Source organism: Pelodiscus sinensis, chromosome 2 (genome assembly GCF_049634645.1).
Source record: "Pelodiscus sinensis isolate JC-2024 chromosome 2, ASM4963464v1, whole genome shotgun sequence".
Taxonomy (NCBI): Eukaryota; Metazoa; Chordata; order Testudines; family Trionychidae; genus Pelodiscus; species Pelodiscus sinensis.
The window spans coordinates 253,277,288-253,420,120 of NC_134712.1; the positions used below are offsets into that span (position 1 = coordinate 253,277,288).

Consider the following 142,833-nt stretch of genomic DNA (forward strand, 5'->3'; position numbering starts at 1 on the left):
ATGCGGGGGAGGAGGGAAGGAGTGCATGGTCCTCGGACACCCTCCCACCTGCATTTGTGACACCTGCAAAGCTGGGCTGAAGTTAGGAAAAGCTCCCAACTTGGAAGGGGTGTCTGTGTGTAGACTGCCAGTGGAAGTGACTGATGGGTGTGGAATCAATGGGAAGGGAACTGGCATGGGATGGACCTAGCCGGTCTCCCGAATGACCAGGGCCATGGAAGTCACCCAGACACAGCCCAACCCAGCACTCATGTGTTAGATGCAAGCCTTGTGGTTTTGGATGTCTTGTCACACGTGAGCAGAACTTACTGGTCAGAGTGTTCATGTCCTCCCCTGTGCTCAGTCCTGGGATGGACCCTCCCCCCCCCCCCGTTTTATGAAATTGACTTATACCCCCCAATATACCTAACTCACAGATGCTTTGGGCAAGATAGCCCATGGAACTGATCCACTGTAATGGCTCAGCCTGCTGGATCTCTACAGCTTTTTTGGTGCAAGTATAGGGTGACCATATTTTCCGCACCACAAATCAGGACACATGATCTGACAAAGGGGTCGGCGGGGTAGTGGGTGAGCGGGCTGGGGGTGCGGGGTCTCAGCAGGGCAGTGAGTGAGCGAGCTGGGGGTGCGGGGTCTCAGCAGGGCAGTGGGTGAGCGAGCCGGGGGTGCGGGGTCTCAGCAGGGCAGTGGGTGAGCGAGCTGGGGGTGCGGGGTCTCAGCAGGGTAGTGGGTGAGCGGGCTGGGGGTGCGGGGTTTCAGCAGGGCAGTGAGTGAGCGAGCCGGGGGTGCGGGGTCTCAGCAGGGCAGTGGGTGAGTGAGCTGGGGGTGCGGGGTTTCAGCAGGGCAGTGGGTGAGCGAGCTGGGGGTGCGGGGTCTCAGCAGGGCAGTGAGTGAGCGAGCTGGGAGTGCGGGGTCTCAGCAGGGCAGTGAGTGAGCGAGCTGGGGGTGCGGGGTTTCAGCAGAGCAGTGAGTGAGCGAGCTGGGGGTGCGGGGTTTCAGCAGGGCAGTGGGTGAGCGAGCTGGGAGTGCGGGGTTTCAGCAGGGCAGTGGGTGAGCGAGCTGGGGGTGCGGGGTTTCAGCAGAGCAGTGAGTGAGCGAGCTGGGGGTGCGGGGTTTCAGCAGGGCAGTGGGTGAGCGAGCTGGGAGTGCGGGGTTTCAGCAGGGCAGTGGGTGAGCGAGCCGGGGGTGCGGGGTCTCAGCAGGGCAGTGGGTGAGCGAGCCGGGGGTGCGGGGTCTCAGCAGGGCAGTGGGTGAGCGAGCCGGGGGTGCGGGGTCTCAGCAGGGCAGTGGGTGAGCGAGCTGGGGGTGCGGGGTTTCAGCAGGGTAGTGGGTGAGCGAGCTGGGGGTGCGGGGTCTCAGCAAGGCAGTGGGTGAGCGAGCTGGGGGTGCGGGGTCTCAGCAGGGCAGTGATTGAGGAAGCTGGGGGTGCGGGGTCTCAGCAGGGCAGTGGGTGAGCGAGCCGGGGGTGCGGGGTTTCAGCAGGGCAGTGGGTGAGCGGGCTGGGGGTGCGGGGTTTCAGCAGGGCAGTGAGTGAGCGAGCTGGGGGTGCGGGGTTTCAGCAGGGCAGTGGGTGAGCGAGCTGGGGGTGCGGGGTCTCAGCAGGGCAGTGGGTGAGCGAGCCGGGGGTGCGGGGTCTCAGCAGGGCAGTGGGTGAGCGAGCCGGGGGTGCGGGGTCTCAGCAGGGCAGTGGGTGAGCGAGCTGGGGGTGCGGGGTTTCAGCAGGGCAGTGGGTGAGCGAGCCGGGGGTGCGGGGTCTCAGCAGGGCAGTGGGTGAGCGAGCTGGGGGTGCGGGGTTTCAGCAGGGTAGTGATTGAGGAAGCTGGGGGTACAGAGTCTGGGCCACTTACTTGCTTTCTTACGGCTCCCAACACTCTGCCCCTGGCACTGCCTCCTGCTGCACCTACTGGCCAGATTCCAGAGCAGTGGGGAAAGCCCCTCCCTGCGCTCCTGTTCCCCCAGCTGGGGCAGCGGAAGGGGAAGCGGCAGAGCAAGCAGGCACTTCTAATCGTACTTCTTCCCCACAAGCCAGAGCCAGGTGGGAGCCTTGGGACTTCCTCTCCCTGGCTGAAATATTGGAATTTCCAGGACATTTTCAGTGCTTTATGGGGGCAACGGGAGAGAGTCTTTTAAATCAGGACTGTCCTGGAAAATCCGGGATGAATGGTCAGCATATGTAAGTCTCACTCTCATATGGAAAGTTAGAAATATAGGGTAGGGAATGGTTTGTGGTTTTCAATGTGCAAATGAAAACCATCAAGGGTGTTTCCAGTGCTCGGCCCCTCAATGTCTGGGTGATGACCTATAAACAGCCTGGTTTTGTCTCTTGTGTTTGAGCACTGATTGTTCCTGGCAAGACATATGACCAAACCAACGTATACTGGAATCCTAGCTTAACCAGGTAATTTTAAACGGGGGAAGGAGGGAATGTAGAAATAAAGAATTCCTGCCCAAAAGGTAGGTCTATTTAAACCGGAAAGGCATGAATGCCTTTGTCTTTGGCCAGCATGACACACCGAAAAAGAGCTGGCAACCCCAGGGAAAAAAAAGATCTTCCCTGGCTTGGAGGCTGAGCTGAAACAAGCAGTTTTAGGGTGAGTTTGCAATAAGCTTTAGGGGTATGTCTACACTACCCCGCTAGTTCGAACTAGCGGGGTAATGTATGCATACCGCACTTGCTCATGAAGCCCGGGATTTGAATTTCCCGGGCTTCATTAGCATAAAGCCGGCTCCGCCATTTTTAAAAGCTGGCTTGTTCGAACCCCGTGCCGTGCAGCTACATGCGGCACGGGCTAGATAGTTCGAACTACGTAGCCATTCCGATCTATCTGTACACGTGGAACGAGGTGTACAGATAGATCGGAATGGCTACGTAGTTCGAACTATCTAGCCCGTGCCGCATGTAGCCGCACGGCACGGGGTTCGAACAAGCCGGCTTTTAAAAGTGGCGGAGCCGGCTTTATGCTAATGAAGCCCGGGAAATTCAAATCCTGGGCTTCATTAGCAAGTGCGGTATGCATACATTACCCCGCTAGTTCGAACTAGCGGGGTAGTGTAGACATACCCTAGGGTATTAGAACTAGCGGTGCTTTTTCTGTTATTTTATCTGTTATTTTAAATGTGTAATTCACTTTGTTTGCCTGTTTGCGCTTGCAACCACTTACATCCTACTGCTTATGCTTAATACAATCGCTTGCATGTACTATTAAGCCCAAGCCCAGTGTAAATAACAGTTACCTGGGGGAGCAATCGGGGTATACATCCTCCTTTCATTTCATTGTTAAAGGGAGCTTGCCTGAACAAGTTATTTGAGGTGGGTTGACCCCAGTTGGAGGTTGGTTTCCTGAATGCTGGTACTGAAACTGCATTCTCCTCAGACCTCTGTCACATTGCTCGGGGGGGGGGGGGGGAATCTTAGCTCTGTGCCTGGGCTGGGGGGAGATTGGGGGGGGGTGCGGAGATGAGATCAGGAGATCTGGCCCAGCAGGACAGGGTGATGAGAAACCCCAGGGAGCACGGAGGCAAGTGGTAGTGGCTTTATCAGCACCCTGGAAAGCAGCCCCCAAGCAGTCATCTGTTACCGCCACCCACCACAAATCCCCAGGAAAGTTAGGTCTACTTCAGCTCTCTGCTTGACAACTTCGGTGTTCTGTTGATGCTGTGTCAACAGTCATGCCACCAGCTCCAGAGATCCGTATGGGTCAGTTCCTGGTGGATCAGGTGGCATTTGTCACATGGAGATTTGTCTGGGGGTTAAACAGCTGTAAGCTTCCTTGCTCAGAGGTGGTCTATAATCTTGGCTAGCATATCACTTGTCCTCATCTGGGTCTGATCCACGGACTTTGAGATCTGTCTCAAGATCTGTCATACCTATGGAGATATACCTCTCTCAGAACTGGAAGGAACCTTGAGAGGTCATGGAGTCTAATTCTCTGGCCTCACAGCAGGACCAAGTACCATCCCAGACAGATGTACCCCAGATTCCCCTCAAGGATTGAACTCACAACCCTCGGTTTAGCAGACCAATGCTCAAACCACTGAGCTATCCCTCCCCTGCAATACAGGCACTTCCCCCTCCCCCCTTTATTATTTATCGTTATTATTCCTTTTTTATTGAATATTGACTGAGTTGGGGTTGGTTCTGCTCTGGGCAGGGGGTGGGACTTGTTGACCTCCTGAGGTCAACTTGAGGGATCCGCCCCTTCTGCCTGAAGCTCCTCCCCTTCTGCCTGAGGCCCCGCCTTTTTGGGGGCGGAGCCGCATCTCATTAGCATTAACCATAGCAACCAGGCCTTCTCAGGCTTTGTTTTGGCTCTGCCAGCAGAGGCAGACCAATGCTCTGCTCCTGTTTACAAAGCCTTTGCAGCAGCCCGATACGTTTTCATGCCATTAAAGGTCAAATCCTGGAGAATCCCAGGGCTGGAAGAGACCTCAGGAGGTCAACAAGTCCCACCCCCTGCCCAGAGCAGAACCAACCCCTTTAACACAGGGCCCACTGGCCCGAGTCTCTATATATAGTGGTCAACTCTTTAAGGCAGGCCTGAAGGGTCTCTGGTGACAAGTCACTGGTGGTGTAAGGGCTGCACCCCAGTAGGGGGCCCTGGGCCCACCCTAATCCACCCGGTCCCAGCCCAGGTCCCTGTGAGTGGCAGGATGACCAACCACTCCCTCAGCAGGGAATCCATCCAAAATGCGCTGAGAATCCCAGGGCAGGAGAGGCTGCTCCTGCACCCTCCCTGGACCACTTCCTACCTGGTCCAGTGGGGTATCTGCCCACATGCTCGCTGGGTCCTCTAATTCCCCAGGGGCAGCTTCTCCCTCATAGACAGCAGTGGGGACATCCCGACTGGCAGTAGAGTCTCTGCTGTCTGTCCTCTGGACAGTTGGCTAGTATGGACCAGGAGCTCCCTTCTGAGGTCCTTCCTCTCTGGCAGTTAGCCAAGACTGAGCGTCAAATCCAGGCTTTTATACCTGGGCTACAAATTGAGCATGCCCAGCACGGTTGTGGGGGCAGGGCTCCTTTAGCCAGGGTAACCCGGCTAAACCCTGAGGCTATGTCTACACTGCAGAGTTTTTGTGCAAAACCAGCCATTTTTGCGCAGAAACGTGTGCAGCGTCCACACTACAAGCCCATTCTTATGCAAGAAAAAGTACAATAAAGCGTAAGAACACGGGGCTTTTTGCGCAAGAGTTATTCCTCTCCCCATGAGGAATAAGCCCTCTTGCGCAAGAGTTCTTGAGCAAAACGGTATGTGTGGACAGGCAACAGGGGACTTTTGCGCAAGAAACCCTTGTGGCTAAAATGGCCATCAGAGCTTTCTTGCACAAGAGATCATCCACATTGCCATGGACACTTTTGCGCAAAAGCACATGGAAGTGTGGACACGCTCTTGCACAAGACCTTTTTCCCCAATTTGCGCAAGAACCCTGCAGTGTAGACATAGCCTGAGAGTTCAGTGCGGAGTTGGCTCGCCCCGTCACAATAGGGTCCAGATTTTAGTCTTGTTAAAAAGGCCTAGTAGCTCCCCAAAGTTGGGAACCCCAGAACACTTCGTTTTCTATTTGGAGCTCAAGGAATTTCTTTTTAATTGGTTGGCATACTGCCAATTTCACAACTGTGTTATTTGGATTGTTCTTATATCCTATGGCTGTGTCTAGACTGGCAAGTTTTCCCGCAAAATCAGCTGCTTTTGCGGAAAAACTTGCCAGCTGTCTACACTGGCCGCTTGAATTTCCGCAAGACCACTGACTTCCTACTGTAAGAAATCAGTGCTTCTTGCAGAAATATTATGCTGCTCCCGTTCGGGCAAAAGCCCTCCTGCGCAAATCATTTGCGCAAGAGGGCCAGTGTAGACAGCTCAGATTTGTTTTGCGCAAAAAAGCCCCGATGGCTAAAATGGCGATCAGGGCTTTTTTGTGCAAAAGCGCGTCTAGATTGGCACGGACGCTTTTCCGCAAAAAGGGCTTTTGTGGAAAAGCGTCCATGCCAATCTAGATGTTCTTTTCCGCAAATGCTTTTAACGGAAAACTTTTCCGTTAAAAGCATTTGCGGAAAATCATGCCAGTCTAGACGTAGCCTACGTATCTGGCAGTTCTAACAGGTGCATGTTACACATGCAAAAAATAATCCATCGGTATATAACCCCCATGTTCCTGAACCTTCTTACAACACCAAAACATTCACGCACATACGTGTGTTCAGTTTTTGTGTGTCAGTCACACGCATGCACCATATGCTCCTGGTCATTCATGCTTATTCACTTGTGCAGGCTTCCTGTGACTCTCACTTTTTCACATCCATCATACTCATGCTCATGCTAACATTACACACTTGTGTCCACAAGCTCACATGCTCCATTCGTTTAGGCATGACAGACCCCTTGTGCAGTGACGTTCCACATGCACAATCTTGCAGACAGCCACACTTTTACATGTCTCTCTCATGCCTGCAGTTCCACACAAGCATACCGCACGCCACACACAGGTGCACAATCATGCTAACACACCTGAATGTCATGCTCATTCATGTGATTCTCATGCTCATGAGCACAGTCAAGCTCATGCACCTGATTCTCCCGCGCATGTGCATAATCAAGCTCACAATCATATTCTCAGCTGATGCCCACTCTCCTGTGCACAATCATGCTCCTGTTCATGTGCAAAATCACCTCATACAGATGATGCTCATGCTCAGACAGCTGATGCTCACGCTCATGTGCACAATCACCTCCTACAGATGATGCTCATGCTTGTGCGCACAATCACACTCAGACAGCTGATGCTCCCGCTCGTGTGCACAAGCATACTCACACAGCTGATACTCACGCTCGTGTGCACAAGCATACTCACACAGCTGATACTCATGCTCGTATGCACAATCACCTCATACAGATGATGCTCATGCTCGTGTGCACAATCACACTCAGACAGCTGATGCTCCCGCTCGTGTGCACAAGCATACTCACACAGCTGATACTCACGCTCGTGGGCACAAGCATACTCACACAGCTGATGCTCCCGCTCGTGTGCACAATCACACTCAGACAGCTGATGCTCCCGCTCGTGTGCACAAGCACACTCAGACAGCTGATGCTCACGCTCGTGTGCACAAGCACACTCACACAGCTGATACTCACGCTCGTGTGCACAAGCACACTCAGACAGCTGATGCTCGCGCTCATTCCCATCATGCTCGTGCTCATGTGCACAACTGCACTCACGCCCCGGCTCTGTCACACCCTCGCTCTGCCTCCCCCGCTCGCTCCCCGCCCCGCTCGCTAGTTCTCTGCCTGCCCCGTTACAGCTGCGCCCGTCCCGCCTCCCCCTCCCGCGTGCCTGCCCCTCCAGGGGGCGGAGCCGGAGCGCCTAACCCCGCCCCCTCCCGCGGAGCCCGCACGGCGGTGGGCGTGGCCTGCGGGCGTGGCCCCGCCTCCCAGCTGGGCCGGCCCCGCGGCCCCGCCCCGCTCCCGGCTGGGCGCTCGCTGCCTCCCCGGCTATAAGAAGGCGGCTCGGGCGGCCGGAGCCTCAGCGGGCTCTGCGGGGAAACGAGATGATCAGCCCTGGCGCCGCAGCAAGATGCTGGATGGACACCGCCTGCTGGGATGGCTCTCCGCCTGCGCGCTCCTAGTGCTGCTGGGCGGCGCCCCGCGGCCCTCCGCCGCCTACTTCGGGTAGGTCCGCGGGGCCCCCACTGTCCCACAAGGCGGCTTCCCTCCGCGCCCCCCGAGGGAGCTTCCTCCGGCCCCTCCCGTGCACCCCATCCCCGTGCCCCCCACTTCCCAGCCACGGCTTCTTCCCCTGCACCCCACCTTTCTCCAGGTAGCCTCTCCTGCGCCCCCCAAGGCAGCTTCCTCCGGCCCCTCCCGTGCACCCCACCTCCGCGCCCCCCACTTTCCAGCCACGGCTTCTTCCCCTGCACCCCACCTTCCTCCAGGTAGCCTCTCCTGCGCCCCCCAAGGCAGCTTCCTCCGGCCCCTCCCGTGCACCCCATCTCCGTGCTCCCCACTTCCCAGCCACGGCTTCTTCCCCTGCACCCCACCTTTCTCCAGGTAGCCTCTCCTGCGCCCCCCAAGGCAGCTTCCTCCGGCCCCTCCCGTGCACCCCATCTCCGTGCTCCCCACTTCCCAGCCACGGCTTCTTCCCCTGCACCCCACCTTTCTCCAGGTAGCCTCTCCTGCGCCCCCCAAGGCAGCTTCCTCCGGCACCTCCCGTGCACCCACCTCCGCGCCCCCCACTTCCCAGCCATGGCTTCTTCCCCTGCACCCCACCTTCCTCCAGGTAGCTTCCTCCGGCACCTCCCGTGCACCCCACCTCTGCGCCCCCCACCTCCTTCCAAGGCTGCTTCCTCCTGTTCCCCCCAAGGTAGCTCTTCTCCCTGCATCCCCCGCAAGGCTGCCTTCTCCTGAGGGCCCCCAAGGCTGCTTCCCCTTGCGCCCCCGGGCACCTCACCTCGCCACTGGCCCTTGCGCGCTCTGAGCTGCCCCGCGCGCTGCACCTTGCACCCCCCCTTGGAAGCTGCTTCTCTGTTGCGCGCCTGGCGCAACTCGCCGAGTCCCGGGACCCTTCGGTTGGGAGCAGGTCGCAGGGGCCCCTCCCTCCTCCCGGGGCTGCTTGCGAAGCGCCTGGCAGAAGGTGCCGGTCTCCTCGCCTGGAGGGGGAGGATGCTTCCTGTCTTGGTGGTGCAAGGTCTGCAAATGCCCCCTTCTCTCGCTGCGCCCCGGCCAGTATGAGAGATTTGCGCCCCCCCCCCCGCATTCCCCAAGGGCGCTTTGGGTCGATTTTGTTCTCCCCCTGGTTCCTGAGTCACTCTCTGGGCGTTCTTGTAACTGCGATCAGCTGGCTGCAGGGGCCAGGCGAGGGGCGCCGGCCGAATCAGACGGGAGAAACAGGAGTGTGGGTCCAACCCGGGACAGCCCCGCCGCTCCCCCCCCCCCCCACAGCGGTAGCGAAGGCTGCTCCCGGTTCTGCTCCGATCCAGTCCCCCAGCTCCGGGAACTTCATATAAACGCGGCGTTAAATCTCTCGAAACCGGGCAGGTCGCGGCTTCTCCTCCTGCATTTTCCAGGTTGTCATTAATCATCGCGAGTCCAGAAGCTGCAGGTTGTTGCTTGGGAGCTGTTTGTTTGTGTTGAGGGGAGAGTCCCTCCCCCCACTTTTATAGTTATTGCTCTTGTATTTGGCGTCTGCTTTGAATCTCTCCTTGCAGACTGGCTGGGATCGCGTTTGAAATGGGTTTATTTTGTTAAAAGAATTGTGCTGATTCTGGAGTCTTGTTTTGTCGTTCCCGTGTGATGTTTAGTGGCGGTAACAGCGCAGGCTGCAAGCTGACACTTTTTCCTCCTGTTTGTGGTTTCCCCTTCCCTCACGTTTCTGCATACAATGCAACTTCAGGGCACCTATTAGACAGTGGTAAGTCACACTTGTATGCCCATCCGGAGGATCCAGTTATTCCTGGCTCTAACTCTTCCCTGTATGGGTTTTGGATTTTTTAATGGAGCTGCTCTTTAAAGTCACACATCTGCTTGTGAAAATAAAGTCCATTTCAATTAAAGCTGCCTGCATGAGAGGGGAAGGCGGCAGGGATTTGCACACTTGGCTAGATACGGCTTTTGTTTTTACAGTTGTCCAGATCTGCAGTACATCATGGGAAGCCCTCCTATGGGATAAACTCATTTGTTTTACTCCCCTGAGTTATAGTTCTTCCCACCAAGTTAATGACTATTAAAAGCACTTGCAAAATCCAGATGTTGACAAACTGTCTTCATGGGAAAATAACTCCTAATCCTTGTGCACCAGACCCCAGAACTGCCCTGTTCTCTATCCAATGTCAGATCATTGCTACTGAGCATAGAGGTGCACTTTTTGGGCTGGAAATCAAAGAGCAGCAAAAACAAGCTTTTCTTGACACTGTAGGTCTTGCAATTCAATGTGTAGGTTTAATAGTCCTTGAACTGGGATTTTCCCCTCTAGTTAGCACACAATTTAGCTGGTTCAACTATTCTGGTACTGATGTATTAACTTCTCTTAAAGGGCAGGATTGACCAATGTATGCTGGTATTGATCAGAGCAATAAGGGGTTTTAACAGCAGCTGCCGCCTTGTCTTCAGCTAAAGAACAGCATGGCATGGGGTTTTTGGCTTTACAGCTTTCCTTGTCCTTACATGCCACTTCTAGCTTGTTGAAGGCTCCAGTCTGCAGAGCCCCCTGTAACTGCAAGCTTGTGGCAGGTCCTTTCTTTATTGCTGTCTTTCAAGACACATTTTCCTTGGGTACATGGTGTCTCGATCTCCTATCTTGCTGTGTGGCTTTGGTGTGCTTCTAGCATGGGTCTGACTTCCCTGCACTTGTCACCTGTTACCGCCCCCATCCCTACCAAGTTGACAACTTGCAGTTCACAATTGCACCAGCAGAGGGTTCCGTCAACCCATTAATGAAGCCTTAGGAGTTGGAGGGGACTGGACTAGGGCAGATTTGCAGGTGTATCCTGTTCTCAAAGAAAATAAAATAGTTTCATGGGAAAGCATTGGGTTTTTCCCTCTTCTCTGGGAGGATCCATTCTCTCCATATTCTGAATTGGCGTCTACCGATGACAGGAGGGAAAAGGACACCTTCTCCAATCAGGTTTCTTCTGTTGCTTTACCTCTGCATGCAAAGACCTGATGTTTCCCTTGATCGATGCACTATCAGTCTCTCCAGGCTTTGCTTCCCATAGCGTTATTCACTGGACTAAAACTAGAGACAAGTTGATCTTGCTGCTGAGGAGACTTTCCTCTAGTTTCTGAAGTTATTTGGGAGTCTTCCATATGCTGTTAACTTTGCTAGCTCTGCTCCAAGTGTCTGGGGAGTTTCTTATCTTTCCAAATCCATTTGAAATGGGCTCAGCTTGTAGTAGAGAGAAGGAGCAGGGTGGAGTGGGATGGGAGGAACCCCTTCAGTAAACAAACATGATCGTCTAGTGAATGTAGACTGTCTGGGGTATTTGGACTCTAGCACCACACAATGCCTAGTAAGGGGCTTCTGGAGCTTTCTTCTTTCAGTAGTAATTGCTCTTGGCACTTAGACTTGTCTAGTATCTTGTGCTGCAGTTTTGAGAAGTTTGCCAGGTGTTGCTTGCATGGCTCTTCCCAAACCTGTGCTATTGAACACCTGCAAGGCTCCTGGGCTAGCTTCATGCAGTAAGACCTCTCATTTTGTGAGGCTTTCCTGGTTGGGATCTTGCAATCCTGCATGTGCACCAAAATGTCTCTGCATTCTACAAACCACCTTTTGCATCCTCTAGACTAGCAGACTGCACTTGCCTTCTGGCTTTACTTCACCTACTGTCTGGGGATTGTTCCAAAACCAAGGATCAGTTGAAATCCTGCCTTGTTGCTGTTGTGGTGGATTGGGCAGCCTATTGCAGCTGTTAGGCGTGGCTGTTCCTAAATCCAGCCACCAACAGTCAGTTGAGATCATAGGCACTTAAATTAATAGCTGGGGGGTCAAGAGACAGGGCACAGTTCACATTGGAATTGTCAGGGGCTGATTCCCCTCTTGATCTCGTGAGTTTCTTGCACTGCTGAGCGCAAGGACTCTTGTGTTCCTGCCTGAATTCTCCAGCTGTGGGGTTGGTTCTTGCCCCTCTTGAGGGAGGTTGCTAGCTGTTCCTTCCTGCTAGATGAGCAGCCCGGATCCTTTGGATTTTGTGGTGTGAAATGAAGCTGGCTTATGTTAATGAGGCATCTTCTGTTTGGTTTGAGCGCTACAAGTGACTCGCCTCTGCTGCTAATCCCCTCTTTGTGCTTTAAGAGGGCTGAAGGGGAGATCAGGCTCCCTGAGCCTACTTGCACCCAGAAGAATATTCAATCCTGGGGTTCACGGGCCTGGCTAATCTACCACCATGCACACTTTAGCATGTAGAGATGGTTAAACTTTGGGTGCGCTTAGTACAGGTGTCCCCACTGTGTGGCTGGCTGAAAACGGAAGCTCTGCCTTGGTGGAACCCCAGCAGGGCTCTTGGTCACACTCGGACAGTAATACAGTAGCAGGCACTAAGCTCTACTACTGGGACCTGTTGTAAGACAGCCTGGCAGCAGCTGCTACATGAGGTTTTCTAGTCTTCAGCTACCCATGGATCATGTGCCCGTGTATCCCCTTGCCAGGCAGCACAGCTTAGCCTATGGCAGTGGGACAGCATGGGCTAATGTGAGATCCTTCAGTGGCATGGGTCTTGCTGGACTAGGGCTGTACTGCAGAGTTCACTCGTCTCCAGCAGGAATCTTCTGTCCCATTCTTCGATCGGCACCAGATGACCCAACATGCCCTCCACTGGTGTCTTAGATCTACACCAATGAACCGCCAGGCCAGCTGCTTTAGCAGCACCAGTGTGAATCACACTGGGCCTTCAAAGACCACCCCAATCATCAAGACCCCACTCTTGGCCATTCACATTCCTCTCGGGGGAGCCTTTAGTGGTGCAGCAACTCTTTAAAGTCTCCACATGGAGAGAGGCAAAGTGCAGGCAGCTGTGGGAACAGATGTCCCTGGGACCTCCAAACTGGGCTGCTCCGTTCCACTGTCTGAGAAGGAATTGACAGCTGTGGAGGCTGCTGTCTCCCCCCGTCCCCCCCCTCCACCGCATTCTACCAAAATTTGCTGGTCAGGGAGAGCTTTCAGCGTTTCCCAAAGGGTGGGTAACTAGCCCCACTGGGGAGAAATGCAGAATGGCTACATGCTCGTGAGATTCTCTCCTTTGCAGAGGCAGATGCTATGGAAGTGGCAGGCTGGCTTTGCCATAAGGATAGTGTCCTGCTAGAAGGCCCCTCCTGAGGTGGGACCTTGAGAGACTTTCCAGAGTACCTGCAAAGCAGAGAAGGAGGCAGACCCCGGCCACAGGGTTTGTGGGACCCAAGGCTGGGCATTGGGAGCAGGGCCCCGGGCCTGGCCAGTGGATGGTGAATACTCGGCAGCACAGGGCCCAAGGCATCGCTTTGCCCTAGGGCCGGGCCCGGAGGGAGGGAGAAAATGAAGTCCTAGTTTTCCTGATGCATGTGCAGCAGCTCCTTGCATTGTGCACATGCAAAGAATCTGCCTTGAACTGAGCAAGACAGAGGAGTTGTCCTCTGGCAGAGCTCTGGTGGTCCCCCTTGGAAAGCGCTGTCTTGTTTCCATTACACAGCAATGGCTACAACACACTACTTGGGCAGTGTGACTGGAGGCAAATCTATAGCAGATTATCTTGTCTCGATCGTCCCTCTAAATTCCAAGTCTTTCACTTGGGGAAGGAGAGGCAGGTGTCAGTCACCTGATGTGATTAGATGGGGAGAGTGACCAAGCCTGTTTCGGGAGATGTGGTGCCCCAGAGTCCGACTCTAGCCCTTAGCGAGGGAAAACAGACATGGCCCAAGGGAGCCCAGCTAGTACTCTGGGGGTATATGTGAGTCTTTAAATGGAAGAATCTACTCTGTGCTGATAGGGCTGCAGTTTGAGTTTTGTGCCGCACTTCAGGCAGTCTGAGACAGTCGGCAGAAACACCCATGCCTGTCAAATACATTGTGCAGCTTCATATGGGGTGGATGATTCTGTCCTTCTCAGGATCTCTAAATCCCTGGCAACTGAAGCTTCCACTTCATGTATCTGAAGGAAGCTGCATCCCATGAGAACGTATGCCCGAATGGGTTAGGCTGTGAGGTCCTGTGGGACTCATTTTGTCTCTGAACTGGACTTACCACTGTCTCTGAAAGGTGCTGGTGGTGGTCCACTTAACAGAGCCCATGTTCTTTGTAAACCTTGTGGGCCAATGCGCTTTGCATGGCAAGCTATAGCTTCCAAAGATCTCCCCAAATTACAGTTCATTTGCCATTTCGTTGCCCCGTTACGTCACATTTATCAACATTATTGCACATTTGGGGTGGAGGGAGAAACAATCCCAACTCTACAATATGATGGGGGGGGGGGGCGGGCAGTAACTTAGCTATAACTTCTCAAGGCAGAGATCTTGGTGTCAGCGTGGATAGCTGTCAGAAAACATCCCTCTGGTGTGCAGTGGCAGTCGCAAAGCAAACCAAGTTGAGAATCATTAGGAAGGGATAGATATTCTTATTCTCTTATTGCCTCTATATAAAACCATGGGATGCCCACAGCTTGGATACTGCATACAGATGTGGTTGCCTCCTCTCAAAGATCTCTTGGCATTGGAAAAGGTTCAGAAAAGGGCAACAAATGAGGGGTTTGGAATGGGTCTGATATGAAGTGAGATTAAAAGACTGGGACTCTTCAGCGTAGAAAAGGAGGCTTAAGGGGATATGACAAAGTCTAAACTTAGCCTTATTCACTTTTTACACACCATCATATTTACTTGTTCCCACAATATAAGAACTAGGGGTCACTAAACAAATAGCCAGCAGGTTTAAAACAAAAGGAAGTTTTCTTTCACTTGGCGCACAGTCAACCTGTGGAACTCCTTGGCAGAGGATGTTGTGAAGACTAGGACTTGAAGAGGGCTCAAAAAAAGAGCTGGATAGCCACTGATGGACCTAACCTCCGTGACTCTTAGCCAGGATGGGTAGGAATGGTGTTCTTAGCCTCTGTTGGTCTGGAAATGGGTGAGAGGAGAGGATCACATGGTGACTACCTGTGTTCTCTCCTGCTGGGGCATCTGGCATGGGTCACTGTTGGCAGACAGGGAGGGTACTGGGCTAGATAGATCTTTTCTGGCACAGCATGGCTGTTCTAATATTCTTGTGTCCCTCTAGAGTTGAGGACAGGTGGGTGAGGTCACAGGCCAGCACAAGAAGACCCTTGCTGCTTGGAATGTCTTCTCTGATCCCAGATGCAGGCTGACTCCTTCAGTGTGCCTGAGGATGTTCTATACCAGGGCTGGGCAAGAGCTAGCCTGAGGGCTGGATTCACCTACCATGTCTCTTGATCAGGCCTGTGCCCACCCCTGCAGGGAGCAGCGTGGCTCCACGTGGCTAGCTGCTCTGGGCTGTGAGGGAGGGGCTTCAGCACACTGCCCCGCCCCCAACAAAATTGCAGTTCTTATTGGCCAGAAACTGGCTAATGGGAGCTGAGCTTGTCAGGGGGCAGGGTCACCATGTGGCATCTCTCCCCTTCCCCCTCAGTGCAATCACATGCACAGCCAGCTAGTGATCTGGCCAGTGATAGCACCTCCTGGCCAGAGCCTGCTTCCCAGACCCTGCACCCCTCCTGTGCCCCTGCCTCAGGTCAGAATCCCCTCCTGGACCCTGCCCCAGGTCACAACTCCCTCTCTTTTGCCCAAACTCCCCCTTAAGCTCCACACTCTTTTCTGCTCCCAACTTCTGTCCCAGACCCTGCACTCCCTCCATAGTGGCCCTTGACCCCTTTCCAAAATCTTGGAGTGGTCTCCAATCTTGGAGTGGTCCCCTATCAAATCATTGTTAACCCCTGTTCTAAGCCCCCCCTAGCTTCTACTGCACACAGCTGGGAGGTGCTGTTGCAACATGAGTGGAGCAGGAAAACAAAAGCCAGTTCGGTGTTGAGAACCACTTGCTGGTGTCTCAGCACTTCCGTCCTGGCAGGTCATGATGTGTTGTCCTGTAAAGCTTGAATTGCCTGATTCTGCTACTGTGACTCATGGGGGGGAGGGGGAACACACCACTTTAGACTATTGTCTAGATACCTGCTACAGTGGAGGGGGATTATGCATCTTGGGTAACGAACAACACTGAGGAGTCTGACGCTGGCAACTGGCACCACAATGGAAAAATATGCTAAAAATTATGCTGATATTGCCTTTGCATTCAGGGCATTTCTCTAGCTGATGTGAGATGGGGGGGGGGGTGGGACCTAGGGGAAGTGGTACATGGAACCAAGGGGTTGCCCTGTAGGGCTTCTAACTCTGGATGACCCGTGACTACAGGCCTGGCTGAGTGATAAGTGTGAAATGCAGCAGCTGTTTAGAAAAACGAGCTCTGAGGGCAAGGGATGAATGCTGTAGCCAGTTGAAGCTACAGCTGGCTGGGACTGACCTAGGCAGAATACAATTCTCCAGATTGGAATCCGGCCAGGAGCATGGTTCTAACAAGTCTCAGCACTGTCTCAGGCTCCCGTGGCACAGTTTGAAAGACCCCCAGTGGTCCAGGAAGAGTTAGCAGCAGTCCTCCAGACCCAAATGTGTGGTCTTGGAATCCAAACAAGGAGCACAGTCAAAAATCCCAGAGGGGCTAAAGAATCTCACCCTTTCCCTAGTTCCTTTTTCTATGGGACATCAGTTCAAGACACTGTTTCTTCTGCTCCTACTCCATGGAAATAAATGCAAGGAAAGCATTAAGTTTGGTCAGAGCTGGAATAAGTGTGTGTGTGTGTGGGGGGGGGGGGTTTGGTGCAGAAAGGGATCTAGTGGTCATAGTGGACTGACCATAAGCTAAATGAGACACTGTTGCAAAAAGCCAACATGATTCTAGGATGCATCGGTAACCACACCAGGTGTGTGGGTTAACTGTTGCTGTGGTCTAGGTACCACTGCATTGTAAGACCAAGAGATCTCTACAGCATGGGCTGGGTGGGAGCCAGCTCACTTTTAGCTCAGAGGGGAGAGACTCCTATATTCAGCTCCAGAGGTCCCCTGTGGTTACACATTAACAGGAGTGTTGTGAGCAAGACATGAGAAGCCATTCTTCTCCACTACTCTGCACTGATTAGGCCTCAGTTGAAATGTGTCCAGTTCTGGCACCACATTTCAAGAAAGATGTGGAGAAATTGGAGAAGCTCCAGGGAAGAGCAAACAAAGCTCTAGAAAACGAGTTGAGGGAAGGCTGAAAATGGGGATTCTTTAGTTTAGAAGAGACTAAAGAGACATAGCTGGTTTCAAGTACATAAAATTGTTACAAGGAGGAAACTGTTCTCCTTGGCCTCTGAGGATAGGACAAGAAACAATGGGCTTAAACAGGAGCAAGGGGATCTTAGGAATCTTTTCCTAGTAGGGTGGTTAAAGGCTGGAATAAACTGCCTGGGGAGCTTGTGGCATCTCCATCACTGGAGGTGTTTAAGAGCAGGTTGGACAGACACCTGTCAGGGATGGTCTAATGACTCTAGTCCAAGGCCCAGGGGTGGGATGCAGCCCTCAGCTTGCCTGGGTCTGTCCCTTGAGGCTTGGCAGGCAGGGCTCCCCCAGTATTGGAGTTCATGCTGGCTCACCAGACTCACCCCTGCAGGGCTGGAGCATGCATCTACTAGCCTGGGCGCCCCTAGGTTCTGCTGTAGGAGGGAAATTTGGGGGAGTTTCCTCTGGTGGGGGGAGGCTCATCAGTGAAGGCTTGTCTTGGATTTTTTCTGAGTGGCCCCTGACTTTTTTTCCTGTGGGTCAGCAGGCCCAACCCGAAGTTCCCTGCCTCTGATTTAGACAGCGCTTGGTCCTGCCATGAGGGCAGGGGACTGGACTTAATGACCTCTTGATCTCTGGGCTGGTAATCTACAATCTCCTTGCCACTTGACAAACTGTAGGTCTTCATCTGGGTGACCTCAAGAAGTAGCTTTTTGACTCTGCAGGGGAACCCCACTCCTTCCTCTCCTGAGGGTTCGCTGGCTTTGCAAGTGCAGCCAGTACTCGGTGGGTCTCCACCTTCAGGGCACTTGGTAGGTAACTCTGGCTCGTACACCTGTCATGGTCAGCAGTTGCTCCTGCAAGGCTTTTACTGCAGCAGAAAGCAAAGGCCAGGGGTTTTAGGCCTGCATGCACAAACACATGTGGGTGCCTCCTCCTGCTAGCCACCTGCAAGGAGACAGGGAGACTTCCATGATGCCCCTCGAGGAGGAAGCATGGCCTTGCAGTTGTAGTTCCTGGCTGTGCCGCCACTTTTCATTGCCTCAGTTTCCATCCTATAAAGGGATCAGTGCTTTTTTGTCATAACATGATGATCACCATCTTGGCAGGAAACCTTGCTTGCTATGAATGTATGGCACCCAAAATGACCCAGCCCCAACCTTGACACGGGTGCACCTGTCAGTGACTCCTTGGCAATCATCCACTCTAATCTATTTTTTAAGTATCCACTTTGGTAGGTTTTCTTGCCTCTTCTGCCTTTCATGGGACTGGTTCTTCAGAACTTGGCACTGAATCTGTAGGACTCTGGTCTCCTGGTGAAAGGGCAGCTCAATGATTAACTTGCTTTAATTGTGGTTAACGGCTTGCTTTTTTGGAAGCTCCGTTCTCAGCCCTGTCACCCCAATGCAGAAAGCTCATGAGGGCTTAATTATTAAAGGGCTTGTGTTTATCACCAGGTAACCCAGCTGCCTGACTCTGAAGTCTGTGGCTGGTGATTGAATTCAGCTGGAGGGTTGCAGGGCTTTGTTCGCAATTCAAACCCCTTGTGATCAGAGACCAACCTCATGGTATCTCTAGACTGTAGGTCATTGGTTCCCTTGTCCCCCTCCCTGTCCTGTCTACTCACTGCTAGCTCCAGGAAAATCTGTCTCATGGGATGCTCTCTCGGCTAATCAATAGGAATGAGATCCTTCAGGGGCAGAAAGGAGGGAAAATAGGGTACCCGGAGGGTAGATTTGTCAGTTTCCTTTATCCCTTATTTGAGCAGAAGGCCTTGCTGAAAGGCAACAGGGGTAGAAGAACAGTGGCCAATGCCAGGTGCCCCAAAGGGAATGAACAGAACAGGGGGATCCTAAAGTGATCCATCTCCTGTGACACATTCCCAGTTTCTGACAGCAGCTAAGGAAACCATTCCTGTCCATCCTAGCTAATAGTCTTTGGACCTATCTTCCATGAATTTATCTAGTTTCTTTATGAATCCTGTTGAAGTCCTGGCCTTCTCAGCACCCTGTGGCAAGGAGTTCCACAGGATTCAGGAAGGAACTAGATAAATTCCACAGGTTGACTGTACAGGGAAGAATTGTAACTGCATAAATAGGGTACTCTGCACAAAGGGGTAAGATTCCATCATGTATGGAGTTGGTGAGCACACTACTAGAATGGGTCTAGTTCTGATCTCTGAACCTTTCCCTATCAAACCTCCTTTACTGAAGAGCTGCAAGCCTGATTGAGTCTGGAAAATACCTCTTACACAACAGAGCTCAGGTTGGAGTGAATTTAAGTATTTCAGAAACTATCAGCTCAGAAGGTCTCTCCCTGTGAGACATGAGAGTAGATGGATAGCTGACTTCACTTGTCTGCCAAATTGCCAATACGGTTCAGACTCGTCTGTGGGTAACGAACACGGTATAAAGGATGGGCTCAAATAGTTACTGACCTTGAGGCAGGAATAGCTGGCTGAAGTTCTGGGCTTGGCCAAGCCCTAAACAGCCAGACTGGGTCAGACCAAAGGTCCATCTAGCCCAGTGTCCTGTCTGCCAGCAGTGGCCGGTGCCTTAGAGGAAGTGAACAGCACAGGGAATCCTCAATGATTGTCTGGATGACAGGAGGAAACAGGCTAGGGACACCTTTCCTACCCATCCTGGCTAATACCCATTGATGGCCCTATCATCCATGAATCTCTCTAGTTCATTCTTTGAACCCTGTTAATGTCCAAACTAGGGATGTAAGCAACTAATAGACTAGTCAACTATCCAATAGGCTTTTGCTGATGGATGGTTGACAGACTAGTCAACTAGCTGCATTCTCCCCCAAAGCTTGCTGCCTCTATTGGAGGCAGTGAGGAGGAGGTACTGGAGGATGTCTGCTTAAAAGAAGGTTCCCTTTCAGCTCTGTGGGAGGGGGCGGGGGCACAGCAGTGGCATTCCACATCTGAAATGTACAAGGGTCCCTACTGGTCCCAGGCTCCGTGTTGCATTTCAGTCTTTGAAATGTACAAGAGCCCCTGCTGGGAACACTGCCTGGCATTTCTGCCTTCGAAATGTAGCAACAGCCCAGCAGTCTGGCGCCGTTCAAAGCGGAAGCGCCCTTATTGACTGGTTGATGGAGATTCCACCGACTAGTTGCTAACATCCCTTGTCCAAACCATAATGGTCCCTCCTAGCCTTTAAATTGACAGGCCTTGGGTAACGCAGGCATCTCTAGCTGTTGTAGTGCATTGGGGGGGGGGGGGAGGGTGTCTCCTCCTGAATGGAGATGACTGCAACTTGGACTCCTTGGGCCTGGTACAAATACCACAGAGGTCACTAGAGGCTCCCATTCATGTCCCTATGATTTGAGTGAGGCTCCTAGTTCATTTGAGTCTTACTAGACTCAATAGATTTCCCCCTTGTGTTCGCCTCCCATTAACCTGGCTCAAACCAGCAGAGTTGAGCATCACTCCTGCAGGGGGTGGAAGGGAAGAATCCCACCTCTTAAACTCCAAACAGTCAGAGGAAACTAGTTTCAATGCTTGTCTGCCTGCACTAAATCTTATTCTCAACTGAGCCCAGGAAGTTTTCCAAGATCAAGTTTTTATCTGAATTTGATATAAAGGCTTGGATCTGGCTTTGAAGAAACCACCCTTCTCGTCACCCAGGGCTGGCTTATTGCTAGTAACCTAATAAACACTAGGGCTGTTAAATTTAGATTAATCAAATAGTTGAGATTTCCATTGATTAGTCAATAAGGGCACCTCCACCTTTGAAAGCCGGGAGGAGTCCTGTGGTACCTTATAGATGAACAGAAGCGTTTGGAGCATAGGCTTTCGTGGGCAAAGACCCACTTCGTCAGATGCATGTCTTTGCACAAAGTGGGTCTTTGCCCACGAAAGCCTATGCTCCAAACACTTCTGCTCGTCTACAAGGTGCCACAGGACTCCTCGCCGCTTTTGCAGATTCAGACTTAACACGGATGCCCCTCTGATACTTTTGACCTTTGGAGTGTACAAGAGCCCTGCCAGGCTCTTGCTGAATTTCAAAGGCAGAAGCCCCACAGGGAGCATGGGGCCAGGAGGGACTTCCAATCTGGCCCTGCAGTGCCTCAGCCTTCGAAATGTACAAGAGACCTGCTGGGGCTCTTGTACATGTCAAAAGAAGAGTTTCAGCCAAAGCAGTGTGAGCAGAGACTGCTTCCGTCCCTGCTCAATGCTGTTTCCCACTGTGCCCCTGCCCCCGCAGAGATGGTGCTGGGGGAACTGGCTTCTAAGCTAGCTCCTGCTCTCCCTCTCCCCCATCCCCCCCACTTGCTTGCCAGCTCCTCTCCTCCTCTTCCCTCCCCCCACCTTGCTGCTTTTCTCAATGGAGTGTAGGGGAAAAGCTAAAGGTCTTAAATGTAACGCTTGGTTTTAAACCTGCCATCATTTGGGAGGCTGGAATGTGGGTGGATAAAACCTTAAAGGCTGAATTTTGATCTTTTTTCCAGTGGAAGCGGTGGCTTATTTCTTTCAGACTAGGATTGTCAAAGGAAGTTACAGGAGTTGGGTTCATTAGGACTTAAGACTTTTTTCACACCAGTCTGTGTAGGTGGTCTCTACCTTTCTTTGGCTCCATAGTAAACAAAGTCAATGCTACTGAACCATTTCAGTGTCTAAAGTAGATCAAGGTGACCTCTTAAAGTAGAAGATGGGACTAGAACGATAATGTCTGGTTACAGAGCATTTTGCAGCATCTGATAACTCCCTTTTCACTTCTAACAGACTGGAAAATAAACTCTTTGCCCTTGAACTACAGGAGTATCAAGTCAATCTAGATCCAAAATCAAACTTCTGACTGGCAAAAGCTGATCTTGGTTAATCTACCACACTGCACGGCTACCATAAGGAGTAGAGCTCAAAGTAGTAACTAGAACAGGGAGTATTTCATGACTTTACGTAGATAAACATATTGGGCTAAACTCAAGGGACTTGCTCTGGCAGCTGGAAGAGTCAGTAACTTTTTTTATACAGCTGTTGCAAACAACTTCATAACTGAAATGGTCAAAATAGCTTTGACATGTGTAGCTCTTAATATTGGAAGCAAAAAATTATCCTTGACCCTTCTGGGAGAAAGGGGAGTTATTGTCATGCAGACTCAAGGGGTGAGGGGAATAATTGTGGGGAACTGAGGCTTTTTACAGGTTGGAATTTTATGCAGTAGTTGCCAAATAGTTTAGACCTGCTCATGGAATATCTTCTAATTAAACACTGGATAGAAGTGCTTAGTTTGTACTGATTCAGGATGCACAAACTGCATCTTCCACAATGACACTAATCCAGATTGGTAAACTATACCATAGTTCCACCTGGATCCCAAGGCTATCTTTATATTCAGAGTAGCATGTCTTCATGAGGAAACTAGCTTGCTCTTTTCCAACATCTTACAGGAAGAAGTCCTGTTTGTCTGCTTGCACTGACTTTACCCATCCAGCACAGCTACAAAACCATAGACTTATTCTAGTCTTCCCTAGGTATTAGACCTTCTTGACAATGAGTAGCTGCTGTAAAAAGCTTCAGTCCTGTAGTAACCTTCCCACAGTGGTGGGGCAATCAAACTGTGATCCTTGAGGCATTACATCCAAGAATGGATGTAAGGAGCTTGGCCAGACTCTATTTTTGTCTGTTCTACAGATAACTCTAGTATGTGTAAGGAGAAAAGAGCAACTTAAGGTGGTACTGGAGGTAACGAACTCGAGAAATTGGTCAGATAACCAGAAAGCTGTCATGAGACAGGTCTGCTTCCCTCAGGACACCATGCCAAAGCCATGGCATTCTAGATTGGAGAGTAACTGAAAGGCAGAACTTGCATTGGCAGACTGGTGGCAAAGTCTTTCTTCTTGATGGAGTTGACTCATGTAATCCTTGCTCCTTCTCTGAAGGACCAATGAGTTTAGCCCTTGGGTTTCTTAGTCCAATTGAAGGAATGCCACTAATTCTGATCTCCAAGACTTTACTGCTTGCCTTGGAGAAGCCCTTGTTTAATATTAAAGGGAAGGCTTTCTAAAACACCTCAGTGACTTAGTCACATGTTGTCTTGTGAACATGGGATTTGTGCTCTTCAGACATTCCTGAAACCGCTTTCCACTCACCTCACTATCCCCCACATCAATCTGGTCATTCTACCCTAATTTAAAGCAAAAGCCCCTACTGATGTCAACTTGACTTGTGCCTGGGCTGAATTGACTCAACTTGCGGGTTCTTAAAACTGGATCTTGCCTTAGTAAGTCAGACAAACACACTCAATTCCACCTTCGTGCGGCAGGGGTGTGTGTCTTACAATTCTTGTATAGAAAGAGCTGTAAGTTAATATTTCCCAGCTCTGTGGGACCACATGAAGAGATTATGCAACTGGGACTTCCCATTGGAAAGGAGATGACTGTGTGGGATATGATGGGGGGCCTTTAGGCACAGAAGGAGCAAGCCCTTCACTTCCTATCTCTCAAACTGTCACCAACTGACCTTAATAGGTAGCAGATATAACAAAGTCTTGCTTCAGACAACCTGTGGAACTCCTTGCCAGAGGATATTGTGAAGGCCAAGAGTATAACAGGGTTCTAAACTAGATACATTCCTGGAGGTTAGGTCCATGGATGGCTAAGTAGGGGACAAGCACCAAATGGAGTAGGAAAAGACCCCTCTCCATGGGAATACTAGGCTCTCCTAGACTAGGGTATACTTGGTCCAGCAAACTGTGCTGAGCTCTTCTCAGTATCTCACAAACAAGGCTGGGACTTAATGCACTGTCTGTGTGGAATCTGTCCTGGACACAAGCTTGTGTCCCAACTGGTGGAGCTGCCTGGAGAGTCCTCTCACAGTATATGGGCCCCTTGCATAATGGCAGGCAGGTCCCAATCAGCCCACAGGTGACACCCTCCTAATGCACCACCGAACTTGGCCCAATGACACCCCTTCTAGAAAAGGCAGCTGTTGCTTTCCCAGCTCCAGTAGTGTGCAGGCCAGCTGGCATGTTCTTCCCTGGCTCCTTTAGCATAGGCACAGCCAGCTTCTAGTCAGGCCTGTATGCTGGCTCTAGGGATCAAAATGGCATTAGATAGGGTATGCACCTCAGTCCTGGCCCACAGACTTTCTTGGAGAGGGGAGCATATGATGCCTCAAGGGTTTTGAGCAGGCTGGCCCATCAGTGGGGGCAGAACTGCAGCCTCCTAACTTCTCCCCTGCCAGGGTTCTCCAGGTCAGTGGCCTAGAAACAACCCAGGATGCAGAGCCTATAACAAGGATGAGCATATGCCCTTGAGGAAACCAAATCTGCTGGCTGGCTGTGTGCTAGTCCCTGGGCTTGGTGGAGGGAGGGTTCTTCAGGCTAGTGAGGAAGAGTGACTTCAGTCTGCAAGAAGTCTTGTCTCAAAATCCACACCCTCAACTAGGGATGTAAGCAACTATCCGCTAAGCAAACATTTCTGATAATCAATGAGCCGTTCCTTCTTCTTTTCTTCCTCTTCTTCCCCCTCCTCCCCCCACTTGCTGCCTCTATCAGACAGCAAGTGCTGGAGCTGGTTTTAAAGCCTTTTCTCCCCACGGGTGCAGTGCTGGGGCAAGGGTGCAGTGGGGGACTGGCAGCACTTGTACACTTCAAAAGGCAGGGAGCCTGGGGCCAAGGAGGGACTCAGTCCCTTGCTGGCCCCTTGCTTCCAGCAGCGCTTCCACCTTTGAAATGTAGCAAGAGTCCTGCTGGCTCTTGCCACATTTCAAAGGTGGTGGTGCCCTTATTGACTAATCACATAGTGGCTGCAAATGACATTGATTTGATTAGTCGATGAATCTAAACTTGACCTGCTTATCCTTGATACCTGCCTGATCTTATAAAGAATCTGGTCCTGATCTTGTCATTCGCTTACAGTAAATTGCAATCACCAAGCATTATCTTGTCCAGGACCCTCTTGCAGCTTGGATGCTCAACAAATCGCATCCTCATGAGGAGCAGGCCACTGGCCAACCCAGACTACCTCTAGGGTTGGAGTGGGAATAGCTGGCTCTGAAGCCATCCCACCTCCCAAGACTGGACAGATCAGTCTCATCATGCCCAAGAACTGCTCCACATGGCATTGAATGCACAGCAGGCTTGAGCAATAACTTTGTGCTGCCGTCACCTCATTCTTTAGTCTAATCTCTAGCAGTTACCCTCTGGAGTCTGTCACCTGTTCCGACAATAGGGTGCTCAAGCAGTGTATGGGAATGTTCCTTGAAGGGACCATTGAGGTTATTCAGCTGATCTAAATATGCCTTCCCTGAAACAGAGTAGACTTCTTGAGCACAAGACCTGCCCTTCACACAAGAGGCTGCATTTTTGACTCTTGGCCTCTGTTTTAATTCTTGGCTCTGCCACACATCTGTGACCCCTGGCAAGTACCTTCTCTTCTTTGGTACACACGAGTCCTCTCGTTTTACAAGAAGGCATGAGTTGTTCGACTTCCAATGGGTGTCGAACTACTTGATCTTAGTGGGACCTCTGGTTGCTACTGAGCTAGAAATGTCTGGCTGCTAGTACCCTCTCTGCCCTGCAAAAACACACGTTCTGCTTGCAGGCAAGGAGCTACTGTTCGTATTGCAGCATCTAAAGGAATGCCAAGTAAAATGCCAAAGGAATGATTGATCCTGTGGCCTAAGCTAACAAAGCTGGAATCTTCTCTCCACCACCCCTTCCCCCTCCCAGCTTTGTCCTAAAGTACATGGCTTTGCATCAAGTCTGTTTGGCACTTCATCTACTGGTGTGTTGCCCAGTAAGCAGGTACATGGTTACATATATGGCAGAAGTGAATGTCCAAGCAGCGCTCTTGTTTAGCTGCTCAAGAGCCTTTGTTTAATATCTGAAAATTTGAAGGAGGGAGAGGGAAGAAATTTGACCAGTGCAATGGAAACCTCCAATTCTGTTCTCCCACGAGGAGAATAATAGTGCTAGACTGTAGCTAGGAATGAACTTGAGTTCTACACAGCCTGGCCCAGCCAGGAAGAGGAGCCAGGAAAAATATCAACAGTTCCATTAAAAAGTCTGCTGGTTTGCTAGTAGTGAAATAAACATACCTGTAGGCATAAAGAGCTGAACCACACAGGAAACTAACTAGCATGAACACACAGATGTGCTCCGTCTCTCTTCTCCCCTCCCCCCTCCAATATCTACCAGATCCAAACAGTGGGTTTGCATGGGAATATGTAGAGCCAACAGCTGCTGTACAGATTTTTGGGAGAACCAGCTCAGTCACGTGACGAGACCAAATGCATGCAGTGGTGGGCAGCTTGGGGTCAGGGGTGCATAGGGCCCCTCAGATTCCTGGGGTAGCACTTGGATTGCCATGGCTCCCATTCAGGGTTTCCAGAATCGGCTGGCTTTAGCCGCATAGTCTTTCCCTGCCAGTTGTTAGTAAAGTCACATGCATGTGAAATCAGACACATGAAGCAAGGTGGGCACTGCTGGCACACAGCACTGAGGACCACGTGCTCCCTCTGTATGCAGCCAGAGTGCTGCTACAGTTCCGCCGGTGCCCAGCAAATTCTAGTCCCACAAGCACAACTAGCAAAACTACCCTGGCCCGACAGACTGTCCTAACCAAGACTCTTGCAGCCCACTCACTAACATGGGTTGTGCCTCACTGCTCTAGAAGCAAAACCAAAATGGAGTCCTGTAGTGCTGGGGGGGTGAGGGAGCGAACCAAAGCATATGGCCTCATGAGCTTTTGTGGGCAAAGCCCACTTCACATGGAGTAGAAATAACAAACTGAGATCTGACCTGTTAGTGAGGGTAAGTGGGCTGGATGTGGCTAGTCTAAACATGAGTAATCCTGTGGGAACTTAGACTAAACAATCTAGTCTAGATTTAATTTCTTACTTTCCAGCTTTGTGCTACTCTCCTTGGCTGTTTCAATCTGAAGTAACATGTCCAGTATATCTCCATATATTAATCTCCTAGAGCTGGAAGGGACCTTGAGAGGTCATTGAGTCAGTGCCCTGCCCTGAGAGCAGGACCAAGCACCATCCCTGACAGATTTGCCCTAGATAACAAAGTGACTCCCTCAAGGATTGAACTCACAACCCTGGGTTTAGCAAGCCAATGCTCAAACCACTGAGCTATCCCTTCCTGGTGCCTTCTTGAGCTATGCCTCAAGGCTTAATACAACTGGAAACCTTTGTGCCAGAAAACCAAACATGATGGTGGTCTGGATGGGAGTTGGCAGTGAGGCCCATGTGGGCTGTATTTCCAGGCCTGGCAATGGGTCTCCAAGCCCTTTTGGTGGCCCTAAAATGGGACACATCCTCTATCTTGTCCCCTGCTACTTATTCTACTCTCCTCCTCTGCCAGGCAGGACTGCCATGGACGCCTGTACAGGGCTGACTTGTACTGGAATCAGCAAAACCTAGTCTGCAGCAGGCTTGTTGGACTCAAGCCTTGCTTCAGTTTAAAGGCAGTAGGTAGATCACACACGTGGCTGGCTGACAGCTGTTCCAACAAGGCAAATGCCACTCGGGGGTGGAAGCTTTTTGTCCAAGCGTTTAGGCTGCCTGACTTGGGACAGCATGACTAGTGAGAAGCTGCCTCATGTAGGCATACCCTGATGTGGTGGTGCAGCCCATGGAATCTCGCTGAGAAATCCAGCCCCTACCTACCTCCCCTGTGCCCTAGAGACAGCTGCATGGGCAGGGCTGCCTCCCTGTTAATGCTCACAGCCCCTCAATGGCAGGCTGTTGCCAGAGCAGACAGCCAGGTCTTTTGGGAGCGTTGTTCGAACCCATGATGGAGGCCTGCAAGCCTCATTGGCCACTGCTCCTTCAGCCTGCCAGGCCTGAGTCGTGTTGCCAGTAGCTTGCTCACTTCCCAGTTTCCCATCTCAACTTCTTTAAAAATAGTGCTGAACCGAGTAGAGACATGGAGACCGGCTTCTCTCTGGGGGTCCCACAGTGAGCCCCATCTCAGCAGGACCCTTTGTGTTGGGACTGCTGAGCATCTCCCTGCCACAGGAAATTGTCCCCTTTCTCACTGGCAGTGATCCAGAAGGCTTGTGTGGGGCCCATCTCCCCCCCAGCTGACCCTAGCCAGGAGTGGCAAACGTGGCACCCCTAGAACCCAGCACCCCATGACTCATGCCTGACTGGAAATCCAGCCCTGTTGCTCTGTATTTGCTGCCACATCTGTGAGGCCTCAGCCAGTCACATCCCCAGTCAAACAAGTAGGCCTCACCCTTAATGGCCCCTGCCTCTTCTTTACGTAACTGGTTAACCAGCTAACCAGGATGCAAAATCCGGTTCATCTCAAATGGGTAGGTACTACCTGTACGATCTGTTCACCCATCACCTGCCCCAGTCTGATCTAGGTGCAGCTGTGATGCAAAACTCCGGGCAAGGACTAAACTGGCTTGAGGCAGCCCTCCTCTGACCTGGGTGTCTGGACATAAAAGGAAACGGCTGGAGGGTTGTACTGCTCCTATTGTGGGTGGGGGGAAATACTCCTCCCCAGGGCTGTCAAGAGTCTAACTTGTATTGCCCTGGTGGGAGATCAGGGCCTGCTGTGCTTGGAGGTCTACAAACGTAGATCAAAAATGACCCCTTCAAGCATCACAGACCTGGTGAGTGACAGTAGCAAAAGGCAGTTTTACAGGCTGCTGGCAAGATGGCTTTGGCCTTTAGTGCGAGGGTTATCTTGTGTGTAAATGGCTTTGTTCGTATCCAATCACAGGTTCCCGGCATTGTCTCCTGAGACCCATGAGGGTCAGCCAGTGCTAGTGATGGGCTGCATGAGAGGCCCTTTATCTCAGTGAGTAGCAGGATTGTAACTAGGATGTTCTCCTGGGATAGGGTAGTTCTGCTAACTCTGTGCCTAGAACTTGTGGGGTATGCGGCTTGAACCGACCAGCAGTTTGGATGCAGAGGGAGCACATGAGTCGACAGGCACAATCAGTGCACACCTTTCATCCCATAAGAATGGCTGTACTGGGTCAGACCAAAGTCCATCTAGCCCAGTAGCCTGTCTGCCCACAGTGGCCAGCACCAGGTGCCCCAGAGAGGGTTGACCGAAGACAATGATCAAGCGATTTGTCTCCTGCCATCCCTCTCCAGCCTCTGACAGGCCAAGGACACCATTTTATCCCCTGGCTAATAACCTTTTATGGACCTAACCTCCATGAAATCATCTAGCTTCTCTTTAAACTCTATAGTCCTAGCCTTCACAGCCTCCTCAGGCAAGGAGTTCCACAGGTTGACTACACATTAATTTCATTTGGTGTCCTCTAGTTCTTCTATTATGGGAACTAATAACTCTTTTCTTTATTCCCATTCCCTTGCTCTATGTGCATGCCACTTTCTGCTGGTTTGTCCTTTCCTGTTGGCATTAGGAATCTGCTGTCCCTGTGCATGAACAGTGAATGACATCTTGAGGGCCAGCCATAGAGCCTCAATGGGCCTGGTTTTCCTGTCACTGCCTTAGTGCAAGGGAAGTCAATACATGGGCTGAATCTGCACTGCCAGACTCTGAACCAATCCTGATTTGGGGGGGGGGGGAGGGGCTGAGTTCTGGACCTTGACCAAGAAATTTGGATTGGACTGCCCCTGCCCTGGCCATGGAGTAGAAGTTTGCTTTGTGCACAAGTCTAATGCAGACATGTTACCAGAAATACTGGGCACAGCACATTGACAACCCACATGGCTGGAGCATATGTAAAGTTTCTTCTAGTTTCAGTGTCTGACAGGTGTGCACACCCTAGGTAGAACTCAAGCGGTACACCAAAGATTATCACTTGAAATACTCTAGCAATGTTGACTTGATGGTTTTTTATGTAGCTGAAAGCTCTTCACCTTGAAGGGAAACACCAACCAGCAAAACTTGTGATCTGCTGAAGATGCTATAGTAGATGCCCCATACCTCCAAATGAGGCTGACTGATTCACCACTAAATCAGTGTAGGCGAGAAGGAGTCTATTCCTGAGGTTGGCAACTCCACTCTGATCCTTCCCCAGAAACTGTAGAAGGAAGGAGATCTGCATTCTAAGGGATGGCTTGGTTTAGTGCTTGACGGATGGCAGACTGAATCCTGGAGACTTGTGACTGAATCAGGAGATGTATGACTACTGATCTAATAGCAGTCAGCTTTGTCTTGGGACAGAACGCTGTAGTTTGGGACCCAGAGGGGTCAGTTTGTAGCGTACAAATTCAATGCAGCACCATGGGAGAACCACAGTGCTGGCTATTAACTATAGAACCGTTGCTTGACCCAGAAATTGAACTGAAATGGGTTAAATTGACTCCTCTTAATTCATCCAGTTGCATTTCAATTCTGCTTGTTATGCTGTTCAGAATTTTCCCCCCTACCTTCAAAACAGCAGGTGAAAGAAACAAAAGGGACCCCTTTTTCCACCTGAAAACCATCCCTGGCAGATAGCACTTCCATTTGCTGCTGTGGTGTTCCTGTTGCTTGGCCTGTGACTGACACTAAGGAACACACCTTGGCAAGTTTCACCACCTCAAAGCAACTGCAGTTTTAACTTTCTCTTGCTTGGAGCCAGGGTCCAGAATGGGGAGGGATTTCTTAGCTGCCAGTGAGAGGCACCCAGGAAGTTGAAGCTTGGCAGACCAGAGCACTTCCTTTGGGGAGGAGAGACCAAGGTGGAGCTGACTCGCTGAATACCAGTAGGTCTGGAAAGTCTCTAGTGAAGACAGGATGATTGCACTCAACACTGACACTGTGCTCCCTCTGCATCAAAGTGCTGCTATAGTTGTCAGCACAATACTACAAATTCTAGGTGCACTAGCACAGTTGGTAAAACTCCCCTATCCCAGGGGATCCTGGGAATCCCAGGGAAATGCCCTATTCCTTGGTCCACTCTAGAACCCACCCCATCTCACTACCTTCAGAGGGTCCCTTATCCTGTGTTGCTGTCTGGTCAGTGCCAGGGTGGGCTTAAGCTGCCTAGGGGAGACAGGACTCCAACCCACCACCCTGTGCTCTAGAGACAGATGCCCTGTCCCCAAGTTCAAGGGATATCCCACTCCACTTGCCTATGTTCAGCAGGTTCCTGATCCTGCTCTCCTAATGCAGGAGCCTGGGGCAGCCCGTGTTGGCTGTGTAGCTGCTCCCAGCGTGACTTGAACCCACCACCCTGTGCTCCCCAGTGGGCCACAAGATTGTCATAACCAAGAGGGAGGGCCACTCATGTAGCCTACTCACTAGCCTAGGTTGCCCGTTGCTGATGTAAGGAGCAGAAGGCCTCAGTGCTAAGAGCATTGCAATGAGACTTAAGTCAAGAAATATCCTCCAGACTTAACAGGAACATTATTTCCCAGCAGCTCATGTTTAAAGCAATGAGTCTCCCACCACGCTTGGTCTGGTCTCTCTACCCCCTTCTCCCCCCCCCCCCCCGATAGTATTTTCCACCTGGGCTTTGTATCTTCAGCTAAAAGTTGCTCCATTTCTAAATTTCCCCCACAGCCTCTTTACACCCTTGTTCTCAAATACCACTCTCTCCCATATGCTAGCAACACCCTCCCAAGTATCAGCCAGCTGCATAGATAGTGCAACCAACCCTGTACATATCCACCTCCTCAATTTCTCTTCTGAACACTAGAGCTTTTTTCTGGTGTTGACCCAAACACTATGTTCCCACTTGTGTCCTAATCCAAGCAGGAGGATGGGTTTTTGTGGATCTGTTTTCAGCAGGGGGATTGTATTTCCTGCCTCGCATCTTTATGGCTCCTAACAGATTCTCTTTTAAAAGCATTATTGCTTTCTCTGTTTTACCCTCTCCTAAATGTGTCTCCCTAGTCGCATGGTAAAACTTCACCTGCATTCTGTTGCTATCTGCAGCCTACCTAGAATCCTCATCAGTTCTCCCTTCCTAGCTTGGGAGAGGAGATGGCGACCTCCCACAGGACTGGAAATAGGGGGAAATGTTGGTAGCTGTCCAACCACATGCAGCAATGAAGTTGACCTGTGAAATGTCATATCCGATTACAGTAGCTGCTTGGTGGACTCACGCTGTACAGAGTGTTAGTTTTAGAGTTGGTATAATGGAGAAACAACATAGATCTAAGTTGGTTCCTTGTCTAGCTCAGTTGTTGGAGGGAGACTCTACGTTGGCCACCGTCTCTTGAGCTGTAGAATCACTTCACTTTGCAGGAGCAGTAATGCAGGAGCAGTAAAAGCTGGTGCTTTTATAGCAAAGGTCCCCCTGCGAGTCACTAGATGTCTAATGGGCAGGGATGCCTGGTCTGGTTCAGGAAGGCAGGGAATTGCCACTTAACAGAAGATGGGATTAACTAGCTTGGGGTGGCCTCTTGGCTTGTTGACAATGGCCCCAGTGCTCCCCTAGGATGAGAATATGAGTGACATCACTGGGCATTGCTCACCTGCATTGAGGTTCAGAATTGGATACTAGGTGTAGATGCCTTTCCGTGGCATAACCATTTCTTGAAGTTACCCTAGTAGATTTTTGGTCCATTCCCTACATGAGTCACGTAGAGGGAAGTGTTGTAAGGGGGTATACGTTGAAAACTTTTCTTGGCATATAACTAGGACAAGCCCTTCATGGGATCAGGATGCTAATGGAGGAAGAGATTGGATTGGCCATTAGATCTCTCACTTCTGACATGTAACTCTGTAAAAGCAGCCTTGTTTGGGTCTCAGACTTCCTCTTCATCAAATCTGCATATAAATGTTGTCCCTTTCAGTGGCTGGTGTGACCTACAGACTTAAAACAAATGGGTCTACAGCACCTGGAAGAGCCAAATGTAGACGGGATCATGAGCTTTTATAGGCACAATCCACTTAATTTAAGTCCAATCCAGGATCTGCATCAAACCCAAACACCCTTGTCCGAATTCCTTCCTGCCTCTTCTGCAAGGCCCCTCCCCTGCTCTCACTGCCTGCTTGGAAGGGAGGGTAGGTAGAGGGTTGCAGGCTCTGGTCTCGAGTTAAGGGATCTGGAGTTGCTCTGAGCTTGGAACAGGCTGTTCAGCTGCAGGAGGGGGTATAGGTTCGGTAAGGAAGGTGGGGGAGGGGCTCAGTTAGGGCAGAGGCTTGGGGTGCAGGAGGGGTTTGACTGGGGCAGTGGTTCGGGATGCAGGCTCTAGCTGGACACAGCTTACTACAAGTGGGGCTGATACAGGCTCACCCCTGCCCTGGCCCTGCACCACTCTAAAAAGCAGCCAGAAAACTCCCTCCGTCCCAAGCCCTGTTGTACCCCCTCTCTGCTCTCTGGATAGGCTACAGAGTGGGAGAGGGCACACCCTGACATAGTGCCCCCTCTTTTTCTGATCTGCCCAGCAAGCTGGGGGGGGGGGGGGGAGCAGGAGATGCGGAGCATTCAAAGTGCCGGCATTTGATAGTTTCTTGGCCAAACTAGTTGGGATCGCTTGTCAGAGGCCCTAAGATTTAACAGATTCTGATGTACTGGCTGGCAACCACACCCCAAGGGGTTCAGATAGCTATAGGAACAATCCTGTGTTGGAGTATGGGTAACATTTTGTGTGTGTGTCCCCTGAATCAACAGCTTTGGGCTATTTTAGGTGGTGAAAATCTACCACTGGCACTGGTCAAGGAATTTACAAGTAGCAGGCTAATTATGTAAACGTACACTGTCCACTTGCTAAGATCTTCTTAACATTCCCTAATCTGATTGGAACTAGCTAGGTCCAACACTCAGTTGATTCTGGTGGTGGGGGAGGGGTAATGCACTGAAAGCATAATCAATACGGGAAGGAAATGCTTGTTTAATGCATTGGTCTGCCTGGTTCCAGATTTGGATTTTTTTTTCCATCTGTCAACTGTCAGCACAAATTTGTCTAAGTGGTGTGTGCAGCTGCTAAGCATTGACACCAGCAGTTGATTCAAATGGGGCCTGCAAGTAGAATGAAACTAGGGCTCTTGATACAAACTCTCTGTAAGAAAGCCCCTGCCCTAAAGAAACTTTGTCTCACGGCTCTGAACAGACAAGGGGGTGTGTGTGTGTGTGTGTGTGGTGGTGGTGGTGGGGGGGGTACTATCCAATAGTACAGATGGGGTGAGAAGAGGGAAATGATGCAGAGACCAACAGGATTGCAGAGAGGGATGCTATAGAAGAGGAACGCCATCCGGAGCACAGCAGCTCCCATTGAAGTCCATGACCAACCCCACTGCAAATGCTCACCCTCCCTTAAAAATTCTCCTGTACATGATCTCATGTACACAGGAAGCATCTAAATACTTCAACCAGACCTGTTGCTTCTACTGCCCTCGGGTAAGAAGGGAAAGGGTGCCTTGTGGTGACACTGGGGCCTAGGGATCAGGACAACACCCTTCTTCAGTACTGAGCTGTACGATGGCCTTGGTGGAGTCTCTGCAAACCATTTCACCTCCCTCTGCCTTCTAGGCATGGAACTCTGTCAAGTTACTCAAGCTGCTGGCATGTGCTCGGGCAGTTTGGCTGACTCAGGGTTCGGGTGTCGCCTTGCATCCAGCTGTTGGCTGCATCGGAGTCTACATCAATGGAGGTCTGGATTTGATTTGGTCTCACTCTGGCTGTCGGGATTCCATGTGTACACGCAACCCCATGGTGATCTCGTTGGTACAAACATCCCTGCCTTTCTCCATGGGTCCCCGCTCTTGTGAAGACCGCAGGTGTGGTTCTTGTGAGCGCTTCAGCACCATCACTTTGCTGCCCTTCCCACGCAGGGATGTCCTCCCCATTTTGCTGCCAATCAATGCTCCCAAGCCAAACTAGGAATCCCTCCAAGTAGCTGCTGAACACCATGTCCATGCTGTGGAAGGAAGACCCAGTGCAAATGACTAGTTTTCCTCCTTCAACCCAAGAGGAATCCAGGCTAAAAGTAACCCACAAAGCAGTTCCAGATCCCCTTCTCTCCCAGAAGGCTGGAAAAGAATTTGGGTGTAGGTTATGCCACTCATAAGCAAGCAACTTCCAGTAGGGAATGAAGATGGGGTGACCCTCTGTCGCATTGCTTGCCGTGTTGGTCTCTTGATGCTAGATAGACAAGGTGGGTGAGTATTTTTATTGGATCAACTTCTGTTGGTGGGGGGAAAAATAGAAGCTTTTGAGTTGCATGTATGAGAAGGGCCCCATGTCAGACAAGCTTTTTGAACCGACAGAAGTTGGTCCAATAAGATTACCCCCTTGGTTTCCCCTGCAAATCTGCCATAGTTCTCTGTGTCCCCTATGGGGAGGATGCTGTCTATCCTGAGGCGTAATGCTGCTTTCCTGGGGCATGTCTACATTAGGAGTTTTTGAAATAACTTCCTAAAATAACATTCAAAGTAGCATGTGTCTCCCCCCCTCCCCCCCCAATGAGGGAGCCTTGCAATTGGTCCAAGGCAGGCTTTGTGATTATGGCTGCACTCCCTCAATGTGGGCCTCAGGAAGCATTGGCGCTTCATTACTTGGAATGATTTTGGGGAGCGTTATTCCCCTGGGAAAGCAGGCGTGCAGACTGTAAAGTCAGCTTGTTATCAATACATAGTAGCCCAATGTCTGTGACTCGAACGCTGAAATGCTGGCTGTTGCCTCAGTCGTGTCCTTCGCCTCCCGCCATGGTGCTCGGCTGTTTTCTACACAGCTCAGCTGGGCCACTGGGGGGGAGCCCCACGGCCACTTCTGCCGCTTGCTCCCCCACAGTGGCCTGGCTGAGGGGCACAGAAGTCAGCTGAGCACCATGGCAGGAAGAGAAGGGCGGGGTGGTGACCTGCAGGGTGACAGCGGCTCCAGGGCCTGCTCCCCGGCCATGAATGTCACCACCTCCCCCCCCCTTCGCCTCCTGCCGTGGTGCTTGGCTGACTTCTGCGCTGTTTGACTGGGCTGCCACACAGGAGCGAGAGGCGCAAGCGGCTGTTTGGGCTCTGCGCGCCCCATGCGGCATGGGGAGCACAGTACCCAAACAGCTGTTTGGGCTCTGGGGTCCCCCAAAAGAGGCAGGAGGAGGAGGAGACAGATGGAGAGGGAGGCAAAGGAGAGCAGAGATAGGGGGAGGCAGGAGGAGAGAGACGGACGTGGAGGAGAGACCCAAAAATCCTGTCTTATGACAGGCTATTGGCAAATTTCAAAATAATGGGCTTAATATGGCTGCTCTGATTATTTTGAAATGGCTGGGGGAAGGAGAGGGTATTTTTTTTTTGAAAACTTCTTGGTGTTGACCAGGGCCTAGAAAAGGTAGGCTGAAGTGCATCCAATGCTTTGAGTTGAAGCAAGGGAGGTCAGTGTTCCACAATCCAGTCCTGCGCTCCCCCCAGCCTTGTTCCTATATTGATATTTATCCTCACTGGGTATCTCTTGGAGCAGTAGGCAAGGTCTTAGGGATAAGCCAGTAGCTCCATTGATTAAACTAAAGCTTTAATCAGGGCTTGCCCCCAAAACAGAGGTGTAGTACCTGGTCACACCAAGTTTTAGCCCTGGTTGGTGTGTTGCCCATAGCCTCTGGCTCTAGACCCTCTTGTCCTGAGGAGGCCACTGCATTCAGGGAACAGTGCCCGCTACTCTGGTCTCTTCCCCTTTCGAGGGGTGTGGGCAGCTTTTTCACCTACCGCAGAGACCAACTGCAGCTCCAAAGGGTGTGGGAGGAAGCTGCCATTTGGCTAGGCCACGCTTCAGTGTCCTGGCCCAATGCAAGGAAGAAGCGGGGAGGGAGGCAGACCGACCTTCTACTCTGGACCCCAACCCAGGGCCTCTTTGCCAGCAGCCATGTCCTACCCTTGTTCCCATTCCCAGGACCACTTCCCTGTCCCCTTACAACTTCACTCCAGCTCCCCATAGCTTGCCCAGCACTGCTCCCCCTAAGGTGCTGATAGCTTCCTCCCCAACTGGGACAGAGTTCCTTCTCCCTTGCTGGGCAAGGTGAGAGTGAACTCCCCTCCACACTGCAGCCTTTTAGAGGGCTCAGCTCAGCCCTGACTGGTTGGAAGGGTGGAGGTAAACTCCCTCTGGCCTGCTTTTAATCCTCAGGGCTTCTGCAGTGAGCTGCAACACCCATGCACAGAGTGGGTGTGTCTGTTATATGCACTTGGGTAGCTTTTCTTTTTTAAGCCCCCAACAAAAATGACTAACTGCTTGTAAAGTCCCCTTCAAGGCAGCCAAGTGTATTCCAGCCTCTTAATTTCCTCCCCTGCTAATTAAGAGCACCAGCCACTGCACTGGTAACTGTTCCATTGAACCTGAAGGAGTTACGGGAACGTCCGTGCATCCCGGTGGCCTAGTCCCGGTTCAAACAGCCTGTTCTCCCCAGTACCCTGTTGGCTTGTTTTTTCACCTGTTTGGGTTTAAACCTGCCTGCAGGGTAAGATGACACTCAAGCCCGGGGCTGAGTGGAATAGCCGTCGCCCCTGGGCAGCACAGGCATTGCTGAGCTGTAAAACCACTCCCAAAATAGAGCAGACGATGTGTCAAACGGCCCAACCATCCCACTTCTCCGCAGTCTGATCTCGGTGGATTGTAAAACGGCCGGGAGAGGGGTGACGAACCTGCCTCTGCTCTGCCAGCCACCACTCTTAAGGCTCAAACCTTTCCAGCTGGTTCGGGGCACTAGGGAACCAGCTACCTTCCAGGGCTCTGCAGAATTCCACAGCCCTGGCTGCAGAGCTGTCCGAGCCATGTGACAGGACTGATATGACGTGCGGGGCTGGGGGAACGTGGCCAGAGGAAAGGCCAGATCCTTCCTTGCGTGACTTCCACCTCCCAAGCTGTTAAATTTGGGAGGCGAGGCTTAACAAAAGGCTGGCTGAGGTGTTGGGGAGACAAATGAGTGATTAATTACCAAGTCAGATGTGCTCTCTGGCAGGGGAGCAGACCGAGGAGACGGACATTAACACATGGCCTGCTGTGGCACGGTTCCAGCCATCCTTGCCAATGCCCACATCCTGGAGAATTGAGGGCTCGCTTGACTCCTAGAGAAACCCTTTAAAACACTAGACTTGCCACCATTACTGTGCTGACATCCAGTGTCCTCCATAAACTGAGAAGTGACTCCCCTAGAAGCTAGCTTCTCCATAGCAGTGGGTGCCTAATAATTAAAAGCCCTTAGTCTGTGCCCTTAATCTCTTGTGATTATTCAAAGGCTTTGCCTGCACTACACGGGCTTTAGTAACACAGCTGCATCTTGACAACCATGTCACTTACCAGTTGGGTAGCAGAGGTGCTGGCTGTTAGTTCTGGTGTGGACAAAAAACTGCCTGATAACGGGGGGCTGGGTTAGCGCTTTCAGCAAAAAGGCGCTCCTGCCAACCACGTGCTGTTAACGTGGGCACTTGTGGTCCAACTTGTCTTTCAGAGGCATCAAACCTCCCCTTCCTCCCCCCCACCAAAGAAAAGTCTTTCAACTACTAGGATATGTCTAGACTACATCCCTCTGACAGAGGGATGTAAAGTTAAACATACTGAAATTGCTGACGAAGCGGCGATTTAAATATCCCATGCTTAATTAAAATAAAAATGGCTGCCACTTTTTGCCAATGTGGCAATTTGCCGGCAAACAGCCCCAGTCTAGATGGGGATTGGTTGATAAAGCCTTTTCCGACCGATCCCTTATGCCTTGTGCAATGAGGTTTACAGGATCAGTTGGAAAAGGCTTTTTTGTCAACTGAACCCCCACTAGACTGCAGCTTTTTGCTGGCAAACTGCTGTGGTTGCCATTTTTATCCTAATGAAGCAGGGATTTAAATATCCCATGCTTCATCAGCAATTTCAGTATGTTTAACTTGCATCCCTCTGTCACCAGAGGGATGTAGTCTAGACATACCCCTATAGTAGATGGAACTTCACAGGAGGGCTGTCTGGAAAATAACCAGATGCTTTTGTCACCTTGACAAATGACTAAGGTGGCCATAACCAGTTTAGGCTAGGTCTACACTTAAACTGGATCAAGATTTTTGTTAGCAGGTGCCCAACCCCACGCGCCCCCCCCCATGGACATTTTGCTACAGCAGTGAAAGTGTGAACTCTGTCTGCAGGAGTGCACTAACAGTGACCCCCCCCATTGTGGACCATATCCACCCCCCCATTTGTAGTGTGATACCGCTGTGCAGAAGATGTATCAACACTGCAAGGCTGTGCGTTAACAGATTAGCTGGCTTATCCAAGGTGCATACAATGAATTGGTAGCAACAGTTAGAAATTGCATCTGCAAGTCAGACCTAATCTTGTGTCCCCATCCCCTCACCAGGCAGAGCAAGAAGCAAGTGTAAAGCATCTGTGGGAAGGCCAATCTCTCACTTGGCTGTTATCTCTACCTTGGCTAGCTCTGCCAAAGCCACAGGGCTGTGGGCAAGCTTGTGCAATTCCACTGCCTTGTATCAAACACTTGTGTGACATTGGTGGGCCAGGGGTTGTGTGCAGCCCTGAAAAGTGTGTGTGTGGGGGGGGAGGGTTAAGGGTCAGATTCTTGCACCCCTGCTTAGTGTCCTTCTGTCGCCACTTTGAGAGGGCATTTCCATTTGTCCTATTTCACACCTGAAACAACTCCATGTGGAAGGCAATTGGCTCAGACTCCATCTGTCTATTCCACGCAAGTCAATAGCGCCGCACTGGGTTGTGCGGCAGGTAGCATAATCCATGACTGTCGAAGCTGTCGCTACGACCAATGACTGGTCAATCTTGTGCTTCAGTGCTCTAGCTACAAACCTTACCTTTGCCTCCTCTTCTCTGGTGCCTCAAAAGAGGAGGAACTTGGCTCTTTGACAGCCCCAACAGTTGAAGTCAACCAGCTGCAGCAGAAACTAGGTCTCACGCCTCATGTGTGTGGCTAGAAACAGGAGCTAATTCCAGAGCCTCTGTCCCCAAAAATGAGGCACTGAAGGGGTTGAAGCTTTTTCTTTTAAGCCTATTGCCTCTCCTTCCAGTGCTTCCTTGTACCAATCCTCCACATCTATGCTCAGGTGGGATCCATGCAAGAAGGAACAACACTATGTATGTTTTTGCTTGTGTAGAATAATGAATAGTATTGCATTCCTAAATTTTTTTTTCCAGAGGGGGGGTGGTCAGGTTGCTCATGAAATCTTGAGGAGGAGGGCTGAGGCAAGAATAACGCCTGGCACAATCTGTGAAGGTGGAAGCTAATGCTGTCTTGCACTTTGGGAGAGGAAAGTGCCCTGGCCCACACATTCCACAGCCACCAGCAGGTCCAAAGCGGAATAAAAAAAATTCTCCCTGAATCGAGCTGCTGGCTGTCATTCCTGAGCGGATGAAGGGGGGAGCAAAACCCTGCTTGCTTAAACCAAATGGGGCTGTCCCGGGGGAATTAGGTCACTGGGTGCTAAGCTACCCGGGAGCTCCCACAGAAGGGAGTTGAGTTGAATGTGGCCATTGCCAACCCAAAAAACCTCCAAACACGGCAGCGCTTCCAAAGCTCACACTGGCCAACTCTCCGGTATGAGCCACGTTCCAGGCAAGAGACTGTGGCAAAGGTCAGTTGGGCCAGAGGCCTCCATCTCTCTGTTCCTCCACCAACGTTTAGAGAGTGAGGTAAAATGAGGGCTCTTGCAAAGATCTGGCCAGACAGCTCCTTGTGAGTAGAAAGCTTTAGGCCTTGGTGGATGCTTGCTTAAAATCCCACACAATTCGGTACTGCATTGGCCAACCTCCTAACCCCTGGTGTAGGCACCACTAGGAAAATGTCAGCAAGTTTCACCTACAGCAGTGGGCAAACCCTTGGCCACTGTAGGTTGCCCATGAGATGGCCTGGAGATGGAAGGCACAGCACGGCAAATAGCAGATGGGGGGGGGGGGGGGGCAGTTGGTTCCTTGCTCCCAGGGTGGGGGGCCCTTGGATAATGAGGATGGGAGGGCCCCTCTGAACAAAGGCATGTCTAGGAGGATCATTAAGGGAGAGGTGTGTGGGGGGGGAAGGGGCAAACCAACACTAATGGGATTTTGAGAAGCAGGGGTATTCTGTGGTGGCCAAAGCCCCTGAGAAGCTAGAGTAGAGGCCCAGAGACTTGCCCATCCTGAATTGGTGCTCTGAACTTGCTCTTAGTGATGTGTGTGCCTAGCAATCTACATGAATGCGCGCGTACTCTTTATGCATGGTGCTGCCTGTCAATCCATGGGGTTTTGGTTGTGACTTGTAAAACCTCACCAGGCCCCTTCTGTGATGTAAAAAGGACTTTCTACCTTTTCCCTCACTTTATAACAGGGGTAACTGGTAACAGGCTGTTCTTTGGACATGGGGGATTTGACATGCTCTGGGACATCCCAGAAGGCCAACAACGCTGGGCTGAGGTTTGGAAGGAAGGTGGTGTGTGGTTTTTTATATAGATATATGGGGTGGGGAGTGAGCTTTGTTTTGCTGGGTTGGCTTTTTGTGGGAGGGTTGTCTGTAGCCAAAATGGAAACACTTCATTCTCTGAAGTGTAGCACGAGACTTGTGGTGGCTTGCTTCTTATGCAGTGATGGATTTCTTGCCGTGTTTTGGTCCACATTGGACTGTAGCGGTCATGAGCATCTGGATGCTGGCAGAGCATCTCCTGTACATTAGATTCGAATTCATAGAATTAGCTTGAATGGCTACTTCTGGAAACCTGGAAGTAGATGGGAGGCTTCCCATGACTTGGTAAAGCCTAAAACCTCTTAATCTATTTGTCTACACAGCACATAGTTAACCTGTGGAACTCCTTGACAGAGGAGGCTGTGAAGGCTAGAACTATAACAGAGTTTAAAGAGAAGCTAGATAATTTCATGGAGGTTAGGTCCATAAAAGGCTATTAGCCGGGATAGAAATGGTGTCCCTGGCCTCTGTTAGAGGCTGGAGAAGGATGGCAGGAGACAAATCGCTTGATCATTGTCTTCGGTCCACCCCCTCTGGGGCACCTGGTGCTGGCCACTGTCGGCAGACAGGCTACCGGACTGGATGAAGCTTTGGTCTGACCCAGTATGACTGTTCTTATGCTCTTATGTTCAATTTGACCTCGAGGCCAACAGCTGCTTGTTGGATGGGTGGGCAGTGGTTCCAAACAGGATCCGTAAGAGCTCTATGCTGTGGGAATAATTCACTGGTTAGTCTGTAAACTGTGGACCTTGAAACCCTTGTTTTCACTCACAAACACAAACCAGTGTGGTGAATGCTTCATTAGTTACTGGCCTTCAAAGCCTAGACGTGGCCATCTGCAGGTGTCCAAATGAATCTCTATTTGAAGCTAGTGGAGTGGCCCAATTCTTCTCTGGGACCCAGTATGCTTCAAATAACACTTCTGCTTCATAGAAGGGGGGTGTGATGGGAAAGTTATGGGGCGGGGGGGGGGAATCCCAGTCGTCTCCTTCCAACTTTCAGGAAGTTCTAATCTCAGATGTTAGTTCACACTGCACTGTGCAGAACAAGGCCACATCAAGCGATGGTCGCTTCATACAGGATTCAGCAGAGATATCTATCAATTAAAATCCTTTTGGAAGAAAGGGAATAGAGATGAGGATCCATAAGGAAGAGGGGCTGATGCAGGCAAAGTAGCCATGTAAAAAGGAGACTGTCAATGGGGGTAGGTGGGGTGGTAGTACATCTCTCCTGTAGAGCAATCTTTCAAAAGGGCAGGGGGCTGTTTCAACAGGCCTGGCACTGCTGGTGGGTGTACTAGATCTTTTTAAAAATACATGTTGACCAAAATGGGCTATATCTTTATTAATGACCTGGATGAGGGTATGGGTTGCACCCTCCACAAGTTTGTGGATAACCCTGAGCTAGTAGGAGAGGCAGCTACATTGGCGGGTAGGGATAGGGTTCAGAGTGTCCTAGAGGAGGATTGAGCCAAAAGAAATTTGAGGTTCTACAAAGACAAGTGCAGAGTCCTGCCCTTGGGACAGAAGATTCCCAAACATTGTTACAGGCTGGGGATAGACTGGCTAAGCAGCAGTTCTGCAGAAAAGGACCTGGGGATTACAGGGGATGAGAAGCTGGCTGAGTTAATAGTATGCCCTTGTAGCCAAGAAGGCTAATGGCTTATTAGGCTGCATTAGGAGGAGTATTGGCTGCATTAGGAGGAGTATTGGCAGCAGATCTAGAGAAGTGATTATTCCTTTATTCAGCACTGGTGAGGCCATATCTGGAGTATTGCATCCAGTTCTGGGTCCCCCACTATAGAGGATGTGGATGCATTGGAGAGGGTCTGGTGGAAGGCAACCAAAATGATCAGGGGGCTGGAGCACCTGACCTATTAGAGGCTGAGGGATTTGGGCTTCTTTTATCTGCAGAAGAGAAGAGTGAGGGGGGATTTGAGAGCAGCCTTCAATTCCATGAAGGGGGGGGGGGGGTTCCAAAGAGGCTGGAGAGAGGCTGTTCTCAGTGGGGGCAGATGGCAAAACAAGGAGCAACGGTCTCAAGTTGCAGTGGGGGAGGTCTAGGTTGGATATTGGGAACAACTATTTCCCTAGGAGGGTGGTGAAGCACTGGGATGGGTTCCCTAGGGAGGGGGTGGAATCTCCATCCCTAGAGGTTTTGAAGTCCTGGCTTGACAAAGCCCTGGCTGGGAGGATTGAGTTGGGATTGGTCCTGCTTTGGGTAGGTGGCTGGATCTGATGGGCTCCTGAGGTCTCTTCCAGCCCTGGGATTCTATATGTGGCTCTGCTTGACTCAAGACTTGACAAACTCCTGACTTATGTCCACCCAGGAGTAGCTCACTGGCAACACAGGGATGCTATTTCTCTGGTCTGAGGGATGCATCACAAAAATCTTCAGTAGATAGGGAGTTTAAAAGCTTTGGCTTGGAGCTTGCCTAAAAACAGAGCTCCTCCAGGAGTAGCCTCTCTAAACTCGGTCAAATCCATATTGCCACAAATTCAGATCTGCCTAGGGGTCTTGTCTGCCACCATGGGGCGCACTAGGGCAAAATGGAATCCTAGAACTGGAAGGAACCCCAAGAAGTTGTCCAGTCCCCTGTACTCACGGCAGGACCAAACACCGTCTTGACCGGGGCCTCTCCATGCCTGGCCTGCAACCCACAATGCAGTTTGGGTTGATATGTGCTTTAGTGGCTACATTCATGGAGTGTTGTGAAGCCAAAACAGAGTAATGGTCTTCTGTTAAGGAGTTTTGGTAACTTAAATTCCCGGACTGTCATAGCTCGTTAAAAGTGCTGTTTCGTGGTTGGAAATCAGGTAACCATTGCATTTTATTAAGATCCACAGAACTGACTTCAATGGGACCTGCGTGTTGTGTTGTCTTAATCTTTGTATTCAAGTCTGTCAGTGTGAAAAGCTATTTGCATATATTTGCATGTCCATGCAACCACACTTAAGTTGCGGCCCTCGGCATGTGCTGTGAGTATCATTGTGGCCCCTGGGGCTTTCAAAGCTGAGTAGCCCTGATCTAGATCATCCCCTGATGTCCGTCTAACCCACTCGTCAGCGAGACAGAAGGGTTGAATTTTAAATACTCCAACTGTATCATGACCCATCCCTAAGATCGAGAAACCCTTTGGCCCTTCTGATGTTGCCAGACTGGGTCAGCCCAAAGGTCCATCTATCCCACTGTCCTGTCTTCCAACAGTGGCCAATGCCAAGTGCCCCAGAGGGAGGGAACAGAACAGGGAACCAAGTGATCCCTCTCCTGTCACCCGTTCCCAGCCTCTGACAAACAGGCTAGAGATACCATTCCTGGCTATCATGGGGCTGGCCACAATTGATCATCTAGGATAGCTCCCTGTCAACAATTTATCCTTGACTTAAATATTGCGATAATATCCCTTCCCAGAAAGGGGAAGATAGTAGCTTTGATGGTTCCAAACCAAGTGCTGCAGTTGGGTGCAGGCTGAATGGTGAAACCAGACCAACACAAATCCACCTTCAGCATTAAACTGCTCCCACCAACTGTGCTCGGCTCCTGGGAGGGAGCTGGGATTGGTCAAGGGAACATGTCCACGATCAGATGATCTCCAGAGGCCCCAACCAAGGTTGGGCTGCACTGTGCCGAGAGGGGGACAAAGTCACTCTCTAAAAGATGGGTGAAGGGTGGGGATGGGGCACAAAGGTGAAGTAACTTGCCCTTCCCCCTCTCTCTCTCTTCTCCCTCCTCCCCTCTTCTCCCCCCCCCCCCCCCCCCCAAGCAGTGTGGAGGCAGCACTGGATTCTACCCTACTCTGCCTCGGAAAGACCAAACGTAGCTTTCTTGCCCATCCAGCAAGGCCTGTAGTAGGGGGCTGGGAGGGAAATTAGCCACCTACTCAAGCCAAAATATCATCCCATGCAGCATCCTAGGTGGGTGCTTCATTGCCAGAGCCCAGGAATTTTTTTTTTGGGGGGGTACAAGTTGATTCCCTCAGCCCTACTGAGCCCTGGACGCCGTGGCAGGAGCAGCCTCCGCCGAACAGTGTCAGCATCTGACTCATGGCCTCGCAGGACCCCGCTTAGCAGAGGTTGCGTAAAAGGGCTTGATGGATTAAAAGGGTTCCATGCAGTGGCAGCTCTAAGCCAGCATTCTCGGGCAGGACTCTCCCTGGCGCAGGGTGTGTCTGTGGGACTTGGGGGGGGGGGGGGGGTAAGAGGAGGGCCCCCTCAGCCCTCTGAAGCGGCACAGTGAAGTCCAGAGTGCTAAACTGGGGTTCCCTGCTGGAATAGGCATGGATCGTGTGCTCCAGGTGCATTTTACTCCACAGAAATCCTGCCTCAGGTGGAGCATGAGTTCTGGGAGAGTCTCACTACTTTCCTCTCCCCCACTCTACTCCCTTTTTGTGGTGGCTTTTTTCTGAATGGGACCGGCCCTTGTTGGCCAGATAGCATCTGCTTCTGACCTTGTAAATGTGCCTGGTTTCTGAGGTACAACTGAGAACTCGTTCTCTTGTCCGGCTTTTTTTTTTTTTTTTTGTTCCTGTTTGCCTGCGGCCAATGAAACTGTGGCGACCGATAGAGATCGGGCCGTTACTTGATGGTTGTGCTTGCTGAAGTCTGTGCTCACTGAATTGTTGGACTTGCTGGTCTGGTCTGTAATTGCCAGGATCACCTCTAGAGCCCCTTTTAAATATTGGCATCATGATAGTATCTTCCAGCCATTAGGTATGGAAGCAGATTTAAAGCTTAGGTTACAAGCCACAGTTAATAGGTCCACAATTTCCCATTTGAGTTTTCAGAACTCCTGTGTGCATGCCATCTGGTCCTGGTGACTTGTTACTACTATGTTTATCAATTTGTTCCAAAACCTCCTTGAATGATACCTCAATCTGGGACAATTCTCAGATTTGTCACCTAAAAAGAATGACTCAGGTTTGGGACTCTTCCTCGCCATATGAAGACTGAAGCAAATAATTCATTTAGCTTCTCTGTAAATTGTGTGGCAAAGAAAGCTTCTTCCTGAAACCAAGGCCTGGTCTAGACTTCAAACGTGTCACTCATGGATGATTTTCCTCCCCCTGCCTATTTCAGGCTGCACCATCCCTGGGGCTGTACCCAACTAATGCCAGGTGTAGACCTAGCTTCTGTTGACTTAGCTACCATTGCTTCAGGAAGTGATGTTCTTTGGGCTGGAAAAAGGACTTGTGCTGCAGGGTTATAGCAATGGTGTCGCTATCGCCTTGCTAGTGTAGACAAACCCTTAAGGTCAGTAACTTCAAAGGGTTTGGAGGAACTGGCTCATTTAAGCCCGGTTTTGAGCCTCAGAGGCCAAAAATCAGACTGGTCCTATCCAGAGAGTTGAAGGGACATGAATGACCTCCCTAGAGCTGGACTTTCCAGTCAGTCTGTGATGTCTTCTCAGATACTCAGAGGGTGGGCAGTTGTCCATCTCGGAAGAGGGAATCTGGCCACTTTCTCTGGTGTTCTACGAAGAGTGAGCTAAAACCACGGTAATACTGAAAACCTATGAATTAGGGTTGTCCATCGCCTTAGTGATCAGCCGTAAGCCCCGCAGCCAATTTTGGCCCCGTCCATCAGACTCTGTGCAGAGCAATTAAAAGGGATCAGTTATGACCCATTTTAATGCTTCATTATTTTGCTACTTCTCTGGCTTTCCAGACACTCTTGCCAAATAACTGTCAGAGGCCTGAACTGACCTTTGCACACCACTCCAAACCCTACCTTCAGTCCTTCCTTTAAAGGCTGAGAATCAAGAGCCACCTGTCCTCTGAACATTTGCAGTGCCAAATAGGGCACGGGGAAACTGAGGCACCAAAACCCAGTTGTCACGTCACAAACCTTATCCATGGGATCCAAGTATACACATTCCCCCTGCACCATTGTAGCATTCAACTGTTATGCAACACTTGTCGGGTATTGCAATGAGTGGTACCAGATCCATGAAGGCTGCTTTGATTTAGAAACTTCAGAGGGGTAGCTGAGTTAGTCTAAATGGAAAAATTTAAAAGTCTTGCAGTCTTGATTTAGAAAATCTTTCCCACTCCCGTATCTCTCTCTCCTCTTTCTACTAGCTTAGATTTGTGCATCTCGCCTGATTGTGGATGTGTCAAGGAACCCACCATCAGAGCAGATGTGGTGAATGGTGCATAGAATTTGCTGCAGCACTTAAACCCTGTTCAAGTAATTTTTTTTTTTTTTTTTTTTTTTTTAAAGCTTGCTTAGAGTGCCACACAGCTAGCTGTCTGCTAGGTCCAATGCCCCTTAAGTTGAGGGCTTAGAGCATTTTATTTATTGTATTCTCATCCATCACCTTTCATTAATTTGGTAGAGCTGGTCTTAGCTTTCCAGACATAGTTGGTTTTATCCCTTTGTTCCCCCTTCAGTTTACTTTTTAGACAGTCCTGAAACCAAGAAGCTTAGCAGTTAACAGCGCACTCAACTGCCCACTGACGCTCTCTTGGAGTGAGCAAGATCCATAAACAATCAGGAGAATTTCAGATCTCTCCTTCTAGGGGTACTGACTTACATGAAATGGCTTGTGTCCCCTCGCCCCCCCAAAAAACCCCCTCCTCCTTAGGGGGTGAACTGCTTGCTTGGTAGGGAGAATCCCTGTGCATGCCTCCTAAAAACTAACCTGGGTAACTAAGTTTTTTTTTTTTCAATTTTTTCTTTATTTTTTTAACTCAGGAAACGACTCCTTCTCCCCCTCCCCACTGCCTACTCTTCGCTGCCTTCCTCCCCATTTTGGGCCTGGTTAGGGGTCTGTGTCGGATACAGAAAGCACAGCATGTGTCAGTGAGGGCAAACGTCCAGCCCTGCCTTCGCTCTGTGTGCGTCTGTGCAGGCCTGAAACATTCCAGCAGGCGTTCAAATTCTGGCTTGCGCAATTCTTCCTTTTTGGCTGGGGGAGAAATGCATCTTCAGGTCCCTGGAAACCCGGTATAGTGATTCCCATTGACTGCCCTCTTCCGGCCAGGTGCCAGTGCTGTCGGAGCCAGCCACGGGTAGACAAGCCAACAAACAGCTCATGCCTGGAGCAGATGTTCCGGCAGCTTCTTTACTCCCTGGGGCCGGTGCCAGCCTGGCCCGTGTCCAGCAGCCAGTCACTCGACACCGGGAACAGTATGCGGGCTTCTTTTGTTGCACATTGTATGAGGCAAGGGCCGGGTGCTTGGAGAAGGGGATGGGACACCTATTACCTCCTCCCTCCCCCTCCCATTTTAAAGTTCCTAAACTTTAAAGGAATGAACCTGAAAACTAAAACCACTTGGCAGCATTGCCTTTTCTGTAGGTCTGAAGCTGGGGGCGTCAGAGGGGCTGGCTTATTGGCTTCCATGCAGCAATGGCAGAGCTATAAGGCAACCCATTCTGGGTCTTCCCTCTGCTCCCCAACTCCTGAGGCAGGGCCCCTCCAGCCAGTGCCTGGCACTTGCCACTAGAATGCCGGAAAACAGTTGCCAGGCTCAAATGACAAGGGCTCCTATTTTTTCCCACCCCTGGTCTCTTCACAGGCTGACTGGGAATGAACCCCTGACCATCCTCCCTCTGACCTCAGAAATGGAGGAGGCTGCCGTCAAGGCCCACTACAAAGTGTGCGACCGCCTGAAGCTGGAGAAGAAACAGCGCAGGATGTGCCGGCGGGATCCCGGCGTGGCAGAGACCCTTGTGGAGGCCATCAGCATGAGCGCCTTGGAGTGCCAGTACCAGTTCCGCTTCGAGCGGTGGAACTGCACCCTCGAGGGGCGCTACAGAGCCAGCCTGCTGAAGAGAGGTAAGGGAGGGCCTGTGGGGTGGGATTTCCTCTCTTCTAGAGAGCACAGTGGCCCCCAAAGTGGGGCCTTGTAAAAAAGGAGTGACATGGGCCTACGCCTGGATCCAGTCTATTGGTGGCAGAAGTAGGATTTTTCACAGATGGATTCACTGGGCTAATTGGGGGGAGGGATAGCTGAGTGGTTTGAGCATTGGCCTGCTAAACCCAGGGTTGTGAGCTCAGTTCTTGCCGAGGCCATTTAGGGATTTGGGGCAAAAATTCATCAGGGATGGTACTTGGTCCTGCTGAGAAGGCAGGGGACTGGACTCAATGACCTTTCAAGGTCCCTTCCAGTTCTAGGAGATAGGCAATCCCCCTTATTTTAAAAAAAATATCTCCTTTTGTCTTAAAACCCAGGTGTTACAACAGGGTAGAATTTGCCCCAATCTGCTCCCAGACTTTAAGGTAGTCAAGGCTCCTCCTAACCCATGAACCTTTGTGAAGGGCCTACAAAGTACACGACTTGGCAGCCAGCGTTTTGGCCTACTAATCCCCTTCTGAAACGAAGGCATAAGAGCAAGATGGGCCGAGCGGCTTTGTTTTGTGAAAGGGAAGCAAAGGCCAAAGGTGGGTGTAGAAGAAATGCCGACTCAACATTTCCTTCAAATCCTAGTGGAGAGTGAAATGAAGTTTTGGCAACTTTTTACTTTTGGTCCTTGTGGCTCCAGTCCGGAATAGGGATGTAATAGTATGGTCAATTAACCAATAAGCAAAAGCTTATAGGTTAATGCTATAGACTACTTGCATTTCCATCTTCTTCCTTCCTCCCTCCCTCCCCTCCCCCCGCTTGCCAGTAAATATTTTAGCAGGCTGGCCAGCAGCCCAGCTCAGTTCTGGCTGATGCCAGGCTCAGAACCTCCTTCTGCTGCAGCTCTGCATTTAAAGTGTATTAGGAGCCAGACAGGCAGCCTGGCTCAGATCTAGCTTGTGCTGGGAACCAGAGCTCAGATCCACCTTAGACGGGCTGCTGCCACCCTGTTCTGCTGCCTCTTTATCCGAGGCAGCAGCACTGGGCAACAAGGGGACCTGTTTAAATTGGCTCCACTCGTGGACCAACTCCTGCCTGACACCTGCACTGCTGCCTCTGTTACAGCGGCTGCTGGCCCCGCCTCCAGAGACTACAGAATAGTCGATTAATTCTTATCAGTTAACCGATCTTTTCCATCCCTAGTCCAGAAGCGTTCAGGGAAGCTATGGATAGCTCTGCATCCCTTGGAGAGAACTGAGTAATGCTAACCCTGTCTTCTAGCTTGAAGACTTCCCATGCTCCCCTACCCACTAACCCTGTTTGGCTTGGGAGTGGGAGTGTGTGAAGTCTTTCCCCTCACCTCCAGGTGCCCTATAGTGCTGTTTGCCCCTACTAGGGGCAGGAGACTTCAGGCACTCCCCTTTCCCCCTCCCGGTTTCAATTGGCCTGAGGGTGGGGTGGCAGCAGGAGGCTCTTACCCACCTTTGCCTTAGAGTAACTACTATAGGATCCTGAACTTTTGTGGGTAAAAACAAAGTGGGTTTTACCCACACTGGCCCTTGAGCCTGTTTTAGTCGAAGGTGCCACTCGCTACTTTCGTAAAACGCTCTCGCTTGCTGGAAGTACCCCGCTATCACCGCTAACAGTTGAAGCCGCCTTATACTGACCCCTGGAGGCCAAAACAGCCTGCTCCTGCCAGCTGAAGGCTGGCAGGGTAATGGCTGCCCAGCCAATACAAACGGCTTGGGTTTCAGCTGCCCAAAAGTGTGGTGCATCCTACTAAACAGCCCTGAAGATTCCAGTCACCTGTCCCCTGCCTCCATTGCACAGGGTTTCTCTGCAGTTTGTGGCTCTTCATGGAGGCTGTAAATCCTGTGGATATTGTACCTGTAAAATCCTGTGGATATTGTACCTGTAACAACACACATTGGCCTTTGAAACTTCCCATAAGCAGGGTCTGGCAGGAGTTCTAAGTTCCTTTTTTGGGCATTGCAAGAACCAATACTCTGGGGCAAGAGGGAACATGCATTATCTAGTGGTCTGCACTTACTCCAATGTGCCAGCATGTGTTTTTTTTTTTTTTTTTTTGGGGGGGGGGGCCTCTTTGAGCTACACTGTAACCCACACAGCTAGTGTGGCTCACTGTTCCATGCAGTGGCACTTAGACCACTTACAGCAAGAGCTAAGAACAAAGGAGCTCTACAGCCTAAGCTGGGAGCCAGCTGGCTTTATTGCTCAAGCTGTAGATGCTCCTACACTGAGGTCCAAGGTTCAAATCCACCTGGTGGCAGTTAGAACTGCCCTTCTGGAGGAGGAGGGACACTTGGTTGGCCTGATAACCAAACGCAAGCTCTCAAGGACAGCTGTGCCTGATCACTGGGTTGTAACTTCTAGCTAAGTGGTCCTCCTTTTAACCATAAAAAATCCCTTTACCTGTGTATTTGTTACCCTTTTTGGAGACTTGCAAGTGATCTGGAAACCGCTGAAACTGGAGCACAGTGGATGGCTGGCTGTCCAGACACTGGAGGCTAGGATGCCTGCATTGATTTAGCAACTACTACCTTGTTACAAAATACCTTGGTGCAATCCAATATTGGGCCACAGAGATGGCTCTAACTCTGGCCTGAGCCAAATGTCACCTGAGCTGCCGGACAGATGACACCCAGGCTGGGGGGCATTGGGAATCCTTCCTCCATCCTTTGAGATGGGGACTAAGGTTTTATGCCGAATGGGCAGGCTGTGAAATCGGAAGAAGGGGAACAAGCTGACATGGAAGTCTTGCCACGGAGCGCAGTGGTGGCAACATGCCAGCCAAACAATCCTGTCTTACCGCATTCATATCAGGCAGCTTTCTGATACCTGCTTGCATTGCCTGGAGCCTAGGCAATTTTATCTGGGGGCCCTGTTGCACTCTACGCCCAGGGTAGTGTTGTATTGAGCAGTCAATGCAAAAATGCCTGCTTTTCTAGCAAGTTATTGCTGGCCATGCCATGTAGGTGGCACTTTCTCGAGCTGCAGAATGCATCTTTAATTTCCTGTTCCAGTGAGGGTAAATGATCGGAGTGATAGCTGAGATAAATAGGATGAAGTTTAAGGACCACTGTGAAGTATTCCATTTAGGAAGGAACAGTCTTTCACACATACAGAATGGGAAGGGACTGTCTAGGAAGGAGTCCCGCAGAAAGATTTAGGGGTCAGAGTAGACCATAAGCAAAATGAGTCAACAGTCTGACACTGTTGCAAAAAAAGGCAAACCTGATTCTGGGATGCATGAACAATATTGAACGGAAGAATGACTTCCTGTATCTTGCTCACTACTATGCGCTCGTTAAGCCTCAATTAGAGTGTGTCCAGTTCTGGGCACCCCATTTCAAAAAAGATGTGGAGAAATTGGAGATGGTCTAGAGAAGAGCAGCAAGAATGATGCAAGGTCTAGAAAACATGAGGGAAGACTGAAAGAATTGGGCTTCTTTAGTTTGGAAAAGGAAGACTGAAAGAATTGGGCTTCTTTAGTTTGGAAAAGAGAAGACGGGGGGCGGGGGGGAGAAATGACAGCAGTTTTCAAGTATGTAAGAGGTCATGAGGAGGTGGAGTGAGGAAATTGTTCTTTTGTCCTGTCCTCAGAGGCCAGAAGCAATGGGCTTAAACTGCAGCAAGGGTAGTTTAGTTTGGACGTAGGAAAAATTTCCTACCTGTCAGGTTAAAAACTGAAATAAGTTGCCTTGGGGGGGGTTGTGGAATCTTCATCCCTGGAGATATTTAAGAGCAGGTTAGACAGACACCTGTCAGGGATGATCTAGATAGTATTTGGTCCTGCCATGCATGCAGGGGACTGGACTTGATGCCCTCGTGCAGTTCTTGTATTCTGTGGCTCACTGAGGGCTCCATGCGATATACTGTTGCACATTCTCACGTCTCTACTTCCCACTGTGGTGTCTGCTGTTGCTGCCAATAATCTGCCATTCCAAAAGCACAAGCCGCAATCGCTAAAACATACCCCTTGTAGCTGGGGAGAGCCTATGACCCACGGCCGGGCAGTTTGGAATCCCTCCAGTAGGGGGCAGCGGTACTTATACAATTGTATTTACACATGATGTAATGCATACAACATCACTCCCTAGGCCTGAGTTTCTTAAGGCCCTTACAAGACTGCCTCATTGGGTAGTCCAGGTGTGCATGCACAGAGCTTTGTGTTAACAAGTACCTCAGCTGCCAAAAAGCTTCCTCACCCTCTTCCAGTAATCTCTGCCAAATCCAGAGTAGCCCCCTGGCCTTTTTGACAGGTGCCAGTTGCACCCAAACGATTGTTGTGCTGATGTGCCCTCTATGAGCAGCCCTGACACTGTTAAGACTTGTAGACTTTAAGGTCAGAAGGGACCATTATGATCTAGTCTGACCCCCTGCACAGTGCAGGCCACAATCTCACCCACCCCTCCTAGAATAATCCTCTCACCTAGATCTCGGATATTGAAGCCTTCAAATACTTTGAAGACCCCAAGATGCAGAGAATCCTCCAGCTGTGATCTGTGCCCCATGCTACAGAGGAAGGCAAAAAGCCTCCAGGGCCTCTGCCAATCTACCCTGGAGGAAAACTCCTTCCCGACCCCAAATATGTTCTGTAAAGCCCAATCTTTCAGGGGTGTCTCAGGCAACTCCAGTTGGAATTTTGAGTGTGGATGCAGCTCTTAGAGGATCGCCTGTGTCAGATGGGACAAATTGTGAGGTGGTAAAATTGTCTGGGCAGCTGTCCCCTTCGGCTACCGGCCCTTGAGTGTGATCCGGCCAGCCGGGTACTGGGATCAGGAACAGCCAGAGAATGCTGCAGTATATCGGGATGAGGGATTTCAGTAGATGCCAGCCTCTCTGCAGCTGCATATAAGGGGAGACCGGCTTTCTGTAGAGATGTTTAGCTCTGGCCTGCAAAAAATGGAGGAATGCAATCCGCCCACTGCCAAAGCACATCCTGCTGGCTAGGTATGGCTGCTTTCTTGCCATGTGGTGCCGACGATCACTCTGCAGTGGAGATGGTCTCTTCCCATGAGTCAGTGCTCTTTAGAGTTCTGCTCTCTGGCTCGGTCACTGTGGTGCCTACTTCCAGGGTCTGTAAGTCTCACAGGGCCAGCTGTCTGACAGGCACCTCCAGCAGCCCTGTGCTACTTCCCTGGGGCTGGTAGGGGAATCCCAGGCCCACTCTCTACACTGGGTTCCACCCCAGAGACCCAATAGCCAACTCCTCCAGTCTCCTTCCTTACTCCAGTTTCCCTGGGCTTCTTCCTGCCCTGCTGTCTCAGGTATCCTTTACCCACAATTCCTCTGGAGTTGGGGCCTTCCAGGACCTGTTTGCAGATGATACCAAACTGGGTGGGGTTGCAACTTCTTTGGAGGATAGGGACATAATTCAAAATGACCTTAGAAAGTTAGAGAAATGGTCAGAGGTAAACAGGATGAGGTTTAATAAAGAGAAATGCAAAGTGCTCCACTTAGGAAGGAACAATCAGTTCCATACATACAAGATGGGAAGCGACTGTCTAGGAAGGAGCATGGCGGAAAGGGATCTAGGGGTCATAGTGGACCACAAGTTGAATATGAGTCAACAGTGTGATGCTGTTGCAAAAAAAACAACCTAGAATCATATTTGCATCAACAGGTGTGTTGTAAGCAAAACTCGTGAAGTCATTCTGCCGCTCTACTCTGCACTAGTTAGGCCTCAGCTGGAGTACTGTGTCCAGTTCTGGGTGCCACATTTCAAGAAAGATGTGGAGAAATTGGAAAGGGTACAGAGAAGAGCGACAAGAATGATTAAAGGTTTAGAGAACATGACCTATGAAGCCAGGCTTCATGAACTGGGCTTGTTTAGTTTGGAAAAAAGAAGATTAAGGGGGGACATGATAGCGGTTTTCAAATATCTAAAAGGGTGTCACAAGGAGGAAGGAGAAAATTTGTTCCTCTTGGTTACTGAGGACAGGACAAGGAGTAATGGGCTTAAAGTGCAGCAGGGGAGGTTTAGATTGGACATTAGGAAAAAATTCCTAACTGTCAGGGTGGTCAAATATTGGAATAAATTGCCAAGGGAGGTGGTGGAATCTCCCTCTCTGGAGATATTTAAGAACAGGTTAGATAGACATCTGTCAGGGATGGTGTAGACGGAGCTTGATCCTGCCTTGAGGGCGGGGGGGCTGGACTCGATGACCTCTTGAGGTCCCTTCCAGTCCTATTATTCTATGATTCTCAGCCTAGGGTTCCCTCCTTCCCAGTCCCTTCTCTGACTGCAGCTAGACCCCCTGCACCTTTTTCTGCTACTACAGCTTCTCCCCACCCCCATCCCCAGCTGGGTCTCATCTGCAGTTAGTATCAGTCCCTGGGCCTCTCGTCAGAACCTTCTGGACAGCTTAATCTTTCTGGGCTAGTGTGGGATGAATACTGCATTGCATAGGGCTAGGATAGGGTAACACCCTGGTCTCCAAGTGCTTCACAATCTCTATTGTGTTTATGCTCCCACCACCCCACTGAGGTAGGGCAGTGCTGTCCTACCCATTGCCCAGATAAGAAACAGAGGTGCAGTGACATGCCCAAGGTGACAGAGGAAGTCTGTAGCAGAGCAGGGAATGGAACATCACCAGTTCAAGGCTAGTACCACTGGGCCGTCCAGTGGTCTACCTTGCATAGAGCTATATCCCTGGATCTGGGAACGCGCTGGCTGTGCTAAAACTACTGCATGGAGTCTCACACTGCTAAAGTAAGCTGGCAGTGGCTGTGCATCTCTGGGTGACCGAGCGGACAAAAGAAAAGCAAGAGTTGATGTTTGAGTTTTCCAAGCGGGGTTCTTGAGGTAGCATCAGAACAGAATTCCGGGCTCATCTCCAATGCGGTAGCTCTGTTCTGATTAGCCTTGATTCCTAGGTCCCCTGCTGTCTCCAGCACCTTAGGTTAAGTGATTTGGCCCACAAGTGTGTGTCTGCCTCAGTTTACTTAATTCTAAAATGGGCACAGTTGCTATATGGCAGGGGATGCACAATAGACTTAACAGGTGACTGACTGAAATGTAGCAGTGCCTCTGTCAGTCACCCTCTTGCCTGCTCAACAGTGAGTCTTGGGTGTTATAATATTTAGCTAACTTGTTTCCTTAAACTCATGCCTTTCTGGAGCAGAAAGTCTTGTTCCTATTCTTCCAGCTAAGAGACTGCAGGGGGGAGGGAAGTGATTCTGTTGTCACACAATGGTTGTGATGCCTTTGCTGGCCTCGACTTGTGGTATGGTGTATTATTGTGGGATGATGGTGGCTTTAGGACTTGATCCCCCTACCAATTTCTAGCCTCTTCTGGAGGCTGGGGATTTTAGCAGATTGGGCTTCCCCCCCCCCCCCCCCACACACATTGTGCTACTTCCCTTCTTTCAGGTGCAGGACTGGTCTATGCTTAAACATCTTCCCTATGCTGGTGTGAGTCTTTTTTTTGGTGATGGTGTTGAACTGACTGACCTAGCTATCCCAGTAGGAGTCCTAGTGTAGATGCAGCTTATACCAGCTCTGACGAGGTCCGAGCAGAGGGCTAAAAAAAGCAGTGGAGGGGAGCTGTATAAGCCTCAAACCTGAGGAGATCTCTGTTCCAAGAGTCCTAGGAAAGGGCTGCTCTTGAGCAGTGGAACACCTGGAGCAAACTGACCAGACCTGCAGAGTCAGACCAGCCTAGGCCAATTAGGACACTGGGGGTAATTAAGAAAACCATGTCATACTGATCCCCTAAAAGAAGCCTGCCTGCAGTTGTAGGGTGCATGCAGCTGGGAGGAAGATCACAACTAGAAGGGCAAATTGAAGAGCAGGAAGGTGCTGGGAGGGTGTGGGGAAGTAGCCCAGGGTCTTGGAGCTTTCTTAGCAGGTGCTGGGAATTCACACAGGCAGCGACTATTACAGGGCCCTGGGCTGGAATCGGGGTGTGGGGGGGGGGGGGGGGGAGGGAGCCCACGCCCATGCCCATGCCCACTCTCTACTCCAATCTCTCCCCTTCCACTTGAGGAAAAGGACCTTGGAGTTCATGGTCCATTTTACCATATGCTGGCCTACAATGAAAAGAGCTCACCAAACTAAAGCCCTAGGCATGGTGCCTAAAACTCTGGGCTGCTGTGAGTCTCTGAGGCAAGCAAAATCTGCCAGGAAGCACCAGACCCCACTGAGTTCTCCTAGGAGCTCTGTCAGCATACAAGTGCCTTTGCCATGACCTCTTAGTGTCCTGAACAATTGCCCTCCATGATGCCAGCAGAGGCCTTTTCAGACAGCCAAAGTTCCCTCGTAGCCAAGGCTGTCGACGCGTGTCAGCTGGGAGCTGCAAGGAGTTCTGGTCTGCCCTTTTTTTCTTCGCTTCTCTGCCATGGAAAATGGGTTCCTATCTCAGATTCTCCAGTATGTCACCCTGTGGTGTAGACGTGACCCAGCGTGGGGTACTGCTTTTGGCATAACTCAGTCCCTCCGATCTCGGACCTATAAACCTGTCCTGCCATAAGGTAATGTGGGCCCCCTTTTTTTCTCTTTCCCTCCTAGGTTTTAAGGAAACAGCCTTTCTTTATGCCATTTCCTCAGCCGGGCTTACGCACGCCATGGCGAAGGCCTGCAGCGCCGGGCGCATGGAACGCTGCACCTGCGACGAGGCCCCCGACCTGGAAAACCGAGAGGCCTGGCAGTGGGGCGGCTGTGGGGATAATCTCAAGTACAGCAACAAGTTTGTCAAGGAGTTCCTAGGGAAGAAATCCAACAAGGACCTGCGAGCCAGGGTGGATTTCCACAACAATCTCGTAGGCATGAAGGTGAGGGGCTGTTCCCTCTAGTGGCCTGGTTTGGCTTGCCTGGAAACCGGGTCTGTGGGAGGGGCGGGCAGTGAAGGCATTGTCTGGGTTCATTCACTCCACCTTGTACCTCTTTAGGGTTGGGTCTGGGTCTGAATGGGAGGTGTGGCTCTTCACTCAGTGCACAGTCAACCTGTGGAACTCCTTGCCAGAGGATGTGATGAAGGTTAGGACTTTAACAGGTTCACAAAAGAACTAGATTCATGGCGGTTAGGTCCATTGATGGCTGTTAGCCAGGATGGGTATAGATGGTGTCCCTAGCCTCTGTTTGTCTGGAAATGGGTGACAGGGAAGGGATCGCATGAGGATTACCTGTTATGTTCTTGCCTTCTGAGGCATCTGGTATTGGCCACTGTCTGTTGACAGGATACTGGGCTAGATTGGACCTTTAGTCTGGCCGTTCTTACGCTCTATGCTGGGGAGAGGAGCATCTCTGGATCTTTTGGGCTTTGAATACCTCTTGCTATCGCCGGGTGTTCATACCACCGCCATGGTGCATGCGGAGCAGAACTGCAGTGCATTGCTCTGTGGACTGGGGTTCCCCCTGCAGAGCTTTGGGACATGCTGCCTGCCTTCAGCAAGGGAGCATTCAACTGGCTATTAGGATCCACTTTCTGTGCACTCGAACGGCTTTCCAAGAGGGCAAGGCAGCGCTGTGAACAGCAGTTTTCAACAGCTTGGACATGGGTGGACCAAGGGAAGGTCTGGGTGGACTTGGTCCTTTCTGGATGGCCTCTGGAGGTCCACTCTTACATGTCTGTAATTAAGAACAGGGCTGGGACAGGCCCCCCCACCCTCTGCAGAACTATTGGGATGCAGGCCAGAGATGCTTGCTTTCTTCACTCCGGCCGGGGAAACAATGCTACCCCTGTTGGATTGCAAGCATTACAAGGTGGCCTGACATACTGGTGTTGTGTGGCTGTAGCAGCCCTGCTTTGACAACCCCACCTGCCCGGTGAAGGTAGCAGGATAAAGGATTAACCAGTCGCATGAGGGGTTGCACTTCTTGGCAATCTCTCCTTCTCCCCATAAAACAGGGTGGGAGTGTCCAGTGCTCCAGACTCTCTCCAGCAGTTGAGTAGCACAGGAAGCTAAATCGATAGCTGAGAGGAAAGGGCTGTTTGAAAGCCAGCGTGAGCCCTGCATGTGTCAAAATAGGGAACCCATAATCTGAATTGGCACACACCTGACCCTGCTCTTAGATATCTAAGATGCCTGTAGGACCCCTGTGGGTGTTAGCATCTTTTGTGAATGGAGCTCTTCCTCTGAGGTGTTTCCCAATCTGTGAAATGGGATAAGTCAGTGGCTTTCCAAGGTCACAAGTCTATGGCTGACCAGGAAATTAACCATAGGTCTCCAAGTCCTAGGCTAGGGTCCTAAACAGAGTCTACACCTGGGGCTGTTCTGGCTTCAGGGTATCAGTAGTTAAACCAGTATAGGCCAGATGCATCCTTGGGATGGGCAAGAAACCTCTTTCCTCCAAGATGTTGCCTTAGAGGATAAGAAGCTCTACTCCACATGGACGGACCCTGGAGCAGTCTCCAAGGTGTGGCACAACTTGTGTGAGGGAGAAGACCACCAAAACTCCTCCCCAGCATGAATTTCCCCCCTCCCCTGCCACACTCCACTCCTGACAATGTTCCACAGGTCCCCTGAGAGGGCAGAAAGGAACTGTGCCTAGTTCGCTGAGCTGGCAACCAATTCCAGGCCACAGAGCAGCTTCTCCAAGGACAGAAGCTACCACGCTCTCCGTGTCTCTCTAGGCATTGAGATTTTTCCATCCCTCCCTTCTAAAAGTCCAAGTTCGTCTCTTGGTAGAAGTTGCGACTTCCCGTCTTGATGCTCTCGCTGGGTTGCCTGTGACTTGCCCCAATGCTGAAATAATCCCCGCGCCGGTCGCGCCCGTTCTGCCTTGCAAAGTGCTTCCCGTATGAGCTCAATTTGCTAATGAAAGGGAAAGCTTGTCTGGGGTGAGGATGAGGTAATTAGACGTGGGACCTCTCCCGCTGCCGCTCTTTATTGTGAAGCGTGAGCGCTGAATAGCCCACTTATTAAAAAAGCAATTTCCCTTCCATTGCCAAATCGTCTTCTGCTAGCTCAGCTATCCTTCCCCCTCCCGTCCCTCCACTGAAAAATCCACTCACGAACGTGCTGTTGCTGGTCGTGAAGTAGAAGAGGTTTAGTTATTGCAGAGCAAAGTTGCTCTCTTCTCCTCTTCCCCCCCCCCCCCTTAATAACCCCTTATTGAAAGCCGGAATATTGGAGCACTCAATTACTTCCACTGGGCTGGAGTGAGTGATGTTTTAATTAAACTCGTCCGTGTTTCTCAGCAAAGGAGCTTTAAACATGACTTTGCAATCGCCTCCCTGGAGCATTGCTAAATGCCTGTAACCCTACAAAGGCCTGACTTTTTTTTCCCCTCAGGCATGTTTGGTCAAGCATGTCTTGCCAGGCCGAGGGGCACTACTCGAGGGAGCACAGTTATCCAGGCAGAACAGTCATCCTTACCCTCTCTCCCTGCCTCCCAATGAGCTGGAGGGAATAGGTGCCTGAGTGTGGGTTTGTTTCCCACAAAGGGAGGTGGCACATTTGAGGGACGACTCCCCTGGGGAGGATGAGGGTGTAGCACCAACGAGGCAGAAAACCTGCAACGCACTGAGTTCCTGCTGAAAAGTCTCTAGGCAATAAAATCCTTAGATTACTGCTGAGTTAGTCTGGATCTGCCAAAACCAGGAGTCCGGGAGCACCTTGGAGACTGACTGACTGACTAGGGGTGACGCTTGTGTGGGTAGAACCCTCTTCATCAGATGGAATGGGAGTTGGAGGCAGGGGTGTCTCTAAAGGAAAACGGGGTTTTAACTGACAGTCCAGTTAAGGGGTTTTGTGGCCTTGGAAGGTAAGACCGTTTCTAAAGGCCTGCTCCCAAGCCAGGTGAAGGTTACAAACTTGATCCAGGTGTCTGCACTTTATTTCTTGCTCAAGTTTGCAGAGACCAGATGGGAGGAAAAATCCTGCTAGACTGTGGGGCATGTCTCCAGGGGGGCACAAACATTCAGGAGTTGGGGGGGGGGGGGGCTGATCTGAGCCCAGCCTCAGCCCCTGTTCTGTTTGTGTTCCCCTCCCCCACAGCAGCTGGCAGCCTGGCTCCCTGTGTTGTCATCTGGGGGGTGCCCAGATGATCCGGGGTAGGGGCTGACCATGGAAAGTTCAGGGGTGGCTGTACTCAAGAAATGGCTTTTTTTAGAGCAGGTCAGCCTCTTCCCCTCAAGGCCTACGGTCTCCATCCAAACCCCTTGGTAACTACGAGCAACGGTCAGGCTGTCTAGCCACTGTCTGGCTTTCAGCAGGGAGTGGGGAGGGGGTGTTTGGCTTTCCTTGTAACTGCCCCACAGGAGGAATTGGACCCCTGTCTGGGGGGAGCTCTCGTGCTGAAGTGATCTGGCTCACTCGCTCCCGGAGGCGATCCACCTAATGCGTCAGGCTGGATATGGAGGGCAGTCTACCCTGTCCCTCTCTGTGGTACTGTGCCCCAGCCTCCATCACTACAGTGTCTTGCTGGAAGGTGGTTTGAGGGAGACCAGTGCTAATATCCCCATCTCACAGATGGGTAAGGCACTTCTTGGGAAACTGAGGCACAGACGGTCACATAAGACAGAGTAAGTCTTGAAGCCAGGGCCACCACAGCCCAGACCACCCCACAAACCTTCCTTTTCCTCCCTGTCTGCCAACCATGAGCTTTCGTCTCTTAAGCTGCCTGGCCTTAGACACCCTCCCTGATGCGCGCGCGCACACACTCCTTTCAACAAGTCAAACCCGTTCTCCATCCCTGCCTAACCAAGCTGATTGGCTCTGGCCACACAACATGCGGGGACTTCTATGCCGTTCTCTAGGGGCATAAATCGTACCTGCATTTTTTTCCATCCACCACTAATGGCCTGGCAAAACCATCCCAAAAGCAAAGGCCTGAAAACGACCTTGCCACTGGAGCACTTTCCAAAGTTAACCCATCAGGAAAAGTACTTAGCTGGTATGTTGTGCTTTTCCTCCTCAGAAGTTTTTACGAAAGTTAACCAAATCAGGAAGAAGCTTGAAGCTAAACTTTCCCCGCAAAACAGAGCCTTAAAGCTAAGTTAGTGAGACTCTCACTAAATTGAATCCAGTTGGATTTTTTTAAGGGGGGGGGAGGGCAGGGGGAATCCCCGCTTCAGCTGTTTCTAGAATGCCCCTCTAAAGAACTCTTTTGATCATTTGGGTTTCTTTCCTCCGCTGTGAACGTGTCTGAATCTCCATCTGACGAAAGCGTGTGAGGAGGCAGTTACCGATGGGAGTTAAGGGAACTGCAGGCTGGGCTTGAAAAATAGAAGCTGAAGAATTTTTCCATGACTTTGTGGCTAGCTCCTGGTTTTAGACCATTCCAGGAACTGGCTTAAAACCATTGCATTCAACCTGGGGGGGTTGAATGGGATTCTGTGATTGGTGTTCCAGCTCACATGGATTGTTTACCTTCCACGTGTCAAACTGATTTTTTTTTAAAAAAAAAACAACCCACAGGTTTAGTCTGTGCTTCAGAGACCTACAACTGTTAGTGCATAAGCTTTTGTGAGATGCATATCACTTCCTCAGATTCTCAAAGGGAAGAGAGGCGGGGATACCAACACCACACTCTCATCTCTGTATCCCTGCCTCTCTTCAAGCATCTAAGGAAGTGAGTTGTATCTCAATCTTTTGTGTCCCAAGAAATTTGTTGGTTTTTAAGTTGCCACTAGACACCTTGCAGGAGTTTCTTAGATCTTCCAGCTTCTAGAAGTCTTGGGCTGTCTAGACTGGCCAGTTTTTCTAGAAAATCAGCTGCTTTTCCGGGGAAAAACTTGCCAGCTGTCCACACTGGCCACTTGAATTTCCACAAGAATACTGACTTCCTACTGTCTGAAGTCAGTGCTTCTTGCGGAAATACTGTTCTGCTCCCGTTCAGACAAAAGTCCCTCTTGCACAAAGCTTTTGCGCGAAAGGGCCAGTGTAGACAGCTCAGATTTGTTTTGCGCAAAAAAGCCCCGATCGCAAAAATGGCGACTGGGGCTTTTTTGTGGAAAATCGCATCTAGATTGGCATGGATGCTCTTCCGCAAAGAGTGCTTTTGCAGAAAAGCGTCCATGCCAATCTAGACACTCTTTTCTGCAAATGCTTTAACGGAAGACTTTTTTTGTGGAAAATCATGCCAATCTAGACACAGCCTTGCTGTATTCTAATCCACTTCCCATGCACCCTTAAAGGTGCTTGAGTGAGAGACACCCAGATAATGACCCATGCCCACACGTAGCAGAGGAAGACAGTCTTGGGACAGAGCAGGGTCTTTCCTGACTTCACACACAGCGATCACTTAGGATAGCGGTTCTCAGCCTTTTCCAGATGGGGTCCGATTTTGCCAATTCAGGAAGACTTGATGACCCAGGGCAATTCAAAAATGTGTAAATGGCTCCTTAAGAGCCACCTGGCGACCCTTTTGAAATGTAATGGTGACCCATATTTGGGTCCCGACCATAGGCTGGGAAACCCTGATTTAGACCCTGAGCATGTAAGAACTGGGCACCAACCACTTGGTACCATCCCAGAGCCCTGGCAAACCCTGGCTGGGGTCCCACTTCCAGCCATGATCATCCCTGATGCTTCAGAGGGAAGAGCTCTATGGTGGAAAGGGGGAGGGAGGGAAGGCCTGCCCCAAGTAGATCCAAAGGTGGCGTTTGAAGCTGTGGGGACAAGCGGCCTGGGGCCTAGAGGTTGGACTTCTGGCTCTGCTCTGACCCCCGTGCCAACTTGCATCACTCTCGCATCCCACAGAAATCTATCTGCTGTAAAAGGCCTGCGAAGGAGGTGCCAAGCCATAAGGCCATGTCTACACTAGGAACCGACTTTGAAACTAGAACATTCGACTTAACTCCCAATCGAACTCAATTGAACTAGCTCCATTCACGTGGACACTCGACCTCCACTTGGAGCCCCAGGAAGCCGTGGGGAGTCATTTGTCCGAATGACCCTGGGGAGTGGTTATTTCGAAATGGAGGCACCGGCACCTCCACGCTGCCACCATTTTGAAATTATGATTTTTGGAATGAGTGCTGCTTCTGACAGGAAAAGCAGGAGGACAGGTTTTGAGTGCTGTGGCCTGTTGGTTCAAAATAATGGGTTTGGTCTCATGGACGCATCGCTTGTAAATTTTACCTTGGCGGGATGGGTTCGAAATAAAGCCTTAGAGTAGATGAGGGCTTGTTCTGTGTGGGATGGGGGCAAAGCAGGTGACCTGGGTGTCCCCATGTGTGTCCACTGGACTAGCTAGTACATGCTTATTGACACAAGGAAACATTGATTGTAACACGTGTTGGCTAACGTGCTGCTGAAACCCTGTCCGTATTGCACTGTTCTCTCATTCTCTCCCTCCCTCCCACTCCAAATTACAGCAACCGGCTTGGGTCGGCCAGTTCTGCTCACTGCCACCTTAGCGACGTGTCTGTCCTAGCGGCCTTTGCACCCAAAGCGTTCTTTAGCACGCTTGGCCTAGGCCCCTAGCCTCTTGGCTGTCCCACCATAGACTGGGGCCTTCCCTGGGACACTTCCACAAGCAGCCAACTGGTAAGAGGGCAGCCGGGGGAGGAATCTTCCTTGGATTTTCACTTGTAAGATTGACACCCCAGAGGGAGGGTTCCATGGGGCGCTCGGTATATGTCCATTACACTGGCACTGTAAAGCCCCCATTCTGGAACAGGGGAAGTCATTACATAGTGGAAACATGATGCTCAGGGCATCCCGGTGCCAGGGCTGAGCCATCCTGGCTGTAGGCAAGGTGGGGCTGGCAGGAGATCGGGCCAATGTTGCTGGGTTTGTCTGGTTTTAATATGCATGGTTCAAAGAGCCCTGTTCATTCTCCAGCAGCCACTGCACCTGTCCAACAGAACCCCACCAAGACTGTAGGAATCCTTCCTTACCTTGGGCACTAGGGGGTCACCAACGAAATGAAGAGGTAGCAGGTTTAAAACTAAAGGAATTTTTTTCATCCAGCGCGCAGTCAACCTGTGGAACTCCTTGCCAGAGGATGTTGTGAAGGCCAAGACTTGAACAAAGTTCAAACAAAGAACTAGCTAAATTCATGGAGGTTGGGTCCATCAATGGCTATTAGTCAGGAATGGTGTCCCTAGTCCCTGTCTCAGAGGCTGGGAATGGATGATGGGAGAGGAATCACTTGATTTCCTGTTGTTCCCTCCCTCTGGGGCATCTGGCCTTGCTTGTTGTCGTCAGACAGGATGCTGGGCTAGATGGGCCTTTGGTCTGACCCAGTATGCCCGTTCTTGGGCACTGTAGTGGAGGCTTGCAGCCTGCCTGCTTTGCACTTGCCTGTCCTCCAGGAGGCACTCTAGCGTGGTGCATTTCCTCCAGTGCTGATGACCCATGGGCTGAGAGGGTTCCAAAGATCTAGCGTATTGGATATTGCGAGAGTTGGACATGCTGGTTTTGGAACCCTCTAAAGAGCATGGTGGCTTGTGCTGACACGTACAGGATCCTGCGTGACAGTCGAGTCAGCCAGGTAGCACTGCTGACTGTAGCTCACAACCCAGTGGGAGACACTGGAGGACTAGGGAGCAGGTTGTAGGGAGGAGGGGCAGAACTAGCAGTCTCTGGAGCGTACTCTGGGAACGTCAAGGGGCTGCACCGCAGATGCTAGCCCGGCCTCTCGGCAGCTTTGCCCAGCACGCTGGTGTTCTGGGCATGGTGCTGGGTAGGAGAACTTTGTTTCAGTTGTCACAGTTTGACTCAGCGTGTGTAACCGCTTCTAACCGAGGTGGCCCAGCGGAGCGCTGTAAGCAGGAGCCCGTCCCTCGCTGTAACATGTCCCTTGGCTGAATGCTATTGTGTATTATTGGCTTGTGCTGGAAAAGGTCTTGGCTGTCCCGGGAATGAAGTGACTGTTGACTGGGGTTAGCTTAAGGCCTCCTTATTCAAAGGATTGTCCGTCTGGATTGGCCCAGGCCCCAGCTCCCAAGCCCGCGACCTGTTGCATGTGGTGCCTGGGATGCATGCAGTCATAGAGCCCTGCTGGTGGTGGGCAGGGGGAGGAATGGATTTGAACCAGCCCTCTGCTTGTTCCGGGAGACACCCTACTGAGCTGGGGCAGGGGTGAAGGGTCACTTCAAGAGAGCAAGTGAAGCCAGATGCTCCAAAAGGAGGGTTCAGAAGTGGTACCTCTCCAGGAGGGAACGTCTAAACTGTTCTGCTTTGCTGTTTTAAGGGATGGCTGTAGCTTGTCCATTTAAAGTAAAAACAAAGCCCCTCTCTAGTAGAAAATGAGGTGCTTGCATTATATTGCCCTCTGGGGGGGGGGGAGGCTAAAATTATAAATTACAGTCCATGGAAGTACAACCTCCCTATGATTGTCCAACTTTGATGCTTCTGTAGTTTTTTCAGCAGCCATGAAAGGGCTGCAGAGAGCAACCCCACCAGTGGAGAAGGCCAGGTGGAGGAGGACGTTAAGTCTTTTCTGAGTTGGATGGGCTCCAATCGTATGAAGTCTCTTGCATCCTCTGAGCCAGTTGGAAGGCATTAATTTACCAGCTCCTCCACTGGTGTCAATCAGACAGTAGAGCAACGGCACTCTGTTCCAGCTAAGAATGCAACCCTTATTTTTTCACTCCTTGCAGCTGGGAGCACCAACCTCCTCAGCTTCCTCCATTAAATCAAGCCACGTAGGTAGCAGCTGCCTCTTCTGCAGCACCTGCATTTGGGAGCAATCTCCCTGTACCTTGCCATCTTCCCTCTTCTGCTGATCTTCTCAAAGCATGTTTCTTCCGTGGCTTCACCCTGTTCCCACTTGGCTCTGAACTAGTGTAGGAAGTAAGAGCAGTCCATGTAGGTGTGTAAGCAGTAGCGGGAAGAACTCCCGAGAGCACTGGTGTGCATGCACCTTGGTAATGTCATCTTTCCCCTCTTATTCTTGGAAGTCACATTTGGCTTCGGATTTCTCCATCCTCTCTGACATGGGCACTGCTGAGGCCATATCTCGAGTGTCATGTCCAGTTCTGTGCCCCCTTCTCTTCTCCCCCCCCCCCCCCCCCCCAAGCTACAGAAAGGTTGTGGATGCATTGGGGAGAGTCCAGCAGAGGGCAGTGAAAATGCGGGGACAGGAGCATGTGACTTACAAGGAGAGGCTGAGAGATTTGGGCTTTAGTCTACTGAAGAGAAGAGTGGAGAGGGATTCAGTAGTAGCCTTAACTCCCTGAAGCTGGGTTCCAAAGAGGATGGAGAGAGGCTGTTCTCAGTGGGGACAGATGCAGAACGAGGAACAACGGTCTCAAGTTGTAGTGGGGAGGTCTAGGCTGGATCTTATGGGGGGGGGGAACCTCTCCCCCCTAGGAGGGTGGGTGGGGAAACACTGGGATGGGCTCCTTAGGGAGGGGGTGGAATCTCTGGATCCCTCAGATCCAATCAACCTTTCTGCAGCAAGCAAGTGGCATGGTGGAAGCCTAGTGCACGAAAGTAAAAACATCAAAAACCTAGACTCCCTGCCAAACTCTGGCCTTGTGCCACTACGGAAGCCCCTGGATATAAACAAGGGCAGAATCTGACCTGAGGCCCTACATGAAGGTGTCAAATCTTGTTTCAATTTTGCAGGGCTTCTAAGCCCCCTTCTGCCTCAAATTCTGAATTTAACGAAGTTGTGGGAACTTCCCCTCCCTTTTTTGGAGGGAGACGGGTTGACACATGCAATTGTGGCCTCATCAGAAAACTTTTTCCCCCTCTGGGGAGGTGGCCACTGTGTAAGGTAATGGACAGCAGAGACCTGTGTGTGTTTGTTTTTAACCCTGTCTTTGCTAATGGCCTGCTGTGAGACTTGGACAAGTCATCTGGCCTCTTTGCCTCAGTTTCCCCATCTCTACAGCAGGGATAGTCCTGAGCATTTTTGTCACACGAATGTGTAGGCTACAGCGAGGCAGTCTAAGGCGCTGAAAGAGGCTCCAAGGTTTTGCCAAAGGAGCCTGCCTTGGAGGAAGGCAGGACAAAACCAGCAGCCGATCCCCTGTGGCTTGTGCTGAAGTCTTGGCTGCTTGCACACTGCACTGATAGGGAGAGCTGTGCGTGCCCGCCGCTTCTGGTCAAAGCGCTGCTACGGTTCAGTCGCCACCCCAGGCAAATTCTAGGTGCACAAGCACATTTCGCAAAACTAGCCTGTCCCGAGGAACCCTCTTGGTTACAACAATTGTGAGGCTCACTCATGATCCCCTCGCTGGCTTAAACTGTAGTTACGCTCTGTTCCATCTCCACTCAAGAGTCGATAGGTCCTTGAAGGCTGCATCATGCTGAGAGCTGTAGGGCACCTTTATGCCCACCGTGATGGGCCTTTCCACCTGATCACATAGACTAATGGAGCCTGCTACTCTGCCTCTAAATCCACAAGCCGGAGGCTTTGTGGAAAAGACCAGGCCTTGGCTCTGGTCTTTACCAACTTTCTCATCCTTGCCCATTCTGTCCAGTAGGGTGTTCAATTAGCTGATTCAACTAAATGTATAAGTGGGGGAGCCACAGCAAGGTTAGGGAGCCCTGCCTTTTTAGATGTATTTAAAGGTGGCAGGCGGCCTAGCCCAGATCCTCTTGGCCAATACCAGATGCCCCAGCGGGAGGAAGTACAATGAAATCCTCACAAGATCGCTCCCCCATCACCCATTTCCAGACAAATAGGGGCTAGGGACACCATTCCTACCCATGCTGGCTAATAGCCATTGATGGACTTAACCTCCATGAATCTATCTAGCTCTTTTTGAACCCTGTTCAAGTCCTAGCCTTCACCGAATCCTCTGACAAGGAGTTCCACAGATCGACTGCACTGAGTCAAGAAGTGATCCAGTCACTTAAGGCCTGTTGCATGGAGGGGAAGCTCCAGCCAGCCAGAGTAGCCCCTGTCTGTGGTTGCCCTGGCCCCTACAGCCCTTGTCTACAGCGGGGGAGGGGGGCCCACAGGAGCCTCACCTGCTCCTTGAATTGTTTAAAAATAACGTTTAATGGGTAACCAATTACTATAAATTAGCGAATATAACCCACGTCTATGTATAACATGCACTCTTATATTACCCGCAGTTTTTCTATCGTGTGGTTTAAAAAAAAAATTAGATTACCTGAGGATGTGTATAACCCTTAGAGACTTCTGCCGCCTTCAAAAAGGTGGTTGCGGCGGGAGATGCGGTGGCAGCAGAAGCGCTGCCGCTTGTGCCAGTGCAGCAGCCCTGGGCACTTGAGTAGCGGTGCCGAGGTGAGGAGGTAGCCACCCAGCGTAGAGAGCAGACGCAAGGTGACGGCCATCCTGCTGCCAGCAAGCCGGCCAGCCTGTAGGAGGGGAACTATGCTCCTGCCCAGGCCTGCCCCGCACAGCTGCAGCTAGGTGCCACCCACCGTCCTCGGGGTGGACGGAGAGGCAAAGAGCACCGTGCGGGTGCACTGGAAGCTTGTCAGACCCCTCCCCTGCAACAGAGCTGACCCAGTTCTAATGGGGAGGGCAGGGGTAGGCGGAGCCGCTTGTATAAGATTTGGACACGTATACCCCGCGGGGGGTGTTGTAAAAACATGTATAACCCACAGGTTATATTCGCTAACTTACGGTAAATGGGATTTTATATCTCTACAGTACACCAGCCAGGAGAGAACCTTTGAATTGCCCTATTTCCATGGCTCGACCAGGGTAGCTTTGGAGACGGTCGGTTGGCTCTGTGGTTAAACTTTCTCCCACTTCCCTCAGTGACTTTCTCTTTGGCTGCCTTTTATCGGCAGGTCATCAAAGCTGGCGTGGAGACGACGTGTAAGTGCCACGGCGTGTCCGGCTCCTGCACCGTCCGCACGTGTTGGAGGCAGCTCTCTCCGTTCCACGAGATCGGCAAACAGCTGAAGCAGAAGTACGAGACCTCCCTCAAAGTGGGCAGCACCACCAACGAGGCCACCGGGGAGGGGGACATCTCGCCACCCAAGAAGTCCACCCCGGGCCACAGCGATCAGATTCCCCGGACTACAGATCTCGTCTACATCGACGATTCGCCCAGCTTCTGTCTGATGAGCAGGTATTCCCCTGGGACGTCGGGGAGGAAATGTTACAAGGACAAGAACTGCGAGAGCATTTGCTGCGGCCGTGGGCACAACACGCAGAGCAGGGTGGTCACCCGGCCTTGCCAGTGCCAGGTTCGCTGGTGCTGCTATGTGGAATGCAAGCAGTGTACTCAAAGAGAAGAAGTTTATACCTGCAAAGATTAACACACGCTCTGCTGCACGGAGATCCTCTGGGATGGGAGATGGCGAGCAGAGAGCTACGCATGGAGACAAACAGGGTTTGACGGACGTTCTGGGATCGGGAAGCTATGTTGAGACATAAGCACTTTGTAGGGTACAGGTGACCCAGCTGTGTTGCTGTTTTTTTTGGGTTCTTTTTTGTAGACTGAGTTTTAACCATGAGGTCCAACCGTGTGGAAATAAGTGCCTGTCGCATTGGGGTTAGGTACCAGTAGATCCTCACCAAAGCCATCCACCACCCTACCCGCTTGATAGATCAGTCGCTTACCTTGAAATCTTTTTGGTTTGTTTCACCAGTCCTCCACAAAACTGAAAATCTAGAGAGCCAAACAAACGAATGACATAAATGGACTTCGGATCTCTTTGTGCTTTGAAACGTTGTGGTCACGGTAATATTGGTTTTCCCTAAGATAGGGTAAGAGCTAGGTATGGGTTAAGCTGAGAGCATATCAGTTGTTCCTCAAGTGGCATTTTGTCAGCTTTATAGGCTAGATCTACAGATGGGACTAGACCTACTTTTGAGGGCATCTTAACTCTGGCGCCACGTCTGTGTGCTCTGAGTGAGCATAGCTTAAATACTAGTGCCCACCTAGCTCTCCATGTTGTAGATGACAAAATGGTTGGGAAGAGCATTCAAAGATGCACCCACCTCCTTCCTCCTGACCAGACCCTGATCTTGACATGTTCTTTAGAGGCGGGTTCTTCAGCACTATCACTGTCTTAACTTAAAACCACTAGAAGACCTTTCACTGGTTGGGTTTCATTTTGGAGAGGGTTATATTTCATATTTTCACCTCCTTGTTCAGACTCGCCCTGTCGTGGCTGCTTCAAACAAACCCAAATGAGGACTTCAGTCTTATCTTGGCAGAACTTGGACACTACTTTTTGTTTCATTTTTCCCTGATAGTGGCTCATGACCGTGACAATTGTATTGCATTTCAGAAGACCAGGCTGACTTGATGCCTGTGTTGTACAGCAGCCATGTGGGACTAGAAGGGGCCCTCGGAGATTTTTATCTTAGTCATCATTCCATTTAGTCTAGAACATGGCACAAACTAGATGCAGACCCTCCGACCTTAAGCTTTTTTTTAACCACTAGATTGTGAGTCCTATTTTTAAAAGTAAGTAATCTTGGGATTCCAAATGCCTAGTCCACATGGTTCCACCCAAGGGTGGTCGAAGAAACCAAGCCAAATGCAATGGCAGAGCACGCCAATGCTGTGAACTAGTTGACAACCTCCATTGATTTTTTTTTAAAAGGATATTTACAACATATTACTTGACGTGGCAACGTTCTTCGGTCATATATATCACTGCTGGGATCAGAAGTCGCTGGTAAATGCCGTAACGAAACTTTCTAAGGAAACACTGGAGAGTGGAGGGCGTTTTTTGTAGCAGTCTTCGATTATCTAGTAGTAGCGATTGTCCTTAGTTGATAACCCGTATCTGGCTTTCAAGGGAAGAAGGCTGGCTAATTCCTTTTTCCAAGGAAAATCAGATGGTTGCCTTGGAAGAGCACACTCTCTTTCAAGAAAGAAGATCTTCAGAGCTTCTTCTCATAGTAGCCACTAATATTTTAAGCTGTTCATGTGCATCTACTGGGAGGGGATATTTCTTACCTAATCAACAGAACTGCAGTCCAGCCTGAGCATGGGCATACTTCTGGGTTGGGGGAGGGAAGTATCTGTTCCCTTGTTTTATGATCCTGCAACATGAAACATTCTCTCTCCTTTTTTGTACACTTCTGGAGATGGGCGCACACGTGGGGTGGAGTGGGGAATAGTTTTGGGGCACCACCTGTCATTTCTGGTGACCTTGCCTGGCGTGGCAAACAAGACGCATTCCATGCAAGGTGGAAGGAAGATTGAGTGGCTTCTGCCAGATGCACCCATTTCAAAGTCTCTCACAAGCAGTTTACCTGGTGGGGGTTTATTTTACCGAGATGGATCAGAAGCATATTAGTCAGTGTGGCGACCTAGATGCATATAATTATATATATATAAATATTGAATGAACACTTATTTATTGCAAAGCGTTTCAGATGGACCTTGTGGTTTCAATGTGGTATTATGTCCATTCTCAATCTCCCTCTGATGCAAACTCATTGCAGGACTATTGGTCCTATTAGAACACTCCCCTCGCTCCACCCCAAAAAAGAGACGTAAGCCCAGATCTAAAATGCCCCTAAAATGTGGAGAATTGGAGATTGGCTGCATCCAGGCCATCTCTGCTATTTAAAAAGCAGGATGGCAGCTGGATTTTGTGCACGTCTTTGTAACTATGGGACCCAATCTGTTTCCCCTCTTTTTGGTCATCTATGTAACCATCTGCATTGACCTCTGGAGCAACACCACACTTATATCCATGCCAGAGGACTGCGAAGTCCCATGTGTAGAGAGGGGTGGTCCTGACTCCGCATTTAGGAGGCTGTGGCTCATTCATCGAATAAGCTTACGCATGATGTATACACTCATGCAATGTGTTTGACACTGGGGGGGGAGAGAGTGGGTGGAGAAATAAGGCGAACTAAAATCACCTAGAGGCAAAGAGTGAATGAACTACTGAGTGAGAGAGCTCTTCTGTGTATTATAATTCACGCACTGAGGCCTGGATGCTTTCTGTAAGTATTTAAAAACAAATTGTATTTATGTTAATTTGGATATATTACTTTCCTGTTGTATATTGTAAATAGTAAGGTTTATTCTCCTGTGGTTAAGCAAAACTATAAACTACAATAGTAGCGAGGCACATGCATTAAATGTATAGGCAGTGTATGAAATATACTAACACGCTGAAATTGGGCGAATTTGTCGTCTTGACCTAAGGAGGTATAACATGCCTTTTTGGTTGTGTGGTGTTTGTTTGTTTTTTTTGTTGTTTTTTTAATGCCAGGGTTTTCCAATATTTGCCTTAATTTTGGAAAAGGTATGGGGGAAAACATGACATCTCTCCCTTATGGGAAGGTCTTGTAGAGCTTAATATGGGTGCAAACAGTAGTGTCTCCACAGGATTTAGTAGCTCCTAACCCTTGTCTATAGGGTTTTTTAATGTTCTTATGGAATGTAACAGACTTGTATCCCTGCTCTATAGGGTAGCTTAAAGAAAAACCCTATAGGACATGTCTGAGGCTCTAGGCAATAGGTTCTCTAGAGGTTACTCTTAACCTTGACTTCATCCCTATTAAGTTCTACTTTTCCATACTGGCTGGTTCTGCCATTGGCATAAGCAATGTAACTCCATTGCAATGTTCATTCTACAAGCCTGGTAGGAGGGTGGAATTGGACACTCTGTCATGGTGCCATTTTACAAGGAAAGAAAAGCTCAAAGTAGTTGCCCTAAAACATTCTTGCAGAGAACTGAGGGGGACGGCTGGCAAGGTGGGACCTTTCTGCTTTTCCCCTCTCTGTGTTTTTAAGGGCTGGCTCACCTTATCCAGCGAGACTTGGAAGGTAATGGAGAGGGTGCAACCATTATTTATAACTTTATTTTAATTTTTTTATAATAAGTTAGCAGATGGAAAAATATTTTTTGAGCGATGCATTTTGCTATGTCAGAAATATACATATTTTTGTAAACCAGGCAAACGGGAAAAGTTTGCTTATTTTATTTTTTTCTATGGAAAATAAATCCTACAAATAATTGTTGCACCCATCTATTTTAACCAGCTTCTAAGCTCTGCAAAGCAACTTCATCGCTAGATGGGGAGCCGTGCAAAACAAATCCTACATATTACAGTACTGTGCGGCTTTCTTCTGACTTCAGAGGCCTTCAGGTGGCGAAGGCAGTCATATTTACCTCCAGGCAAAGACAGTGTTAATCTGTTCCGTCTCTCAAACTACAACTAGAAATCCTGAGCAGAGGTGGAAGGAAGAGGCTGTTAACAGTAATGATGCCCGCCTCTAAAATTGATCGATCGAGCTCAGATCTGTGTCCTAGTGGACTATAATAAATTGTGGGCTCATACCACTTTCCCTGAAACAGGAGGCTTTTGCCAGGGATTTTTTTTCAATCGGAGCAGGAAAAGTAGCGATTCTGAAAGCAATGGAGGTGGGAGAGAACTGGCTGATTTCCATTCAGTAGTTGCTTTGTGAAAATAGGCTGGTATTCAGCCCACCTGAGGACCCTTTGCAACACTCCTTTGAAGGCAAAGGTTAGAGTTGGGGACCCGTAAAGTTATGAATTACCATAATTGGATCTGTGGAAAGGCAAATGACTGGGATGAGAAGGGCTTAACATCTGTCCTGTCCTCACAGCCTGCCATCTCTGCTCGTTCCACAAAGGAAGTGCTGGGAAGGACGGAAGCCTGCCAACTTCTTCCTTCGCTTGCCCCGTGTTTGCCATGGGTATTAGCCCTTTGCCAAGTGTATGTTTGAGGGGAAACTTCTCAAGGGCATTGCTTGGAAGGGGACACCTAGAGGGCATTCGGCCATTTGCAAACACTCCTGGGAACATTTCGCTAGCATTAGCAGTAGACCTCCCAGGAGAGCCAAGGCCTTTCAGTAGCCTACCATGCAGTGCCATTGCTAGCTTCTCTCCCAACCTGTTCCTCTCCAACAGCTACGTAGCTAAGGCAAAAATCCCGTTTGGCATTAGGTGTCACTTGGGAGGTGCTGAGGACCTTCCTCTCCTATTGACATCAAAGTGAGGTGGATACTCAACCCTGTGCAGGATGGAGCCTGCAGACCTCTGTCCATGAGGACTTCCCATGTAGGTTACCAGATGGGTCATGCTCTCTGGGCAGATGGTCACTGAACTGGTCGCTGGATGTTGAGTGCAAAGGGGGGAGGGTTAGAACTGGAGCAGCCCCCCGTCCTCCATGAGGGAAGAGGTCAAATACAGAACACCGGGACTTTGAGTCACTTCTCACCTTAGCCCTAAAGGTCAAAGCAGGCAGGAGGCATCTGTGTGTGGAAGCTGTACTGCTCCAAAGCGTCTAAGGAAGAATAGGCTAGAAATGCAAACAGCACCTTAACTTGGGTGCCACTTTAGGTGAGCTCTTACTTAAAAGGGATCATTCTTTCTTTCTCTAGGTTTCTATGCGGAAAACCCGAAGTCAATGCAATACATGGAAATATAGTTCCCTAGGATCCCCTCCCCCGTTTGTGTTCAGCTGCACCCAGGTCAAGGCTTCCTGAGACCCAAGCTTTGCAAAGTCACTTTCTTCCCATGAGATGCTTTTCCCATTGCACATGCTGCGTTGTAGGGTGAGGCTGGGCTGGCCTTCCTCCATAACCAGAGCATAGAAGCACTTGGTCTCTGAAGAGCTTGCGAAATGCACTTCAGACCGCTGAATTGTGGTCCTTAACAGTTGGGTTGCATGCTGAATCTACCCTAGCTTTGCCCACTCACTTGGTAAATCAACCCAAGCTAGACTTCTCTACACATGACCTCCCTCTCTCCCCGCCACGTTCTTCCCGTTTCGCTTCAGAACCCTGTGAGGTCTGACTGAAGTCTAGGATTTGTTTTGTGCACTTGAGAATGGCATTTCCTTCTGCATGGGAGGCGGGGGATTGAACACGAACGTATGAAGGATTAGTATTTTCTTTGGTTTTTTAATGTCTTATGGGAGCTTAAGTTATTTTTTTTCTCTACCTCATATGTACAGCTTGTAGGTATAAATCTGATTCTGAGTGACTGAGAATGTATTTAAGTTATTTAACATCTTTGTATAACAAAAGCCAGAACAAATGAAACAATAAATGTATTTTAAATTATACACGCCGCCTGTTTGACTTTCTTTGCCTGGGGTGGCCCCGCATGGTTACAAATTGTATCCATAAAAATGTGGATGCAGAGAGCCACAGATTTGCAGGGCTCTGCTGATATCAAAAAGGCACGTGGCGTCAGCCAATTCTTTGAGGCCGACTCTGTCCCGTTTCCCCATCCGTTTCAGGCTGGTCTAGCCCTGCAACAGGAAGCCCTTTGAGGGGAGCCATTGAAGTAGTCTCAGGAAACGTAGCAAGGTGATGTTTGACATAAGTTGGAAACTTCTCCTGGGGGTGGAGTTGGAGAGACCTAACTCTTGCTGATGGTGGCACAGAGTGAAACCTTTTGGTTTAAAAAACACAGGGTGTAACATGCGTGTGTTAGTGTGTGTTTTTTTTTTTTTGTTAAACCATGATGGCTCCCCCATGCAGCAATCCATACCTTCTGGTGTACAGCCAGAGGTCCTCGAAGTTATCAGACCATTAAGGCTTAATCCTGCTCCTTTGTTCATTTTGAACTAGCCCCATGCGGGTAAAATTTGTACAGGCCTGGACCCTTGGAAGATGTTAGCTTCGTGAAATCTGCATGGACTTGCGGCAGATCTCCAGTGTGCTGGTCTTGTAGCCAAGACCCGTATGGGCAGAAACTCCATGTAGTCCCCAGCAAGCCCTTAAAGAGGGAACCCTCAAGTTTGTTTGCCTTTGTGTTGCTCTCTACATTCCTCAGAGCCAAGTGAACAGAGCACAACCATCCGTCTCCCAACTGGCAGGGAGGGAAGGGGCCTACTTGAAAGATGGCATGAAACCTAGCAAATACACTGGAAGGGACTGAATTTTCAAGAGTTGATCTTCAAATCTCTCTTCCCCCCCCCCCCCCCCCCACGTAACCATGTTTTGGGAGGTGGTACCTCAAGGCTGAGAGCTGGCAAGGGCTGGCTTGCGGTTTGTTGGTGGGGGAGGGAAAAATGGAGACAGAGAAACAATTTCAACTTTTTTTGGGATGAAGGCTGGGCCCAGGCGAGAGGAGGAAGAGTTTTGGAACAGTGCTACATGACCACACCTGTTGGTGCAGAGCTAGGAAAGAAAGAGCAATGAATTTGCTTTCTGGAACTGTAGTAAGCCGGGAGACCACCGAGAGGAGAGAACCTGATGGAGCAACATGAGGTGGGGAACTCTGCCAGAGCTGAGATCGCTGCCCTGAGGGAACATGGGGATATATCACGGGGCTGGCCAATGGTCACCAGGCCTGACTGGGTTTTTCTCATTTCCCAAGGCGGTTGAAGGCAATGCAGGGTGGAGAGAGAAATGGGTTGCCCGTGCTTTGGATCCTCTCAGATTCGAGGGTTAGAACCATAGGAGGTCAAGCTAGAGGTGGAAGCCAAGTAATCTTGAATGGAGCCTTGGAGGAAGCCAGACACAGTAACCAGGAACTGGAAGGCAGGATAAGGAGGCCAGATTCAAGGAACAAGACAAGGGCTGGCTGCAATTTGCCTGCATGTGGCTTCAAGCAGGGCAAACAGCTGAGCTGGGGTCAATATTCCCTCTAGTCCTTTTTCCACCCAGGGGCAGAATTTTTCCATCCATGTGTAGAATAAATGTTTTGATGTGCACCGAGGCATCTGAGAGTGTGCACCACAGAGACAAATCTCTCAGCTCTGCTAATCAGCTGGACAGCATTTGGGCTCTATCCCCAGCAGCCGCATAGTGCACGGCTTTCAAGAAAAGTGGGCTGGGGCCCCCAAAAAACATCTAAAATGTGTGCAAATGAAATGAGGTCTCAGGGACCATGATGCACAATGCCTCGCACCCCATCATCTTTCACTGGCCTGGCTTCCTGGTATTCTTCCCAGGGATGCATAGTAGTTTGAGCCAATCAGAGGTCATGGGGGAGGGGCAAAAGTCTACACTGCCATTTCCAGCAATAACAAGCCATCCAGGATGTACAAAGCCTTGACTAGGTACCCCCAGGCTGCCTGGGCCAGTGAGGAAGTACCATATGCTTCGAGACTGGGGTTGAAGTCCCTCAAAGCTTCACAGTCTATGTGGAACTGGGTTGTGTAATGTCAACACTCCCTAGTGCTAGGGATGAGTAATCGAAGAGTCGATGGAATGTCCATTGAGTCGATAGGGGCGCTTCCCCTTTGAAATGTACAAGAGCCCCAGCAGGAACTCGTACATTTCAAAAGTGGAACGCCACTGCTACACCCCTACCCTCTCCAGAGCTGGGGCAAATTGGCTTTTAAGCCAGCTCCCCCTGGTACCTCTCCCTCTTATACCGTCCACCCCCTCTTGCTGCCTGCGGGGGAAGCAACTAGTGTATCAACTATCCAATAAGCTTTTGCTTATCAGATGGGGCAGTAGAGTGTGGATTCCATCCCTATCTACTTGTAAGTTACCAGCAAAAGTCTGTGTAGGATAGACAGTGACCAAGCAGCTTAGTTTTTGGCCAATTACTGCAAGGTGGCAGCACGAGCCGTCTCCGAAACCAGTTCAGGTCCCTGGAGAGAGCATGTGGCTGAAGCTTCCGTCTTCCAACACGGCTCATTCTGTTCTGTCTGGCTTCTCATCCTGTTCCTGTCCCAGTCCAATGGAACGCTGAAAGTCACGGGAGTCGCTTCTTGCATGTTCCTTTTGGCCGCTCTGCCGAGGAAGAGCTTTGGAGGCAGTGGATTGGCTAGTTTCACTAGGCCGTTTCTCTTTCATTTTTATATTTATATTTTTAAAGTACCCACTGCTTTGTGCGCAGAGATGGCAGGCTGCTGAACCAGGCCTTGCCTTTGGAATGGGAGGCGCCCCTCCTTTCCTCCGTCCTGCACAGACGCGCTTCAACGTGAGTGCTCACGGTTCCAGTTGACCTGACGAATAACGTTGCTGATCGTGTTTTTCATCCTGGAGCTTTTGGCTCGCCGGCGTCCCGGCTGTTGCATGCCTTCAAGATAATGGAGCCCTTTCCTCTGTTCTGGCTCATCATGGCTGGTGGCTCAGCAGGCAGACCCTTCCCTGAGATCTGAACACAGGGAGCTGCCTGGCTGCTGAGGGAGAAGTACCCCTCCCCCAACCGCAGCAACTCCCTTCTGAGAGAAATGAGCCTTTCCCAGCTGGTAGGATGGGGACGTGTCTCCATCCTCTTTAGAATCCCCCTTAAGGGAGTTGACAGCTGCTCTCAAATCCCCCTTCCCCACTTTTCTCTTCTGCAGACTAAAGTCCAACTCCCTCAGCCTCACCTCGTAGCTCGTGTGCTCTAGCTCCCTCGTCATTTTGGTTGCCCTCCGCTGGACCCTCTCCAACGCGTCCTGGTTTGGTTTGTAGGATGAGGGCACATTAAATCGGGAGGCTTATTGGGCTGTTGACCTAGGAAGATTGTTAATGTGGCCGTTTGGGCCAAATGAGAGTGCTGGGTGTAGAGAAAATGAGGAAAAGAGTGAGCGATTATGAACAATTGTGTGTGGCACTCATCTTAGAGGCACAACGTCTTTTATTGGGCCAATTTCTGTTGGAGCGAGACCAGCTTTCGATCTTACAAAGAGCTCTTCAGCAGATATTGGCCCAATAAAAGTTTATCTTACTCACCCCCATCTCTCTGATAGCCCAGGATGGATATAGCTTCAACAACAGCGGTTGGTCCTGATGGTGTGTGTTCCAAGGGGGCTTTTAGTTTGCAATTTAAACCCACAATAAAAAAAAATGCCACCTTCTAATATGGGTGAATGCTTAGGCCTGGTTTACACTAGGAACTTAATCCAAAATAACCTCCCTTCGAGGTTGAATTAGTAAGTGATAGCTACACTACCAAACCTGTTGTTCCGGAATAAGGGGTTGTGGAATTTGAACTCTGCACTCCTGCTTTTCATGAGGAAGAATGCTAATTCTGAACTTGTAAGTCCGAAATAACGTTAGTGTGGATGCTCCAGTGCCACTAACTGGAACTAATGCCTCCTGGAGGCCACCCGCGGTTCCCCAAGGTAGCACGTCCACATTAACAGAGCCTGCCTCGGACTAATTTCAAGGCTTCCCCCTACTGAGGACACGCAAGTTTGAATTTGTTAAATCAGGAGTTCATAAGTTGAATTTAGCAACTTTGACATAATTTCCTAGTATAGACGTGGCTTTAGTGTGACGGGGAGCTGAGTTTTAATCTTGTGCTGGAGGAAACCATATCATTCCCCTTCCAGTTCTGGTTCTGCTGCCGCTAGAATGGGAACTAAATAATACTGTATTTCGGAAGTTTCTGAATTTCCAAGAGCTTTGTCAATGTTTAGTAGGAAGGCGCGCACAGGGGTGGGTGATCTTGTCACAATGGGTATGCTAGCTCCTAGAGTGATTGGATGTTATTTTTTTTCCTGTGGCTAGCTTAGATTTTTGGATAGAAAATTGAAAGCCCATTTGGATATGAGCTGTGGGGCCTGATGGAAACAGACATTTGTATGCCTACTCTTTACAGACTGGCCTCTGGGCATCTCGCAAGACTACATGTCCCATGATGCACTACTCTGTCCATCTTGGTGCATTATCATAGAATACTAAGACTGGAAGGGACTTCGAGAGGTCATCGAGTCCAGTCCCCTGCCCTCATGGCAGGATCCAGTACTGTCTAGACCATCCCTGATAGACATTTATCTAACCTACTCTTAAATATCTCCAGAGATGGAGATTCCACAACCTCCCTATGCAATTTATTCCAGCGTTTAACCACCCTGACAGGTAGGAGGTTTTTCCTCATGTACAACCTAAACCTTCCTTGCTGCAGTTTAAGACCCTTGCTTCTTGTCCTATCCTCAGAGGCCAAGGAGAACAATTTTTCTCCCTCCTCCTTGTGAGACCCTTTTAGATATATCAAAACTGCTATCATGTCCCCTCTCAGTCTTCTCCTTTCTAAACTAAACAAGCCCAATTCTTTCAGCCTTCCTTCATAGGTCATGTTCTCTAGACCTTTAATCAGTCATGTGGCTCTTCTCTGGACCCTCTCCAATTTCTCCACATCTTTCTTGAAATGAGGTGCCCAGAACTGGACACAATACTACAAATGAGACCTAATCAGAGCAGAGCGGAAGAAAGACTTCTCGGGTGCGTCTAGACTGGCAAGATTTTGTGCAAAAGCAGTTGCTTTTCCGCAAAATCTTGCCGCCTGTCTACACTGGCCGCAAGTATTTGTGCAAGAACACTTACTTCATACTGTACAAAATCAGTGGTTCTTGCGCAAATACTTTGACGTTCCCGATCAGGGATAAGCCCTCTTGCGCGAGTATTCTTGCGTAAGAGGGCCAGTATAGACAGGCAAGTTAATTTCTTGCACAAGAAAGCTCCGATAACCATTTTAGACATCGGGCTATCAGAGCTTTCTTGCGCAAAAGAGCATCTATGTTGGCACGGATGCTTTTTTGCACAAAAGCATCCGTGCCAGCGTAGACGCTGTCTTGCGCAAATACTTTTAATGGAAAAACTTTTCCGTTAAAAGTATTTGCGTGAAATCATGCCAGTCTAGATGCAGCCCTCATGTCTTGCTCACAACACATCTGTTAATGCATCCCAGAATCATGTTTGCTTTTCTTGCAACAGTGTCACACTGTTGACTCATATTTAGCTTGTGGTCCACTATAACCCCTAATCCTTTTCTGCTGTACTCCTTCCTAGACAGTTGCTTCCCATTCTGTATGTGTGAGACTGATTGTTCCTTCCTAAGTGGAGCAATCCTGTTTACCTGAGATTTTGGGAATCCCTTTGACCTTGGGGAAAGTTGGCTAGGTAGTCTAGCCCATTGAGGAGAACAGAGACACGAGATACTCAAACTACAGCTTCTATGAGGCACCATCGTTTCATCTCCAAATGAAAATATTGTGGTTTTTGGGTGTTGTGAAAAAGTCAATGTTCTTCAAAAGCAGATCCTTTTCTTGGAAAAATGCCATTTTGTTGAACACCAAACCATGCACTGAAAACCATTTGGGATGGAAAACTGTTGACAAACTCATAGTGGCTCCATTCTGGTAAGTATGATGTCCTGGAAAGATTCCCTGAGATAGCAGGGTGTGTCTTGTTTCGGTGCCTTGCCTCATGCTGCCTGAGACTGCTCCCGCCCCACCCCTTCAAATCCCTGCCTTAGTTTTCCATCTCCTCCTGAAAAGATAGCACCATGCTGGGGCACTGGCTCCGAGCACAGTCTATCTCCCGTTGAATCTCCAACATTTCCCTGACGGGCCGTGTGTTTTAATAGTAGTAGTTTTGTGGTGACACGAAGAGGCCCCCAGTGAGAGATTGATGCCTCATTGTCCTAGGGGTTGTTCATACCTATAACAAAGACCATACCTACCCCAAAAAGGGAAAAGTAACAAGATGACTGAGGTTCTATTGCTTAGTGATAGCTCCATATTGCTTCTTTCCAAGTACAGGTTGAACCTCTCTATTCCAGAACCTCTCTAGTCCAGCAACATCCGTGGTCTGGCAAGATGTTAGTTAGCTGGATGTTCACTTATCGTGGGTGTGGCCAAGTTTCCTGCGGTCCCATAAAGTTTTGTTTACAGCTACCAGTCCTGGCTCTGTGTTCTGTGCTGTTACATAGCCCTAATTTACACCTAAATGTCTTCTCAGAGCCCAGTCAGTAGTGGAAGTGCTGGTAATGCTGCCAGACAATATTTACCTCCCGTGGACTGGCAAATTCTCAAGTTCAGCACCAGTCAGGTCCCCAGGGTGCCGGACTAGGGAGGTTCAACCTGTACTTCAACTGGTTCTAGAATTGGTGAAGAAATTGCATCCTTTTGCTTGGAAATGCCTTTTGCGCTCTCTCTCTCTCTCTCTCTCTCTCTCTGTGTGTGTGTGTGTGTGTGTGTGTGTGTGTGTGTGTGTGTGTGTGTGTGTGTGTGTGTGTGTGTGTGTGTCCGTCCACCACAAGACAGGATAAAATGTAGTGCTAAGTTTGTGTTCATGTTGTCATCCCCACGGGTGTGTCTACACTGCACCCATAGCTCGAAATAAGCTACGCAATTTGAGCTATGCAATTTGTTTCTTAAGAATCGCTCTTCTGAAACGTCCCTTTACTCCTCATGGAATGAGGTTTACAGGGATGATGGTATAGCAAGCCCGTTATATTTCAAATTAACAGGCACGCTCAAACACAACAAACTGGCCCTATGTCTCTAGTGGACAGAGGTTAGATTAGGACACCATCTGCCTTTTTGACCTGGTTTGCCAACAGATTCCAAGCACACAGTATCTGACTCTGTTTTTGGGACGTTTATGGAATTAGTGGAATTCCGATGGGTTGGAGCCTCCTGCATGAGTTGGCATGAGTTTTGCTTTTTCTTCTCTCTCCCTCCTCTCCCCTCTGCCTTCTAGAGCTGCATCAGAATGTTGTTGAGCCAGGCTTCCACCAAAGATTTCCCTCCTCTGGACTCGAAGCTTCTCCTACAGATACCCTCTGCTCCACAATGAATCAGTTCTGAATGCTTGAATCAGATCTATGCTGGTGTTTGGTGTGAGGGAACAAATGCCCTTACTAGCCCCAGTATTTGTAAGTCACTCTACATAAACATCCCTGGCGTTGGGAATTTGTTTGCACACTTAATTATTTCATGAGCTAGCAACTGTGACTCTTCTGATTTTTTTTGTTTATATTTTGAAAAAATTTCACTTTTTTCCCCATTTTTTTGCAGCTGTGAAATTTTCCCCATGGGAAAAAATGTTTTAAAATTATGACTTCCCCTAATAGGAGGTTGACACTTCTTTGGACTATCCAGTCTATTTGGACTGTGAGGCCCTCCACTGGCGTATTGTCCCCAGTTCTAGGTATCACAGAATTTAGGCAGGACATGGACAAAGTGGGAAGAATCCGGAGGAAAGTCAGAAAAATAGCAAGCTTGGAATATCTGACCTATGAGAAAAGGTTGACAAAACCGAGCATGTTCAGTCTTGAGGAAAGAAGACTGGGGAGTAGTCTGGTAACCGATTTCCAATACAGGAAGGGCTGTTAGAGGGTGGTGATCAATTGTGCTTGATATCCACTGAAGGTAGGACAAGGGCTTTCTCTGCAGCAAGGGAGATGCAGGCTAGCTATTAGGGAAAGCTTTCTAACTAGAAAGGGAATTAAGGTTTGGAATAGAGCTCCAAAGGAGTTTGTGGAGACGTAATCGCTGGACGTGTTCAACAACTTGGACAAACTGTTGTCAAGGATGATCCAACTTGATTGGGTCTGCCTCAAGGTGGGGGGTTGGACTTGATGACTTCCTGAAGTCCCTTCCTGGCCTACCAATCTGCGATTCTATCTCTCGCTCACCCAACTGAGAGAAACAAATTGGACACCAGGGTCGTCTTAGTTCTGCCAACATGTGAGGAACAGGTGGATACCCCTAAACAAGCTAAGTCCTGGGCCTGATCCAGTGTCTATGAAAATCTGCAGGAAGACTCTCATTAGCTTAATCAGTCAACCGGGTCCTTGGCCACTCTACCCAGGAGGGCCAGCCAGCTCCAGACCCTCCCTCCTGTCTTGGAACATTCTCTCACCCCTCTCCATTACTATGGTCATGAGAATGCCTCTAAGAGCTAGCTGAGATCAGGGCCCCATTGTGCAAGGTGCAATACAGAAACCTAGCAAGAGACAGTCTCTGCCCTGGAGGGTTTACAGTAGAAGGAGGCATGACAGATGAAGGAAGGAGTTTTACCCCCCTGTATTAGATTAGGAACTGAGGCCCAGAAGGTGAGTGGCAGAACTACAAACTGAACCCCCATACCTACTGAGACCCAATTCGGTGCCTACCCCCCCCCCCCCCCCCGTGTGTCCTTCCTCTCCACCACTAGATGGCGCTACAAGAGAAGGACAGGGTTCTCTTTTAAAGGGCTACTACAGGACAGCAGAAGAGTTTTCCAAACTCCTTGTATCGGAGGTTGAGATGTTGTTTATAGAGACTTTCAAACAACTACACGAAGTGCCCTTTGTGGGAAACCAGCAGAATCACTTCTTAAGAAACATGCATAGACGAAAGAAAGTTGGGTTTGGATTTGTTTTCAAGCTGTTCTGTTCAGCTGAGGTGTAAATCTTTCCTTGGAAACCATATCTTCCATCTGCACTTCAAAGGCAAACTGTCAGCAAGAAGGGAAAGCTAACGCCACATTATAAATATTACAGTTTATTTTGTTTTGTTTTTCAAAGACACCATAATAGACGCCCAACTCAAACGTATACCCCAAATTTAAAAAAAACAGTAAGAGAACCAAAAAAGTGCCACTGTAGCTTAACCAAGTAAAAAGCAGCAAAGCGATAAAGCGTTTAAAAAAGCAAAAGTTAAATCCCGGTGAGGAAAACAGAAAGGAGCATAAACTCTGACAAATTAAGTGGAAAAACATAATAAGGAAAGTCAAAAAGGAGTTTGAAGAACAGCTAGCCAAAAGCTCAAAGTAATGGCAAAATGTTTAAGTACGCCAGAAGCAGGAAGCTGGCTAAACAATCAGTGTGGCCACTGAATGATCGAGAGACTGAAGGAGCAATCAAGGACGATAAGGACATTGCAGAGAAACTAAACTAATTCTTTGCTTTCATCATTACAGCTGAGGATATCAGGGAGATTCCCAAACCTGAGCCATTTTTTTCTTAGGTGACAAATCTGAGTAATTGTCCCAGATTGAGGTGTCATTAGAGGAGGTTTCAGAACAAATTGAAAAATTAAACAGTAACGAGTCACCGGAACCGAATTGCATTCACCCAAAAGTTCTGAAATGTGAAATTGTGTAACTATTAACTGTGGTTTATAATCTATCCTTTAAATTAGCTTCCGTACCTAATGACTGGAAGATAGCTAACGTGATGCCAATATTTAAAAAGGGCTCTAGGTGATCCTGGCAATTACAGACCTGTAAGTCTAATATCAGTACAAGCAAATTAGGTGAAAACATGGTAAAGAACAGAATTGTCAGATACATAAATAAACATAATTTGTTAGGGGAAAGTCAACATGGTTTTCGTGAGGGGAAATCAAGCCTTACTAATCTACTAGACATCTTTGAGGGGGTCAACAAACATGTGGACAAGTAGGATCCAACGGATATAGTGTCCTTAGATTTCCAGAAAGCCTTTGACAAGGTCCCTCACCAAAGGCTCTGAAGTAAAGTTAGTTGTCATGGGATAAGAGGGAAGGTCCTCTCATGGATTGATAACTAATTAAAAGACAGGAAACAAAGGGTAGGAATCAATTGTCAGTTTTTGGAATAGAGAAAGGTAACTAGTGGGGTCCCCCAAAAGGTCTGTCCTGGGATCAATCCTATTTAACCTATTTATAAATGATCTAGAGAAAGGGGTAAACAGTGAGGTGGCAAAATTTGCAGATGATACTAAACTGCTCAAGATAGTTAAGAACAAAGCAGATTGTGAAGAACTTCAAAAGGATATGTACAAAATGATGGGGACTAATTTAGCAATTATCACTTGAGAGAGATCTGAGTCATTGTGGATAGTTCTCTGAAAACGTCCACTCAATGTGTAACAGGAGTCAAAAATCAAACAGAGTTCGGAATCATTTAAAAAGGGATAGAGAATAAAATCCTGTATAAATCCATGATATGTTTACATCTTGAATACTGCATATAGATGTGGTCACCTCATCTCAAAAAAGATATCTTGCCATTTGAAAAGGTTCAGAAAAGGGCAATGAAAATGATTAGGGGTTAGGAAAGGCTGCCATATGAAGAGAGATTAAAAAGACTGGGACTTTTCATTTTAGGAGACTAAAGGGGGTTATAATTAGAGGTCTATATGGAGAGTGAATAAGGAAAAGTTATTGACTTGTTCCCATAAGATAAGAACTAAGGGTCACAAAATGAAATGAATTGGTAGCAGGTTTAACACACACAAAAAGATGTTTTACTTCACGCATCGCACAATTAACCTGTGGAACTCCTTGCCAGAGGATATTGTGAAGACTAGGACTTGAACAGGGTTCAAAAAAGAGCTAGATAGCTTCATGGATGTTAGATCCATCAATGGCTATTATCCAGGATAGGCAGGAATGGTGTCCCTGGCCTCTGTTTGTCAGAGGCTGGAAATGGATGATGGGGGAGGGATCATTTGATGATTTCCTGTGCTGTTCACTCCCTCTGGGACACCTGGTGTTGGCCACTGTCGGCAGACAGAATGTTGGGTTCGATAGACCTTTGGTTTGACCCAGTATGGCCGTTCTTATGTTCTTAATGGAAAGGGTTCACCAGGTTCCACTACGACTGTTTTCTTTTGGAAAATGCGGATGAAAAGGTATGGAAGCATTTGGTGAGAACGGAGAGAATTCACTGAGCTTTGTGCTGATGCTACTCTTTCATTCTGACTTCATCATTTTGATATGTCATAGCTCCCGATATCAATGGCTGCAAGGATACATTCTGAGATTTTGACTTTTCATCCACTTTTGGGACAAAACCAGATTTTGAAATCTTGGAATATTCTCCGCCCCACCCCTGACACTGCCCCGGGTCCAGCCTTCTGATTTCCAGTCAGAACTAGTATTCCGAATGAGCAACAGAGAATGAGGTGGTGAGATTGCAGCCTTCGGTTGCTTCTGCATCTGAGTCTGGGTGGCCGGCGTGAGTCCTCTCATCTCTTGGCAGCTTTACTCATGCTTTGTTGCTATCTTTGTTCAAGGTGAGCGGGATTGGTTCCTCTGACAAACACCCATCTTTTGTGAGCTTAAGGGGCATGGAACTGGTGCTTGACTCTTGGGGGGAGCCTCTGAAGGGGGGATGCATTTCACCCTTGATGAGCAAGGGTTGAGAAGTCATTTCTGGTTGGGTGGTTTGTAAGGTCCCTAAAGGGGGAGGAAACCAGATCTGCCACCTCCAATCAAACACCCTATTTCATTAGAAGACTGCATGCATTTTTACTGGTATCACTTTTTTTTTTTGAATTCCTTGAAAGATAACATAATTAAGGCAACTGGAGACTTAGGCAAAATCCAGAGAGACCCCTTTCTGAACCAACCCCATGCTATGCCACCCCCGCATCTTGGAGAGGCAGCCGGTTTCAAATGTAAGATTATTTCTTCGAGCTATTGTTTCAGGCTCTCTGCAAGCTCAGGCAGGCATCCATTACACTTGGGTCAGTGTTTTCTAATTTTCCTTTGCTTCTGCGAATGTTAGGAACCAGATGGTAACGTTTTTCAAACGCCCAAGTGACTTAGGTGCCCAAGTGACTTAGGTGCCCAGGTGGCACTGAAAGTCAGACTTGTGAAAAATTGACCCATCTGTTGTCAGTGTTTGTTTCTAATTAACACAGATTCTGATCTCGCTGGGCTTCTGGAGCTCAGCCCTACATCTCTAGTGTCTCTGCCTTATCCCAGCCTTGATTGGAAATTAATTACTAACAAGCCTTCCCAGAGTACAAACATATGAGCATTTGTGGGAGTACCACACTGTGCCATGAGCATTGTAGCAATGAGGAGCAAATGTCCCTGAGTACAGGGGAAAGAACCCTATTCCTTCCCGCACCAGTCAGTATTATTGACACCCAACCGGGTGGCTTCTGGTGTGGTTTTTCCCTTTCACCCAGCTGTGCCATCCTGCCTCATGCTGCTCTTATTTCTTTTCCATACTGTCTGCATTCTTCCCCAGCCTTCTGGAAAAGGCTCTGGGGCTCACACCAAGGCAGTGGAGGTAATAAAAGAGACGTCATCGAACGCTGTGCAAACAAGTTAGGTCACACTATTTAGTAAATCTGTTCTTTTTCCCAGACCGTGGAAAGAACCTGCCCTTTCAGAGTGCTGGAAAGTCTAACGCCTGCCTTGTTTTCTTGTTTGTGTTTCCTTGAGCTAGCTTTCTCCTCAATTTCTCAATTTCCCTCCCCCCTTATTTATCCTTGATTTGGATTGGTGAGAGGTAACTAGGTGAGGATCAGTATCTCTGTCAGCAGAGCACAAACCTCCCATCATGAGCCCCAGCAAAAAAAAATTGATGGCTTCTAACATGAGCTTTATTTTCATTGGCATCTTCCATACCTGGGACTGCCCAGTTTTTCCTTGAAGACCAATTATAAATCAATACCAACCAGCTGACAGCACGAGCAACTACTATAGGCAGAATACTTATTAATCAAGGCCAGAAAGCTCCATGTGAAATGGGCCCTTACATGAAAATGAAAGCCAATGAGATAGCCGAGTGAAAAAGTTCTCGGGGTAGTGTCTGGTACCTAGGCAGGGGGACGTGTTCTAGAAAGAGACATATGTATGTTCTGTTGATAAGATGGTAAATACAGAGCGTGTGACTCTGTATGGATATCCATCTACCCAGGGCCAGATGAAAAATCCATTGAAGTCAGCAGAAAAGATTCTCATTTAACCTCCAAGTCAAGCGAGGTTTTTTGTCCCTAATTCATACTTACTTATTTTAAGGACATCCAAGTTACGTTTTGATAAGTCATGTACTTACAGTTAGGCAGACAGCTAAATGCTTTGCTGTTTGGATAGAGGCCATAGGAAACCTATCCGCACACTCAGATATTATAGATTGAACCTCTCTAATCCAGCACTATCTGGTCCGGCAACATCCGTGGTCCGACATGACTTTCATTAGCTAGATGTCCACTTTCCATGGGTGTGGCCAAGTTTCCTGCAGTCCCATAAAGTTTGTTTACAGCCAGCAGTCTTGGCTTGCAGTGTTTTGTGATGTAATTTAGCTTTAATTTACTCCTAAATGTCCTCTAACAGCCCAGTTAGCAGTGGTAGTGTTGGTAATGCTGCTAGACAATACTGACCTCCCATTGTCTGGAAAATTCTCAGGTTCGGCATCAGTCAGGTCCCCAGGGTGCCGGACTAGAGAGGTTCAACCTATATATTAATAAAAGCATGAAATCCTAAAGCAGGCAGTATATTAAAACCCTAAGAGAAATAGAGGAGTCACCCCTACAGAAGGAATCCCGAATGCACCAAATTAAAAGGGACAGTATCCTTTTATTAGAAAGGCATCCTTCAGTGGCACTATAGGCCTTCTCTCCTATGAAATGCCTTTCCTAATATATGAATAGTTGAGTAGCTCAAGTCCCTGGAGCAATGCAAATATCACATGGGTCCAGGCCTGTAATGTATGGCTATGTTGGTGTAGTTTTAGCCATGTTGGTCCCAGGATATTGAAGAGTTGGTTTGTTAGATATTTCCTCAGCCGCTTTAATGTCTCTTTAATGCATCGTGCATTTTTGTTAAGGACGTAAGAAAAGATTTTGGAATAGATTTTCCAGGGAAATAGCCGAACTTCCTGTTGCTTAATGCATTTACAAGTTGGTTTAGAGAATGCATTCTACAGCATGCTTTGACAGTGGCAGGCTGACCTCAGCAGCCTTTGATATGATTCCATGCAAGGGGGACAAAATGGTTATGGGGGTTTCAGAGCTGAATGGGTTGGGAGATACTTCAAGCTACCGGAGGCTCCAAAACAGGGCTGCTCAAACTTGGAGGTGGCTTTCCTTTTTAGGAGGATCTAGGAGGAGGCACAAACCTTGCCTTTTGAGGCAGGGGCTAGGATAACTTTTTCAGCTGAAGGCTTCACCCTTTATTGTTCTGCTTTTCCTTCTCCCCTGCCCTGCTACCGATCCTGCCAGTCTGCTGAATGCCTTTAAGCACTAAGCCAGTGAGATGAAGACAATGTTGAAGAAGAGAGAAATGAGGTCCCTAAAACAACAGGAATTGTTTTTGTTTGTGGCTGTCTTTCTCCAGGCTCATGTCTTGTGTATATTCAGGTTTTTCCCTTCTCTCCTTTGTGTGTGTTGGCGGTGGATGCTTTCCCGGCATTCTGAAATCAGCTGCATTTTCTTGCGACTCCAAAGCCTTCGCTTTCTTAGTTTGCTGAGGGCATGTCAGGAAGTAAGAGTTCTTGGAAATGTCGACTCAGAGGGGAAACAGGTGATGTGAACTCGCCATGAGTAAGGCTGGCGCAGCAGTCTGAGAAGTGTTGGATTCCAAGTGCTCTGTATAAATATAGACCTACGGGAGAATGAAATAATCCATCTCATCCTCACCTCCTTTCATTGCGTGTGTCCTTTTTATTACCCAGCAGGGCTGTGTGTTTTGGATGGCAGGCTTGTGCTCTGGGCCACGGAGACGCGTCCACCAAAGAGCACCAAGCGAACAGATAAACCTTGGGAAGCTTTGGAGTCCAAGCATGAGTCATCACAAGAGGTGAGCTGAAAAGACAGCTGTACTAACATTGACTAAGATGCCTATTAAAAATACTGGCAGCCGAAGAAGGCTCGCTCTCTATTTGATCATTCACCTCTGGAAATTAGCAAAACAATCGGTAGAGGCTCTGAAGCTGCTGTTCACATCAAGATAAGGGCTATGGGGTTTTTAACTTTTCGGATGTCATGATTTCATCTTTATTTTTGACTTAGGAAAGAGCAAATTGACTCTTTTTTTTTTTTTTTTTTTTTTTTTTTAAACAACCCACCCCACCCCACCCCACATCACTGCTTCAGGCACTGTCTTAAACCTCATTTATTGTCCCCTTTCTAATTGTTCTCTCTACTTTGTGGCAGGCAGCCGGTGCACAGGCTGGTTCTGGTAAGTCCATGGTGATCCCCAGCCCGGCTTGGGCCCATTTTATGGCTGTCCCTTGGTGTCTCTGTGCTGATGATGCAGAAGCAGAAAACTGTTAGGCTGTTTGATGTGTACCTCCTGCTCCCTCCCCCGAGAAATGATGCTTCCCTCAGGCCAGATGCAGAATTGGTTTGGTCGGTTGTGTTCTATCTCCACAGGCAGGGTTCCCTCTAACTTTCCCACCCCTGAGCGGAATGAATTTTGTTATGTGCGCCAATGTGGGAGGGAGGGAGAGACGTGTCCTCGTCATATTGGCGCATTTAACAACATGCATGCGGTAGGAGTGGGGCCGAGGGGCTCTGTGTGGGAGGGGGCTCAGGGCGGGGGCAGAGAGTTGAGGTGCAGGAGTGTGAGGGATCTGGGGGGTGCAGACTCTAAGGTGGGGCTCGGGTTGAGGGCCTCAGGGCTGGGACAGAGGATTGGGGTACAAAGGCTTTGGCTGAGGGGCCAGAGCAGCCCCCCGGCAGGCTGCCAGCTTGCTCAGCCTGGCAGACAGTCACCTCCCAGCATGGCCTTTGATTGCAGCCAGGGGGCAGAGCCTGGGACAGTGGGGGTCTGGGGTGGCTTGAGAGTGTGCTGGGAAGTGGGAGGGAGGGAGGGTTGTGAGATGTGCTAGACAGTGTGGGGGTGCCGGGCAGTTCCGGTGATGGGGGGGCTCTGTGTGGGGGGGGAGTGGGGTCATGCGGCAGTCCTAGAGGAGGGGCTCTGTGGGGGATGGGGCAGCGTAGGGGGGTCTGTGGGCCGAGGGGGCTGCCACCATACTGCTGTTATGCTGGGCTAGAGGGCTGCTCGGTTGACTCTTCCCACCCATCAGGCCCTGCGGGCAACCCGGAAGCCAGCTATGGGCTCACCTGGTCTCCGGGAGACTGGCTGCTGCAGGCAGACACCAGACCCTTCCAGGAATCCCCCTTACCCTGGAACAAAGTTTCCCCTACACTGCGTGGCCGCGTAGCTTCCCGTGAAGCCCCACGCAGGGGCTCAGGGCTGGAGGGGGGGAGATCTCGCCCTCCCAGCTGGCAGGAGCGCTCCAGCAGGCTTGCACAGGGCCTCTTCCCCCTGAGCTAGCCCCTACCCCTGCCAGGACCCAGGAGCAGCACACTCCGCATTTGTTCACCCACAGCTGTGCACCAGTTGAGAGCCCCGGGTGCATGTGTGAACCTTTCCACCCATTTTTATGTGCCCCCTAGAGTGCCGGCGGCCCTAGGCATGTGCCTAACTGGAAATCCGGCCTCGGTTGCGATAGCCCCTGCTTGTTGGCCTCTGTGTCTTGGACGCAGGCCTTTGCCTGCCCTGGGCCCAGCCTTGCTTCATACAAGGTAACCCAATTCTGTCAATCTGACTTCACTGCTGACCCTTGGCTCTGGCAGCTGGCCTCCGACTCGGAGATCCAATTAGTGACCACTAACCTGTGCGCTAACCATTAGGCTCAGCTGTCTATCAGTTACATCAGGGCCGATCTCTGAAACCAGGGATGCGGTAGGGCCAAGTGAGGTTGGTTTGGAGCAAGCAGCACACTCACAGTGGATCCCCTTCATCCTCCCTCCCCCCCGCCACCATGAATTTTAGTTCCTACCTCCCCATTTTTTTTTTCCAGGAAGGAGGGAAAAAGCGGAAAATGCCCCTCTCCCCCCACTCTGACCAAAAACAAAATGGAGTTTTGGGTTGAGAAATGGAAACAGTCACAGAAAAGATCAAAATATTTGTTTCCAGACTCTGATCTTGAGGTTTGCTCCAGAATGAATGATGCCGTAGACCTGCCTGGTGATGTTGGTCGTATTCTCCTCATGTTATGGATGGGGGAAGCTGTGGCATGGAGAAGTCAGTGGCTTGATCCTGAAAGGGGCAGTTGATTCCTGTGCTATTTGAGGGCACTTATCCGCGCTCAGAGAGCTCACCAGCCAGTGGCTCCAGTGAGAAAAATGGTGAATGTCTCCCACTTTCCTTCCAGTAAGGACAATGGTGGGCTTTGAGGGGCTTACCTGAGGTAAAATGGGAAGACTCTGAGGCCTGGTCTACACTAAACCAGGCAGGTCGGTTAAAGTACCATCCAGCTACAGCTGAGACACGGAGGTATCTACACAGCGGGAGACCAACGGGAGTACATGCTCCTGTCAGCTTCCCTTACTCTTCGCAGGAGGAGGAGTACTGGACGCCAGCGGGGGCTGCCTTCAGTGTTTGATTTGAGGGTCTACACTAGACCCACTAAATTGAACTCTAGAAGATTGACCTCTGGAGGGTTGATCTTCTCTGTAGTGTAGACGTGCCCTGACAGAGCCAGGGAGAGAGAATGTAAATTTCTTTTCTCCTCAGACTTTTGCTTTAGCCACAAGAACACCCTGTCCCTCTTTGACCAGGAGACGTTTGATCCCCTAAAATAATGTTGTCCCATCACGCTCCTGCTGCCAATCAGGGAAGGTTCTTGGATAACCCGACATGAAGCTACTTGCACCGTGGTCTATTCTGAAGGAACCAAATACAAAAGCGACGAGGAGTCCTGTGGCACCTTATAGACTAACTGAAGCGTAGGAGCATAAGCTTTCGTGGGCAAAGACCCACTTCGTCAGATGCATGTAGATGCATGTAGTACATGCATCTGACGAAGTGCGTCTTTGCCCACGAAAGCTTATGCTCCTACACTTCAGTTAGTCTATAAGGTGCCACAGGACTCCTCGTCGCTTTTGCAGATTCAGACTAACACGGCTACCCCTCTGATACAAATACAAAAGGTTCACCTAGTTAGCCAGAGCCCACCCAGAGAGTTGTGGTCTGGTGAGCTGACAGAATCCCAATTTAGAATCTTAGCGACTGGCCCTTTTAATGGATTAAACATTGTGTGCTGTGGTTGCCTCATCTGAAAGTGGTTCATTCAAAGAAGCAAACTTTGCTTGGCTGGTGTCTTCATCCTTCAAATTAGAGCCATTTCCTCTCCCCCCTTGCATCCCCCCCCAACCATTTTGAGTATATAAAGAAGTAAATTTTGTCTCCATGTTTCTACTTTGGATGAACATTGATTCGGAAGTGTAGTCGAGGTAAGGAATCGTGTCCTTTTTCATCTGTGATGTCGGGTCCCAACCCTGTGTCTTACATGAGCCAAACCTTAAAATATATATGTCACTAGAATCCTTCAACCCCCTGGAATATCAGGGCTTATGTCAGAAACAAAAGAGCATTGTTTAATGCCTGCTTTCATCCCATGCCAGACTCCTGCAGCTCTCCTCAGCCCTTGCAGAAGAACAAGCTCTGAAGAAACGTTCCGTCCAACAAGGAGGGTATTTTTTCTTCTTGAGGCTGCATTATTTGAGGAAAGGGATTCATTAGGGAGAATGGCTCCTGACTCGGTGAAGGGAGGGCAAAGTAGGAAAGAGGCATGGCTCCTCACCCGATGTTGTAACCGCTCAATCCCCTTGTTTACATTGAGGGATGCCCATTGAAAAAGGGGTCCAGTTATGTTTGTTCGATGTAATCACCATTTTGTTGGATTATAACTACAAGAGTCTGCCATGTTGGGCAGGGTTCCTGCTCCTCCCAGAGGAGAAAAAGGCGGGAAAGAGAAGGCAGGAGTTGCTAGGAGATGGGAATCTATATAAGGGGACTCTTGCTCTCCCTCAGGGGCTCTCCTCAGATTTCTCCTCAGACGAAGTGGGCTTGGGGTGGCCACTTTCCTGAGGCAAGCTGTCTCTCCAGGGAAGACTAGCTAGAGAATCCTGATTTGATCACTGTTCCAATCCAGTATGGTCATCCTAGAGATAGTGATCGGCAGCAGACCATATCAGCGACACCCGTGAGGCAAGGTAGAAAGTTTTCATCCTTTCTCTGCTTACCTAGCTCTGTGTGTGTTGTGTGATCGTTTCAACCCTCCAGTTCTTCTACCCTCCCTCCCTCTTCCTTCCTCCCTCAGTTTCTTGTATTTGTCTGACCCCTTCCCGCTAGGAGATAAAGAGATTTTGGTTCAACATGTGGGGTGGCGCATTGACTGGGTCAACTCTGAGGGTGAGTCTACAGTGCACCTGTAGCTTGGAATAAGCAATGTAATTTGAGCTATGCAAAGTGCATAGCTTATTTTGAGTGTATTTCGAAATAGCTTATTTTGTCATTTGGGCAAGTTTCAAAATAAACTGCTATTCTGAAACGTCCCTTACTCCTTATGGATCGAGGTTTACAGCAACGTCGGAATAGTGTGTCTGTTATTTTGAAAATAACAGGCCTTCTTCTAAGAGTCTCTCTTTAAGCCCATCTCTGGTATTTATGTGCCATAAAAATTAATAGGGGATTTCTACACCGCGGCACTATTTCAGAATACTTCCAGAATCCCTGATTGGTGATTACATCGAACAAGCATAACTGGACCCCTTTTCCAATGGGCATCCCTCAATGTAAACAAGCTTACCTGCCTCTGGAAATTTCCACTACATGCATCTGACGAAGTGGGTCTTTGCCCACGAAAGCTTATGCTCCTACACTTCAGTTAGTCTATAAGGTGCCACAGGACTCTTCATCGCTTTTGCAGATTCAGACTAACACGGCTACCTCTCTGATACTTGTTATTTTGAAATAACCGGCACATTGTCAAGGCACGGAATATGCTATTTCGGGATTCTGGAAAAGCGGCGGTACCTTATAGACTAACTGAAGTGTAGGAGCATAAGCTTTTGTGGGCAAAGACCCACTTCGTCAGATGCATGTAGTGGAAATTTCCAGGGGCAGGTAAGCTTGTTTACATTGAGGGATGCCCATTGGAAAAGGGGTCCAGTTATGTATGTTTGATGTAATCACCAATCAGGGATTCTGGAAGTATTCTGAAATAGTGCCATGGCGTAGATTCTGGAAGTATCCTGAAATAGTGCTGTGGTGTAGAAATCCCCTATTAATTTTTATGGCACGTAAATACCAGAGATGGGCTTAAAGAGAGACTCTTAGAAGAAGGCCTGTAAAACAACTTGCCAGTCTTCTGCTCAGAGCCATGGCCTCATCCTTTCATGACGTAAATTGGTGAAGCCCCATGGACATCAACAGAGCGACACCAACCACTGTTCTGGAGTAGCATCGGCCTGTGCCTCACGATGTTCTCAAGCTTATTTGCCTCTGAACCCTGAGTGGACTTGGAGCACAGAGAACTCCATACCCACAGCATGGAACTGATAGTCGCTTCCTGGCGGATGTCACAGACGGAAATGTAAAAGAGCTGTCAGGGAACAGAACCCCAAACCCAGATTAAGGCTGGTGGCTAAACAAAGGGCTGAGACTCAGGGGAATCCAGGTTAGATCCCTGATTTCTATCACAGACTGGCAGCGTGAACACGAGCAAGTCATATGGGGCCAAGGTATTTCCAGGAGAGCTCTCCATTTTTTCATGCTCCAATTGGTGGGTGGCCTAGGGTTCCACCCCTTAGGGGCTGGTTTTCAGAGGAACTGAGCACCCCTTGACTTCAAGATGGGCTTGGGGGGGGGGTCGGTGTCACGTCTGAAAACTGGACAGTAGCTGTCTGTGTTGTTGCCCAGAAAAAGAATGGAGGTGCCCAAAATGGCAGGCCACTTCAGAAAATCTGTGCCGCCCTTCCCCGTTTCTGTAAAAATCAGGAGACGATGCCCACTGAGGTCAACATGAATGAACTGTCTCTTCCCCAGAGTGGTGAAATCTGAGACTGAAGTTATTCTCCATTCTAGGCACATGTTTTGAGAAGCCGATTCGGACTCCTGGGAAGAAACTGACTCGGAATTGTAAAGAAAGCTCACGGAGGGGGTTTAACTCGATAGAAAAGAACATGAAGGCCAAAAGTGGCACTTTCCAACTCACCATTTATTTGCCCACAGAAATCCCCTATTAATTTTTATGGCACATAAATACCAGAAAACCAGACAGCCCCATGTTAATTAGTGACTGGTTTGGCCCTTTACGTTCAAACCAAGTCAAACGATAGTATTTTAAGAGTTTTGGGTGGAAAATAAATTGCAGATAACTTGGTTTTTTTGCTGCTTATAAATTCCAAGAATCTCTGAGTAGACACACGAATTCAGGATCTGATGTGCTGAGAGATTCTGAGAAAGGGCTGAGTTCTGGCTACTTTAGAGACCAGGGATCAATACCAAACCTGGCTTAAACTGTGTCTATTACTGTTTTAATTGGTGGGATGAGCTCTTGTTTTTGGGACAGTTGAGTCTGACCTTCTCTCTCCCCCATGGGCCTTCTTGGCAGCTGAGAACAGCTGTCGTGCTCCAGCAAACACTCTGCTGATGCTGCTGCTTGTAAAAAGCACTTGGTCTTAAGCTAAGGCGCGGACAGGCTCTCAGATCTGGAGTGAGTACAGGGAGCCATGGAATGAGAACAGGAAGCTAGCAAGTGTGGGCTACAGCCGTTGATTTTAACACCGGCAATCCAGTCTTGACTTGTCCCTTTCTGCAGTCCACAGCTGGTCCGTGGTCAGTTTCAGTGCCAGTCTTTGGTTTTATATGTTTTCCATCATCAGGAGGGAGGGATGCAACTGGAGAGAGATGGAAAGGAGGCAAAAGGGGTGATATTAATTGGTCCAGAGATTCCCAGGTGCCACCTGTGCCCATAGAAATTCCACAGATTTGAAGAGCAGGTGTCACTCTGGCATGGGGAGCGGGAGGAGGGCAGGGCTAGGTACTGGTGGGTACATGAATAAAACTGTTGCAAGATCGGGCATGGAGAGGGGAGCAGAGCTGGGCTCAGTCAGCTGTGGAAGTCTAGATGTGAGGCTAGCGGGGGAGGTCTGTCTGTGTGCTTGGAAAAGGAGACTCCAGCTTTAGTTTTATCTTTTGGGTTTGTATAGGTGAAATATAGAGTGTGTGTGTGTGTGTGTGTGTGTGTGTGTGTGTGTGTGTGTACAAACATTCTTGAAAAGTCTCAGAGGGGTAGCTGTGTCAGTCTGTCAACCCCGCTTCTTCAGATGAGCTGGAGAAGGCTAACAGAAACCCAGAATTTATGACAGAAAAGAAGCTGGGTGGAAGATACTTGTCAATTGTAGGACTGGCGCTAATGAGGCCAATTAGGTGAGCTGGAAGTGTCCCATATTTAACTTTTGATGTTAAAGGCAAGGGAGGCTGGCTTGATAATGCGACATCCAGTTCATGTCTTTGTTCAAGTCCAAGGAAACAGTGTCAAATCTGCAGCGGAACATCAATTCCCCACTCTCTGTAACTGGCTGGTGAAATTCCTTAGTAGAGGAATGGCTACTTTTAAATCCATCCTTGAGTGCCCAGGCAGGTGAAAATGTTTCTCTGCAGGTTTCTGTGTGTGATCATTTCTGATGTTTGATGTGTGTCCATTAAATCTTTGTCGTTGAGACAGTCCGGTTTGGCCAATATACATGGCAGAGGGACGTTGCTGGCACTTGACTGTCTTGCAAGTGTTTTTGGGCTGTGCTCCAGAATCTGTGTTGACTTAAGCATACCCATGCAGCTCCATGGCAATCTCTCTCTTTTTGCATGTGTGTCTATTATCTTAGCATCTGTGTACTTCTGGTCCTCTGCTTCCAGCTGTGTCTGCGTTCTGGGTGTTGAGCCAAATTCTCTTCATTTTATTGTTCCCTCCTGCCTCCCCCCACATGTCTATGGCACCCATCTGTTGGGTTCTGTCAGAGATATCAATTGGGAGCTCTGCAGGCTTTGTTAGCTGTCTGTACAGTGCCTAGCACACATGCAGACCCTTGTCCATGGAGCCTTATCCTTGTTCCTAGCTGCTGCCACATACGAGCCAACAGCCACTGTGGTGTGGCTGGGTTTGGTGCATGTTGGGTCTAATTCCGGCCATTGGCGTAGGGGTGGTAGATGGTGCTGGTGGCCTAGGATAGAGAGGAAGTCATCCTAGATGATTTGGGGATCACTTCCGGCTTCAAACTCTCTGACAATTGCCCATCTAACATTACCCAGCATGTGGTTTTCCTGTCCCATGAAAAATGGGGTTCAACAAGGACAAGTGCAGAGTCCTTCCCTTGGGACGGAAGAATCCCAAGCATTGTTACAGGCTGGGGACCAACTAGCTAAGTGGCAGTTCAGCAGAAAAGGACCTGGGGTTACAGTGGGTGAGAAGCTGGATATGAGTCAACAGTGTGCCCTTGTAGCCACGAAGGCGAATGGAATATTATGGTGCATTAGGAGGGGCATTTCTAGCAGATCTAGGGGAGTGATTATTCCCCTTCATTCGGCACTGGCGAGGCCACATCTGGAGTGCTGTGTCCAGTTCTGGGCCTCTCATTACAGAAAGGATATGATGCATTGGAGAGGGTCCAGCAGAGGGCAACAAAAACGATTAGGGAGTTGGAGCATATGACTTATGAAGAGAGGCTGAGGGATTTGGCCTTGTTTAGTCTTCAGAAGCGAAGAGTGAGGGGGGATTTGAGAGCAGCCTTCAACTCCCTGAAGGGGGGGGGGGTCCAAAGAGGATGGAGAGAGGCTGTTCTCAGTGGGGGCAGATGGCAGAACAAGGAGCAATGGTCTCAAGTTACAGTAGGGGAGGTCTAGGTTGGATATTAGGAAAAACTATTTCCCTAGGAGGATGGGGAAGCACGGGGATGGGTTCCCTAGGGAGGGGGGTGGAATCTCCATCCCTAGAGGTGTAGAAGTCCCAGCTTGACAAAGCCCTGGCTGGGATGATAGAGTTGGGGTTGGTCCTGCTTTGGGCAGGAGGTTGGACTCAATGACTCCTGAGGTCTCTTCCAGCCCTGGGATTCTGTGATTCTACAGCGGCAGGCTTTCCTAGTGAAGAGTGTTTGGGAAGTAGGACGCTGAGGCAGTTCCTGTTAGTTTTTGGGCGTAAACCTTTGTGTGATGGGGTGTAGAGGGGCTACGCGAGGAGCTGCAGGACTCGGGTGAGAGTACGGGGAGGACGTCTGCCGGGATCTGGAAGGAAGTAGGGTGGGGAATTGCTCCCCAAGGGCTCAGTGAGTTGCAGCAGTATTCCCCGCTGAGCGAGCAGTGGATCATGCCACTTTCAACCGGACCCTGAGCTGGGACCCGGTGGAGAGCGAGGACCCAGGTTCCCCTACTCCCTTCCTACAGACCCCAGCATGGGGGAGCTTTTCCAGGGACTTGTTGACTGGGGCCGCTGGGCCGTAATACCCAGAATACAGGGGCGGATTATGGACTGGGGCCGCTGAGCCGTAATACCCTGAATATGCGGGGCGGACACAGTGTCTTGGGCCATTGGGCTGCCTTGTGAATTGGCTTGGAGGCTGTAAGGCCACTCAATTGAGGGACTGAAGTTGGAGAGGCCTCTGAGGGGCTGTCACCCCCTCGACATTTTGCTTTTAAAATCTTCTAAAGCACAGGATATCTGCTCCCAATATTGCACCATTTTCCAAAGGAGGAATGCCATGCCCACACCTTTCTTTCTAAGTACACCCCTGGTTCTTCACATGTGACACCCATTCCCATCGTCCTCCCCACTGTTTGGGTTGGACTCTGCCCAGGGCTCATGCTAGGCTCCACTCCAAAAGCAAGCCAGGTATTAGCATAGCGGAGATCTTCTCCTGCACTGTATCCACCCTTGTTGTGGCAGATATTTTGAAAAAGGCTTGATAGCAGCCATTTTTCACACTAATTTTTCTTCCAGGCTCAGTTGAAGAAAATCTTTGGTGCCCATGACCCAACATGATTTGACAGGCATGTGGGCTCCGGGGTGGGGCTGAGGAGGAGAGCTTTGAGGTGTAGGAGGGGGCTTCAGCTTGGGGTGTCAGGGCTGGGGAAGGAGGGGCTGACCTTGGTAGCGGTGCAGTGTGTGTTTGGGGGGGGGAGCAAGGCAGCTTCCTGCCTCTCCTGGCACCACCGACCATGCTGCGCCCCAGAAGCAGACAGAAGCAGATTTCCAGGCAATGGGGGAGCAGAGCTAATGCTCAGGGCAGGGGCACTGCATAGGGCCCTGTCCAGTTTCTCCCCACCCCGCACCTAGGAGTCAATCGTGTTGCAGCTGCAGAACAACCTGTGATGCCAGGCCAGGCCAGGCAGGGTTAGGGTTAGGGCCTTAGCCCCCACCCCACCAGTCACCTGATCCCCCTGCAGCAATGAGACCCAGTGCTGGACATTCCACACGACCCGGTCCTGGGTTGTGACCTATAGTTTGCAAACCATTGCTTTAAGGAATCCCTTACCACACTTTCCCATGCTGCGTACCTACTGCCAACGACATCTGTAGGGCCAGATTCCTAGCTGGCATAAATCAGAGTAGCTCCACTCAAGTCAATGGGGCAAAATCCCTGGCCAGTGTAAATCGGTATAGTTCCACAGAAGTCAACGTATCTCTGGTGATTTACACCACTTGAGGATTCGGTATTTGATGTGCAAATGAGTTTTTAAACTGCCAACATGTATCTGAACCTGGCCGGGAGTCCGTGTTTGGTTTGGAACGGAACCCGGCACCTGAGCTGGAATGCGTGGTACAGAAAGGAACCTGGATTTCTGGTTTTAGCTTTGCAAATGAAAACCCTGGCCAGTGCATTAGGGTGTTAAGCTTCAGTTTTGTCCTAGCTAGACATTTTGTTCTCTTCTCACTTACACTGGTAGCTCCAGGGAAATCACTGGAGTTATGCTCTTTCTAGCAGGCGTGCCTAAAGAATCAGGACTTTCTCATTCAAACAAGGAGAGCTTCCTGTCCCCTGAAAGCACTTAAGGAAAAGACGCAGAAATGTGAATAGAGGCATCGTATATATAGTAGCTCAGTGTCTGAGACTCTGTAATGCTGAAATGTTGGCTGTTCCCTCTGGGTGGCGCTGTTGCCTCCCTGGCTGTTCCCTCTGGGCGGTGCTGTTGCCTGAGTCACGTCCTTCTCCTCCCACCGTGGCACTCGGCTGACTTCTGCACTGCTCAGCCGGGCCGCCACGTGGGAGCAAGTGGCGCAAGCGACCGTTTGGGCTCCATGTTCCCTATGCAGCATGGGGAACATGGAGCCCAAACGGCCATTTGGGCTCCGTGGTCCCCCGAGGGAAAGGCAGGAGTGGGAGGAGAAGAGAAAGAGAGAGGCAGGAGGCGGAGGAGAGCTGAGTGGTGGTGGGGAGGCAGTAGGAAGAGGAGAGATATATATGGAGGGGGGGGGGGGAGACACCTGAAAATTCTGTCTTATGACAGGCTAGTTCTACAGTAATGGGTAAAGCTCACAATGTATCTAATTTGAATCAGTGCAGGCGACAGGGACTCTGAAGCTATTGTAACGGGGATTCTATATTTACAGTAAGTGCACATTTTGAGAGCTGGGACTTTAGAGAAGTGTGCGTGCCGGAATTTCCATTTTGTGGGAAATTCTGCCATTTTGAAATGTGTTTCTGTTTGAATCAGAACGCAAATAAAGAATTTCAAAATTTTCCCGGGAAGTGAAATTTTTGGAGGGGCGGAGGAACTGATTCAATTGAAATATTTCATTTGGATAAAAGTCAAAATGGGTCTTTCAATGCTGACATTTAGGCTAAGTCTACATTGCGGCGCTATTTCAGGATACCGGAGGTGCATGTATATAATGGGCTCACTGTTCTGATGTCTCTGTAAACTTCATTCCATGAGGAGTAAAGGATGTTTTGGAATAGTGGATTATTTCAAAATTTGGTGCGGTGTAGACAGCACCAAATTATGAAATAAGCTATTTCAAACTGAATTTGAAATAGGCTACGCAATTTGCATAGCTCAAATTGTGTAGCTTATTTTGAGATAGGGGTGCTGTGTAGATGCACCCTTAAAATCCTAATATGAAAGCAAAGCAATTTCTAAAGGGCAAGTGGCTTCCAAATTACAAATCGTACCATTCTACTTTGGTAATGTCAAAACACAATATTTTGGCCTGATCAGCCCCATTCCCTTTCTTTTCTGAACTGAAATGTCATGAAATAAAACAGTACAGGCTGGACCTCTCTAGTCCAGACCTCTGGTCTGGAAACATCTGGAATGATTTTGGTTAGCCAGATGTTCACTTACCATGGGTGTGGCCAAGTTTCCTGCAGTCCCCTGAAGTTTGTTTACAGCCCCCAGTCCTGGCTCTGGGTTCTGTGCTGCGATTTAGCTCTAATATACCCCTAAATGTCCTCTAACAGCCCAGCAAACAGTAGAAGTGCTGTTGATGCTGCTAGACAATATTGACCTCCTGTGGTCTGGAAAATTCTTTGGTTCAGCACCAGTTTGGTCCTGAGGATTCCGAACTAGAGATGTTCAACCTGTAGTTTCCCTCAGGAAAAAAAAATTCCTTCTGAAAATTTGCAACCATCTCTCTAGGAACCTAGACCCTGACTATTATTGGGGGGCCTATTTCTCTAAGTCCTTGCCCTGTAGGTAGTTGGAAAATGACCTTAGCTGAACCTTGATTCTGCTAAACCACAGCGCACTGGCATTCAGGTGCAGAGAAGCTTGCTTTCAAACCTGGCTTCTTTTTTTCTTCTCCTCTTTGTTACAAAAGTTTCATTTGCTGTTCAGCTTTTCCCCATGCCAAAACCCCCTTTCCTTCCCAGCTCCCACCCTCCCGTTGTGTGCTGGACGCATAGCAATATCTTTAAGTCAGCCTTATATCATTCCGATGAGCTTATTTCTCAGATACGTGGGTCACACTTGCATGAAATCGGAGATGCTGATGTCCTCACCAATCCGCTGGGAAACACATATTCAAGTGGTGAGGTTACAGGGCAAAGCCAGTGTGTCCTACAGCTGCAGTAGATTCTGATGCTGTCTGAGATAACTAGGTGCCATGAACAAAGGGATGGTTTTACTTATTGCGATGCCTTTTCAGTCTTCTTCTGTGATGGCTTTGTGCTAATGCCTATGGTATTCCGGCACTCACCCCACACGGGCTGTGTATGCTGGAGGCCATCTGGTTTGGAGAGGAAGTACTTAGTGTGTGTGGCTGGACGGGGCGATCATTTCAACACTCCACTCGGAAGCCACCCCTCCACTCTTTCAAAATGTCCCATGCTTAGACAGCTGGGGAGAGGAACCAAGCAAGGGTTGTTTTGTCCTCACTCTTGAGATGATCCGTTTCCTTTGGCGCGTGTAAATTCGGCCCACCGAGTGATCTTTGCTCGCCTCGCCGTCCTTTTATGTTTTTAACATGCCTTGGAATGTGGGATTACGCGTGGTAATGCCGCATTAGGCCCCTGAAAGGTTAAGATCTTGGTTCCCAAAGTCATTTTTAGGCCCATTGCTTTGCTAATGAAAGGAAAAAAAAAAAAGGCAAGATGGATTTAAGAACAGGATCTGAGAGCTCCTAAGTGGCGGGGAGGGGGAACAAAAATGAAAAACCATCCTTCCCAAGACATAAGACCTCGGAGCCCTTCGGCATTTGAGGGAGTCAGCAATTTTAGTAACTAATCCATTTGGCAAATGCAGGATGGTGCCTACGGCCATTCTTCCCAGCCTGGGGTTTTTGTGTGGGGAATGTTTGCTGACTGAATTAAGGTCCGGGATAGGAAAATACCCCACTTGTTTCCATGAAGCCAGCCCAATAACTTCACAAAGCCGAGAGCTCCCCAGGCTGCAGGCTCGGGAGGCCGACGTTGCTAGGCCTTGGCCCTGAGAGACAGGGAAGGATAAGAAGAGAAGCTGCTGCCGTCTTGTGAGAATTCCTGTTTGTTCGTTGGCCCCGCCGAGTCAGGGAGAAGTTAATCCTCTGACATTTCACCCATCAAACACAGCCTTGGCTCTGGTTCAGGCCAGGCTTAAGTGGGAGGCAGGGGAGAAAGGGGAATCGGATTGTGGGGAGGAGGGGGGAGGAGGGTGGGAAAGTGCGAGACGCCAAGCTGTTGAAGCCATCTTGGATGGCAGGGAGGCCCTGCCAAAGGCTCTGACTCAGCGCGGCTGGTGTTTAGCAGGCAGAAGTGTGTCTAGACTGGCGGGGTTCATGTTTCCCTTATCAGCACACCATCCTATATAGTAAGGAAATGGCTCAGCCCTTTCCCAGTGCCCACTGGGTGCACAAGCTGTCGCATTCTCGAGGGCTCCATTTTGTTCCACCCACCTCTTCTGAGGTGCGTCGGGGAGGGAGGAGGGGGCTTCCCTCCCCACTGTTTTGAGGTGGTGCGTGGGGGGGCTTCCCTCACTTTGGGGGTGTACGTGGGGGAGCTTCCCTCCTTACCGCTTTGGGGTGGTGCATGTCAGCTTCCCTGCCCGCTGCTTTGGGGTGGTATGTAATCCTGGTAATGCAGCAAGTAGTAGGCCTCCCCCTTCCTTGAGAACAAGGTTTGTAACAATGCATGGCCCTTCAGAATGGCTTCACAGTTGTTCCACCGCCTCCATAGCCATACAAACAGCAACCCTAAAAGAGAAAGGTTAGCTCAGGCAATGAAGGTCTTAAACTGGCACTTCACTGACCTGCGCTCCGTGCATCTCGGTGCGGCCGAGGGACACGGCCCTTGCTCATTCTATGCTATAACAATGTCCCATCTATAAAATGGGAAGAAGGTTTCCTTTGTCTCTTTCATCGATTCAAGATAAGTTCCTGGACTGGGTGTGTAGCTGCTTCTTACTACCTGGCCAAAGGGGGTGTCCCCTGATCTTGGATCGGTTCCCTCGCTGCTAAGAAAGAAAAATAAGACGCAGCTGGCTGGGAAATAGAATTTCCATCCTCGGCGCAAGGGAGAGTTTGCCACCAGCTCTCACAACCCCTCCTCCGGAATCAGGACAAAAGAAAAAAAAACGCCGATTTCCCTCCCCCCCCCCCCCCCCCCCACTGGGCAGAAATTCCCAAATATTGAGTTGGTGCAAGCCTGGGAACAGCTTCCTGGCGAGTATGAAGTCTGGCCAGCCAAGGAGCTGGGAGTCTGTTCCTGCCCGATGCCAGGTGGGCTGGCAGCCAGCTGCCCGGCCTGCATGCCTGGTTTCCACTGATAGCTTCGTGTCCAACAAACCAGCCTTTTCTGACCGCGGCGTTTTCCCTCAGCAAGCGTCTGACCGGCTGCAGGAAGGGATAACACCCACAATGCACAATCCGGCCTGCTTATGGTGCACTTGGTGGCATTCGGAAGCAGGGCGTTTATACCGGCCCGAACATCACCCTTAGCAGAGTCTCTCCTGGTCGAAATGGCCTGCTTATTTGGTGAGGGCAGTTCCTATCACCTTCCAGAAAAAAAGCACCTATCCGATAAACCAGCAGTTTCATACGTTTTTTTTCCCATGACACAGTTGAAGATAATTGTTGATGCCACAACCCGATATCATGTGACTGGAGTAGGGGCTCCGGGGTGAGGCTGAGGAGGAGCGTTTTGGGGTGTAGGAAGGGGCTCCAGCTTTGGGGGGGGGGGAGGGCTGGAACAGGAAAGGCTTCCCTTGAGCGGCTCCCGGTCAACAGTGCAGCAGGGGGCCTAAGGCAGCTTCCTGCCTCTCCTGGCCCTGCAGACCAGGCTGCACCCCAGAAGCAGCTGGTTCCCAGCCAATGGGAGGGCGGAGCTAGTGCTCAGGGCAGGGGCAGGGGGCGGAGCCTGTGCACTCTTCCCCCAACCTAGGAGCCGGGCCGGCTGCTTTTCAGACACAGCACAGTCTGTGCTGCCAAGACAGGCAGGTCGTTGCCTTAGCCCCTTCACTGCTCCCCCTGCATCAGTGAGACCAAGTGCCCGACTTTCCAGGTCACGACCTGCTGTTTGACAACCGCTGTGATAAACCATCGTTTCTTACACGTATATGTCAGGGAGCTGGAGGCTGGGTGAGCCATGCATCCGAGGGCTCTGAGGAACACAAAATGTTGCAAAATGACAGGCTCTTAGGGCAGGTCTGCTCTAGGAAACTATTTTGAAATCACTCAAATTGATTGAATAATTCCTGAAATAACAAATGGCACTAGCGCATCCTCACTACGGGGAAGCCTTGAAATGAGTCCAAGGCCGGCTACGTTCATGTGGACGCGCTACCTCAGACTTAGCGCCCCAGGAAACACTGGGGAGTAACGCGTTCGAATGACTCTGGGGAGTCGTTAGTTCGAAATAGCCATAGTGTGGACGCGCCGCTGCTGCTATTTCAAAATGAGTAGTATTTCCCCAGGACTACAGATTTTGAAATAACCAGCCCATTATTTCAAAATAACAGGCTTGATTGTGTGCATGTTCCGCTTATAAATTCGACCTAAGGAGGGTTATTTGGAAATAACTCCCCAGTGTAGACCAGGGCTTAGAGCAGGGGTGGGAAACCTAAGGCCTGGGGGCCGGATGTGGCCCTCAGCCTGCCTGGATCTGGACCCTGAGGCAGGGCTGTAGTACTGCTACCCCTCCAGCCCCCCACTGTCTCCCCACGGGACTGGAGTGCATAATCTATTAGCTTGGACCCCACTCGGCTCTGGTGTGTGAGGGGAATGTGGGGAAAGTCTTTCTGCTTCTCGGTTGGAGGCCATATCAGTGAGGATTTGTTTTTTGGAGTTTTGCTTCTCACTTGTGTGCGGCCCCCGACTGATTTTTTTTTCCCCTGTGGGTCACCTGCCCCCGACCCAAGAAAGGTTCCCGAGCCCTGCCTTAGAGAAACAAAGTGGGTGAGGTAACAGCTGCGACTGGACCATATTCTGCTGGTGAGGCTCTGAGTCATGCTCTGACCAACCATCTAGCATGGCCCTCGATCCGAAGTCAGACTGATTTCTGTGTGGACCGAAATGGGGCTTGGATGCAAACTGGAGGCAGAGCCGCCCTTAGTGTGTCGTGTAAACAGCCTGGGAAATGCAGATATCTAGCCGCAGGTACTAGGATTAAATGTGTTGGCTCAAAGGGGCCCATCATGAAGGCTTTTGAAAGGGCTAGATCTGCGCTGGACTCAAACCGCTGGCCTAGTGCTGAGAGACCGTGTGGGCGATTACCAGCACTGGGACCTATCTCGTTCCTGGTGGGGTATTGCTGCGGGGCGGGGGGGCTCCCTGACGCTGCCGTTGGTGTGGAGGTGACATCAGGCAGACTGAAATGAGGGGGAAGAAAGGCCGTTTTCTTGTCACCGGGTTTCGTGGTGACCTGCCTGACCATTCTGAGCATAGGGTGGTGAATCTGGAATGGATTCCTGCCAAGCTGGGTCAAGAGGGAAGAGAGTGCGCTGGCAAGCCAGGAAACTGTGAGGAGAGCTGGCGTGGGATGGCTTTGAGTAGCAGGACGTGAAGAGAGAATTCAGTAGCCTCCCCAGGAATTGAAATTGGGGGGGGTGTTCAAATTTACAAGGGGGGGGTGTCAGGGCCAATGATGGGTGAGACCATGAGGGTGAAGGTGGGCTGTATGGAACCATAGTTCACAAAACTGGGGGGGTGCTGGGGAAATTTAGGGGGGGTATACACCCCCATGGGGGAGGTATGGAAATCCCTGGGAGAGAGGCCTTTCAAAGAGGTGCCGCCGGGTAGCGCAGTGCCCAACCGTGCCGAGCATGGAGAGGTTTCCCTGGGAGAGAGCTGGAAGGAGAAAGAGAAGAATCTGAGCATACAGATGGGCTGAGCCCTGTACAATCACCTCAGCTCTGATGTGCTTCAGATCAGCTCCAGGCCTCACATAGCTTTCCTATGACTGCAATTCCCAAAGGCGGCCTCGCACAGCAGCACGCAAAGCCTACCCCGAAAAAAAGGCGAGTCCGTAATTTACAGCCTTCTCCGGTCCTTTTATATGGAACATACCACCGGCCTACTCGTGTCCTCGTATCTCATGGAAAGAGTGAAGCAAAATCTCTGCGTTCTTCCTATTTGGTCCCACGTGCCCTGTCAAATTAGGATTTAAGGACCAACCCTCAAGAACTGGCTCTGATTAACTCTGATTAACTCTCATCTGACCCTTATTTCTTGTTTGGCTTCCTGCCCCTTCCCTACATTTCACACAATTTAAGCCTATTGCCAGAAAGTTATAACCACAGGTCTGGAATACAGGTCGCTTAGGAGCCTTGGATATGTCCAATACATCAGGGCCTGGAAAGCCATGTAGATGGCCCAGAGGACAGATAATGGGGTGATAAAACGTTTTGTGTCTAAGGTGCTAAGTTGTGTCTGGCTCCGGCTGGTTGCATACAAACACCTTTGTTTTCCGATGTTGAACTATGGACGTAGAGGGGGGGCCATGCCGTCAAAATCCACCAGCATTACTTGACCTGCCGTCGTCAGCAGAGTGGCTAAAGGTAGAGTGGTCGGGGGAGAATGACCTGCTATCTCTCTTTAGAACAATAATTTTTGCCTGGGGGTCACTTCAAAAATTTTTGAACTGCCCCTGGGCTGCCTGGAAGGGGCGGGGTCAGGATTCTTCTGGCTACCCCACCCCCAGACCATGATTGGTCTGGGGGTCGGGGAGCCTCTTTGCCTCCCCCTTCCCACTAGCCACCTACGCTGCTTCCTTTTGCTGCACCCTGCCATGTGCTTCTCACAGGGCGAGGATAGGGTGGGAGGAAACGTTGCACGCTCCTCTTCCCCTCCCCTCCTTCCCCCCCGGGCCAATCAGGGTTTGGGGGCGTGGGAGTGTGTGACATCTCCTTTCGCCCTGCGAGGAGTGCTTAGCACTTTGAACTACAGCATGCTCCTTGCAGGGCGGGAGGAAGTTTGCGTGCTCCCCTGCCCCCCGACCCAAGTTTGACTGTTTGACTGTTCTTGTCTTTTTACGTTCTTAAATATTGGCCTCAGGATCAATCATAGGAAAAATGGGGAGTGGTTTTTTCTCTGTTTTCTCACTATCTCTTTTATACTTTCAACTAGATCATTTATGCCCGTGTATCTTTTTTCTTCTTTGGGTCTCCCTGTTAATGCATCCGGGGGTTTTGCCACAACTTCGGTCATGAGCTTGGCTCCACACAGGGTACATCTGTGTCACTGGGAGGTGTGACGGCAACAGGAGGGGTGAACCAATCCCTGCAGCCAGCGAGTCTTCACTGCTATTGTTACTCTTGGTAGTTCTAGCTAGGCTCCATTGCAAATGGCCCTTCCCGAGAGCACTGTAGACGTATCCTCTCAGTCTAAAGTCACTCTAGTTCTGAACAAATCAGAGGCCAACATCTTCCTTTGGCCATGCGCCTGCTTAGGAAATCCAGGGACTGACTTTGGAGCTTGAGCAAAACAAGTGGGAGCAGCAATCGGAAGACACAACGTGGACTCAGGTGGTCAAGTTCCCATGCTCACCAATTTCTTTTTCAATGTAGCATTCCGGCGGTGTCTGGTTGATTTTTATTTGCCGTTATCCTAGCACTGTGCTACCTAATAAACCCAGGATTAAAAATGGTGGGAGGGGAACAGAAGGGAGACCCTTTCTCTCCCCCCCCCCCCGGCTGCCATCAGACAGCAGCGCTCCAGAAATCAGACATCCATAGGGCTGTTGAGTGGGGTAGTGGTGTCATCGAGTTGCAGTTCAGGAGATCTTGCTTTGCTCTCCCAACATCTACACCACTTCACACGTCTTCTCTGGTTAATGCTTTTGGGGGCAGGACTCAACCTGTCGAGGTCCTCCTGTACTGCAAATAAACCCCTCTAGCCTCATTTGCAAACACACACACACACACATTGGCTACGTTTTTCTCCCTGGAAACAAAACCCATCGTTGCGATAGGTAAGCGATACTGATTGGAGGAAAAGGTGCATCCTAGGAAATTCATGGCCAGGCGGGCAGAGCTGGCCATTCAAGGTGCCATCAGGAGCGGTATTAAGTATAAACTTAAAGTGGAGTAGAGGGGGCAGGTGGAAAACAGAGGCATCTGGGCCAAATTCTGATCTCACCGGGATAATTCTGTTGTCGCCACTGGGGTCACGCTGGATTTACACCTAGGGCAGTGGAGATTAGATTCTGGGCACGTACAGGGTATCCCTCGGGGATTCATGCCTTCTCTGTTAGACAGCCACATGGCTTGGCTCATTTCTTCGCGTGCCATTCATCTTAACATTTCCCGTAAGCCTCCGTTTGACTGCGGCGTTCGGGGCATCGCTGACCCAACTCAAGCGTCTCCAGATGCTGTCTGATTGGTGCAACGAGAGGAAGGAAATATCAGTGATTTTTTTCCCTTCTGTCCAGGCTGTTTCCCCTTTTACTTATAAAGGACTGAAGGAGTCCCTGCTTGTTCTGTATGAAAGGATCTAACTCCTGTAAGGCCAGTCCTGCAACTGATGCACTATTGGAACCTGGCAAAGTTACCCTGCAGTTCCGTGACTCAGTTTCCCTAACTGGAAAAAATGCCAACACTAGCATTCGGCCTCTTTTTGTAATGCGATTATGTGATTCTTCTGAGCAGCTAGCAGGTTGTGAGCACTGATTTAGCCCCTCGTGCAGCCCAGTGACTTTTGTGGATAGGACAGGTCTCCCAAGACAGACAGAGGCCCTATAAATGCCAGCAATTGAAATGACTCCTGTCCTGGCACTTCAAGTTTCCGAAATTATTGGTCTGCTCATTAGCAGCTGGATTATGAGCCTGCTGCTTTGCCTGCCAAAGGTTGCTAGCCAGTGATTGCCCCTGGAAGGGAAGGAGCCAGCATGACTGGAAAGTCAATATCAAAACTGGGACGTTGTCCAATGGAGAATCGTATCTATTTTGAGGCATTGTTTGCTAGTTATAATTAGGGGAATCTGCGGCTCTTTGATCAGCCCTTTGGCTTAGCAGCAAGTGCAGGAGACTCCTCATCCGGAGGTCACAGCCGCAGCCTCCCCCATGGCATGATAATGAAAACAGGGTTCTTTAAGAGGCTGGGAAGAGATGGGTTTCCGCACTGGCATGGGGCCTTTTTCGGCTGTGTTGGGACATGCCCAGAGATGGGACCCCTGCTGTTGGAACGGACAGGTAGATGGCGTAAGTATTTTTGGGAAGGGATTTTCTGTGTTGTTAAACCCCAGCTGGGATTCACCCACGCGTCGGTCGCATCCCAAAGGCAATGGATCCCGATAGGGCCTCCTCTTGTGGGGGCCCTGAGCATGTGTCGCCAGAGGTGGCTGTGTTTGGAAATGGGCTTGACTCACTTGTCCCAGCCCCACAGCTCCTCAGGGTGGGTGTGGGAGGTTAGCTACGTGACTGCCGTATGGGAACTGTTTAACGGAGAGGTGGGTCCCGGCCATGTGTGAACCCAACGGGGAAGTGATGTGAAAGCCACAGCATGTGGCATCAGTGCCTGAGAGCTGTAGGAATGGTGCAACTGTGGTTTAGACACGGTTTTGGACACTAAGGGCAGCCAGCTGCTCTTTCTAGAATGTACCCTAACATCTCCCCAGATGTTCTTGCTCAATGAGAACATAAGAACGGCCATACAGGGTCAGACCAATGCCAGATGCCTCAGAGGGAGCAAGCACAACTGGTAATCATCACACGATCCCTCTCCGATCATCCGTTTCCAGACAAACAGAGGCTAGGGACACCATTCCTACCCATCCTAGCTAGTAGCCATTGAGGGACCTAACCTCCATGAACATATTGAGCTCTTTTGTTGAACCCTGTTAAGGTCCTAGTCATCACAACATCCTCTGGCAAGGAGTTCCACAGGTTGACTGTGCACTGCATGAATTAAAACCTCCTTTTGTTTAACAGATGTATTGGAGCATAAGACAGATGCAAGTGGATCTTTGCCCATGAAAGCTTATGCTCCAATACATCTGTTAGTCTATAAGGTGCTACAGGACTCCTTGTGGTTTTTGCAGATCCAAACTAACACGGCTACCCCTCTGATACTTGACTTCCTTTTGTGTTTGAAACCCGCTGCTTATTCATTTCATTTGGTGACCCCTAGTTCTTATATTATGGGAACAAGTCTATAACTTTTCCTTATTCACTTTTCCCGTACCAGTCATGATTTTATAGACCTCTATCATATCCCCGCTTAGTCTACTCTTTTCTAAGCTGAAAAGTCCAAGTCTTTTTAATCTCTCCATATGAGACCCATTCCAAACCACTACTCATTTTTGTTGCCCTTCTCTGAACTTTTTCTAATGCCAATCAGGCTGACGTATCGGCTCTTTTTTCTCAATATTAATCCCCACAGATTCTAACATACTTTCCCAGGGTGCCTGTTTTTCAGGTGACAATGGGGAAGCAGCCAGATTTGTGTTTTGTTTTTTTTTGTTTTTAAAGGATCAGGACTCAAATAGCTAGGGCGGGTGTTTTCTCTTCCTGGGAATCCGTGTTCTATCAAGGGAACAAATCCTCTGGCCTGGCAGTTTTGGTACCCTCCATCCTTGGCACCTTAGTCCACGCCATAAAAATCTCCCTCCCGCAGGAAAGGGTTAAGATGCAAGGGAGCTTTCTCCCCATCTGATGTCATCCCACCAGCTCACTGCAGCAAAATTGGATTGTTTCCTCCTCCTCTTCCAAAGGATGGGACAGACGCAGCATGGATTCTAGTCGGGTACTCTGTGTCGTGGGACAATTCAACTAAAAGGGGCCACAACTGTCCAGAACTAGGTCTAGTAAGTGCTGCACCACACTCAGTCACCATGGCTGATGCTGTATTAGAAGGTCTAAGGAGTCCAAATACTTGTCACTTCTTGGATACCGCACCTGATGGTCAGTCAGCTCCTATCCCTGAGGCTCAAATGCTGCCAGCCGTGGCAACCTCCTCCCCCCTCCCCTGACTGTTTGCTAATAGAGTGGTCATGTAATCCATGCACCTTCTGGGTGTGGTGCACTGTCCTATGGAGTGGCACTGAGAACACCTACCAAAAGAGAAGGAGTTTGCTCTACAGCCTTAGCTGCGAGCCAGCTGGCTTGTAGCTCAAGCTGTAAAGGCCCATGCACTAAAGTCTCCGGTTTGATTCTGCCTGTCGGCCTTTGTCACGAACAGGGGGAGTGCTGACCCGCACTGGGTGACTAAGGGGTTAACTTGGGTACCTGCAAAGGTGTCAGCCAGGGGGCTGGGAGAACCAATTGAGATAGAGGATGGAAATTTGAATTGGATATAGATTCCCTGCCTGTTTTCTTTGTGTGGGAGAGTTACACCAGGAGTTGAGAGATGCTGAATAATCTAAACCTGGCAGGACTACCATGCTCCCCCACCCCTGGCATTCAGGGCACGAGAGTGGACTGAACCAAGAGAAAATTGGAAGTAAGGAAAAGTGAATCCAGTTGCGATCAGGGTCGTTTTCATTATTTTGGGGTGTGGTCTGAACTGCTCCGTGTGAATCTCTGCCTCCCCTCCCCGTTTACTGCCATCTAAGCATTGTCCCGAGACTGTTTTTTAATTTTTTTCCCCCTTAGTTGCTCTAAGACTAAGGGAAAACCCAAGTCTGCTTTTTCAAGTTTATCTTCTGTTTTGTAATAAAAATCCCTTCTTTGAAGGTGAGGATTTGATTCTTGTGTCCTGGCAGGTCTGTCTGCAGGCCTCTGATGGAGGGGCCAGCTACCAGAGACGGCAGCTTGTTTTTTTTTCTTTTCTTTATCAAGCACTTTTGGGGCAAAAGAACTTGGGATTCCCCAGGGGGTGGTTTTAAGTGTTCACCCCTGGTTTTTAGGGATACAGTTGATGGTGGCAGTGGTTATGATTCGGGGTGTAGGGGACTTTTTTGTAACCTGTGTCTGTAGAGGCAGGGTTTGAAGCTCTCTTGCGGGCCTTCACCTTCAGCACTTGGAGTGTCAGAGTGGGGAACAGCCCTGATAGGTCTCCTCCCCGGTAGGAACACAACGGCTGTGTCTAGACTGGCCACTTTTTCCAGAAAAGCAGCCACTTTTCCGGGAAAAGCTTGCCAGCTGTCTACACTGGCCGCTTGAATTTCCTCAAAAGCACTGACGATCTCATGTAAGATTGTCAGTGTTTTTGCAGAAATACTATGCTGCTCCCATTCAGGCAAAAGTCTTTTTCCGAAAAACTTTTGCGCAAAAGGGCCAGTGTAGACAGCAGAGATTGTTTTCCGCAAAAAAGCCCCAATCGCGAAAATGGCGATCGGGGCTTTTTTGCGGAAAAGCGCATCTAGATTGGCAGAAAAGCGTCCATGGCCAATCTAGACGCGCTTTTCCGAAAATGCTTTTAACGGAAAAGTTTTCCGTTAAAAGCATTTCTGGAAAATCATGCCAGTGTAGACGTAGCCAACTGCAGTATGTCAACTCCGGGGGTGTCTCCTTCCTTAGCTTCGAGTCTCTCCACCCCCAGGGATGCTAACTACTAGTGTGGACAATGGAGACAACAGACTTGCCAGGTATGGGAGGGGGGCTGGCTCCGCACCCCTGTGAGGGGCGGGGCTTCCGTCTGAAGGGGTGGGGAGTTCAGCAGAGCAGTGAGTGGAGGTGGAAGGGGTAAACTGGGGTGGAGTGCTTCTTTGGAAGCAGTGAATCTGCAAATGTTTAGTGGACCAGTGGCTGGACACCCCAGAGAGATGCTCAGAAGAACAGCCAGACGGGGTCAGGCCAAAATTCCATTTAGCCCAGGGTCCTGTTTGCCGACAGTGGCCAATGCCAGATGCCCTAGAGGGAGCGAACAGAACAGGGAATCGTCACATGATCCATCCCCTGTTGCCTGTTCTCCATTTTTGGCAAACTGGCTCAGACTTAGTGAGGTGCCTCACACCCCTAGGTACCCTTGGGGAGTGTCACAACTCTTATGGGTCAATTTTGTTGACCAACGTAGGTTTTCCCATAATTGAACCTCTGTTTTCTTTTCGTTTTAAAGTTCTCCTTTAGCTCAAGTGGTAGAGCAGGCATAGGGACACTCTGGCATGCTGCAGCTCCCAGTGGCCAGGAAGGGTGAATATCAGCTTCTGGGAGGTGCAAGCAACTGTGCTTGCAGACGCTTAGATAAACAAAGCATCTGGTGGTCCACCAGGGGGTAAGCCTGGCAAACCACATCCAGTACTTCCTCACCCCCGTGGTAGAGGCTTGTTCTTTCAGTGTTTGAAGTCCTGAGATCTAATCTCCCACCCAACAACCACACAATTAGAAGACAGATTATCCTTGCTTATTACAAATTCACTGGACTTTTTTAAAAAAAGGAACCTAGGAATTGCCATACTGGAACAAGACTACTGCTCTATCCTATCTAATCGCCTTGTCTCTAACAGTGGCCGGAGCCGGCTGTTTCAGAAAAAGGATAAGAAACCTTGTAGCCCATAATTATGAAAAGTTCCTTCCTGACCCTTGTCAGTTGGAAATAGCCTATGCCCTGAAGCAGGGAGGTTTGTCCCCCTTCCAAAACTCTTTTATTAAAATCCTTTTTGTGTTTAAAGGCTGATTATTGGTCAAGGTAAGTTTTGGTTACACACTCAAAGAATACAATATCGGTTACAGAAATCATCATGGATATATGTTTCCCCCCTTGAGTTAATGTCAAATCTTCCTCCCATACAGAATTTGTTAAGCAATCATTTAGATCAGAGGCCATTCTGGACTTAGTCCTAGAAAGTGAGCCAAGTATGATAAAGTAAAACATCTGGAGGTCTAGCCATCAGAATATCATCAGATATGAGCTGATTCTAAAGAGATGTTATGTATGAAAGTAATAATCTGAAAAATTGGGCCTTTTTTTAAAAAAAGAACCATTTGAAAGAATGTGGAATGGGATAAAAATAATGTTGATCACAGTTGATTGTCTAGAAAATTTACTATGGAAAATTGCCGGTCTGTAATGAAGAGTTGGAGAGCTTTAATGAATGTCTGGGCCAATAAACTCTGAACGTATATTTAAAAAATAAAGATAACAGAAGCTAAGCAGAGCTGTAAGGAACAATGTGAAGGATAAACAGTTTTTGAGGGGGGAAAAAAAGGGCAAATAAGGATCTAATTAATGGGAGGGTTGAGTAGATTATACAAAGAAGATAAAAGCAAGGAAATCTAATTGGAAACACAGCAATGTCCTATCAAACAATCCAAAGCATTTTATCTAGCACAAACAGTTTTTCAGCTCTTTTCATGGGTAAGTGGTGAATTAAAAGGTTGATGGTCTTGAGGCTTTGGGACAGGAAACAGAGGGAAAATCATCAAGGCAACATTAATGTTCTTGACTGAACAGTCCAGTCCTTAGTTGAGTAACAGTATGTTATAGTCTTTCACCTTCCTGCGAACTTGGAGTCAGGCGCTTAATTCTAACCATGTGAGTAGTGACATTAGTGACACTACTCATGTGCGTCTTTATTGCATCAGGGATCTAATGTGGTACTGATGGAAAGTTGTTACCGCACGTGGCTCTTCTGTGGCCATTGGGAAAGGAGTCTGGTGCATTTATTCCGAGAGTGGGTGTACACCAAGCCAGGCAGCACCTCATTCCAGTTGAAATCAGCAAATGCCTTGTGAGAGTCCTACCCTTAGAGACATAAGGTTGGAAGAGATCTCTGGAGGTCCTCAAAGTAGGACCAAACAAGCAACAGGTTGAGCCCTTTCTTCAGAGAATACTCACCACCAGCAAAGTAACTCAAGAAAATCAGACTCGGGGTGTGTCTACACAGCAGGGCTTAACTTGAAATAAGCTACGCAAACTGAGCTACGTCAATTGCGCATCTCGTTTTGAAATAGCTTAATTTGAAATTGGGAGCATATACACAGCACTTATTTAGAAACAGAGCCCTCTTCCTCCAACTTTCCTTACTCCTCGTACAATGAGGGTTACAGGAGTCGGAGTAAGAAGTCCTCCACCTTCACAGTATTTCAACGCTATTTTGAAATAATTTCCTGCTGTGTAGACATGGACTAAGCTATTTCAGAATAGCGCCAGTTATTTTGAAATGGTGTTGCAGTGTAGATGTACCCTCGGAGAAGAAACACTGCAGTGAAACCCAACAAAAATGTTATTTACCCCATGTTGTTTCCCCAGATCTAATTTCGGCTCAGAAAAGAAAAGTGAGTGAATGGGATTTCAAAAATAACCTCTCCATCATGTGCATTCAATCCTGTATATTTCCAGGGAGATTGACAGTAATGGAGACAGTGCCAAATGGGAGAATGTATTTTTATGTCGGCACCCTGCCACTTAAGCCATCCAGTTCCAGTCCCCCCCCCCTTCCCCGGAAGAAGGTGGACACATTGGAGAGGGTCCAGCAGAGGGCAACTAAAATGATTAGGGGACTGGAGCGCATGATCTATGAGGAGACACCCAGTGACTTGGGCTTGTTTAGTTTGCAGAAGAGAAGAGTGAGGGGGGATTTGATAGCAGCCTTCAACTTCCTGAAGGGGGGTTCCAGAGGATGGTGGCAGATGGCAGAACGAGGAGTAGTGGCAAAGGCCTAGATTGGATATTGGGAAAACTATTTCCCTAGGCGGGTGGGGAAGCACTGGGATGTGTTCTCTAGGGAGGGGGTGGAATCTCTATCCTTAGAGGTTGTGAAGTCGCTGCTTGACAAAGCCCTGGCTGGGATGATTGAGATGTGGTTGGTCCTGCTTTGGGCAGGGGGTTGGACTTGATAACTCCGGAGGTCTCTTCTATGATTCCTGGAACATAGGTTAGCTGGAGTGAGGATGGTAGAGATGGCTGTGGGGAATGAGTGTAATCTTTCAGTAGCACGTTGGGAACCTGGAGTCTGTCACCACCAGCCAAAGAAGACAGAAGGGCTGCCATGTAATTGCTTGATAAATCTTCCGCAGGACCTGGAAAGCATTCTGCACTTGAGGTTTCTGTCTAAGGTACAGAGTGATGGAGTAAGAGAAGAATTTGGCACGCCCGCTACAGGGCAAAAACCATGGAATAGACGCAAGTGGAAAGTTTTGAGGCTGGACAAAGGTTATGACAGTTAGAAAGATGATTGAAGTGATATAACCAGAATGAGAACTATTTACAGTTGTTTCCAATCTGAATGGAAATGGTGCATTTTTTCTCTACCCGGGAGATTTTCACTAACCAAGCAGAGCTGGGCTGGATTGCTAAAGGGACCAATTTTAGTGTACTGGGCTCGCTGCCAAATCATCACGTGTTTGAGACCATTTGTCTTTATTGCACTAGTTGTATGTTGCTTCCCTCTATCTCCCCCTCCCCACCACATTTTTTTTGCACTATACAGCATGAGATAACTGATTGTCTATGAGAATTTGGATGGCACATCTATGGCTAATATCAGAAAGATATTAATTCTTTAATTACTCAGGCCATGTCTTCGCTATGGGGAAGATTGACATTGTTGCAATTGATCTTCCGGAGTTTGATTTTACAGGTCTAGCAAAGAGCCACTAAATCAAACTCGGAGGGTGCTCCCATCCCGTTCCTGCAAGGAGTAGGGGAAGCCGACTGGAGCATTTGCCCTCATCGATCTCCCACTATGAAGATGGTGGGGAAATGCAAATCAAGATACGTTGACTCCAACTACGTAATTAACGTAGCTGGAGTTGCATATCTTAATTCAGCCTTCCCCTTTAGTGTAGACCTGGCCTCAGTGACAGTGTTGACTGCACTAGCGGCAAGTTCAAGGGTGGAACAATAGCTCTGCCCATTCCTTAGCCACCTAGTCCAGATAGGAACGAAGTGTCAGGACCTACAGCAGAGCCAGCAAGTGCAGTTGGCCTGTGATAAGGTGCCTGATTGGCCACGCCGCCTGATTTGGCAGGAAGTATCGGCAGACCAGCTCTTAAGCCCAGACGCAGCAGCTTTCAACAGCTGCTCAAAGCATTCCCCCATAACCTCAATAGAGTCTGTGTCTGCTGGTTCCCAGGACCCAGCCCTGCTCCGGCTGGGTTTCACTGTGGGTAACCCACCTCGGTTCACGCCCTCTACTCTGACCACCTCTCCTTTACCAACACCCCTCAACGGCTGGGCTTTCCTCTTCTGAAATCTAGTATTGGCTTCCACGTGGCTGCTCTTCAATCCCTGCCTGAGTCTTGCGGGCTTTGTCCACTCTGCGTAAATATTCACAAGTGGCTGCCAAATACAGCTCGTCCAGCCCCACGCATTCAAAACCCATGAGGCAGCCTCCCTCGTCACTACCCACTTGTCTAAATCACGTAATGGTCCCTAAAATCCATGCAGTGTGCACGAGAATAAATCCTCGGTTCTTTTTATTTGCCTTCTGGTTTGGGCTCCTGGGGGGAACATGTTTCTGAGCTGTTCTTTGCAATCCTGAGAGCTAGATTTTTTTTTTTTTTTTAAGCGAAAGCTGAGATTCCCATGCAGTCACCTGATTGCGGGATTGGGGTTTTATGAAAAAGCACCACATATCACAAGACTCACGGAAGGAAAAAAAAACAAACCCACAAGAGTTGGCAAGGCAGCAAGCAGCTAGGATGGGCCATTTTCAGACCACATGTTTACAGACTTTTGGCATTGACTCTTCCGGATGTGATTGGTCAAATAAGTCATATGGTATTATTTCTGCTTCCGTGATTGGATGGCTGAACTGTTTTGGACAGGGTAATAAAGAAACTTTTGAGAATCTGGGCTTTGGGATCTATGAATCCTCGTTCCGCATCTTATTAATATTTTTTCAACATTTGCACTCATGGCTGGTTGCTCTTGAGAACTTTTCATGCCATGAAAACTTTAGATCGTTGGAAATTCGTGGGTGGGGGGAAGGGGAAGAGGATAAACTTGTTATAGTGACCTCTGCAGTTCACTAGCATCCTAACCATTGGACCATTCTGCAAGCCTTAATTTGGCTTATCTCTGTGTTTTGAAAACATCTTCTTGGTGGTGAATGTCTACCAGTTCCTCACTTCTTCCTTGTGGAATTGTAGAAGCTGGAATTGGAGACAGCAAAGGTCTTTTTGATTGACCAGTTCTCCCCCTGGGGCACCAATGTAGGACAGTTCCCTCAAGGACATTAGCAAACTTGCAAAGGCCAAAGAGTTCTCATCAGACTTCCAGGACCCTTCCTCCTCTCATACACTCCGGTTTTATATTGGTGCAGGTCCATTGATTCATATGGAGCCCGTCCCAATAGACATGGGTGAAAGTGGGAGAAGAAACAGGCTGAAAACCAAACTGATTTCCAGCCCATGGAAGTCAAGAGAAAGAGATGTTGATTGACTCCAATGAGTGTTGGGTTGTTCCTAGTGTCCACATCTCCATAGTAAAAAGAGATAGTGCTTACGTCATGGAACGGCAGACCAGACAAAGCATCAGATAATGCAGAACAATCATGCATCGGCAGCAGAAGAGTTAATAGGCCTTTTCCATCTCAGCTGTGATCATGCAGCATAGGATAGAGGCCTGTAATATCATGGAGACAGTGAATAAGGAAACATTATTTACTAGTTCCCAGAATATAAGACCTAGGGGGTCACCAAATGAAATCAATAGGTAGCAAGTTTAAAACAAACAAAAGGACATTTTTCTTCACGCAGTGCACAGTTAATCTGTGGAACTCCTTGCTGGAGGATGTTTGGAAGACCAGGATTTTAACAGGGTTAAAAAAAAAATTAGATAAATTAATGGACGGTAGACCCATCAATACTTACTAGCCAGAATGGGTAGGAATTGCGTCCCTAGCCTCTGTTTATCAGAGGATGGGAATAAGTGACAGGAAGGATTACATGATGATTGCCTGTTCTGTTCACTCCCTCTGGGCCCCCGGGCATTGGCCACTGTCAGCAGACAGGACACTGGCCAAGATGGACCTTTGGTCTGAGCCAGCCTGGCCGTTCTTATGTTGTGCTGAAGGCTTCCAAATTTAACGGTGGCTTATGTTCTCTCTGCAATCTGAGCCCAAGGACTGCGGAATGTGAACTTCAGAGCGTCTGTAGACACCTTGTCTGGGATTTCACGGTGTCACTTGGTTCTCTGCCAAGCTCACACCCACAGCCCCCACCCCACAACAAGAAAGAACCTCAGGGTCTGTCATCTGGAGACTTCCAACTTCCTGAAATAAGTGCTGGTTTGGGACACAGTGGGAACCCTGCTCACTGCGGCCTCTCTATCCGGCCCTGTTGGACAGGGGGCCGCTCTGTTAAAACGTGGATGAACTCTGCCAATTTTCCCTCCCCATTTCCTTTCCTCCCTCTGGCCCAACCTGGACAAGTCCTCCAGGTTGCGGACAAACCTCATTAGCAAAAGCCAGATCCGGGGCACAGTTTAGAAAGGAAGAGAGGGAGGTGTGTGGTGTGAAAAGCAAGGGCCCGTCAGTCTCAAAGATTTGTGTCGGGTTGCAAAAGGGAGGTGGCTGGGAAGGAATTCCAGCAGGGAATGTGACTGACGCAAGCCTTGAGTTAATTTCAATTTGGATTTCTTTTTCTCTCCCCTTCCCTCTCCACCATACCAATATTTCCCCCCTAGTGAATCCAGCATCGGTGGTGAAATGTACCAGATTGGGCCCATCTTTCAATCCTCAGCTAATGTGATGTCCACTAGAGCTACGTGGATTTCTACCAACTGAGTTTCTGGCTTGTAGCGATGTGGCTCCCATCACTGCAGTCTTTAAATGCCAGGGAACCATTCATAGATATTTCTGCAGGTGCAGCACCGGGGTAACAAGTCATCTGGCCATTCTTCTTAAATATGTGACTCAATACCCTTCTGGTGGCAGGATGGAGGTCAAAGTCCCAAACAACCTCACCATTTGCAAACCAACCTAAGGGACCATTCCAGGCCCCTGCTCTGCATAAGCAGGGTTAAGCGGTATGGCTGTGTCTACACTGGTAAGTTATTCCAGAAAATCAGCCGCTTTTCCGGAAAAACTTGCCAGCTGTCTACACTGGCCGCTTGAATTTCCGGAAAAGCAATGACGATCTCATGTAAAATCATCAGTGCTTTTCTGGAAAAACTATGCTGCTCCCTTTTGGGCAAAAGTCTTTTTCCGGAAACAGTAGTGTTTTCTGCAAAAAAGCCCCGATCACGAAAATGACGATCAGGACTTTTTTGCGGAAAAGTGAGTCTAGATTGGCCACAGATGCTTTTCCGCAAAAAGTGCTTTTCCGGAAAAGCGTCCTGCCAATCTAGACGCGCTTTTCCGAAAATGCTTTTAAGGGAAAACTTTTCCATTAAAAGCATTTCCGGAAAATCATGCCAGTGTAGACGTAGCCTTTGAGTGGGGGATAGACACGTGAATGGCAGCTTGTATCTGAGCCAGTTCTAGGGACTGATCTGGTGTAAACACCACCAGGTGGATTTGAACCTGAGCCCTTAGGAATTTAGTGTAGGAGCCGCTACTGCTTGAGCTATAAAGCCAATTGGCCCTCATCTCTCGCTGTAAGAGGGCTAAGTGCCACTGCATGGGACAGTGAACCACACCCCAGAGGGGCGTGGGTTACACTGGCACCTCCAAGAATGGCTGTCTATAGCTGGAGGCCTGTAACCAAGCAGTCCGTTCTGTGAACTAAGCACTCAAAGGGACACGTAGGCTACGACTACACAGCTTCCCTCTTCTGCGAAAGCCCATACAAATGAAGTGCAGATTACCAAATTGCCATGCTTCATTTGCATAATTAATGAAGAGCCATTTTTGCACAAAACCCCCCTCTTGCGCAAGAGCCATTCTTCCTCATTTTTCCTAATCAATTATGCAAATGAAGCGTGACGATATGCTAACCCATGCTTCATTTACACGGGCTTTTGCAGAAGAGGGAAGCTGTGTAGCCCTACCCCTATGCAGCAGGTTGCACAAGCAGGCATGTAAGCTGTAGCGGGTCCTACATTAAGCTCTAGAGGTCCCAGGTTCAAATCCGCCCAGTAGCAATCATCCTGTTGGGGGGGGAAAAAAAAATCAGCGATGTGGTGACCCAACATAATTTGATTAGTGTGGGCTCTGGCTTGGGGGAAGTCAGGGCTAGGGCAGGAGGGGCTTTCCTCACACAGCAGGGGTGCTAAGGCAGCTTCCTGGCCCTGCAGACCATGCTGTGTCCCAAAATCTGGTTCCCAGCCAATGAGAGGGCGGAGCTTGTGCTTGGGGCAGTGTGCAGAGCCCTGTGCGCCCACCCCCATATCTAGAAACCAGGCCTGTCGCTGGACGCTTTTGGTCATCTGTGCCCCCCTGCAGCAAGGAGACAAAAGCTATGTTTAGACTGCTGAAAAAAGTTGGGAAAAGATACACAAATCGCGAAATGCAGTTTGTGTATCTTTTTCCGCTTTTTTTTCCCCGAAAGAAACTTTTCCAAAATTTGGCCCATCTACACAAGACCAAATTTTTGAAAAAACTCCACTTTCGGAACATCCCTTATTCCTCCCACCAAGAGAAGTACAGGGATGCCAAAAGAACATGTCCGCAAAAGAACAACTGTTCCAAAAAAGCGGATGTGTTCCTTGGTGCGGCTGAGCTTTTCCAGGATGCTTCCTGTATCCCGGAAAAGCTCTTCAGTCTCGACATAGCCCTAGTGCCTGACATTGCACGACCCAATCCCAGGTCACACCCTGTTGCTTGCAAACCCTCTGTAGAAGAGCATCCAAGGCAGCAGTAGCTTCAGCAGCTGTATAGCAGTGCTGCTAAGTGGCTTGGCGGTATTTTGTCCGTGCTGAACATTTGCCAGTGGCAGTTGATGATCAGAAGTCAGGGCTGCTGTACGTCTGAACACTCTTTCCAGTGTGGGATATTAGCCACTCATTAGGAACAGGTGTTGGTTGTCTAGACAACCCCGTGTGAGAGAGAGAAATGGATGTTCAGGTGATTATTGGCAAAGGGTCGGGAATTAACCACTTAATAAACTCCACTGTGTTTTTTCTCGTTGGGGTATCACTTTACCCCCATAAGCCTACCCAGTGAGGGAGGAATGTAGAAGTCACTGCATTCATGGCCCGTTTCGTGCCACGAGACGATGCAGACCCAAAAGTATGTCATGCTATTTAAGCTTCTAAGGAGAAGCTCTGCAGTTTTACGGTGATCTCATCTTTTCCCTAATGAGCTTCGCTGAGAAGTGAACAGCTGACAGAGAAAGGCTGAGAAGGAATCAAAGGAACCCACTCATTTTCTCTCTCATCCACTTACAGCACCATGGATCCTACCACAAAAGCAACATGGGCTCATTAGTAGCCACCAATAATCATTACTATCAGTTGGACCTCTCTAGTCCAGAATTCTCTGGTCCAGAAACATCCCTCGTCCAGAATTATTTTAGTTAGCTGGATGTCCACTTTCACGGCCAAGTTTCCTGTGACCCCATACAGTTTGTTTCCAGCCACCAGTCCTGTTCTAGGCTGTTATTTAGCTCTAATTTAGCCCTCGATGTTTTCTAAGAGCCCAGTAAGCAGTGAACATAAGAATGGCTATACTGGGTCAGACCAAAGGTCCATCTAGCCCAGTAGCCTGTCTGCCGAGGTGCCCCAGTGGCCAGCGCCAGGTGCCCCAGAGGGGGTGGACCAAAGACAGTGATCAAGCGATTTGTCTCGTGCCATCCATCTCCAGCCTCTGACAAACAGGGCCAGGGACACCATTTCTATTCCCTGGCTAATAGCCTTTTATGGACCTAACCTCCATGAAATTATCTAGCTTCTCTTTAAACTCTGTTATAGTGCTAGCCTTCACAGCCTCCTCTGGCAAGGAGTTCCACAGGTTGTGTGCTGTGTGAAGAACTTTCTTTTATCAATTTTAAACCTGCTACCCATTCATTTCATTTGGTGTCCTCTAGTTCTTCTATTATGGGAACTAATACATAAAGACAAATTATTCACCCTCTCCACACCACTCATGATTTTATAGACCTCTATCATATCCCCCCTCAGTCTCCTCATTTCTAAACTGAAAAGTCCCAGTCGCTTTAGCCTCTCTTCATATGGGACCCGTTCCAAACCCCTAATCATTTTAGTTGCCCTTTTCTGAACCCTTTCCAAGGCCAAAATATCTTTGAGGTGAGGAGACCACATCTGTACACAGTATTCAAGATGTGGGCGTACCATAGTTTTATACAGGGGCAGTAAGATATTCTGTATCTTATTTTCTATCCCTTTCTTAATAATTCCTAGCATCTTATTTGCCTTTTTAACCATCGCAGCACACTGTGTGGAAGTTTTCAGAGAACTATCCATGATAACGCCAAGATCTCTTTCTTGATTTGTCGTAGCCAAATTAGCCCCCATCATACTGAACTGTGAAAGTGCTGGTAAGGCTGTTAGACAATATTAATCTGAAAAATTCTCTGATTTGGAACTACTCAGGTCCCGAGGGTGCCGGGCTGGAGAGGTTCAACCTGTATCCCCCCACCTACTCCAATGCCTTTGTTATATGGGCGCTACCTCCCCCTTGTCCCTTCCTCTGTGTTATGGCATCTGTGTATCTTTGGCAGCCTCCCGGTTATGCCTTTCCTCTGAAATGGCTGGTACTGGCCACTGTTAAAAACCAAAGGCTGGACTAGACGAACCACAGATCTGAGTTCCTGCATCTTTATTTTGCATGATCTAATCCAGTGTTTCTTACACTTTTTAAGACCGAGGAACACCAAACAATAATTTTTTTTATGTGGAAAAAAAAAGGTCGCCTGCTCCTTTAAGGGCAGCTGTTTTGAACTTTGTTCTTCAACACAGTTTAAGAAACACTGATCTAATCAATCTGGCTATCTAATGCCCGCCCCTGGGTCACTCTGAGCTGTGATCCTATTAAGCCCCACAAGGTGAGCAGCGTAGATGAGCAGGTGAGACTGCTAAACATCAGACAAATGCTGGGGAGTAACACATGGTGATTCTAATAGGTGTGTCTCTTCCTTCTGGTGCGTTGAACCAGTATCTCCAGGCTGAGCTAAGGATGGTCTCATAGGTGCTGACCCTGAGGGTGCTTTGGGGCTGGAGCACCCAGAGTAAAAAGCAATGGGTGATCAGCACCCATGGTCATAGCTGTTGGTTGGGTCAGGAGGGATTTGTGGGAGGTCAGTGAGCAGCAGGCAGGGGACTTTCAGAAACTTTAATAGGTAGCAGGTTTAACACAAACAAAAAGAAAGATTTTTCTTCACAATATAGAGTCAATCTGTGGAACTCCTTGCCAGAGGAAGTTGTGAAGACCAGACTTTAACGGGGTTCAAAAAAGAACTAGATAAGTTCATGGAGGTTAGGTCCATCAATACTTATTAGCCCAAAAGGGTAGGAATGGTGCCTCTAGCCTGTTTATCAGGGGCTGGAAATGGATGGCAGGCGATGTATCACTTTAAGATTCCCTGTTTTGTTCACTCCTTCTGAGGCACCTGGCTTTGGTCACTGTGAGATGACAGTCCAGCTTAAGTAACCCACAGCCTTGGCTGTGGGGTTCTGCTCCCCTGACTTTTACAGAGTTCCTATGGAGATAATGGAGGGACTGAGATAGGCCTGTAATGGGTGCCCCCACCTTTTGTGAGCGCCCCCTGGTGGAGTGCATGTGCCTGCTCTCTGTTCTATTTGTGGTGGCCCCTTGGTGTATCTGAAATCTCAGGGCAAATCCCTTCATGGGTACAAGTCCAACAGGGGCCTCTCTCAGGGCCCTCGATAATGTCTCTCGCTGTTTGTCCCCACTCCAGAATAGAGCGGTGCCCCAGAACCTCTTCCCTGGAGGTAACGTCTCTGCCTTCTCAGGGACTTCCTGGCCCCAGCCCTCCAGCTGGCTCATTATAGTTCAGTGCCCAGCTCTGGGCTGACTCACTGTTGAGGCCACTTCCCTCCACCCAGTAGATATTGGGGGATTGAGGAAATCCGGACCTTCCCTCTACTCCAGGTCCCAGCCCAGAGTCCCTACTTTAAACAACTACAGTGCTGCTATACTTCCCTAGGCCACTTCTCCATAGTCCCAACAACTTCTTCACCCTGACCTCGGGGCCTTGTCCCGGTGGAGTCCCAGCAGCTAGCTCAGAGCTCTGTCTGCTCTACTCCAGCTCCAGTAAAGTACTGAACTTACTCAGGTCCAGCAGCTCTCCTTATACTAGCTTTTGCTGATCCCTGATTGGCTGCTTCCCAAACAGCCACTCAAGCCAGCTAGGAGGACCTCTCTACTGCCCTTTTGTGCGGCTGCGTGTGGTAGGTTCACAAGGCCTCCAGTAGGGGGCCTCAGGACCTAGTATCTTCCCCTGCCCCCATCACAGGGACTCAATGAAAAAAACTGAAGTATTAATGCCAATCAACAAAGAATTATGGAAAACAAATTCCGTCAAACTAACTCGATATCTCTTTGTTTATGTGGGTACAGACTTGATTGATAACGATAATAGTGTTGATGTACTATACTTATGCATCCCAGTGGTTCACTGTTCCATGTAGTTGCACTTAGACCACTTACAGTGAGAGATAAGAATGAGGGAGCTCTACAGCCTAAGCTGAGAGCCAGCTGGCTTGGTAGCTCAAGCTGTAGAGGTCCTACACTCAAGTCCCAGGTTTGAATCTGCCTGTTGGTGGTTACACCTCTGACTTTCTGATTAAAAAGTAGATTGCTATAACATTAACTTGGCCCTGCGTAAATGGATTACAAGAAGGCTAACTTCAAAAGCAGCTATACATTGGGAATCACCCAGGGGTGTGTTTTCTAGCGGGGTCCTGAAAGGATCAGGTTCCTGGATCTATACTACTTATCAGTGACTTGGAAGCAAACCTAAAACCATCACTGACAATAACTCGCAAATTGGGGGTGTGGTAAAAATGAAGAGGACAGATCGCTTGTATAATTTGTAAATGGTGCACAAGGGACCAAGATGCATTTTAATATGGCTCAATGTGAAGCTATACACGGAGGAACAAAGAATTAAGGCCAAACGTGCAAGATGGGGGGCTTGGTCCTGGGAAGCAGTGACTCAAACAGATTTGGGGAAGGGAGGGGGCTAATCAGCTGAACATAAGCCCCCAGTGTGTAGCTCTGGCTAAAACTGCTAATGCAACTCTCTGGGATACATAAACAGGGGAATATCTGATATCTGAAAAGGCAACACACAGAAACCTGTTAGGGAACATTTTAACTTCCCCGGGCACTCCTGAATGCAGGGGTCTGCAACCGATGGCTCTTGAGTAAGCTACGGCTCCGTATGGACCAAATCTGGCTCTTTTGTCATTCCCAAAATGCATGCGACTTTTTAGATTGAAATGAAAAATGGATTCAAAAATTTAAAAATGCGTAATTACAGCCGGTCCCCGAGTTGCGAATGGTCGACTTACGACTGTTCGCAGTTATGACCAAAGCTGTCGTAAATGGCGGACCCCGAGTTACGAACGTGATCCGCGCTTACAAACAGCGCGGTTGCGTGTAACTCAATGGGGTCCGACTTACGAACGAACCGAGTTACGACCAATTGCATGGTCCGTAACTGGTTAGTAAGTCGGAGAGAGGCTGTACTCCTGTAGCTTGAATGCAGGCATGAACCTGAATTTGACCCATTATGATGTAAACTTCGAAGAACTGCAGAAAGATGCAGCAGCAGAAGTCCCCTTAAATAAAGTCTGTGAGAACAATGTTTCATTGATGCTCTTATTAATCATCATGTCGATGATCAATAAATATTAAGTTGTGTAGTTTCAATCATGCAGATGGACATGCTTATGGGGCTCTTTGTTGACCACTTGTTCTGAATTTTAATGTAGTGTGGCTCTGTGATTTGAAAAGGTTGCCGACTCCTGCATTAATGGATCTCAGGGTCACTGTATTGTTTCAGGTCAATTTCACAAGCCAACTCCACAGGGAAGCCTTACAACTTAACTTCGTTTACAAGTTTAATTCCCATAACCAAGGTCTGAATAAAGACATTGGCTGGATGACCTGCTACATTCCACATCCTAATGGCACAAAAAAACCAAACAATGGGTACTGAAGAACAATTAGTACCTTATTTATCAGCTTCACGTAGCGTGGACACTCTAATGAACTATTTCTTTCTCCTTTTTTCCTTCTTTTTCCTTCTCTCTCCCCCACCCCCTATCTATTTAGAAACTGGACCATCTAAAGAAGTGGGTTGTACCCACGAAAGCTCGTGACACCATCTACATGTTTTGTTAGTCTCTAAGGTTCTGCCAGACTAATAATTGTTTTTTAAGTTTTTCCAGTTACAGACTGACTCATCTACACCTCTGAAACTTGTAAAGAGGGGACTCTTGAGCTGGAACTGAGAGATTCTTCTACTTCTGTCTTTGGCATTGGTGCAACCACTGCTGGAATACTGTGTCCAGTTGTGGTGCCCACGATGCAAGAAGGATGTTGATACATTGGAGACAGGTCAGAAAAGAGCCACGAGAATGATGAAAGGTTTAGCAAACATGCTTATAGTAATAGACTCAAGGAACTCTGTCTATTCAATTTAACAAGGAGATGGTGAACGGGGTGACTTGACTATAGTCTGTAAGTCCTTACATGGGAAACAAATATTTGATAAGGGGCTCTGAAGTCTAGCAGAGAGAGGTAGAACCTTATCCAACAGCAAGTCATTGAATAGACAAATTCAGACTGGAAATAAGGGAAATATTTTTAACAATGAGGTTACTCAACCATTCAACCAGGTTTGCCTGGAATTATAGTGAATTCTCTATCACTGACAATTTTTTAAATCAAGACTAGAGGTTTTTCCTTCTCCAGGAAATATTTTTTGGGAGTATAATGCCCTTGTTATACAAGTTGAACCTCTCTAGTCTGGCACAGTCTGGTCCGGCAACATCCGTGGTCCAGCATGATGTTAGTTAGCCGGATGTCCACTTATCTTGGCGGTGGCCAAGTTTCCTATAGTCTTATAAAGTTTGTTTACAGCCACCAGCCCTGGCACTCAGTGTTCTGTGCTGTTATTTAGCTCTAATTTACCCCGAAATGTCTTCTCAGAGCCTAGTCAGCCGTGGCAGTGTTGGTAATGCTGCTAGACAATACTGACCTCCCGTGGTCCAGTAAATTCTCTGGTTTGGCACTGGTCAGGTCCGGAGGATGCTGGATTAGAGAGGTCCGTCCTGTACTGGAGATCAGACTGGATGATCATCATAATGGTCCCTTCTGGCCTTAGAAGAAAAGAGACAGTGACATCCTTGAGTCTTGTGCATGTAAGGGAAATGAAATACAGAAACTGAGATCTGCCACATTGGTCCAAGAAGAGAATTTTACCATCTATGTATGTATCTACTCAGGACATACAGAAAATATACAATGATCGATCAATCTGACATTCAGTGTGGAGTTAAGTAGTGGTCATCACTCATCAGAGTGGAACCATAGGTTCACATCATGTTGAGGTAGGTGAGTGGTGGCCAAAACTTCCTGTCTGATGGTTGATTGATGGCTTTATATGCGATTAGAAGTGAGCACGATGTGCAGTGTTTCAATCCAGTTTCAAACTTCTGCAGCCTTTGCGGGGTTTGGCTAAAGCATAGAGGTCCATCCTGTGGAAGGAGCACAGGGTCTTTTTTCCCAGGTCCCTGCTTTGACGGAAAATGCCATCCTGGGGGACATCTTTGCTGCGTCCTCACAAGAGAAGTTTGGAAAACCGATGCTTGACACCAACATTCACTGGAAAGGACACCATCCAAATGGAAGGTTGGCATGTCAGCTGGGTAACCATAGAAATGGGGCACCCCTGACTTTTTGGCCATTTCTAGCTTTGCTCCAGAATTCTGGGACTTGAAGCCAATCACTCTGCCTTGTTTCCCCACCTGTGGAATGGAAATAGCTTTGTCTCGTAACTGGCCGTGGGCGACCTGTGGCCCGCGAGACATTTTATGTACCACTTCCCATGCGCAGCATTGCCAGTTTCTTCTGGTTTCCGTCCATGTAGGTTTTTTCCTTACTAGTATTACTGAAGCGACACACACATAAAGTGAGGGCATGTGGCATGAGATGCACGTGGATTGCTCACAGCACTGACTGTGAGAGCCATGTGCTTCCTCTGTGTCTAATCACAGTGCTGCTTTGGTTCCGTCGGCGATGTCTGCAGATGCGGGGCACACAGTGAGCAAAACTGCCTCATCCCAGAAGACTGTTTTGGTTACGACAAACTTATGGCCCACGGAGATGAAGGAGGGCAACTCATGCTGCCCACTCACTAGCCTCGGTTTCCCATCACTGTGTATGACTATGAATGCATCAGGACAGTGACTCATTCTTACTGTAGTGAACTTAGCAATGTGCTGTAATTTAACCTCCCCCCCACACATACATACCTTTAAAGATCCTTTGTCAGAGTAGTGCAATAGGAGGTTAATGTAAGTGAGAGACAAACCATTAATCTCTCTGGGATAGAGCCACAAAGGCACTTAGGTGCCTATAATATCATGTCTGGTGTGGAAAAAGTAAATAAGGAAAAGTTATTGACTTATTCCCACAATATAAGAACGAGGTGTCACCAAACGAAATTAATAGGCATCAGGTTTAAAAAAACAACAGGAAGTTTTTCTTAATGTAGCATCCATCAACCTGTGGAACTCCTTGCCAGAGGATGTGGTGAAGACTAGGACTTTAACAGGGTTCAAAAAAGAGCTAGATAGATTCATGGAGGTTAGGTCCATCGATGGCCATTAGCCAGGATTGGTAGGAATGGTGTCCCTAGCCTCTGTTTCTCTTGAAATGGGTGACAGGAGAGGGATCACATGAGGATTACCTGTTATGTTTCCTCCCTCTGGGGCATCTGGTATTGGCCACTGTTGGCAGACAGGACACTGGGCTAGATGGGGCTTTGGTCTGACCCAGTATGGCCATTATTAGGTTGCCTAGAGTCCTAGGGCTGGAAGAGACCTCACAAGGTCCTAGAGTCCAGCCCCCTGCCCAAGGCAGGACCAATCCCAACTCAATCATCCCAGCCAGGGCTTTGTCAAGCCGACACTTTAAAACCTCTAGGGATGGAGAGTCCACCACCTCCCTAGGGAACTTATCCCAGTGCTTCCCTACTCACCTAGGCTACATCTAGACTGCCCCTTCTTGCACAAGCAAATATGGAAATGAGGCAAAGCGGTGAATATCGCCGCATCTCATTTGCATACTTAATGAGCTACCATTTTTGCGCAAGGGGCTTTTGAGCAGAAAGGAGCCATCTACACAGCTCCTCTTTGTGCAAAACCCCTCTCTTGCGCAAGAGCCGTTCTTCCTGAAAAAAAGTGGCAGGACGGCTCTTGCGCAAGAGGGGGATTTTGCGCAAAAAGGAGCTGTGTAGACGGCTCCTTTTTGCTCAAAAGCCCCTTGCACAAAAATGGCCGCTCATTGAGTATGCAAATGAGGCACTGTGATGTTCACCACATCGCCTCATTTGCATATTTTCTTGCGCAAGAAGGGGCAGTCTAAACGTAGCCCTAGGGAAATCGTTTTTCCTGAGATCTCACCTAGACCTTCCCCACAGCAACTTGAGACCATTGCTCCTTGTTCTGTCATCTGTCCCCACTGAGAACGGCCTCTCTCCATCCTCTTTGGACCCCCCCTTCAGGGAGCTGAAGGCTGCTCTCAAATCCCCCCTCACTCTTCTCTTCGGCAGGCTAAATAAGCCCAAATCCCTCAGCCTCTCCTCGTAGGTCAAGTGTTCCAACCCCCACATCATTTCCATTGCCCTGCGCTGGACCCTCTCCAATGTGCCCATGTCCTTTCTCTAAGGGGGGGGGGCAGCATTGGACACAATATTCCAGACACCCAAATTCAGCATTTAGATGCCATTGATGTTCTACAGGTCTCCACTCAGTTACTGCCTAGTCCTGTAGACAAAGTGGGAGAGGCCGTTTTCTTTAGCAGAACAGCTTGTGTTGTTGAGAGGCAAGCTCGCCCACCTTGTCTCTCTGACGTTCGGGGACTGACATGGCTGCCCTGCCTAATCCCGTTAGCAACTTCGCTTCTGACCTGCGGGTGTGTGTACACTCCAGCGTTTTTTTCTGGAAACACGACCATTTTTCCGGAAACACAATACTCGCATCCACGCTGCTACTGCGTTCTTTCGACCAAAAGTCGAAAAAACGGAGGAATTTTTTCAACCTCTTTTTGCGAGGCAGAAACCTTATTCCGAAAAAGCTTTTTTGGAAAAAGGCGTGTGTGGACGCGGAAGAGGGAGTTCTGTCAAAAAAGAGAGGCCTCCAGGAAATAACCCAGGTGCCCTGCTGGCCACTGTGTCTGAACTAATCAGAACTCTAGTTCCTGTCTCCTGCCAGCTCTTAAAGCTGCAGGCACTTGGGACAAGCCTTGTGGCAGGAAGCTGGCCCAGACAGCTGCACTTGACCACGCGCTTCTCCCTGACACCCATATTTGGACCCACGGCCTAGCCACAACACCTCTGAGACACCCCTGACCTTGAGAGGGAGCACCAGCAGGGCTCCCAGGACCCTGCCAGGGGCACCAAAAAGCGTGTGCCGTCGTGTTCCGGAGCGGAAGTCCTGGCCCTCCTAGAGTTGTGGGGTGAGGAGGAAACCCTGCAGGATCTCCGAAATGCGGACGTCTTTAGCCGGATGGCTCTGGCTGCGAGAGGCCACCAGCCCCGGACCTTGGAACACGTGAGGAGCAAGGTCAAGGAGCTCCAACCAGGCTACGCTCGGGCAAGGGAGCACAGCTCTTGCTCTGGGACAGGATCCCACTCCTTCCCCATCTACCACGAGCTCCACCAAGTACTGGGGGAGGGGGAGTGCAGCCCTTTCCCCACCCGTGGTGGTGGACTTGGGGCTTGGGTTGCCCATCATCATCTGCCCAAGGCTCCCTGGCGAGGAGGAGGAGGACACGGCTAGCACGATCACCCTCACCCTGGAGGCGGTATCCCCAGCCCTGGAGGTCTCCCGGCATCCTCTGAAAGCAGGGAGGAATCATCAGGGAAGTGCTCTCAGTTTTTCACACACACAGGGTGGGGGAGGTGGGTGCAGAGGAGATGGGATGTGTTGGCCCCTCGGCCTGGACATCGTGCTGCAGTCAGTGCCCATGAAAGCACGTGGTGAACCAGTCTGCGCCACTTGGCCTCAGGAGGCAGCCCGGAGCACTCCCAGGCTCCTGCTCGCAGGCTCTGGGGAGGCCACACACACGTCTGACCCCCGCTGGAAGCAGGCTGGGGACACGGGCGCGCGCACGACCGCACACAGACTGAGGGGCGTGGCCCACGGGCACGCCTGCTCCTGCGGACAGCTCTGCCAGGCGCAGGTGTGTGTGCGGGCCCCAGGAAGGGCCAAGATGCTCCAGGCCCCGCTCCCGCCCATGGGATCCCATTGTGGACAGATGCTTCCCTTACCTGCTTGTCTGTGGACTGGGGGGAGAGCGGGAAGCATTGTCCCCTTGGCACCCCAGTGAGACAGGGCCCGCTGTGCTGGCCACCCATGGCCTTGCTCCCAGGACATCCCCCTCCTGTGGCCTGAGGGCTGTTGGTCACAGCTCACAGAGGCAGGCACAGCCTCAGGGACAGCATCTGCAGGGATGACTGACCACCCCTCCCTCTTTATTCTCCACAGCTGGACCAGCCGTCACTGAGGGGCGATCACCGCCATCCGAGGCAGCTGCCCGACCCCGGGGGAGCCGCAGCTGCAGGAGGGCCCAGCAGGACCTCATGAGACAGCATCTCCTCCTGCCCCGCCACTCGCAAGCTGCTCAGAGCCTTAGCTCATGCATTAACCTCGGCATGAGTCTCAAGAGGGGCTTTCTGCCCTATGGGCCAAGTGGATCATGAGTTGATATCCTCAGAGCGGGTCTACAGGACTGAGCGTCTCAGGGTGGGGTGTTTTTAGGCTGAGCTCCGCATCAGGACTACGCAGTAGCCCATTGCTTGGGAAGCTCAGCTAGGATATGGTAGAGCCGGATTCCTGTCTGTAGTCTGCCTCCTTTGAAGCAATGACTTGAACCCAGATCTTCCACCTCTTATGGGAATGCCCCAACCACTAGAGTATTCTGTGTATGGGGGCGGGGCGGGGTGGGAGTTTCTCGCTCCGTTTCTCCTCCTGAAGATACTCCACTTTGTAAAAATAATCCATATTCATTGGAGCAGGGATTTGAAGTCACCTCTCAGGTGAGTGCCTGAGCATGGCAGTGCAGAGCAAAATTGTCCCTCCAACCCAGGACTCAAGCTCTGTCTTCACTGGACAGTGGATTGATGCTGCAGAGATCAGTCCATAGACAGCTGAAGCTCTGTCTTCACTGGACAGTGGATTGATGCTGCAGAGATCAGTCCATAGACAGTTGATTTCTTGTATCTGATTAGACGTGACAAATCAACCTCCAAGGGCTGTCCTGTTGGCTCTGATACTCTACCAGGATGAGAAGAGTAACCAGAGTTGATAGAAGAGCAGCCCCTAACATGATGAGGGGGCTGGAGCATATGACTTATGGGGAGAGGCTGAGGGAGTTGGGTCTGTTTAGTCTGCAGAAGAGAAGAGTGAGGGGGGATTTGATAGCAGCCTTCAACTCCCTGAAGGGAGGTTCCAAAGAGGATGGAGAGAGGCTGTTCACAGTAGTGACAGATGACAAAACAAGGAGCAATGGTCTCAAGTTGTGGTGGGAGAGGTCCAGGTTGGATATTAGGAAAAACTATTTCACTAGGAGGGTGGTAAAGCACTGGAATGGGTTCCCTAGGGAAGTAGTGGAGTCTCCATCCCGAGAGGTGTTTAAGTCTCGGCTCGACAAAGCCCTGGCCGGGTTGATTTAGTTGGGACTGGTCCTGCCTTTGGCAGGGGGCTGGACTTGATGACCTTCTGAGGTCTCTTCCAGCTCTATGGTTCTATGATTCTATGACCTTACCATGTGGAAGACATTGTGGTAAGCACGTCGGCTGGTACATCAACTACTTGTCCAATATTATACTGTAAACTGGGTGCTAGTGTGGCTGTTCAGGAGAGATTCAAATGCCGCCCAGGTGATAAACAGAGGGCCCGCAGCTAGGTTTTGTATCTATGGGTGGTGCACATGTGTACATGCCTCAGTGCACACAGAAAAATTATTCTGCACATGTATAGAAAAGATTAGAGGGAACTTTGCTGGGCAGTCCTCTTTTGGAGAGGCTTATTCCCTATTTGATACTGAGATAAAAGCCAGAAATGGTCTTGTCCGAATGTGCCTCTCTCTCTACAGCATGAGCTTGCACCCACAGCATGTGTGAGGTCACGCCCACAGGCATGACCGAATCTATGTTTTTGCCAAGCCCTCTAAGTCATACTGGTATGTAGAGGGGAAAAGAGTAGCTGGGATCTTGATTTTGCTTTCAATTGCTTTATAACAGACAAATCTGGATCTGGCTCGAGATCCCTGCTTCCCCAGGTCTCAGCAGCAGGGTTTCAATCCAGATCCATCTGGATTTCATTTCCTAGAGCAGGCTCTGGGTCTCGACAGTCAGTTTGCACAGAAGCTGGGCTGCTGGAAAGTCCTCTCAAAGCATGACACTGGGTTCAGTGCACTGGGACAATTGTCTGACACTCGCACATGTGTGAGGCTGAATCAGCAAAGCAGAGCCCATGTGCTGACAGCTCCCAGAAGCCAACTGGTGGAGCAGCTAAATTATTAGCCCTGGGCGTGGGAGCAGCTAGGGCCTTGTCCAGTGTGTGGCTAGGCACACTCATCTTCCATGCAAGTCCATGGGAACTGACAGTGCTCAGCACTGTGCAGGATTGGGTCCCTAGTCACTAAAGGCTGGTCTCTACCTCGTTTATGCCCTCACTCAATTGGTTTAAAGTGGTGCGACCCTCCCATGTCTAGGCATCTTTAAATCAGTTTAACAGCATCTACATGAGGGAGATAAACTCACAAACATTAACTCACAAACATCCCACTCTCCCTATCTTTAATATCAGCAATTCACAGACACTTACCTTCCTTCCTCCCCCTTCCCACCCCCCCGCATCTTCCTTCTGTTCTGCAATGTGATTTGTCCTTTTCATATTTGTTCATTTTTTTAATTGTATCCTTTGGTATATATGGTTGTGACTACTTTCTTCCACTATTTGATCTGAGGAAGTGGGTCTGGCCCACGAAAGCTCATCATCTAATAAACCATCTTGTTAGTCTTTAAAGTGCTACATTGTCCTGCATTTTGCTTCATCTACATGAGGGGGCCGCCATCAGTTTCCAAACCAATTTCCTTGAATCGGTGCACAAATTTGGCACACCGCTCCTGAAGGTCAAAAAGCTCCAACCCGGCGTCATAAAAACGTACAAGGGAGTATCTTTTTGGTCTGTGTTTGCAGCCCGCCTTGCACACTTGGGTGTCGCTCCTGCAAGCTGCCGTATACATAAAAGTTGGACCACGTCTATGGCTGGTTGGGGTGTGGAGTGAGGAATCCTGGAAAATGTAGTGAAAAGTTTAGATCTATTTTTTGTCGACTTGAGAAACGTCGATAACTTTTTTTCCCCACTGTGTGTCCTGGAAGTTTGAAAAGTTTTTTTGACCAACTTGATTAAAATCTTTTGGAAGCCAGAGTGGGTGAGAGGTGAAAGGAGGGGATGCAAACGCTGTAGGTACTGAGCTGAATAAGACACAAGGCACCATACTGCGATTGGAATAGCAGCATGAATGGAAACGTGCATCTTTTCCAAGCCCTTAATAACCTCACATGGTGCCCAGATTGTCCCTCTGTGTTTAGATATGCATGGAAACTAATTGGCCACACTCAGGAATAGATTCAGTTAGTGGCCCAGGGAGTGATATTAACGTGATTCTATCCTGGCTTTTGTAACATAATTTACTTTGCTTGTTCTGGCAGTACAGTTCTTCCTGGACTCCTGCCACAGTCCCCCTGCCACCGCCTCCTCTCCTGACATTTGTCGCCCTTTTGGGACGCGTCTTTGTGCTGAAATCCGAGCAGGAGGTTTCAGCCTGTGTGAAGAATTCGGAGGCGGGTTTCTCAACTTCTCCAGGCATAAGCCAGGCGAGCATATGACCTTAAATCCCATAAGCCCAGGCACTTAGTGGTGATACAATCGCGCTCTCCCGGCTCCTCTGGATAATGCGGCTGTAATGGAAGGTGTGCGCGGCAGGGAGGGAACGGGCTTTGCAGACTTAGGAACCTGGCCAAGGCCCACCGAGCACTCTGGGGATGGATGCCCCTGGGGGAATACCGCTTCTGCATCTCTGGGTTGAGCCCCACTGATAAAGTTCTGAGCTGCTTGCTTGGAGAGCTCTCGGGAGGGAGCTATGAATGGTGCCAGCAGCACAGCTGCGAACTCCTCCCAGCTGAACCAGCAAGGTATTGAAAGCATCTGTCCACACTGCAAATCTCTGCACCCATGCTGTATTTTCACTCCAAGGCCCTGCTTTTCTAGAGCACCTCTGGCAAACGACTCCCCCCCCCCCCCCCCACTCCTACATCTTCCCAGGAAAAGATCCGGTGGGATTTTGTGACTGCTTATTCCTCAGGCAGTTTTCCAACCGGGGTTTATAGACTAGCAATGCTCCCCTTCTTCCCCGTTCACATATCCTGGTGCTGGGGGGGGGGCGGGGTGGATAATCCTTTCCATTTACCAGTCCATTAAAGATGGTGCCTGTAAAAACACTGAGCGTGTCACAGTTCCTCCTGGCGCTGCTCCCTCCTGCCTATCAACGTGATCGAAGATAATGTGTAAGGGGATATCCTGGCAGCCGCCACGCTGTTGACACGGCAGAGAAAGAATCCAGAGCCGAAGTGCCACTCAGGTTACTCATGAGTTGGAAAACCTCCCCACTCCGCTCCTGAGGGTGGTGACAGCTTTGTATACAAACTCCTGCTGCCTGGGATATGGAGATAGCAGGAGCAGAGGGTCTATAAGTGGAGGCTAGGCAGGGGCTTGACAACAGCCAAAAGAGTGAGAGGGCTGGGTAGGGTGGCTGGAGGTAGGGGGAAGAGTGTTGTGTCTTTTTAAAACACGGACAGCATAGTGTAAATAGAAGAAATGGTCGGCGTAAGATACATCAGATAGGGCAGCTATGTACGGCCCAACTCATTTTTGTCAGTCAGCTACAGAGCTGAACATACACCTTACATGGCGCATGCTTGTGTCTCTTGTAAGCCCGCATGGTACACTGGAAATTGGGCACAGATGCTCCCATATGCCGAGTACCTAGCAATGTGGTCCAAATGCGAGGCCAGTGAGCAGCAAGACCTGGGTTCTGATCCCAGATCTGGCCTTGAGTGGGTGTGTAAGCTTAGCTAAGTCAAGTCACCTCCATTTGTCCTTGTCTGTTCAGTTTATAAACATTTCAGGGTAGGGACCAGCTGTAATTATGTGTTCATTAGCACTGGCTGGGAATTTTCTGTCAGAATGATTTGCCAGTGGAAGATACACTCTCCATGACCCTGAAATATCTGGATTGGCCATTTTGATATTTTCTCTGAAAATTCCCTTTTCCATTGGATAAATGGAAATGACATGTTTAATTTCCAGTCAGCTCAACCTAAATCAGAATATTTTATTGTGCAATGACCTGAATTTTGTTGGTTTCAAATAAATGTTACAGAACACTAAACTGCATTTCTGTCAGCACATTGCCTTATGGGAGTTGGAATTTGGCTCCCCATTCTCTCCTCTAGGACAGGCTCAGGAGAGGACTACATTTCCCATAAGGCACTACACTGATTTTCCTGATGCGAAGCTAATGACTCTTGGTGCATTATGGGAGATGTAGTCCAACCAAGGAGTCTGACCCATAGGAAAAAAGAGGGACATCATGTTGCCAAACTACATTTCCCATAAGGGAACATGGCACTATGGAAAAATACAGTTTCCTATGGAACTGTCTTGCAGCATTTTGGATCAGGTCAACCAACAGAACTTTTTGATTTCAGAAATGTTGCAATATTTTGTTTTGACTGCAAATGTTGAAACAAAGCACTCCAAAATGCCCTCCTTGAATTTCTTTTTTTGAATGTTTATTTCATGGAAAATTTCAACTTTTGTCCCAATTTGAGATTAAAACAAACATTGAAATTTCTTGCAGGCTGGAAATCCCCCAAATTTCACCCAGCTCTAGAGTTTGTATAGAGCGCTTGGGATGACCACATGTTACTGTAGCAGTAACAGGGTTATATCTGAGCCCAAACTGGTGGCAACGAATGGCCGTGCCAGAACTATATGGATCTTGTAGAATGTAAACTCTCGGGGGCAGAAGCTCTTTAGTACGTACTCAATGCAGAGTGCATTACTGATGCATAATAAAAAACCACATTCACACATGCTTCTTGTCCCCAATTAAGCTACTAAGTCAAGGTCTTTTCTCCCCATCTTTGGTGTCCCTCCAGGAGGAAGCTAAAGATTTCACAGCACATTTCCAAAATTACTCACATGTCCCATCTAATGTATCTTCACTCTGCAAATGCAGGATCAAATGTCCAAGGCTGCATCGGACCCAAATTCCTTTCTGCTCTATTCCACATCTACACAAGGTGAATGCCCCACTGTCTCGGACTTCCAACAATATGTTTTTGGCACCGTTGTCTCTACCTAGAGCAGCAGGAATGCTCTGGTATATTATGCAAACAACGTGCCAACAAGAGCAACCGAAAATTCACCACGACAACAGCAACCGAGAACCCTGTGGAGTCTGGCTACTGTTTAGATGATAGTTGAACTCGACTAAAAATTAAATTCTCTGGACCCTAGCAACAGCAACAGGATGGGACATGAAGGTGACTGGAGAATGATGCTGTGCTTTAACCCTTACATTGAATATTAGATATAAGCCTGAGTTATAGTGATGTGGGGTTCGGTTTGACCCATTCTAGGTGGAGGGGACAGCCGTAAAGTTCAGACCTAGATTTCCACAAAATTCAGGAGTGGTTTGCTCCAGGGTCTTAGTTCAGGCTTGAGATGGGGTGCACTTGCCTTGTACTTGCAGTGCAAGGTTTTACTCCACCCTTGGGGCTGAGGAGACCACCCCACCTTGGCTGGGTGGGCATGCTCCATCTGGAGACCATGCATAAAAAGGAGCAGCTCAGCTCATCCCAGGCTGACTGCCAAGGAGGGAGGGTGCACACTGGAGCCTCCAGTGGATGCCTAAGGGGAGCCAACAGCCATATTTGGCCCCTGGGCAAGGGGTATGTGTGTTGGGAGGCAGAGGTGGCTCCAGGTTCCTGGATAGGGTGGAGCCAAGGGCAGAATGTGTGGGGCTGAGGGCAGCCCTGTGCAAGAGGGTAATCCTGCTGACTCTGGCCATTGGATCATGCAGCCCTGAGGGGGAGTGGTTATATTGACTCCAGCCTTTAAGACGCATGGCCCTGACAGGGGACTCATACTGTTCCAGAGGCAAAGAGGTGACCACGCAGACTCTGCTATGGGGAAATAATGGCCCTCGCCCCACCCTAAAAGGGGTCGGGGCATGCTTGCTTTCGGCCATCTACTTATATTAATCATTTTTAAAGGCTAATTGCCCACTTAAAAAAGGAACCATCGCAAATCTGTGACTACCTGGAACTTCGTGTGTGTTGCCATGGTCACTCCAAACATGGCAGCAGGGCCTCAGAGCTCCTGGAGCGATAGGAGAATTGTTGTCAGCTGCTAAGATGAGGGGTTTTGGATACCCAGTCAGGCTGTTTGTGTTCCCCTGGCTGGTTAACTGCAGCGTGTGATGGGGCCAAGGTGGGGAACCTTTTTTGGGTCGGGGGCTGCTGACCCACAGAAAAATCAGTCAGGGGCACACACAAGTGAGGAGAAAAAATAAATCTGATTGAGAAGCCGAAAGACATTCCCCATATTCCCCTTGCACGCCAGAGCCTACAGGGGCCCAAATGAGTTGATTTTATGGTGCCCCTACTCTCTGGAGTGGGGCCAAAATGAGGAGCTTGGTGTGTGGACGGGGTCTGGTGGGAAGTGGGTTTGGCATGTGGGATCTGGGTGGGAGGGAGGGTGCAGAAGTGGATTGGGGGTTGGTGGGTCTGGGAGGGTGGTAGGGTGCAGGAGCAGGCTGGGGTCAGGAGGGGTGGGTGGGAAGAAGGGTGCAGGAGAAAAGTATGGGGGGAGAGTCTGGTGGGAAGGGGGCCCACAGGGCTGGAGCACCAGCCTGGATCCCCAGTGATGAGGGCAGGCGATCCTGAAGCTGTGGGGGCCATAGGTTCCCCACCCTTGTGTTAGGGGGTCAGCCTTCGCATAAGGAGAAGTTGCATCGTACGTCTTGGTGAAATGAGACTCAGTGCACAGCAGCAGTAGAAAAAGTGAATACAATGTTAGGAATCA

The 142,833-nt window shown here is 49.4% G+C and overlaps 1 protein-coding gene and 1 long non-coding RNA gene across 2 annotated transcripts; both read left to right on the forward strand.

The window, feature by feature from the left end:
- The first annotated feature begins 7,505 nt into the window (after positions 1-7,505).
- WNT9A (Wnt family member 9A) lies at positions 7,506-75,676 on the forward strand. Its single transcript, XM_075922962.1, has 4 exons — positions 7,506-7,667; positions 48,547-48,806; positions 57,347-57,609; positions 69,451-75,676. The coding sequence occupies exons 1-4, from the start codon at positions 7,573-7,575 to the stop codon at positions 69,922-69,924; spliced, it is 1,092 nt and encodes a 363-aa protein (XP_075779077.1). The 5' UTR covers positions 7,506-7,572; the 3' UTR covers positions 69,925-75,676.
- Positions 75,677-90,675: 14,999 nt separating this feature from the next.
- On the forward strand, positions 90,676-137,702 carry LOC142827410 (uncharacterized). Its single transcript, XR_012902143.1, has 2 exons — positions 90,676-90,796; positions 135,159-137,702. It is a non-coding gene; the product is annotated as an uncharacterized LOC142827410 (long non-coding RNA).
- Positions 137,703-142,833: the final 5,131 nt, after the last annotated feature.

Excerpts from the sequence above, each read along its gene's own strand:
- WNT9A (XM_075922962.1), top strand. The coding sequence starts at position 7,573 with ATGCTGGATGGACACCGCCTGCTGGGATGGCTCTCCGCCTGCGCGCTC. Across the intron at positions 48,807-57,346 it reads AGCCAGCCTGCTGAAGAGAG|GTTTTAAGGAAACAGCCTTT; the intron begins GTAAGGGAGGGC and ends TTTCCCTCCTAG. Across the intron at positions 57,610-69,450 it reads ACAATCTCGTAGGCATGAAG|GTCATCAAAGCTGGCGTGGA; the intron begins GTGAGGGGCTGT and ends TTTTATCGGCAG.